General features: G+C 44.3%; 9 protein-coding genes and 3 non-coding genes across 17 annotated transcripts; 8 read left to right on the forward strand and 4 right to left on the reverse strand.

Annotated features, from left to right (window-relative positions):
* Positions 1–8824: 8824 nt before the first annotated feature.
* Positions 8825–12851, reverse strand: LOC117430329 (stromal cell-derived factor 2-like). Its single transcript, XM_034050277.3, has 3 exons — positions 12592–12851; positions 12158–12354; positions 8825–10353 (listed from the first exon to the last, which is right to left on the reverse strand). The coding sequence occupies exons 1-3, from the start codon at positions 12764–12766 to the stop codon at positions 10057–10059; spliced, it is 669 nt and encodes a 222-aa protein (XP_033906168.3). The 5' UTR covers positions 12767–12851; the 3' UTR covers positions 8825–10056.
* Positions 12296–30781, forward strand: LOC117430692 (transcription elongation factor SPT6). 2 transcript variants are annotated; one of them, XM_059001436.1, is made up of 37 exons: positions 12296–12379; positions 14614–14727; positions 14818–14991; positions 15376–15443; positions 16211–16400; positions 16706–16790; positions 17011–17266; positions 17517–17618; positions 17783–17896; positions 18470–18559; positions 18656–18798; positions 19053–19201; positions 19276–19398; positions 19488–19617; positions 20168–20318; positions 20512–20666; positions 20812–21004; positions 21269–21408; positions 21500–21617; positions 21770–21846; positions 21965–22100; positions 22844–22981; positions 23263–23430; positions 23542–23669; positions 23981–24188; positions 24515–24662; positions 24981–25123; positions 25221–25361; positions 25493–25688; positions 25971–26209; positions 26308–26421; positions 26571–26695; positions 26818–26930; positions 27153–27230; positions 27555–27736; positions 28030–28214; positions 28665–30781. In XM_059001436.1, exons 2-37 carry the CDS (start codon positions 14625–14627, stop codon positions 28849–28851), a joined length of 5190 nt encoding a protein of 1729 aa, XP_058857419.1. In that variant the 5' UTR covers positions 12296–12379; positions 14614–14624; the 3' UTR covers positions 28852–30781. The 2 variants fall into 2 exon arrangements, with proteins under 2 accessions (XP_058857419.1, XP_033906943.3); XM_034051052.3 differs by lacking the exon at positions 12296–12379 and adding an exon at positions 13279–13437.
* Positions 30782–31849: 1068 nt separating this feature from the next.
* Positions 31850–35136, reverse strand: LOC117429341 (protein PROCA1-like). The gene is made up of 4 exons (XM_034048718.3): positions 34442–35136; positions 33798–33930; positions 33361–33495; positions 31850–32890 (listed from the first exon to the last, which is right to left on the reverse strand). Exons 1-4 carry the CDS (start codon positions 35040–35042, stop codon positions 32044–32046), a joined length of 1716 nt encoding a protein of 571 aa, XP_033904609.3. The 5' UTR covers positions 35043–35136; the 3' UTR covers positions 31850–32043.
* Positions 35137–40143: 5007 nt separating this feature from the next.
* On the forward strand, positions 40144–44339 carry LOC131701688 (adenine phosphoribosyltransferase-like). Of its 4 annotated transcripts, none has more exons than XM_059001118.1 (6): positions 40156–40458; positions 41622–41833; positions 42467–42560; positions 42710–42856; positions 43584–43679; positions 43978–44339. In XM_059001118.1, the coding sequence occupies exons 2-6, from the start codon at positions 41711–41713 to the stop codon at positions 44172–44174; spliced, it is 657 nt and encodes a 218-aa protein (XP_058857101.1). In that variant the 5' UTR covers positions 40156–40458; positions 41622–41710; the 3' UTR covers positions 44175–44339. The 4 variants fall into 4 exon arrangements, with proteins under 4 accessions (XP_058857102.1, XP_058857101.1, XP_058857100.1 ...); XM_059001117.1 differs by having other exon boundaries at positions 40161–40458; positions 41698–41833; XM_059001119.1 differs by lacking the exon at positions 41622–41833 and having other exon boundaries at positions 40144–40458.
* A 511-nt stretch (positions 44340–44850) lies between these two features.
* Positions 44851–51947, reverse strand: LOC117429897 (ras-related protein Rab-34-like). Of its 2 annotated transcripts, none has more exons than XM_059001120.1 (11): positions 51517–51947; positions 49775–49878; positions 48838–48929; positions 47821–47889; positions 47298–47399; positions 46887–46951; positions 46739–46790; positions 46292–46373; positions 45949–46039; positions 45640–45747; positions 44851–45378 (listed from the first exon to the last, which is right to left on the reverse strand). In XM_059001120.1, the coding sequence occupies exons 2-11, from the start codon at positions 49826–49828 to the stop codon at positions 45311–45313; spliced, it is 783 nt and encodes a 260-aa protein (XP_058857103.1). In that variant the 5' UTR covers positions 49829–49878; positions 51517–51947; the 3' UTR covers positions 44851–45310. The 2 variants fall into 2 exon arrangements, with proteins under 2 accessions (XP_058857103.1, XP_058857104.1); XM_059001121.1 differs by having other exon boundaries at positions 47821–47886; positions 51517–51940.
* Positions 51948–52270: 323 nt separating this feature from the next.
* LOC117429281 (large ribosomal subunit protein uL23) lies at positions 52271–55656 on the forward strand. The gene is made up of 5 exons (XM_034048620.3): positions 52271–52377; positions 53752–53932; positions 54510–54686; positions 54898–54967; positions 55592–55656. Exons 1-5 carry the CDS (start codon positions 52353–52355, stop codon positions 55604–55606), a joined length of 468 nt encoding a protein of 155 aa, XP_033904511.1. The 5' UTR covers positions 52271–52352; the 3' UTR covers positions 55607–55656.
* On the forward strand, positions 53314–53383 carry LOC117429978 (small nucleolar RNA Z17). Its single transcript, XR_009309008.1, has one exon. It is a non-coding gene; the product is annotated as a small nucleolar RNA Z17 (small nucleolar RNA).
* On the forward strand, positions 54257–54325 carry LOC117429979 (small nucleolar RNA Z17). Its single transcript, XR_009309009.1, has one exon. It is a non-coding gene; the product is annotated as a small nucleolar RNA Z17 (small nucleolar RNA).
* Positions 54766–54831, forward strand: LOC117429976 (small nucleolar RNA SNORD42). The gene has a single exon (XR_009309007.1). It is a non-coding gene; the product is annotated as a small nucleolar RNA SNORD42 (small nucleolar RNA).
* Positions 55657–56451: 795 nt separating the features above from the next.
* Positions 56452–63623, reverse strand: LOC117429250 (TLC domain-containing protein 1-like). Its single transcript, XM_034048553.3, has 4 exons — positions 63016–63623; positions 61407–61489; positions 60240–60322; positions 56452–59121 (listed from the first exon to the last, which is right to left on the reverse strand). Exons 1-4 carry the CDS (start codon positions 63219–63221, stop codon positions 58711–58713), a joined length of 783 nt encoding a protein of 260 aa, XP_033904444.2. The 5' UTR covers positions 63222–63623; the 3' UTR covers positions 56452–58710.
* Positions 63624–70621: 6998 nt separating this feature from the next.
* On the forward strand, positions 70622–80027 carry LOC117430602 (serine/threonine-protein kinase Nek8-like). The gene is made up of 15 exons (XM_059000538.1): positions 70622–70814; positions 71278–71483; positions 71755–71987; positions 72383–72514; positions 72780–72988; positions 73204–73283; positions 73649–73833; positions 74166–74313; positions 74979–75055; positions 75141–75258; positions 75512–75662; positions 76648–76811; positions 76898–77056; positions 77643–77801; positions 78988–80027. Exons 1-15 carry the CDS (start codon positions 70732–70734, stop codon positions 79014–79016), a joined length of 2133 nt encoding a protein of 710 aa, XP_058856521.1. The 5' UTR covers positions 70622–70731; the 3' UTR covers positions 79017–80027.
* A 3152-nt stretch (positions 80028–83179) lies between these two features.
* LOC117430603 (TNF receptor-associated factor 4-like) lies at positions 83180–108511 on the forward strand. The gene is made up of 7 exons (XM_059000540.1): positions 83180–83722; positions 99175–99226; positions 102812–102916; positions 103076–103237; positions 104391–104552; positions 105629–105784; positions 106168–108511. Exons 1-7 carry the CDS (start codon positions 83580–83582, stop codon positions 106798–106800), a joined length of 1413 nt encoding a protein of 470 aa, XP_058856523.1. The 5' UTR covers positions 83180–83579; the 3' UTR covers positions 106801–108511.
* The last annotated feature ends 30355 nt before the right edge of the window (positions 108512–138866 follow it).

Here is a 138866-nt window from a genome sequence, read left to right on the forward strand (position 1 = left end):
CTGAAAAGAGACATCTGTCTTTAACAACAGCAAATGGCAGAAATGAGCAGCCCCTCGTTTAACACACACCCAGACCAGATACTGCATCTTTCAGTGTTTTTAGAAGGTGTAATTACAACATGTTCCCTTTGAGTGACTCATTATAATTGTTTATTTGTACAGATGGTGGCCATAAATAAGTGCATGAGATGGATTCTGACCAAATCCCAGTGTCCCTCTGCACTGACAATCCTTTTTATAGCTAGCCAATTTGCAATATTGTATATTGCCTAGTATGAGTTGCTGGAATGGGATGCATCTCATTATTCTGCCTTTCACCAGCAGGGGGTAGTCTTCAGTAATGTGCAATTTTTCACTTTTTAATTAAACACCTCATTTCTATTGGCGAACAAAAATCTAAAGTTTTCTAATAGCAATTAATCACTGCTGCAGAGTGGAGGGCTTTGAAATAGACTAGACTTGCAAAAACACCGCTAAAGTGACTTTGACAGAACTGAATCAGTGACTTGTGCAGAAGTCAACACAAACTAGCTTCTTTCCTGTGTTACAAGCTTGGGCTGGGAAAGATTTGGGGAACATTTCAAAAACTTTGTAGATTGTATTCTTCTAGAGAAAAAAAAAACAAAACTGTTCTGAAATCTTAATCTACATTTCCATCTGCCAAGTTAGCACTGCGGGCTGGGCTGGCAGAACTCGATGTGTTTTTAACAAAAAGCTCTTAGTGTGTGTGAACATGGCAGTTGAAGAGATACATCCAGTCCTCTCTGTCTTGTAATATCCCAAGCAAGCAAGACATCACACTCTTCATAAATGTTTTAGCAGCCTGTGGCATTAATGTTTCAGCATCCTCCCAAACTGTTAGAATATTTCATTTTGTTTGAGAACCGTCGAGAGCAAATACTGGAGGAGCATTTTAATACAGAGTGTCAATGGGTGCAGCTCATCCTGAGCAGAGCTCTATAAAGCATGCATTAGAACGCTCCGAGAATACCATCAGTGTTGTTTTGGGGTTATTATTACATGTGTTTGTTTTTTCATCTTTGTTTAGACAGCCCCATTGATCCTACTACAGGGAAGAAATGTGTCTAAAAATCTAGTAATCCCATTGGATAACAAGCATCTAATGGTATCTGGCTAAACAGTCCTGGGGGTTTATCACTGGAGGGGTTTCTAAGACCCCCACAATGTAAAATGACCACTTCAATGCACAGTGATTGGGAGAAGAGTGGTTTCATTGTTTTTTTCTGGATCCTGAACATATTTACAGCTCAACATAGGCTTAGAATGGGGACTGCAACCCCAAAACTCATTCTGTACCGTATAAGTGGGCCAGCAGAAATACAAACTCGTTTTAATTATGCATACCGGTACCTTAGCCTCAAAGTAAAGGTGCACATATAAAATATTCAAAGGATGACATTTCCGAGGCCCATATGCTGTCTCTGTATTTGAAAGATAGAAATAAAAAGATTCCAGAGGCACGGTGACCTTTTAACAATAGATTGGATAGAACAGCATGAACTTCTCCTGTCATTGCTGACTCTCGCCTCGCCTCGCTGGACTTGCTTAAGGATTTGGAGCCCTGCACCCCACTCACCTTTCTACAGTTACTATATACCAGCTTCACAATGCCACTGCGTAAACTATCTGCATTTTACAGGAGGAATGAGACTGATTGAAGTTACATCTACAGCAGATACTAATGATAATAATAATGATAATAACAACAACAACCGCTGAATGTCCACTCGTCTGTGTGTCATATATTAGGTTCTATTCAATTGGCCTAAATGGCGAAATAGAGCCATTGTTTCAACCAACCTCTCCATTGGTGTGTGTGTCTCCTAAGTGTATTTTTCTCTTGACAAAGTATTCTTGGTTAGGCCCCAATTTAACACTTAAACACAAATGTTATTTAGATTCAGGGCTGTTGAATCTAGACACCATTGTCTCATATGAGACTTTTCAAAGAAGTCTTTATTACAGAACCCACTAACAAACCTTCCAAAAACAGGCCGATTAAAAATGCAAACTTCTACAGTATATCTCTAAGCATTTTCCAAATCTGCATTGCCTGTGAAAACTGCATGCAGTGAAGCATAGAGGCTTTAGATTTAATCAGCTCACAAGTGCTGGCTTCCCAATTCAATTCTCCCTCGATGTGTCAATGTATCAGTGTACAAAAAAAGAATAAACTAGGGGCCAGATCTAGGCTGCACAAAGGGGTCTGGTTGCCTGGATTCAGTTTCCATATCAACTCTTGGAAAGACTGACCTGTTTGTGGCTCTGGCCTCTGACTCATTTTTGATTCGGATCTCGCTGGTGCAGTGCAGAGTCAGGCTGGACGATGGGAACTCATTTAAAATGCAGTAAAGATGTCAGACAACAGGACAAAATATGACATCTTCTGTTTTCCAATGAAATGAACGGCCTATGGCCCCCCCAATATTACAAATGTCAATATAAAAGCTTTGCAGGGCTAAGGGGGCCAGGGAAAGGCAGCACAGTCAGTGCATTATTTATTCAGAGCACTGAGAGGAAGCATTGTACCAGGGCTTGGAGGATTTCATTTAGACAGTACTGCAGTGACCTGAGGGTGTGAGGGAAACACAGTGAGAACTCGACTTACATGTTTAAAGACAAGGGAACTTTATTAAAAACAAGCAAAACATCTGTCCTTGTTCAAAACCCCAGCCTGGCTCTCCCTATTCTGTACAGGGGTTAGTCCAGAACTCTGGGGAGCCCTGGCGCTAGTGAATACAACTATCATAAAAAATGAATAGGCTGTATCGATCCCTATATCGATCAGAGGGTACTGACCCTGTGCCTGCTCCGTCCACAGCCTGTGAGGTTGTGGTTGATCACAGAGATAGAGAGAGCAGCACATTTACATTTTCTCTTTGGAAAAGGCTCCAACGCCACTGAAGGTCTGGGAGTCTAGCTTTCCGACCCTCACAATGTACAACGACAGTCTCGCAGACTTTGAAAAGACAAGAAGGGTTATAACCCGTTGAAAAGGCTCTGGCCAAATCTGTAACTCCAGGAGAATGTACACGTTTACTTTGACATCACTAACAGACTCAGGCTCGTTGCTGTAAGCCTCCGAATGATCCCGGGGGAGCAGTGTCCCAGTTAGGCTACAGCTTCACTGATTAACATTGGAGCAGAAAAATATTGATACTGCATCTGAGAATCGAGGAAAGGAAACAGGTAGCTACATTCACAAGTCAAGACTGGGTTATGAAAACATTGAAACATTTAATTCCAGGAGCCTCCTGAGGAAACAGTGCACTGTTTATACCCAGGAGTGCTGCAGATGGGTTCAGTTTGGGTGCAGAGAATCCTGGATCTAATTTAGAGAGCTTTGCAGCTGCAGGTCATTCCTCTCTCAGCACTGAGTAACGTTAAAGAGCCACTACCCCAGGGTAACTAACTGCTAAATAAATAAGAATGGGCATTGATATATACGCAGCAGTGCAGTGTATCAGATTAGATGAAATGGACACTCAACCTTGGAATCAGGTTAGGAGGTTTAACCAGTTGCAGAAGCCTTGATTCCTCGCCACCTGCTTGTGCTTGGCATGCAAACCCTGCGCTTTCGTTTTCGGGTTCAAAAGAGTCGAATGAAGGCGCAATGTGGGTCACTGCGGTCTTATTAAAAGTGTGTGTTGACTAGCTCACACTTCTCTTGCAATGCATATGAACGTCACTTCAATTCGAATTCTAAAAGAGCTGTGCTTCTTTTCGCTCATCTGTAGCCTTGTCTTTCTGCCACCTGCCAAAGCATGCCTCTTCCATTATGTTCTGCAACCTGGATTATAGAATCTAATTCAATTCAGCATCGAAGTGTACTGTAGAGAACTGCTGTTTGCAAGCAGTTGAAATACCATGTTAGATTAATCCTATTGGGGTTTATGTTGTCTCGAGGGATTGCTAGTAAAAAAAATAAAACTACATTTGGAGGTTGATTTGATCAACCTATAGCCAGCCAGATTAAGCCACGGGTGGATTTTTTAGAGCATTTTACAGCACTGTGGTTTGCCACAGTATTTTAGCATTTTGACCATGTTTTTTCCATGGTTGTATTATGCATTTACCATAGTTTAGCCTGATTTGCCATGTTTTTTGCCTTACCATACCTGTCTGTGCTTTGCAATGCTTACCCATGCTTCACTATGCTTTCACTGAGGGATACTTCTATAAGAGGCAGGTTGATCAAAGCTTCCCTTTAATCTGGCAGACAAACAATGTCATAGAAAAATATGTGGAAGAAATAATGGGGACTAGGGCCCTAGACAGTGATGCTGGCTGGCAGGTGAGCATTATAACAAGCTCTGCCCGCCACTGCTCTTTATCCATTAGAAAACTAAATGGGCTTTAAGAAGCTTTGTTGAGCAGACTGTCACAGAAATGCAAAGATGAACAGAAAAAAACGCCTACCTTTCAGAAGGGCTTTCGCTTCAACGAGAGAAGATCTGCCCTCGCAAAAGACGGCACGGCGCCATTTACAATGCATTAAAACCGACTGAAAAAAATGTCTGACTCTAATTTAAAACGGCACTTGTTTCAAGCCTGTGTTTATCTGTGCAAAATAAACCAACAGTGACGTGATTGCTGAAGTGTGTTACATGGTCATTTACAAGACAAACTGGAATCAGGGGAGGTCATGCCATCCTAACCCACAAGGAGGCCTACATACCAAGCTCCACATGTGTGCAATCCCACAGATAGCATCAGGGAAGCAGGGTAATGTAGAAATCCAGCTGGGGGAAAAGATATCTTTTGAATAGAGTCAAAGTAGCTTGATAGACTAATTACTGTTAAAGAAAACTTAATTAAAAACCTTTCAAGGGGCTTGGGTTTATGAGTCGGCACTAAATATAGAGTGAGGAATCGTGCGTGGTTACATTTTAATAAAGAGGGAGGGGGGGGGGGCTCTGGGGCAATAGCTCTCCTACAAGAACGAGAAACAAGAACTCCAATCCAGATTAAAGTAAGTGTTGCATTGCTGGAACCCGTAACGGCTGTGTATCACACAACACTGTCTGTTACACTGGAGTCCATGGGAACAGGAACACTAACCTAGCACACACAGAAGGGGTTACTTGCATTTTTGAATGGTCCTCTACTGGAATACGTACTGTGTAACCAAGCCAGAGAAGAGGAGAGCTGCGGGCGGCTTCCTGATTAAAGTGTCAACGCAACTCCCCATTTATTTAAAAAACAACGGGGGCTGCTGTTAGCAGCAGCTGCTGGTGGCACGCCTAATGAAGGCCCAGGGGGACTCTGAGCCGAGGCGCAGTTAATTCTCTGATCCCCGACAATTAAAATGATTCATGGAACTTAGCCGAAGCACCGCTGTGCGCCGAGGGAAGCAATAAAAACAGAAGCCCTGATCCCAGCACAAAGTTTTGCCAACAGTGTTGAATACGGCTGCTTTTTCAATCTCCAGCATAACAAATAAGTAAAATAAAAACTCAATTAAAAAAACAGATAACGGCGAACGCCTTCGAAAGGTTCTCTCGCTGAGCGTTGGCATAACTCTGGTTCTTCTTTTTCGCGTGTGTTTCGAATCGTACGTGGTCAGCCTGTGCAGTTCTTTCTCATTTTCAGCTAGTATTCTTTACTTTGCATCCACTTTTTTTTTAACGTGAGCGCCGTCTTTTGATTTTCATCTCATCATACAATGCTAAGCAACACACATCTCTCTGCAAACATTCTTACCACTGTCCTTCCAAGGCAGGTCCCAAGTAGTGCATTAAACCCAGACCATTTATTTTACCAAAGTCTCCAGCAAACTACCTTCCCGTCTACCGAGCACGGCTGAACGTTGCATAATTGAGTAAGCGAGGGGCCATACTTAAATCTATAAAAGCCTTGAATAGCCAGGAGACGAGGTCATCGACAGAAGGAAGCATTAGCCCCATGATTATTGCAGGATGTCCTCATTCTGAACTGCATTCACCTCCGCTTTTACTGTTTTAACTAGAATAAAAAAGCAGAGCCCACTTATGTTCAGCAAGGATCTGATGCGATTTCAGATGTACTGCAGATTATCAGTCTTTCAATCTTTTACATCGTAGGGGTGGCAGGACATGACCTCCACGTGGTGTATTCTGTTTAGTATAAACGGCTGAGTGTTTTATATATAGTACAGGCAGTAGAGGTTGGGAATTCACTTTCTTGCTGCTGGGTAATAAATGATGTACCACACACTTCTGCAGAGGAATATGGAATGTGTCATGGTGCTCAGTCCTGCACACTTCTGCAGAGGAATATGGAATGTGACGTGGTGCTCAGTCCTGCACACTTCTGCAGAGGAATATGGAATGTGACGTGGTGCTCAGTCCTGCACACTTCTGCAGAGAAATATGGAATGTGACGTGGTGCTCAGTCCTGCACACTTCTGCAGAGGAATATGGAATGTGACGTGGTGCTCAGTCCTGCACACTTCTGCAGAGGAATATGGAATGTGACGTGGTGCTCAGTCCTACACACTTCTGCAGAGGAATATGGAATGTGACATGATGCTCAGTCCTGCACACTTCTGCAGAGGAATATGGAATGTGACATGCTGCTCAGTCCTGCGCTGAGCTTTGGCACAAAACAAATCTACCACTAAAAGGTTGCAGTACAGCTGCTCAGTATATTCACGTTCAGTACAGCTGCTCAGTATATTCACGTTCAGCTGTTCATTATATTCACGTTTTAGAAGTGTAGGCTGTGATACAGGGGAGGGATCATGGGGACTTGCTTCTCTGAATGATCCCCCCCTCCCTACCTGTTTTAAAGCTCAGAGAAACTCACCTGGCCCTTGCTAATGCAAACCCAATCCTCCCCCTCCCCAGCCTGCACTTAATTACCTCAATAGGGTTGGGGGGGGGCTGCGTAGCTTCATCAGGGTCCACCCTGCTCACCTGGCCTCATCAGATCAGTTTCTCTTTCATGTCTGTTCTTGAGTTCCCATGCTAGGAGAATGCTGTGCCTTCTCTTCCACAGTGTCATTGGTGGGATCTCTTTACCTGAACATCCCTTTCACACAAGAGAGCAATGCCACCTACTGGCTGCTTTCAGAATTGTCAATTAATATCAAAGTATGTTTTATACACTGTCCTGATCTACACACAGTTCACAAAAACGGGGAATGTTTTAAATAAACCCAAACCATGCAGTTTGATATTCAAGATATTCAAGAAAGAGATGCTGTTTCAATCTTCTGCATATGAGAAACCGCCCACCCCAACAACTTCTGCATTATTATTATTATTATTATTATTATTAAGTTTTTTTTTTTTATCCAGTGCCCATCTTTATGCAGGTAGAAATGGGAGCCATATAACCAGATCCATGTTATAAACCCTTATAAAAGTTTACCACAGTAACTGTAAACAGTGATCCTGCGGTGTTCCTATGCTTTACTGTGGTTTCCCATGTCTTTTAACATGCTTTACCATACATCCCAGGGCTCAGCAATGCTTACCTATGCTTTGCCATGCCTTCACTGTGCGTTAGCACACTTCGCTTTGCTTTTACTATGGGAAACTTTAATAAGGGACCACTTGAACAAACTGTGCACTATGCAGCACTATTACCCACTCCTGCTGTTTGTAACCAACGTGTCCTTGTTTATACAGCAGGTCAGTGTGTTACAAGCACCTCCCACTAATACAGATTTCCCTTCCAGTCTGCAGCCCTGTTGTTTGTAAAAAAAAAATCAATTTCTCTCCGGGTCTGTCTTTCTACTTTAAACTGTGTTTATTGCTGTGCTGCTAATACTGATTAAAACACAGAACTACTGACTAATATATTGACTTTCCTTCTACATGACAAAACAAGCCTCGCTTTCTACTGATGTGCAAAATGGATTTTCTATTGATTTCCCAGCCCAGTAATTTGTTTTGTTTTTCACGCTCTGGAGGTTTTGTTCATGCACAAAGCCACACGGCTGGGCTGAAGCTGCAAACCGTTTTGAAAAGTAAGGTTGAGAAACTCCAAACTCAGATTAATGTGAAGGAAATACTGGAGAAACGGTGGTGTGTACATCGTTGTCATTAAAAAAAAAACCTGTACCCTGTATATTAATATAGAGTTCTGATAGGGTAGAATACAGGTGTGACAGAAGGGACCTTACCCAACATTCCTCAGGTACGTGCTGTGCTGGTTCTGGCACACAGAATTTGAAACACTGCCACCTTGTGGCTGTTCCGTGTAGGGCTTTGTTTTAAGTTCTAGAGAACAATGTATCATCCGGTGGTTCTTCAGTAGATTTTATTGAACCCTTTCACAGTCCTGAATTCTTTTTTTGTCGAGCTGAAGAATCCGAAATTAAGTTATATTATTGAATATATGTATAGACTACCTCAGACTGGGACCTAACAGTCCCGTGAGGTTCCAATGTGATTTTTGAGGGCATACTGTATGTTAACATACCGGGACCTTGAGGTCCCTGCCAGGACTGAAAGGGTTCATAATTCTGTTTCTGCAAGAAAACTAAAAAACCTAGCAAGCCTGCATGGGAATTACCTGCAACACTCTTCATTACTGTACTTGTATTATCTCACTGCTTACATTAGGAAAAGCCCATTGATTTCATTAGTACTAAGAATGCCTTGAGCCCCTCTACAGTTCTGCTAAGATCTCTTACTCGTGACTACAGCTAATGTATTGAATTGCATTGGGAGTTGCTATTCATTGCCGTTCCTTACTTTCACATCACTAAGAGGTCATTGCAGAATGGAGAAAATATTTATTGGATTTCTTTAAAACTTGATTTTATTTGCCTTTTAAGCACCGGTAGGTACAAATAAAACGATACAGGAAACAATTTGAATAACAGGATTTATTTGTACTATATTAAAATGGTCTGGCAATCAACTTTTGTAACAAGCATCTTCCAAAAATGTTTATGTGTATATATATTATACACACACACACACACACACGTTGCACATAAATACTGAACAGTACATTTTGTTCCAAGACATATTTCCAGAAGTATAAACACTGTTTGTCTGTAACACTGGTGTGACTTACTGCCATAAATACTGCGCGGGTTTCTTAAACAACCTCCAATACTGTTCAGATATACTGACACTTTACACAAAAACACTTCCTAATTTTACCTTTAAAAGTCAAGGGAAATCAAGTAAAAGGTTTGCAGTGTGTCATTTTTCTTCAGGGTTAAAATAAAGATAAAAAGCGAGGGTAAAGCTAAGCCCTGCACGGTGTCCTTCGGTAGTGTACACTGCCAGTCACAGGCAACCACAGTCTTTGAGCGCGCGCACTTTACTTTATATTATCAAGCACACAGGACACTATTCAATTGCTTTTAACAGCAGCAGGTCTAAAGGTTGCTGTGATTACTGTTTATGAAAACCTGCATCAAACAGTCTCTTTAGTTTCTTTAAAAGCATGTAAAATGCCATGGAGGAGGAGCTCCATTTTCTAATAAGAGACTGTGAAGTAACTGCCCAGACGCTCAAACTGCCTTCAGACAAAACCTCGGGAACCTGGCATCGCAGCGCGCTTCTGTTTAAACCCCAGCCCCTCTTTGTTTAAGAATGCAGTGTGGTTTTTGACAGGGACGTCGGTTTAGAATCGCACTGCAATGGGATGTTCCGAAGGCAGTCTGGTTCTCTGACGACAGTTTGGTGCGTTGGGGCAGGCTCGGTGACTTCCGGAGCAAATCCCCCAGTTGATTTATTAATGGTATCACAAAAATCCAAAGTGTTTAATTGTGTTTAGAAAGAAAGCCGACTGATAGAATGTGAATCGAGAGTTATTCTGTAACACTTGCCAATGCTAGCTATTGAAACCCCTCCCCAGAACCATGTCAGCATCTGTTAAGACATAAAAGGACGTACAATAGTGGAACACCACGGCCTAGTGGGTACAATGTGAAAAGAGTAACATCCGAACTCTCAATCAAGGTGTTAAATCTGTTTCTTACAACCACCTAAAGGTTGGAATAGAATCAATTTTGTTGCAGTGGACTGCAGGGCTGGCCGCCTCTCCCTGCAGTGCAGATCGGCCGTGTTAGTGTTTTTACCAGATCAATCACAGCTCGCTGTGTAGCTGTGCACTGCTCATCCTCAGCTGTTGCAAGCTAGGCTTCATGAAGATCCCCTCCATGACTCTCCAGAAGTTGTGCTGGCTGGCTTGAGGCATGGCGTGGACCTCCCGCTGCCCGTTGATGGGCCGGCCGTACTGCTCGCCGGTCACTGAGAGCAGGGCGTCAGTGGCAGTGTGTCTGAGCCGGACCGCCTCCTCTCGCTCCCACACCTCCCCTGCGCACAGCACCGTCCAGTCGTCCAGCAGGTCCCCCTCGCCCTCGTCCCCAAACGCACTCACCTCCTGAAAAGGGACTCCGCAGTGAGAATGGGAGCAAGCTTAGGAGACAGGCGAGAAGCGGGTTTGACGCATTCACTAAGTTCTCCGCAAGCACTCGCCTCCAGTAACCCAACAAACAAGTCTGCTTTTTGCCTTTTGATATCTTTTAAAACACTAAGCCAATTGAAAAGGGGCGTACATATACAAAGAAAAAAATGCTAAGCAGGTTATCTCAACCCCTTAGCTTAAAAAAAAAAAGCATGTTACTGTAGCTTTCAAAAATAGCAAAAATGACTTACAAGACTGGATTTACTGCAGATCTTAAAATGCACATTTTAACGCTGCAGTGTCCCACTGTAATGTTAAGTCGTAGGATTATTAGCACATAGTTTGGGCAATTAGGCAAAACAAACAAACATATTAATCCACTAATGAAAAATGGATCAGGCATTGTCTAAATGAAGCCATCAATCTACATGGCTATTGCGGATTGCAGTGATCGTAATATGAATTTACAAGCATCACAGACCAGTAGAAGTGGAGCTCTCTTTTAATGAGTTTCTCTCCCAAAGGGGGTAGCCCGCCAATTGTTTTTTTCTTCCTCCTGCACCTCTCTTGACAAGACGAAATTGCTCAATAAGCACCGAGCATTTGCCTCTGGCATCAGCAAATGCAGAGACACCATTTCTCTTCGCTATTACTGCTGGGGTCTGACATGTTGAAAAACAATGGTGAGGTTTTTAAACAGCCTTAAGTTGCCTGCGGTGCCATTCTGGTCAATATAACTTATTTCCTCTCGACTGAAAGAAATCCCAGAAGCACCGAAACACCGTCTCCACATAAAAGGTCAGCAGATAAACTGTTATCTCTTTTTTTTTTTGCTATGCTTTTTTTCTGTCATTAGTAAAGAAAACGCACAGGGACTGTGTTGTATTTTTAGGGATTCGTTTCCTGAAATTGGTTTTAAAAGGAAACCAGAAGCTCATTGAAATGAACGTGTTTAAAACTACGAGAGAGGTCAAGAGGAGTAACTGGGAAAATATTTATATTCAGAAACGGAAAGTGCATTAGTTAGATAAACCTCTGCATGTACCTTCCACACCAAGTACAGATTTATCACTTTAGTCTTGAAAATAATAACTGTGTGAAAACAGGATTGATACATTATAGTTATGAATCAGTTAAACTAGGAAGAATTCACTGGTGGTGTGCTCTGTTAACAGTGTCTAGTGATTAGTGAGCAATATGAAAACATCATTTTTTTTAAGTCATTTTCTGACCCTTAAAGTTGAGGGAACACGGAGCCACTTTGCGGCTTGTAACTTGTTTTCAGGAGACTAGGTTTCAGGCCACTGCAGGGCACACCAGGGGAGACCTGGGGTTTGATACAGCAACCTCAGACTAGTTCTCCCGGCCTCCTGGAACCAGGTTTCAAGCCGCTCTTCCTGAAAACGTGGCTTTGTGTTCCCTCAGGTTATGCGCTCCACACATCGCTGATCTTCAACTAGGACTCCTCCCATTCTCCTAAAAAATGCTTCTGAATCTCTCTACTGTGCGTCTCAAATGCATTTCTCTCGCACAGCTCGGCTTTCCGAAATGTCGTTTCTTGTTTTATTTCTGCAACAGCGGTTTTAGGGAGAACCATCTGAGACGCTTATCAGCAGGTTCTCAAATGAGATTCTGAAGCATTTCTCCTAGAAGTGCGCGAAGAGGCATAGATTAAAAGCCCCTGATGTGGGGGCTGTGCGATTGGACACTGTGGTCGTGGGCAGACCTTTTTTTTCTGCCTCTAACCCTGTCGTGTTTTTAGGGCGTTAATTTACCGCACCTGGTTGGAAGATAACGGGGATGAGAAGCGGTGGCTGTGCAGGTTGCGCCCGGTGTTGACGTGTGTGAGCCGGATGGCCTGTCCGCATTTAACCGCAGCTCCTCGCTGGCACACCGTGTTGCTCTTCCCCCGGACAGTCCAGTAGCTGTTGCTGTCGTCCACGGTGGTCACTCCCGTCACTGACTGCTGACCACTCCCTGGAATAAAGAGATCCATTATCAGGTGATTAGGAAATGAGAACTAATTGATTCGCAGTTTGTGGAGAATTCGGGACAGGGATGATCGCGTTACCAACATGTCTATGTGTGGATGGAGTTCAGAAGAGAACATATTATTAATAATAATAATAATAATAATAATAATAATAATAATAATAATAATAATAATAATGCATTCGCTCACAAGTGGTCTTTATAATTGCATGTTTTACTTACCAGAACCGTATCTGACGTCATGTGAATGCAACCTGACGTTATGCCTGCTGTTCAATAATTTCACAACGGAACCGCAAGTCACGAATCTGAGTTCTGTACCCCGAGACAAAGTACAAAAACAACACAATATGAGTGCGCTGAATACGAAACGGATTTGATTTATAGCACAATCCATCACGCTGTACCGCACCGCACTCACTGACCCGCTAAACTAAAGCGACTACAGTAACGACAACGTCACCGGGGAGAAGCTTTGACAGTCAAGAAGGCGATGAAACTCGCTGTGTTTTAAACAGCGCCACCTCCTGGTCCGGCATACTCAACTGCACACCACCTAGGGTCTGTTTATTAAATTGCATATTTTGAAGTTTGTCCAAGTACATATTTTAATGGTACGTGTGGTTCCCTGTAAACATTTTTTTTCTGTTTTTTTTTTATTATTTTTTTTTTTACCAAAGTATATAACTATATTTTGTTTACGCGATAGTTTCACGGACGACTGCCTCACCAAAAATTGCCATTATGTAGTCCGAGATTATACACGACCCACCAAAACATGTTTAACCCTTCCGCTCCTGTCCTATTTTCGTATTTTTTTGGTTTGCTTTCTAAGAAATCAAAACCCTGCGCTGTGGACGCCTGCCACCAGGTGGCGCGTCCGGCTTCTTTTCCAGCGTGAGGGTCCAGGTGCCGGAAGTTCCGTTCAGCTCCCTGAATAAACTCGTCCTGCTGAAGCTGGCAGACATTTTTTTCTTTAATATCTGTGTCGGTGGTGCGGGGCTGTCGCTTCTGAAATCGCTTTGCGATTTATAGTTTGATTTCCACGAGCAAGCCGTCGCACGCAAGGTAAATACAACACGATTTTTTTTGTGTGATACAGCTAGTTGAAATCCACGTTTTTTTTGGACTCACAAGGTGGACAGCGCTTTTAAATCCTGCGGTATTTGGTAATGTGATGGTCTTGTTTTCAAACGTGTGTGTGCATTGCGAAAGTCAGGCCTCGTTGTTTGTGCTGGTGATGGAGGTGAAAAAACTGAATTGTTTTAGTAGCAGGCCGTGCTGTGCGCATTTAATACGGTCGACGCAGGTTTCTGTTCATTATTTAATGTCTAGACTACACCGCTAAACCCGATAGCTTGTATAGAAAATCAACCGCATTGATCGTGCTAGGTATTTATTGTGAATGCTGTGTCCTTTCTCGCTGTAAAAATTAGAGATCGGGCTCTTATTTAATACTGGTTGCGCAGTTCTTTCGGGTTGTGATGTTATTGTTACATCATCCAACACACACCTCATCATGTTTGTGAAGCCCGAACTTCAATTCTGATCGCTTGACACGGGCAGGGTATATTTGTGCATCACCCCCGTAGTTGTTGGGTTATTTTTTAAAAAAAACACAACGTAATTAATATGCGGGTCTGATTCTCCCTATTGTATTGTCACTGCGGCACAGCTGAAATTAAATGTGTCATTACATATTTGCGCTTTTTTGCAGACTCATTTTTACCCTTCAAGAACACTAATGTTGCCAAAACTTAACAATTAACGTGGGTCATATCAGACTTCAGCGATTGACTGATAACACACTTATTTTACAGCTGATCTACCGTATTTTCCAATAACCTTAGGGTTAAGTGCATGCGAGACAGCATTTTGTGGTATCTTACATAGTTCAGTAAATACAAGGATGGAAATAAGACTCCTACTGCATAGCAGTTTCAACCATTCCAGGTTTTACTACAAGCTTGATTAGCCACAGTGTATAGGTAGCAAGCTTAGGTGTGTCTTATTAAACTCGTAGTGAAACCAGGAACGGATCACACTGCTATGCAATGGGAGTCTTATTTCCACCCCTGAACTAATTTGTCTTGGATGTGTACAGTCAGTGTCAAGCGTAGGCTTTACTGTTGTTGGAAATACAAGACTTCCCATTTTATAACTGAGGTGGGATAGCAAGTCACAGCTGTGTGCTTGCAGCTTTGCAAAAAAAAAAACCTCACGCACAGGTCTTCCATTCCTCAGCACCCGCCAGCATGTCAGCCTTCGTAGAGAGCGAGGCTGAGGAGTCCGAGGAGGAGTACGACGAGGAGGGCGACGTTCAGCCCAGGAGGACCAAGAAGTTTGCAGGAGTCCAGGGTAAGATTGTACTGAGCACTGTGACTTGGGAGTGGAACTGTGTGTGTTGAAAGTCCTGATGTTACTCTGACCCATGTTTGTCCTCTTCAGAAGAGGAGGAGGAAGAGGAGGAGGAGGAAGAGAACCCAGAAGACCAGGACGAGCACGGGAACCTGCGGGGGCTGATCGACGATGACGTCGTGGATGATGAGGAGGAGGAAGAGGAGGAGGATGAAGGAGCCAGCGACTCTGCGGAGGAGGTCGGGCATCGGAAGAGAAAACGCAGTACGTACCTCTGCCAGGCTCCGCTGGGCACGCGCTGAAAACGCAGTACGTACCTCTGCCAGGCTCCGCTGGGCACGCGCTGAAAACGCAGTACGTACCTCTGCCAGGCTCCGCTGGGCACGCGCAGAAAACGCAGTACGTACCTCTGCCAGGCTCCGCTGGGCACATGCTGAAAAGCTGTCAGAGTATCTGCTGGCAGCACAAGCGACCCGTTGACTGGCTCATCCAGGATTTGTGCAAACCCAGTTCTGTGAAACCAGACGTGTTTTCAACACATGTGTTGCAAATAGAGTTTTCATTCATTCCTAAACCCCTTTCCCAGAAAAAGAAAAGCGCTGCCTGTATCGTCGTCTTATATATGTTTTAAATTATTTTTCTTTTTAGGTTTTGATCGCCTGGATGATGATGATCTTGACCTCATTGAGGAAAATTTGGGAGTTAAAGTGAAAAGGGTAAGAAGAGATTGTATTTTGACACATTGGTTACTGAGGGACCATACATCTTTTACTGTTGCATTTATTGTATGTGTTTCTAATGCCAAGTAGTTTCCAGTAAGATTTCCTATAGTTTTTATACGTGGTTGGATAAGGGAGTGGTGTAGGTATTTCAAATTGGAATAATAGTGCAGTCCACACTGTAGAGCTCAGAACAGCAGTGCATTGGCAGGTTTATCTAACTTGAATTGCAAATTTATAAACAGCTGTGGATTATGTAACAGCTCAAGCAAGGGCACATTGAAAATCCTGAAGGAAGCATGGCTTGTGAATACAGCCCAGACACGTCCTCTCAAGTAACCAACGCCCTGGGATTCTATATGAAAATGATGTACGGGGTGGGGGTTGTGTCAGATTTGTTTTTTTTCTAGCTGAGTTGCATAGCCCTGCCGTACATCCTGACTGCATAGTATTAGAAATATTTGCATGAAAGGGACAACACAATGTTGCAGGTGTAGAGCATGACCAGAGCTTGAGCAGCCCTGCACCCAGCCCCTTTCCGTGAACAGATCATAGCCATCCATACAGGGATGTTTTATACCTGAGGTTGTAGGTTTACTAATAGGAGTCGTTCATGCAGCTATAAGGGTGGAACAGCTTAACATCAAACTCCCTGATCGTTTTAGTAATGCGTACGAGTCCTGAGGCCGGGGTTAGTTTCAGGCCCTTGTGTCCAGCCAGGAAGCGCTTGCTGATCTCCTGTTGCTTCTTGGCTCCTCGTGCAGCAAAAGTTCCGGCGTGTGCGCAAGATGTCTGACGATGAGGATGAGGAGGAAGACGAGGTTCGCGAGGGCCACGAGAAGGACCTGATCGCAGAGGAGATCTTCCAGGGGACGGAGGGCGAGGAGGGGGAGGTGATCGAGGGGCCCATCCACGGACACGAAGAGGATGAGGAGGAGGAAGACGAGGAATCCGGTACAGCGTCAATTTAGGAGAAATCCCCTTTGATCTCGATTTACATTACATTCTTAGAAATTTGAAAACAGTTTGTGTGAATGGACTTCTAGAAGTTAACCTGCCATTTGTTTAAAAAATATATATGCATTATAAAATGGATACATAGATAGGAAACTTAATGTGGTCCAATTGTGCACACAGTGACTGAAGGGCATATATTTACATTACTTTGCAGCATAGTTTGCAAAATGTTAGTTGTTGTCAATCTTCTTGCATCACGTTTTGCTTATCGGTGAAAACGTTTCTACCTTTTGTGTTTTCAGATATTGATGACTTCATTGTGGATGATGATGGGCAGCCCCTAAAGAAGCCAAAATGGAGAAAGAAACTGCCAGGATACACAGACGCGTAAGTACAAGTGACTTTTACTGCTTTAGATTTCAGTGACATGCCTGCCTTGCGCCCCTCGTACAGTGCTGTAACTACACTTTTAAGCCGCTCAAGAGTATTATTCATTAGTGTTGCCTGGAAGCCCTTCATAACGTCCTCTGTGTGTGTGTGTGTGAGAGTGAGTCCAGCACTAGCCTGGCAGCAGCAGCAGTTTTCTGAGATGCTCGTCTCTGTGCAGGGCTCTTCAAGAGGCCCAGGAGATCTTCGGCGGGGACTTTGATTTCGCAGAGTTTGAGCACGAGGGCTATGACGATGTGGAGGAGGAAGAGGAAGAGCCCGAGGATGAGACGTGGGACCGGCCCAAGAAACAGACCAAGAAGAGGGTGGGCCGCCGCAGCATCTTCGAGATCTACGAGCCCAGCGAGCTGGAGAGCAGCCACCTGACTGACCAGGACAACGAGATCCGCTCGACAGACATGCCGGAGCGCTTCCAGGTGGGTGTGTCTGTGCGCTCGGGAGCTTGTGTCAGGGAGCCGTCACGTCGTGGCTTTCTGCATTGAGGTTATGAGTATTTGATCTCCCTTTACCTTCGTCTTCTCCAACTGCTCACAGACTAGTGTGCAATGAGGGAAAAGCCTTGCTGTGTTTTGAACAGACAGTTCATACTTGTGAATCTAAATGCATACTTCAGCCAAAACGCACGCTTCCCTGCATTTTTATAATTGGAGGTGGTTTCTTTCCCAGCTGCGAACGATACCAGTGAAACCAGCAGAAGATGACGAGCTGGAGGTAGAAGCTGATTGGATCTACAGGAATGCCTTTTCCACACTTACCATCTCCATTCAGGTAATGGCCAGATACTCTTTACTGGGTCCAGAGTAACTTGCTGCTATGTAGCACCTGTGTTAATTGTGAACCATTGTCTTGAATGTTGAGCACATTCGTGTTGAGTGTTCTTGGAGTCTCTCTCTCTGTTCATTTCATTCTGGATCTTGTTTTCTGTATTACAGGAGAGCTCGGATTACTTGGATCGTGGCACAACCAGTAGCTTCAGTAGGAAAGGCCCCAGCACTATCCAGAAAATCAAAGAGGCCCTCAACTTCATGAGGAACCAGCACTTTGAGGTATGCCTGTCCCCAGCCACCATCTCTCTGGACGTTCAGTGAACTTTTCAGCTAGGTGTAGGGGGGGGGGGTGAGTTTAATGCAGTAACTGAGCTGCTGATGAAAACGTGCTCTGCTTTCGTTCAGAATGTATACTCTCGTGCACATTGCAAAACGCCTCTACAAAATCTACAGGTCTTAATACAAGCTTGATTAGCCACAAGCTCAGGTGTGTCTTATTAAAGGCTCATGGCTTTATCTGTGCGGATCCTTATATCCTGTAATATTTATCTTGTTGTGCTGCACCTGCTTTGTTAGAGGCTTGGTTCAGACACGCACATAGCCATGTGCTTTCCTCAAGAGCTGTCTCGTTATGTTGTGGTGATGCTGGGACTGGTTATTTCGATCAGGGCTGGCTCACATTCTGCTTAAAGGCATGTCTTTATCAAAAGTGCTGGAGCTTTGAAAATACCCCCCAGCAGGCTAAAGTTTTATGATCTGGTCCCGGCACGTTTATCGTGCCTTTTTAAAATTAAATGTTTTAAAGGCTCGAGTTTAAACCAGCCTTGCCCTGGTTTTCTTTCCCTTCGCTAGGTCCCGTTTATTGCGTTCTACAGAAAGGAGTATGTGGAACCGGAGCTCAATATCAACGATCTGTGGAAAGTTTGGCAGTGGGATGAAAAGGTAACTAAAACTGCGTGAAAACCCACGAGTTCAGCCACCCGCCCAAACCCACTCCTGCGTGACGGAACCAGAATATCTCCTGCTTGCTTTTCACAGTGGACTCAGCTGAAGACCCGCAAGCAGAACCTGACCCGCTTGTTCCAGAAGATGCAGGCGTTCCAGTTCGAGCAGATCTCTGCCGATCCAGACAAACCGCTGGCAGATGGGATCAGACCTCTCGACACTGCAGACTTGGAGAGGTAAACAGGGACTGTTACTGCTGACGGGGCCACAGCTGAGAACCCCTGACGCCTCGGTAGCCGTGTCACTGTAGGCATGTGTTCCTGGATGGTATTTTACATGTTGTGGATCCTGGAGTCAGTATAAAATATCAGATATACTGTGTGTGTATGTGTATCTCCCGCAGTGTGCTGTTTACAGCCCCTGCTAGGGGATCTGAATCCGTACTATTGGGTCTATATGTTACAGTAGATTGATTTTCATTTTCTCCCAGATTAAAAGATGTCCAGTCCATTGATGAGCTGAGAGACGTCTACAACCACTTCCTCCTGTACTATGGTCGTGACATTCCCAAGATGCAGAATGCAGCGAAAGCCAGTAAAAAGAAACTGAAGAAAATCAAGGAAGTTTCCGAAGAGGATGGTAAGCATCCTTTTGAATTGGTTCTGTTTCCATGCAGTCGTGTTCATGATGTTAAAAGGGATTCCTCTCTACAGGTGAGCAGGATGCTGAGGTAGAGGAGGAGGAGGAAGAGGAGGAGGAAGAGGGACGGAAAGGACCTGATCTGAAGCTGGCTTCTCGCAGAGACATGTACTCGATCTGTCAGACTGCAGGGCTGGGTAAGTCCCCACCTCTCTGTTTCTATCTTGGAAACCTATACTCCATTTTATTTATTTTGTATTCATGCGGCCGATTTTGTTTTGCGCAGACGGTCTTGCCAAAAAGTTTGGTCTGACTCCAGAGCAGTTTGGTGAGAACCTGCGAGACAGCTACCAGCGGCACGAGACTGAGCAGTTCCCAGCTGAGCCGCTGGAGCTGGCTAAGGATTACGTTTGCAGGTAAGGTTGCAGTGTACTGTACACTGAACTGCCCTCGCAAAAAAGATTGGATTTCGAGCGGTGTTTGACTCTAGTTACTGTGTATTGATTCAACCAAACACTAAAGACCCCGATCTCAGCAATAAACATTAGCCAGTCCGTGATCAGTGCTGATCGTGGTCTGTGAAACCAGCTCGAGTTGGCAATATCTCCTATTGCATAGCAGTTTCACCCATTCCAGGTCTTATTAAAAGCTTGATTAGCCACAGTGTATAGGGTAACAAGCTCAGGTGTGTCTTTTTAATAAACTCCCAGTAAAAACAGGAATCGCTCAAATTTTTATGCAGTTTGAGTCTTATTTCCATCCCTGCAGCTGTAGGTCATTTAAAATCTTCACTGCTGAGACTGAGTAAGCAAAGGCAATTTCAGAGCAGAACTCTTTCCAAACTTGCCTCTGTGGGTTCTGGTTTCTAACAAACCCCTGGGCTGTTGCTGGTGGTTCAGCCCTGCTTCCTCGTGTACTTCGGTACAGTATCCTGTCAGTCTGACCGCCAGTGCCTTGCTCCTCCAGTCAGTTCTCGAGCCCGGAGGCCGTGCTGGAGGGGGCACGCTACATGGTGGCCATGCAGATCGCACGGGAGCCGCTGGTCAGACACGTACTGCGACAGACCTTCCAGGAGAGAGCCAAGATCAACATCAAGCCCACGAAGAAGGGCAAGAAGGTAAGAGCTCTCAGGTTAAACATGCTGACAGTGATTTCTATTTGCAATTGCAGCTTAATCACAATCCTGGCGGAGAGAGTGCAGGCACGGCGTTTCTTTAAAAGGACGGGAGCTGAATTTATGGGCTGGACTGAGTAGAGCCATTTGTATGAAGAATCCTGTTTACAGTTTGAACCCTTTTTTTTAATTGTAGGAAGTGGATGAAGCCCACTATGCTTATTCATTCAAATACCTGAAGAACAAGCCCGTGAAGGAGCTGAGTGGAGACCAGTTTCTCAAGATGTGCCTGGCAGAAGAGGAAACGTTGCTGGCCATAGACATCTGCATTGATATGAAGGGGGTAAAAGGGTAGGCATGTCGTTAAGCTGCAATGCAAACGAGCTTGCTGTTTTATAATGACACTTGCAAATGAGATGCTAATCACTCCAAGGCTTTTGCCAGAGCAGTGCCCTGCTGTTGCTTTATAAATGATTTTTCCACTCTGCTTTTTTAGGTACAGCGAGCAGACGTATTTCGACGAGATCAAGCAGTTCTATTACCGTGATGAGTTCAGTCACCAGGTCCAGGAGTGGAACAGGCAGAGAACCCTGGCCATTGAGAGAGCACTGAAGCAGTTCATCTACCCGCAGATGGCCAAAGAACTCAAGAACAAGCTGATCTCCGAGGCTAAAGAGAACATCATCAAGGTACCCTTAATAAATGCGTTTGGAAGTACAGGGTTAAGAATACTCTGACGGCTTAAACAGAAACTCTTGAGCTGCTAATACAGGGATGGGAAGTAAGACTCCCATTGCATAGCAGTTTGCTCCATTCCTGTTTATTATTGGGAGTTTATTAGGACACACCTAATCCAGCTGGTAATAAAACCTGGAATGGGTGAAACTGCTATGCAATCTGATCCTTATTTAGTCCCCTGTAATAGACAGTAACCCCTCTCTCCTGACTCCCAGGGCTGCAGCAGAAAGCTGTATAACTGGTTGAAAGTGGCTCCTTACCGTCCGGATCAGCAGGTGGAAGAAGACGAGGATTTCATGGACGACAATCCGGGCAAAGGGATGAGAGTGATGGGAGTGGCCTTCGCTCCAGGCAGGTCAGTTAAGCTGTCGATGCAAGCTTGCATGTCTGAATTGCTGGAGCTGCTGTATATAAACGCTGGTAACATCCGTCTACCCCCTCTGCAGGGATACCCCCGTGTTCTGCTCCCTCATTAACGGAGAAGGAGAAGCCACTGACTTCCTGCGCTTGCCGTACTTTCTGAAGAGGAGGAACGCGTGGCGCGAAGATGAAAGAGAAAAGAAGGTGAACGTTGCTTTTAATTGCATTGCCTTGCCCTGGGAAGTTGGGCTTGTGTGATCGGCAGATCTGTTTTAAATGTGTTTTTCTGTTGCAGTATCTTTCGAAAGAGGCTCCTGTGTTTTATAATGTTTTTTTTTTTTTTTTGTGCTTCCCAGTTGCAAGACCTAGAAACCTTGAAAAAGTTCCTGTTGAGCAAGAAACCGCACGTGGTTGCTGTTGCAGGAGAAAATAGGTAAGTACAAAAGTAAATACAGAAGTGTCTGTGTGGAAAGAAGTGCAAAGTTTGTCATACGTTTTGGGCTGCAGCCTGTTCATTTGAATGCTTCATGCTCATCTGTATCAATCCCTAGGGATGCCCATATGATCATGGAAGATATCAAACGAACAGTCAACGAGCTGGAGCAGGAGCAGCAGATTCCCACCATCGGCGTGGAGCTGGTTGACAGTGAACTGGCTGTGCTGTACATGAACAGCAAGAAATCAGAGGTGAGCGAGCAGGCTGTGTAACCCCAGGCTTAAAGAGGGTGGCTTTGAAACCGACGCCATTGTGGATCCAGCATTGCCTGCATAGTCTATTAAGCTGTGGAGCCATTTGAGCCAACATGGAGTGCATAGGGATCTGCCATATATCCAGTCACAACACTGCAGGGAATACTGATGAAATGCTTTTTTTTTTTTTTTTTTTTTTTTCATGCAGGATTATAATTGCCTCCCCTGTGTTTTTTAGGGGCCCAGTACATGTCTTGACATGTATACAGGCGGTGCATGTAGCAGCTTTTTAATTCAGTTTTTTAATTAAGCATTCCTGTGAAAGAGAGCTTGTATGCTTTCATAAAGCTGCTGCCGCCGCAGCTTCGGGAGCTCGCAACGGCGGCATTACGAGAGGTTTCCTCGTGATCGACAGCTAGCTTTGAGATCTTCTCGCTTGCTGTCGAATTGTGTTCTGTGATTCCTGGGGTCCCGTTCTCTTACGGGTCTCCTGTTCACATGGTTTTAACCATCAGCCAATCAGTGACAGTGTCATCACATCTGGTACGCTGCTGTGTGTTACAATTCTCTTCGTAACCGTGTTTCATAATAGACCAGTTTGTGGTCATATCTCAAAACGTTTATGGTTTTAAGGCTCCACCTTTTGTTGCGTTCTATATAAATATCTCCTGGAAAAATGTAGCTAACAGCTGTTCAGCAATGCACCGCACACAAGTCCTAGATCTTTCTGTGTGTTCTAGAATGACTTCAGAGACTACCCTCCATTGCTGCGACAGGCAGTATCGATCGCTCGAAAGATCCAGGATCCTCTGGTGGAGTACGCCCAGGTCTGCAGCTCGGATGATGATATTCTGTGTTTGAAGCTACACCCTCTTCAGGTAACTATTGGTTTTATTAATAATGATTATTACTTTTGATAAGCAGTAGGAGTTGTAATCTGATGCATTTGACGTTAATCTAACAAGTGATTTTGCATCAGTGTTTTAATGTATATGGGGAAAACGCACGGTACGGTATGTATTGAATATACACAGGATAGTTGTAAATTTCTCAAAAAACTGATTCTCAGGATATTTTTTTTTTCGGGGCAGGATTCCTGTACATCATTTTGCATGTTTAACATGTTTTTGAATGCCTGTTTTTTTTCATGGTCCTCTAGGAACATGTGGTGAAGGAGGACCTTCTGAGCGCTCTGTACTGTGAATTTATAAACAGAGTCAACGAGGTGGGAGTGGATGTGAACAGGGCTATAGCTCACCCATACACGCAGAGCCTGGTCCAGTATGTGTGCGGGCTGGGGTCTCGCAAAGGGTCTCATCTGATCAAGGTGAGGACCAGCTAACGAGGAGGAGTCTTAAAGCAGCGCTGCCCTAGGAAGAGTACAGTCCACTGCATGGTCTCTACCCGGTGATCTCACCTGCTTCGTGTCTGTTTGCAGATCCTGAAGCAGAATAACACCAGACTGGAGAACAGGACCCAGCTCGTCACAATGTGTCACATGGGACCGAAAGTATTCATCAACTGTGCTGGCTTTATCAAAATTGATACAGCGTCTCTAGGGGACAGGTGAGGGTTGTTTTAACTGTCATATAAAACAGACCATGGGATTATGCACTGTCACAACCTTGTAAAAATATTGTGTGGCTGATGTCAACTTGTTCGCTTGAAAACCTGAAAATGAAAAATGCATTTACGTTATTAAGCCACTTTGTCTCCAAGCTAACATTTTGCATTCGCTGTAAGGAAAATCTGGTTTCCATCTCGTGATCTGCCAATTCTAGCTTCCAGAAATGTCAAATAGAGCAGTAGAGCAAATGGCAGGCCCATGAGACTGTGTGCAGTCCCAGCTCTGCTCTCATTGGCTCCTGTCCCCGCAGCACTGACTCATACATCGAGGTGCTGGACGGCTCGCGGGTGCACCCAGAGACCTACGAGTGGGCGCGGAAGATGGCGGTGGACGCGCTGGAGTACGACGAGTCCGCGGAGGACGCCAATCCCGCCGGGGCCCTAGAGGAGATCCTGGAAAACCCAGAGAGGCTGAAGGATCTGGACCTGGATGCCTTCGCGGAGGAGCTGGAGAGGCAGGTTAGTGTCGGGCCGGAGTTCAGCTTTAATGCAGCTCCGTTTCTGAAGTCCGCTTTGTGTTGACTTCACCCCACGTTGCAGGGCTTGATGATTCGCACTAGCCCTGCACCCAATCCTGTGTTTCTACCATTTAGCAGAGCCCTCAATTCTCAAACTCCTGCCCCTAGTCATGACATGAATACTCCTAGTTAAGGGAGGCTCTGAAACCCTGGACTGGGTGCAAGCCCTGCATGACTGCTTTAAAGCAAGCTAGACAGGTTGAATATACAGTGTATGCTGACAGTGGTTAATCTGGTTCATATTCTAACTGCACTCTTTATCAACAGGGCTATGGGAACAAGGGTATAACACTGTATGATATCCGCGCTGAGCTAAGCTGCAGGTACAAGGATCTAAGAGCCACCTACCGGCCTCCTAACACAGAGGAGATCTTTAACTTGCTGACTAAGGAAACGCCAGAGACCTTCTATATAGGTAAGAGAAACCGTTCAGTATTGATGTGTTTATACAATATGTGTTTTATAGCCAATTTGAAGCTAGATCAGATATGTTGGAACAAGAGAGTATTTAATAACTGTAGCGTTTTCTTTTCAGAGTTAATTTTAAACATTTCTCCCCGCTTTTTCTTTTTCAACACCTTGTGTAATTTGACTTTTTTTTAGCTTGTGGATACGATTGTAAATCCACACATGCGCCTTATATTCCTATAGCTAAACTCTGTTGAAACAAACACAAAGCATCACTCTTGTCATTTTAGTGTTTACCCTTTTTGCTCGCTGGCTCCCCCTGCAGGTAAACTCATCACCAGCATTGTGACGGGGATAGCTCACAGGCGACCCCAGGGCGAGAGCTATGACCAGGCTATCAGAAACGATGAGACGGGCCTGTGGCAGTGCCCCTTCTGTCAGCAGGATAACTTCCCTGAGCTCAGTGAGGTGAGGCCGACGCAGCTCTTATGGGAGACCTGCAGGAATTTGACTCCTGCAGTGATGTTTTCTGCGCCCCTGCGTCTCACCTTTTTCTGTTCTGCAGGTCTGGAATCACTTTGACAGTGGGTCCTGTCCTGGCCAGGCTATTGGAGTGAGGTCGCGAATGGATAATGGCGTTGCAGGGTTTATACCAACCAAATTCCTCAGTGACAAAGTGGTGAAACACCCCGAGGAAAGAGTCAAGGTAAGAAATGAACATGCAGCATTTAAACCCAGTTTGTAAGCAGCGCTGATTTGTATAAATTGCTGGATAAAATCATTATTTTTTAAATGGATGAAAGCCAGCGCTAAGGCTGCTGTTTTTGTGCCGCGTAGGTGGGAATGACTGTGCACTGCAGGATAATGAAGATAGACATTGAGAAGTTCAGCGTGGACCTGACGTGCCGGACATCCGACTTGATGGACAAGAGCAACGAGTGGAAGCTGCCCAAAGACACGTACTACGACTTCGACGCCGAGGCAGAGGATCTGAAGCTGGAAGAGGACGCCAAGAAGAAACAGCAGCGCACAAGTGAGTCAGGATCATTGCAGCAGCAGGGATGGGAATAAACCCGCGGCATAGCCAGGATTCACTGCCAACGTAATGAGGGAAACCCCGAAGCTGAGGGCTGGCTTAATTACAATCCGAATAAAACCCAGAGCTGCTCCTTGTGTTAGTCTCCTCTCAATCTGTTACACTGTGGATAATAAGAAGAACCGATGTGACTGTGTCACTTTTGACGCTTGAACTGTGTAGTAGGGCTTATCCGTGTATTGTACAGGTATCCCTAACGTCTTGCCTGTATTTCTGCAGCCTACATAAAGAGAGTGATCGCTCACCCATCATTCCACAACATCAACTTCAAACAGGCGGAGAAGATGATGGAGACCATGGACCAGGGTGATGTCATCATCCGACCCAGCAGCAAGGGGGAGAACCACCTGACCATCACCTGGAAGGTGGGGGAAGGCATTTACCAGCACGTGGACGTCCGGGAGGAGGGCAAGGAGAACGCCTTCAGCTTGGGGCACACGCTCTGGATAAACAACGAGGTGAGCTTCCCATCCGTTACCTTGCGTTGGCCCCTCCTTCAGATCTCGCGGAAGCACACGGAGAATCTATTTGACCTGGCTTATCCGTCTTCTTGCAGGAGTTCGAGGATCTCGATGAGATCACGGCTCGTTACGTGCAGCCCATGGCCTCGTTTGCACGTGATCTTCTAAATCACAAATATTTCCACGATTGCAATGGTGGAGAGAGAAAGGTAAGGCATTTACTTAACGGGGGTAATGCTTAAAGGTACCATGCTGCGTATTTGATGTCAAAGATTTGAGCAGTTTTGGGTTTATGTATTTTGGTTGGGCAGATTTGTTTGTGATTTATTTACAGTTTTGTGTTTGGTTTCTTTTGTAGAAAATGGAGGAGCTTCTAATAAAAACCAAAAAGGAGAAGCCTGCGTTTATCCCTTACTATATGTCTGCGTGTAGAGAGCTGCCTGGGAAATTCTTGCTGGGATACCAGCCTCGTGGGAAACCTAGGTGAGTTACTGCATCTCTGTACGGCGCACAGAAGTGACACTGTCGATCCTTTTGTCTATGAAAGTGTCTCCTCGGTGGATGGCTGATTGAATGAATGGCTGTGTGTCACTGTCTCGCTGCAGGATAGAGTTTGTAACCGTCACACCTGAAGGATACCGGTACAGGTCACAGGTATTCCCCTCTGTGAACGGACTCTTCCGCTGGTTCAAAGATCACTACCAGGACCCTGTACCAGGTCAGTGCAGACTTCATTGAAAATCAACTCCTAAGAGGCAGGACACTGCAGCAAAATTGCATTACATGTTGGTGGCACAAGTCTGCCATTCACGTCAGTACAAATTGATAATAATTTCATATCCTTTGCAACGCTATGATGGTGCTGCATGTTCTCTACACCACATGTGTGTTCACATGTTGTTTTTTATTTATTTTTTTATTTTTTTGCAAACTCCTGCAGGTATTACTCCAAGCAGTAGCAGCAGAACTCGAACCCCAGCCTCCATGGGCACCACTCCAGCCAACATTAACATAGCAGGCAAGTAACCCACAACTGAGTTTTTTATATAGCTCTAGGAAGACCTTTCTGAACCTGATATTGCTGTTGAAGTGAAAACGAGGCTGACTGGCCATTTGAGAGATCTGGAATCTCTTCCAAGGAAAGCATGGAAAAGTTTTTGATGGGATTTTAGTTCACATATCCTTGTCTTATCCCAAGCTCTCCAAACAGCAGCTTCATATTTCTGTTTTCAACCTTTTTTGTTTTAAGTAAGATTTTTCCATCCATAACTTCAAGCACTGAATCACGCCCGTCCTCAATTTTAATAATAAGGACCGTCCTTGTTTTTTGTTCCTCCTCCAGACCTGACCCGTGCTGTGAACGCGCTCCCCCAGAACATGACGTCTCAGATGTTCAGCGCGATCGCGGCGGTCACGGGGCAGAGTCAGAACCCCAACGCCACGCCGGCGCAGTGGTCCTCCAGTCAGTACGGGTACAGCGGCAGCGGAGGGGGCAGCGCCGGAGGGGGCAGCAGTGCCTACCACGTACGCCACTTTCACTTGCTTCCTCTTCTGTGTGGTTTATCATGTAGAGTTATGAATGCACGGTTTTACATGCTTTCAATTCAGGTTGCAATTTCAGTACAAAAGCAATCCTGTTTGTTTGTTTTTTTATGCATTTTCTTTAGTTTTTCTATATTTTAACATAGATCCCTATAGAGCTTCCAGATTGCATGTGGTTATCTAAACTATACAGATATTCACAAAGTCCTATTAATGATCCTCTGTGTTCATTCGCTGGTTATTGCCTGATCCTCTGTTTGTTGTGTTTTCGGCAGGTGTTTGCCACTCCAGCACAGCAGCCTGTGGCGACCCCCTTGATGACCCCCAGCTACTCGTACACCACCCCCAGCCAGCAGACTATCACCACCCCCCAGTACCCCAGCAACTCCACCCCCCAGTCCTCCCACGGTCCCCCCTCCTCCTCCTCATCGTCCTCCTCCAGGCACAGGCAGCAGGCAAAGTGAGTCCTTGGAGCAGGCGTGGACAAAGTGGGCTCTTCCACTCCTCGTCCTTGTTCAGAATGAAACCTCCAGCCAGACCCTGAAGTCGTTCATTTAGATCATTTTACCTGTTAAACCTGGAGTGCACTGGCCCCTTTTCATTCAGTAAGCGTGTCATTTAGAACAGAGTAGAGTTACAATGTAGATTTAGCATGTATCCTTCATTGGAAGGGGAGAGGGATTGATGCAAAAATTTATAAAATCAATATTTTGAAGCAATATTTTAGAATATGAAAACACACAGTAGTGGTATTGCTCCAGTGTTTTTATTGCTAATCATAATCACTGAACCCCCTTTGATTTGTAGTAAGTTACAAAGGCAAAGTTTTACAAATTAGTATTTTTAAAATGGGAGCAGATCTGAAAGAATTGTTAAGTACCAATTAATTTATTTTTTATTTATTTCCCAGACAAAACTCTCATACTGCCGTGGACTGGGGTAAGATGGCAGAACAGTGGCTGCAAGAGAAGGAGGCGGAGAAGAGGAAACAGAAAACGAGGGTGACCCCACGGCCGTCTCCCAGCCCCATGATCGAGAGCACGCCCATGTCCATCGCTGGGGACGCCACGCCTCTGCTGGACGAGATGGACCGGTAGAGGGGACCCGAGGGGAGACAAGACTCGCCATCGCGATGGACTGCTTCCTCAGGACTAAAGCGGCTTTATTTTGTGAGAGTGGTCAGCAATTAACTGAGGTTCTGATCCTTAAACACTTTGCAGAATATGTGAAATCATCAGTGACCAACAAGCACTGACTTCTGGCAACGGACCTCTTATAGTGTGTCACTGAAATATGGTTTGCTTAGTTTTTTATTTTAAGGGAGAGAATATTACAACTTTTTTTTTTTTTAAATAAGAATGGAATTACTGAAGAATTTACATATATTGTACATGAAGCAAGCTAATGCTGAATTGCAGTATAATATCTAGTTTGTTCCTAATCAGTGTCACCTCGAGCTATATAGAAATGTGCCGAAACAACAGCAAAACCACAACCTGTGCGCTTCGCCGAAAAGAGGCAGAACATGTCTTGGGATCTGTGTGCATGCATCATCAAAAACAATAATAAAAGAATTTCAGTACACGTTCATCGCGGGACTTTGCTTGTCATAATAACACCCATTTTAAGACACTGAAAACGGGAGTGAATGGTTTTATTAAGTTAGTTACGTCTTTTGACAGCTGATTTCTAGTTCCGGCTCGTCACTTGAACATTTTAATTTATAAAACTTTGCTGCATCTCGGTTGAGTCTCGGTTTTGGGCAGATCTCCCTGCATCAGTAGTAAAGGACGCTTAGCAGCTTTTTGCCTTTACAAACTCGTATCTTTTTTAATGATTTTTTTTTTTTTTTTATTGTTTTCACTGTAATGAAGTAGACATGCTTTTAAAAATGACAAGGCTGTTTTCTTTGGGGTTTTTTGAGCAACAAAAGTTTTCAAAGCCGTCTTCTTTCACCCTGTGGGTTATACAATATCAGAAATGTGTTTTCCTTGCATTGAAAAAAAAAGTCTATATAACACTTGTGAGTATTTAAGTTAAAGGAGATTTGCATTGTTGCGTTGTTCTTTATCAATGCATTTGAACATCTGAAAGTTGCAGCTTTAACGTCCTGTTCAGAATTCGTATCTGAAATTTAGTTTACTCAACAAAACCCTGATGAGGAACGACCTAGAGTGGCATATGAATTGTTCATGCTGTCTGTGCCGAGGTTCTCTCAGTTTGTGTTCTCATGTTAATCACATGTGCTGTAAGCTTGTCGTTCTCAGTAACGCAGGAACCGCTGCCAGCATGTGGTGCAGGTAGAAATCTTGAGACCCGGTTTGTGGTATATTACTGCCGTCATATTGTTTTGTTTGTTTGTTTTCCCCCTTGATGATAAAAGTAAAAATTCTACTTTTCAAAATAGTCTCCCGGCCTCCCCTTCTTCAACCTGTACTTGCAATGTGTTTCCATACAACGGTCTAAAGCAGGCGTGTCCAATCCCGGTCCTGGAGGGCTGTTCCACTCCAGGGTTAACAGCTCATTGGATTAGCTACTTCAGTCTCCGGATGCAGGTTTAACTGGTTCAGTTAAACAATTTAGAACAGGGTTGGAACAAAGGAGTGGAAGAACCGGCTTTGGACAGCCCTGAGCTAAAGCAAACCCTGGAGTGAAATAGCCCAACCGTTTCAGATTTCTATTCATTTGTGTCTAAGGTACAATGTGGAATATATTAACATAGAGATGATCACAAACCAGTACAGAAGGGTTGTATGCATTCAAGTGGCCCTGGCAGTAATGTGATCCTTTTTAAGAAACTGTGGGTAATTCAAAGGTTTTACTATTTAACCTAATGTTGATCACTCTTGCGTGATCGTTTTGAAGTCCAAGAACCCACTGTAATTACGTGTTAATGTTACCAGTCTCAGCGTACCAAAACCTTAACCTTGACTACTACTCTTTATTACAATATCTGCAGTCTGTTTCACTTCAGCATACAGTGGTGCAGGGTGTATATTTCTCAATGAATAAAGCCATTAAGCATGACTGATTTATTTTTTTCTCAAGTATTCTTTGTAAAGGGCACAATGGTCTTGCTTTACAATAAAGGATCTATACCTTATTTTTCCCACCATTGACCACAATGAATGATTGTTCATTGTCTCTACCCTGGGAAAATATGTGCACAGTGCTGGCATTCATTGAATTCATTCTACATGTAGCTGTATAAAGCCCTTCATACAGATTTCTGAATGAATGTATTTCAGCTGCTTTTTTCCATACTGCCAAGTCCTTACTGCGCCTAAAATACGTTTAATTGCATTATTTAAAGACATGGCAAAAGAAAAGGGATGGACTGTACATCCTAATGTGATCCCTGCTGGATAGGTAACAATGGTGCACTTCCATATGTGAAGCATTGTGTGCTATTAGACCCCTTTTAAATGCCTTGTTTATGCAGAACCTTGCTGTTCCTCCAGAACCTAATTTGTGTTCTAGAGCACAGCAAACCTCAAGAAGCCACGCAATGGCAAGACATGGCCTTAAAGGGAGTGTATTGCTGAAACAGCGTGTGAGGATCCGGTGATTCGGGGTTTAAATACAGCATGCTGCAGGAAGCTGGTTTTTATTTTTATTTTTTTCTTTGGTGCCTTGTGTTAGGAAATGCAAGTCAAACTGGAATTCATGTCCAGCATGGGGATTATCCTTCATTAAGGAATGTGTCAATGTTGTTGACCTTATGGGATAATCCCATTGCAGGTATGTGTGGTAAAGGGACTTTGACGCCCTTTTTGGGAGAAACAGTTACAACAATATATATATTGGTAATAATAATCTGACATGTTGGTGAGTGATCATTTGTGCGTATTGCTTGTAATAACAGTAAGATTGTTACTTAAAGCTGTCGGGCACAAGACCAATGGCATGTGTCTGGTTTACACCCTTTATTTTCACATGAAGGGAATGTAATCGTAGTGCCTTGTGTCTGCTGCTGCCTGTATGAAGAATTGTACTGAAGAGCACGTGTAGCAGGACCGCTCCCCATGCAGATGTCAAGACCAGTGTAGAGGCTACTTCCTTTATAAAAATACATCAAAACAAATGCAATCCAACTTATTTATATGCAATGCTGTTTTTATTATTGTTTGCAGAAGATAATAAATGTCATTAACTACCGGAAAAAAAAGAAAAACTAGAGATCGCCGGTATCTCAGTTTACTCTTCAAGAACGCCTCAGTACATGACTAGCCGTCGTGACATCATAGCAGTCTTCCAAGGGAAACCAAGCTACCGCGGGCTCATTGCGCCTAGATAAGGGACATATATACCCGGGTAGGGTTTCCAAAAGCGGAGTGGCGTGTGGGTGGAGGAAGAACTCGGGTTTTGACTCTCTTTCTACCTTTCCGCCCGAGCCTCTTCCTTTTTACTGGCTCGGAAGCAGGCTCGGTGCGCGGCTCTGACCTGAAGTTGTTTTTAACTTTGACCACCCCTTCCTTGTGATCCGGGGCGGTGGTCTCTGCTGCCTTCGGGGGCTCGTCGTTCAACACCTCATTAAAGGGGTCTGGTTTCCCACCCAGGTCCAACTCGCTCCCTGCCAGTTCATTTGCGAGGTCTGTGTTGAAGTTTCCCTTGTCCTCTCCCACAAAGATGTCGACTCTTCCAAGTTTCACCTCTCCCACCGCGCTAGGGGTAACTGCCACGGCTTCCTGGTTTCCAAAACGATTCTGAAGTTTGTTCTTCCTTTTCAGTCCCTTCCCTTTATTTTTCTTGTTTTTCTTTGCTTTCTTCTTCTTTTTCTTTGTCTTCTTGTCAGCCTTAGCCGTGTCTTTCTTGGCAGGCTCAGTTGAGCTTGTGTGGGAGGTGGAAACGGTGGCCAGCACTTTGATAAAGTCTTCCGCTGCTGTGACAACGTTGCCTAGCGATGGCTGTTCCGGCGTCTCCGTGCTGGTGCTTGGCCTGGTTGGGCCAGCGTTCTTTGTGTTCACAGTGGTACTAACGGTGGGTGAGTCTGGTGTGCTGTGTTTTGTATTTTCTTCATATTTCCCTTGCACCGGAGGTGGCAGTGTAAGTTCGTCGATCACATCAACGCTGCCGAAGTCGTAGGGAACTGATGACTTCGGTTCTGCAACCGGCACCAAGTCGTATTTATTACACCTTAAAAAAAAAAAAAAAAACAGGCAGCTAGAAACTGTTAACTAGAAATGGATTACAAGCATTGCACGTGAGTGCGCACGGGCGGGTTGTTTGGAGGTATCAGGATCTAGGTGGATTGATATGTTAGGAAAACATTACATCATACATTGCAATCTACATCATGTCCCCTTATGGTGAGCATGGGAGAGTCTGTCAGTCATGAGCCTGGGAGAGTCTGTCTGAGAGAATCTGTCAGTCATGCATCTGGGAGAGTCTGTCTGAGAGAATCTGTCAGTCATGCATCTGGGAGAGTCTGTCTGAGAGAATCTGTCAGTCATGAGTCTGGGAGAAAGTGGGTAGGTTATCACCTAATTTAAATAGGTAGGTAGATAGTTGGAGCAATAAATTGATGAGATGGGTTTGTGTACAGATTTATAGGTGTTGATATAGATGTCGATAGGCAGATATATAGCCAGAGAGAGAATACTCACCATCCATACCACACGCGTTCGACACACTGCTCTTCGTATCTGAATACAAAGCATGGCACCTCAATCACGTTAAAGAAAGCCTGGCCAACCACTCTGGAGGCGGTGTCATTGACTTCCTTCAAGCATTCCTTCAGCCTGTGGGAAAACAAACAGTACAGCACATACTGCAGCTATGGACACAGTGCCGCCTACAAAGGGAGGAGGTTTGGGCTTAATTCATGCTAAACATCTGTAGACCAATCATCTACTGATTTGATATATTATCTCTCTCGAGATAGATAGATAGATCAATTATTGTATTCAAATACAAATGTAATCAAATGCAGTATCCACTAAAAACTGAAATAAGGTTTCATATTTGCTGCGTGTGTAACCCTACCCCTAACCCTATAGCCACACCTTGGACGCTCCCAGGTGTAAATGGGTTGGAAACTCACGCGTTGTCGCAGTCACAGTGGCAGATCATGTACCACCTGTAGTTCCTGTAGCCATAGTTGGAGGTAAAAGGCTGGATGGTGTGCTGGCAGTGGTCGTGCACGCGGCAGCACTTGTCCGTTTCTGCAAACTCACCTGAGAATGCAAAGAACAAAACAGTTTGTTTTTGTACAGCTGGTATTGCCGCAGCCAATTTGCAAACCGGGTGTGCGCTTTTTAAAACACGCATTCGTTTTGCAAAGGTGTGTAATTTGCATGCACATTAAAGGAACCTGCTGTTTCTACACACACACCCACACAGACACACACACAAACACAACTATAGATGTAAACCATATTCAGATTCTTTCGCACAGTAGGTATCTTACAATATGTTATTTTGCTACATGAATTACAATTCAACGTTTCATTAAAAGGCGTAATTAACTTTCGATTAGTTAGATTTTAAATAAAATAATAAAATGCTGGTTGTTTTGATGAAGTGATGCTCGTTTGGATACTAAAACCCTGATGTTTACACGCAAAAAAAAAAAACATTCAATCAAAGCGTGTGTCGCCTGCTATACTTAGGGGTGGAATCGAGAAAGCGTCCCTACACATTGTAGAGCAGCGCCCGTCTTTATGGCTTCATTTTTAGATGACTTACCCAAATCATCATAATGCTCGGCGTTGTTACCAGCTCCGCACCACAGAGTACCCGGGTAGGTGAAACCCCGTTTCGTCCGGTGGAGGCTCTTGCCGGGCTCCTTCTCTTCATTTACATGTCCTTCTGTCCCTTTGTCCTTTTCTTGAAGGGGCGGAGGGGATATGTTTGGGCTTTTGCGCCTGCCTTTGCCCTTGAGCAGTGCCAGACAATCCGATTTGGCTGTGGCAACATCAACGGAACTCGCCTCTTCCTCCGCTTCGTCCCCGGGTCTTCTGCTGTGCCTCTGACCGCTGAGTCCGAGCCTGCACAGGTGCATGAACGACTTCACCTCGATCTGGTTGCGGATTATCGAGCAGTCGACCAGCACGCCCTCCCGGTCGCGCACGGACCTGACCTCTTCAACGCCGTCAGACACCTCGTGCAGCTGCATAAACCCGTCCGCGGACTCAATGCTGGACCGCTTTGTGCAGAAAGTACCGTTGAGCATGTAATATAACCCGTTGCTGTCCTTCTCCGCTGCTGCGAGAAAGGGGCTGAGGAATTCGCCTCTCACAAAGTTTCTGTCCAGGTAGGACAGGAAGACGAACAATACTGACCACATGACTGCACCGCGCTTTCAGCACCACGAGCCACGGACAGTACCCCTAAACCGGCGGCGAGAGCCCGTGCGCTCCGGGTCCTTTATAAAGCACCTCTTCTGGTGGTCCGATTATTTAATACCGTCACATTTCACATGGGAGTGGTTTATTTGAAAATTAACCCTTTACTTACCGACCCACGCGTCGACTGGGCTGTGTTTCGGACCCCACGTGTTTTAATGTTCATAATATAAGACTTAACGCATTTTTAAAAAAAAAAAATATTTTTGTCCATGGCATATGTAAATAAATACATATAGCCCGCAAAGAAAATCGAAAAATATATTTTAAAAAAATAAATAAATAATACACTCAATACCAATCAGTATCAAAATATTACCGGCAAAGAAACGGTTAAATATGATGGAAATGATCTCCTTTCGGGTCATATGACCGCTAGTTACCTCTCGAGCCCCCCCCCCCCCCCCCCCCCCCCCGTCCAAACTCAAGATTTAGTTCGGTGACGTCCCAAGGAGGCGGGACTGCGGCGCTTTCCATGGTAACAAGAGATGGGGTGATCCTAAGGACCCACGAGATTGGGCATCTTTCGGGAGATTTGTTGTGCAGCGCGGGGCATTATCAGGTCGACTTTTAAAAGGTTCTCCAATTTTCTTTCATTCTCTTTCAGTTTGAAATAATTCTAACCAATATGAGAACATTCCTTTGGTGCCACGGGCGGGTGACCTCTTTCAAACTTTCACGCCGAACAAAGGGCTCTCCTGATTGAGACATTCGTCTAAACGGAAAAGCTCGCATATTCAAGAGCTGTAAACTGTGGCACTGGTCGTGTATGAATATGTCCTTTCGATAGCTTCTGTAAAATGTCATTTAACTTCCCTAACCAAGATGGTAATTAGATGAAGTCTATGACACCCAAATATAATTCGATCTTCACATGTGGAAAATTTGCTGGAAAATGTCCCTTAAATCTGGTTGCTTAGACAGCAATTTATAGACGGAGTGAGATGTCTCATTTAAAATGCAATTCTATTCAAATTTCTCAAAGTGTAATGCTTCACAGAAATGTGTTGGTTGTTGTGCCAAAACTATTTCTGTACGTTCTTTTTTTTTTAATTGATAATTATTCACCTTGGAAAATGAAAACTAATAACGAATTCAAGTCCTCAAAAATAACGTCACCCTAATTTAGTTCTATCTTGAGAATCGCTAATTGTGAAGAGACTTGGTACGGGCGTTCCTTGGCAAAGATTCCAAAAGACTATCTGTCAATTTCTTACCTTATTCCACGTGCTGTAAATATATGGGCCGTGGCTGGTAAGCTACCCTGACCCTGATATGGCTGAGCTACTGAAGGCTATATCTCGGGGAGCACTTCTCACATCAGGAAGCTGTGATGTCCTGTATCCTTCGCTCACGCCGTTCATCCTGCTCTTCCTGTGGTGTAATGCCTGCTTGTCATGCATTCAGCCCGCCCCCCTCACTGCACACGCTCAGCCCTTCCTTTCTTTGTCTTGTGGGATCCCTTTTGTGTTCTGCTAGGAGGCTGGGAATGCTGCTCTCAGCACCCAGGCATTGCCAGAGGGACGGGAAAGAACAGGGGGTGATGCAAAATCATCCGATGTAGCAGGCGATCGGGACTTCCCTATAGCAAACGGGGGATTAGAAAAGAAAAGAAGAAAGGAAAGAAAAACTGCCCGAAAGAACCCCAGAGCAATGCTCTTAACCCTCTGTTGGGATCTGAAATTGAGTCCCGCAGTAGCTGGGAGCTTTCTTTCTGTCTTTCCTGTGTTCAGAGTATCAACCAAAATCACAGCTTAACTGTGTATCAGAGAGGCAATGATAGCCAATATACTATGCATTGAGATCACTTTATTAAGCAGGCAAGCAAGCAAAATGTGCCTGTGCTTCGCAAGAGCCTTCAAATCCAACTGACAATATGTGTGCATGTGTTAGTATACATTTATGTAATAATACATGCAATTGAGAAAAAACAATAACTGTACACTCTGCAAGAAAGCTGTCAAATCCCCATGGAAACACGCCTGTTCTAGTTAAGTAATCAGGGTGATTATTATTATTATTATTATTATTTATTTCTTAGCAGACGCCCTTATCCAGGGCGACTTACAATTGTTACAACATATCACATTATTTCACATTTTACAGATATCACATTATTTTTACATACAATTACCCATTTATACAGTTGGGTTATTACTGGAGCAAGCTAGGTAAAGTACCTTGCTCAAGGGTACAACAGCAGTGTCCTCCACCTGGGATTGAACCCACGACCCTCTGGTCAAGAGTCCAGAGCCCTAACCACTACTCTACACTGCTGCCCATCAATTAAGCCATCAATTAATGCTCAATTCAGGCTGGTAAAATAAAAGCCATCATAATCCATAATCGGAATCTATTCATTGTTGCATCACTCCTGTCTTTCTTTCTTTCTTTAATCAAATCTATTTTCCCTATGCTTTATTGATGTTGTTGTTTTCTGAATGGTAGGCTGGCATGTGAAAACAGTTTCCCTTTGAGCTTCCATTAAGGAATCCTGTCTCTTTAACAGGGACTGTGGTTTAATTCCAGACAGCTTTTCTTTTTTTTTTTTTTTTTTTTTTTGCACTCTTTACAATAGGCTGCCTGCTGGTGCCAGGGATTACTTGAGTTCATTGGCCTATTAAACAATGCACAGTGATTTTTATTCCCTTTTGTGTTCAAGCAGGACGCCCAAGCGAATCACATTTACAATTCAAACATCAGCCCGCTGAACAAACCAGCAAAGGACAGGAGTGCAGCTGAGCTGTTGTGTCTGACGCGGGTGCGAGGCTAGCACAGTCATCTGGAACGTTACATACACCAGAAGCAGCCGTGATGGCTGGCCCACTTCAATTCATTAGATCTGCCACTTCAGTTTCCTCTTTTGATTTGCTGGCATTACACTGCTGTGCACTAGATGGCGCTGACGTTTACGTGTTTATGGCAGGCAGCTAGAATTGAAGAGCGGCTTCTAAACTCATTGTCAAATCAGTGAATGATTAATTGGAATTAGTATAACTCGGAATGGTAAATGTCTTCAGAAGCCTACTCTTTAGGTTAAACGTCCCAGTTTAATGGACATAGCAAAAGGCATGTGATCATATAGAACATTCGCAGTTGTGTTGCCATGGAGAGCCTTCTAGCTTGCTATTGTGACATCAGAGCGCTAGGGGAGCTCACAGTAGAGTGGAGAGGAACCTTCAGCATGCTTGTGCTTGTGTGAGTGTTCTAATAGTCTTGCTCTAGCACGGGGAGGGATTTCATCACAAGGTGTACCTATGCAGACGTTTTTAAACCCCACCTATACGTCCAATTCCCGTTGCTTTATGGGATGTGGCCCTTCAGCACTGCAAAGCAAACCGAGACCTTTTTCACTCTTCCAAACGCTGAGCAGAGTGGAGGAGTTGCGCTTGATAAGGGATTCTCCCAAAAGATTTAAGAGAAGGTCTTCTGTGGTAAGTAAATCACGCACACAAACACACAAACCCTGCTACCTACAGACTGCTCTGTATACAGCATGGACATACAGGGCCACGCTTCAGCAGTTCATCCATTCCTAATATTCACACACAAGCTTAGTGGTGCAGTGGCGCTTGCTTATCAGCATGGGAACTGCATCGCTTTCAAAGCAATCTGAAACCAGTCTCCCTGTCATTGCCTGGCTTCCATAGATACCAACAGCAGATGACAGCGTGCAGAACAGCATGAGACTGGCCCACAGCCTTCATCAGAGGTGACAGAGGAGTCTGCCTTCTTGTCCAGTAGGGGTCGCTGGGGCGCTTCGTTGATTTGCAAAGGCTGGATTGCGTTTTCCACCTGCTTCGTTGTCATTTGCTTTTTTTTGTTTTTTTAACATCTCCAACACATTTTCCTTTTTGGTTAGAAAATACAGCTGCTTCAAAGGTGGGGAATCTACAGATCTTGTGATGTGCGCGGACTTCTGAAAATAGCAGCATTGCGCAGGCTTCAGTGCGCAGTGGCACGGCAATGTGCTTCCCCACCTATGAGGCTATGAGGAGTCTTTCCAGAAGCGGTTCATTCTGGAATCTTCCCTCCCCAGGCGCCATCGTACCGGACTATCCACGAGCACCCCGACGAGGAGAATGACATGCCCGAGAAGCACGCGCTGTCCACTCTCTACTCCAGCCAGCCCGTCCCACAGCTACAAACACAGAGCAACGCTGCAGCGGGACAATAGCAGCAGCAGCAGCACTGTCTGCTGCGGCACACGTTTGGTTTTGCAGACGCAAACCTCCACGGACACATTCAACATTGTGTTCCCTGATGCAGCATCATCATCACATAAGCACCCATACCCAAATGACAAACTAAGTGAGGTTTCCTTGTCTATCTATAAATAAATCTGCAAAGCACAAGTCTGACGTGTCTGTCATGGCATGATGATAAAAACCAGCGAGACCTTCTCTTAACATTGCTCCTGGGAATCACACACAGACCGAATCAGAAAGAAATAAGATGTTATTGTTTATTAGATCCTTTGTGATAACTAAGACATTTCTGCAACAGCAACACGTCTCAGGTGTCCTTTCCTCTCTTGGTTCTTGACTCGTTTAGTTTTCTTTAATGCAGAGTTTTTTGTTTGTTTGTTTTTTTAAAGTTAATGCGACGGTTAGTAAAAAGATGAGGTGCTGCTTCCAGAACCTACTCATGTCCTGTAAGCAACGTTCCACCTGTTTTCAGATCATGTGACCTACAGCACAGGAAATGATTGAGTACCAGGATGCAGCAGTAACTTTTTCTTATAATGAAAAGAAAAATCATTTAGCTAATGTTGATAAGGGGTGAGAGAATGGATTTTAGAGGAGGCTGTGTGGTCCAGTGGTTAAAGAAAAGGACTTGTAACCAAAAGGTCCCCGGTTTAAATCCCACCTGCGCCACAGGAGTCATTGTGTGACTGTGAGCAAGTCATTTAACCACCTTGTGCTCCGTCTTTCGGGTGAGACGTAGTTGTACGTGACTCTGCAGCTGATGCATAGTTCACACATCCTAGTCTCTGTAAGTCGCCTTGGATAAAGGCGTCTGCTAAATAAACAAATAATAATAATAATTTTAAACCCTTGCCTAGAAGTTCTTTACTTCTACCGGGTAAGTGATATTTACTGGCCTGCTTGTTTCTTTAAATATCCAGAGCGGTCCTGATTTCAGACGGGGGTGGATGGGTACCCCAGCTGCACGACACCTATTTTAGGGCTTCATGGAGTCCTGGCATGTGGTTGGCATGCCACTCGAGTGTCGAGTTCATGTCTGTTTGCTATGAACTCACTGACAGCAAGCAGGCTGCAGGCTCGCTACCAGCGCAGGAGTTTGCAAACCTCCTTCTCGATCATTCGCCCTGACCAGAGCTCTCAAAAAACAACCGTAAGTGTCTTTGCCTATTCTGTTAGTTTAACTACGCAGCTGTCCGCTATTATGCTTTTTTTTATTAGCGTCACTATTTTGCTATCTGATTTTACACAGCAACGAAAGTATAGTTTGTTTTACTGTCAGCATGGCTAATGAGCCGAATGAGTGAACAAAGTGGAACAGCGCTTCTAATACGTGTTATCATCTGGTACCTCCAGTGTAACTGGAGTCAATTAACGTGCCTGGGTTTTTTCAGTATGACTGTGTTTTGTGTTATTGGCGTGAATGCCTCTTCAATACAAACACTCACAAGCCGTGTGAAGAGGGAAGTGCATTCGGCTCTTAATTAGTGAGATTAAAAGAAAACACACTGAGCTGATTTTAAATCCCTCACGGCTACGGGTCTGACACTGTAATCCTTTTCATATTTAAAAAGGCTTTGTGTTCCTGCACGCCAGGGTAGCTTTTTCAAGCGTCGTTACAGCAAACTTTAACACTGCTTCTGGAGAGGAATATTTCCTTTTTAGAAATGAAAAGTTATTACACTACAAAACGGGGATGGAAATAAGACTCCCATCACATAGCACTTACTAGGCGTTTAATAAGACACAGCTGAGCTTGCTACCTACACACTGTGGCTAATCAAGCTCGTAGTAAAACCTGGAATGGGTGAAACTGCTATGCAACAGTAGTCTTATTTCCATCCCTGCAAAATGATACAGGAGACAGTGATAATGTTACTGGAGCTAATTAGGGTAGCTATAACTAATACCTTTTAGTAAATTGGCAACTAAACCTTCTCTTGTGAGTCCTGTTAGCTCCACCAGTGTTCTTTGACAATGATTGACAATGATTGACAATGCGTTGCCAATGACAAGTGACCTAAGTGCTGAGTAACTAGGGGCACTGTAGGTTACACAAACAGACAGCTGCCCATCGCTCTGTCCACTCCTCATTCGAGATAGATAAATATACATCTGCCTTCTGATTGCGCTGTGTGGACACACAGCAGCCAGCCTGAAAAACAGCGACAGGCCTTTTAAACGTTGCTTAGGCTGCTGTGCTCTGCATAACGTAGAATAACCACAGCAATGACTCCATGTTACATAATAATAGAATGATATATTCCATGGATACTATAATCATATATTCCATGGGTGTGTTTTATTTGGGAGCAGGGCTCACCCTGAATGCAGTCCGAGTGTCTCAGTGTGTGTGTGCGTTCGTGTGTGTGTGTGTTTTATTTCGGAGCAGGGCTCACCCTGTGATGGATGTGTGGACAGTGCCTGAAAAGCGGCAGAAAGGCTGGTACTTGGACCTTATGGCACCGAATGTGAAGGGACCTAAATACGCCTGGCTCGATCCCTCCAGACTGTACTGTAACAAACAGGTACGGAGTCAGCATGACACACTGGGCTGGCTTCACTCACCCTGATCAGCACTAATCCTGGACTATCTTACCTGCATTAAAACCGGGCAGACCTAGACCACTGCTTCATCCATGGGCAGCAGTGTTGGAGTAGTGGTTAGGGCACTGGACTCTTGACCGGAGGGTTGTGGGTTGTGGGTTCAATCCCCAGTGGAGGACACTGCTGTTGTACCCATGAGCAAGGTACTTTACCTAGATTGCTCCAGTAAAAACCCAACTGTATAAATGGGCAATTGTATGTAAAAATAATGTGATAACTGTATAATGTGAAATAATGTATAATGTGATATCTTGTAACAATTGTAAGTCGCCCTGGATAAGGGTGTCTGCTAAGAAATGAATAATAATAATAATAATAATAATAATCCAGTTCTGCACTGGCGCTTCTAGCATTTGAGTTATCCAGTCATTTTGTAGTTTGCTGTTCTTTTCCTATGCTTATATCCTGTACTATTTGTGTCAAGTATTTATCTTAGTTAACAAGTAATACCATGTCTGGTTGACTAGTGCAAAACATGAAGGGAAATGAGAAGATTGCATGCATTTGTACCCCCCTCCCCGATTCCTACAACCTAAGCTCCTTTTCTATGTAAGGGTTTGCAAGACTGCATTGAAGACCTGCTTGAACCGTTCCAAGGAGAAACCATCGACCTGGTGGCTGGGATTGATGCCATGGGATTCATTCTAGGTAAAGACAAGGACAGGAGGATATCAGGTTTGAGACGGAATGGGAGGAGAAGATTCAAACACTATGGCGAGACGTGAACCGATAGGATCCACGTAACCTGGTTTTCGAACGGGATCCATTCACTTTGCTATTTCTCTGTGGGTTCGCAGGGTCTGCCATTGCCACCTCTCTTGGTAAAGGGTTCCTCGCTATTCGGAAGTCAGGGCACCTGTGCGTGAAGACTCACTCCCAGGACTACACTGACTACTCGGGCAGGGAGAAGGCCATGGAGGTCCGCACTGACGTCTTAAAAGCAGGTGAAGGTTTGCAGGAGTTACCATTATCTACCAGGTCATGCTATAGGTGAACGTTCCCTGTCACTTATCCAAGGATCCATTTAGAAGATATCTACAGCTGATTAACAGAGCGCATCTATCTAAGACAGGCACCAGTACAGCAGGTAGTCCAAGATTCGTGCTAATCAGGGTCTGTGAAAAACCAGCCGTAGGTGTTTTTAAAGATCCTGACTAAAAGGAAGAACAGTTTGTTGCAATAGCATTTGAACGGGACTTTGCTGGTGTAAAGCTTTTTGTTTTGTTACAGAGCATTTATAAGGTTCTTATAACACTGTTATTGCGAGAGTCTGTTCGAGAATATTCTCAAGAGAGATTTGGTGTAAATAGGTTGCCTATTCTTTTATTTGCAAACAGTTCAACTTTTCGATCTGCGTTTTTTAGAGAACGTGTTTTCAAAAATCTGCAATGAAACCGAAGCACTGCCCACGTGCCTGCACTGGGCCACACGAAGCGCTCCGGCAATGATATCCTCTGTCTGTTGGGCAACAGCAGCTGCAAGTCTGACCAGAGCAGGTCAGGTTCTCTTTGACTCAACTGAGAACCACACACCAAGTCGTCTTTACAGTCAGGCAGTGCGTCATCTTTAACACTTCTTCTGCCTTGGAGTAACAGCTTCTATTCAGTGCGACGATCAGCATGTAAAAACCGCCCCACCTTCCCTAAGAACGGTCTTGTTTCCCGGCTGCAGGGGTACGTGTCCTGATCGTGGACCAATGGGTAGAGACAGGAGGGACAATGAAGGCAGCGATCAAACTGGTGGAGCAGCAAGGTGCAGTGGTAGTAGGTGAGTGAGCTGCTTTGCAGTGAAGTAACGTGCACACACAACATCCAGCCCACGTCTGTGCAGTTAACTCCACGAGGTGGAGCAATTAAAGATAAGAAAACTGTGTACAATTGAAACAATTCTCACAAAACAAATCTAGCAATTCTACATGTACTTTTAACCCCTTAAGGTACAGAGGAGGAAACTGACCGTTTGGATGACCAGATCCAACCCCGTCTCGTGCACCGACCTCATTGCAAAAATAAGAAAGTTAGCATCATTTCTTTTTATTTGTGGGACACATATGTTCCTTCTGCAGGTGTTGCTGCTGTCTGCATTGAGAACAGCGAGGGAGGGCACTGGATCAGGGAGAGATACAAACACTCCCACTGCGTGCCTTCTCACTTGCAGCCCCAGTTCGACCAGCAGAGCCTGCACTTTCAAAGCCTTCCAGAGCATCGAGAGCCTCTGAACGCTGCCGGGGAGAAGCATCGAGGCAGATCCACGGGGAAGTGATGGATCAGTCTTTATTACACACAGAGAGAGAGAGACAGTGGCTTGTGCTTTACTGGAGGTGTCTCTGCTCCCCACGGGGGAAAGCCGATGCAATAATAGGTCAGATTCACAAACTTAATCAATTTAAAAAAAAATGAATGACTGTTCTAATCAGCAGTAATGTTGCACTGCCCTTTTTGTTAACTGAGTAAGACTTTTTCCTGCTAATCAAGGGCTATGAAACCAGCAGTATCAGAAACTCACAAGTCAAAGCTTTGCAAATAAGGACCTAAGCTGCCCTTTAATGAACATACAAAGTGTCACTTATCTGTATGGAAGAACCACGGTATTACTACAAGCATGCAACTTCTCGTACTGTGGCCACAACATCACTCTGCTTAAGGCTGCTTACATTGCATGTAATAGATTTAAAATGCGGCAATAGCGACATCTGGTGGTCGAATATTGTAATTATTTTAAAGATAATTTCTATTTTCTATATTGTTTGTGCACGCAGGCAGGGAATGGCACGTTAATCTTAATGCATCGCTTTTCAAGCTAATTTTACATTATAATATTTGAACCCCCCCGTTTTTAATAAAGCTCATTTGTATTTATTTATGTATCTGTGTTGTCACTTAAGGGATTCCCTCAAGACGGATTCAGTTTTTGCAAATTAGAGAAACTAAAAACTTAATTTTTATTTTAAGAGTTTGTTTTAAAATATGGAGAATCACAGCCCTGCATTGACAGCAGCCTGCCTGGGGTTGAAACACTCACACAAAACAATTCAGGGCAGTCCCAGTGAAATTACAATACAAGAGAAAGCAGACACGTTCCACTAACCTCTAAACCAGACACGAGTCTACAGGACAGCCACTGAAAGCTGCATTTTAAATTTGAAGGCTGCTGTAGAAAAAACACAGATTTTATCAATGTAAAAAAAAAAGGTAGAACACTACGATCACATTTCTTTGATCAACTTTCAGGACCAGCTGAAACAATCAATTCAAATCACTGCTCCTAATTCCATCCAGATTCTATCGCTGTTCGGAATGTTCTGATCGGGTTGCTCCTTGATTCTGGAGTGGTGATCGATTCTTTGGTACCAAATCAGCCCAGTGCAATATAACCCACCCCCCACCCCGCGTGTCTCTTCACTGGCAACAGTTGGGTTTTTTCTTCTTGGAAGTCGCATACAGGTTGTCAGAATTGCTATTAATCCCTGTGGGAGAGGAATGCAAACACACATGAGTATGACAAGCATTTGTAATACTTCAAACTAAATATGAGGGGCAAACTGTCTAAGCATGGGCATCCGCACAGCATTGCAAAACAATACATGCATTACTACTAGCTGCCAGGAGATGGCGCTCACAGGCCTTAAACTGAAACCCTGTAGAGAGGATTCTTGTACCCAAAAGGAGTCTAGTTGCAGTTAGACAGGCACAGCACGTGAGGATACGCAGTTAGCTGAAATACTCACGGATGACTTCTCCAATCTTTCTGGAGTTGGTCTTCTCCAGCTCGGACAGGACGCTGGCCTCGAAAGCCAGAGACGCCACCCTGAAGAAGAAGGAGTTGACGTTCTCGCCTGCAGCAAAGACAGACGGACTCAGCAACACACTGGACTACTCTGCTACAAATCACAACACTTACGAGTTTTTCAATACTAATAATAAGCACTCCGAATACGTTTAAGTTATCGAGGAGTGAATGATGAAATGAATAATTCCATCTCGATCTTTTCAGCCCCGATATCAGCCAGCCAGCCCCCCTGCCCCTCCCCTCTCACCTGTCAGTGAAGACACCACCCAATACTCAGCTTTGATTTCCTTCGCCAGCTGGATAGCATCTTCCTCAATCCGAGAGTACTGGGCAGGAGACTGCGGGAAACAGATTTAAACCGAGTCTTATTCTGTCTCGGGGATGGAAAGAAGACTCCCATTGCATTGCAGTTTGATCCATTCCTGGTTTTAATAAGACACACCTGAGCTTGTTACCTGTACACACTGCGGCTGATCAAGCTTGTATTAAAACCTGAAATGGGTGAAACTGCTCTGCAATGGGAGTCTTATTTCCATCCCGGCATCTGTACTAAATCGTTTTTGATGTGGTTGCAACACTAATACACTTACACTTAAATCTTTTTTTGTACCAACCAGAAACAGCAGCACAGAACTCGGATCATTTTCTTTAAGTGCATCTTCAAGCCACTGCCTAAAGTAAAATAAAAATACAAATAAAATCAAATTAATCATCGAGACAACTTTATTCAAAACCATTTCGTTTTCAAGTTTGTGTGACTTCTATAGACTAAAGGGCATTCTGGAGGAGAGACAGCCAATCCGTTGGACATCAGGCAAGTTGAAACATTGGATTCTTTTGAAGTCGAAACTGAAAACATCCTTTTTCGAATGTGTTGTTATAGAATCGGTTGCAGCTGGAGCGTATTTGTACACACGCGCTCTCTGGTTTTGTTGCTCTGGGATGCCATGGTGTGAAGGGCGCTATATAAAAACAAATATGTATTGCAGCCAAGACTAGGCCAGTAAGCGATTTTGCAAACCTGATTTCCTACTTACTTTGCATGATCCAAGGAGGCCACATCATTCACATCGAACACTATTATAATTGCTGCAATGAGAAAACAGACAGAGGATCGCTTAACACTGCCCACAAGAAACGCACCAGCACTGTAAAACCAACCATTGCATGCAGTAGGACCCGTACTTTGCGCTCCTCTGTAGTAGGTCGATGCGATGCACTTGAAGCGCTCCTGTCCCGCAGTGTCCCATCTATTCAACAGCACAAAGGGGTTTATTACAGTACACAGAGAGACATGCACATCCACTCATAACCCTGGTGGAGTCTCCAAGCTGTTAATCACATCAGCGCTGCCTAACCCTGGATTAATCAAGCTGTACTTACTAACATTACGACTTGGAATATAAAACACAGCGGACTGAGGTCCGTGACAAACCAGGTTTATATATATAAATTGCAAAGGTGACGGTATTACGGTTATATAAATAGACGTGTCTTATGATTTCAAGGGTGTAGTGCACGGCTTTATTTAATCCATCATTGTGATTTCAGGACCTTTTTTTATTTATTTTTTACTTGCAAAAAGGTGAAACTCACAGCTGTAAACTGAAGGGGATCCCCATCACCTCGAACCTCTCCATCTCAAAGTCCACCCCGATGGTGGCCTTGTAGTTCTTATCAAAGGCATCCTTACAGAACCTGGAGGAGGAAACAAGCAGAAGCAGAGAGACCCTTTGAACCACCGTCACAGATCATCTGCCAGAGAACAGAAACGCAGGTCAGCGAATTCAGATCATCTGACAGAGAACAGAAACACAGGTCAGCGAATTCAGATCATCTGCCAGAGAACAGAAACGCAGGTCTCCGAATTCAGATCATCTGCCAGAGAACAGAAACGCAGGTCTCCGAATTCAGATCATCTGACAGAGAACAGAAACGCAGGTCAGCGAATTCAGATCATCTGACAGAGAACAGAAACGCAGGTCAGCGAATTCAGATCATCTGACAGAGAACAGAAACGCAGGTCTGCGAATTCAGATCTGTCATGTTGACGGATCGCTACAATATCAATTAGTGAAAAAACTCTATTAGCTATTCACTTGCAGTTCTGGCAGCTCACCTGTTAATCAGACAGGTTTTCCCCACAGCCAGGTCTCCAACTACGATGACCTTTGAAATCTTAAACCTGCTGGGAGGATTAAAAACAAAGGAGGCTGTCTGAGAAAACAGGCAGTAACTGCTAACATGTATAGTTAGGGCCCTTCCATGACTTTAAGGGCCCCATGAAACAGGGAGATAACGCAGGTCACAAAGTCTGAAACCATATTACAGACGCACTGCAAGTGCAGCACAGATCTGCTTGGACAATACCTTTTCATAGGATCGTCTGAATGTGTACACAGGTCGTGAGAAGTGGAAACTCAAGGTTCGTTCTTACAGAAACACCTTACTTAAAGGCATCACCCAAACAAAATAAAGCTGCTGCTGCTTTTTCTAATTCTTGCACCTATGACCCAGTACTTTCTACGAGCTGAAAGTCTTAAAGGAGGGAAATACACTGAACAATGTAAAATGAGGAACCTGAAAATGTGGGTGTGTAATTGCGTTCCAGAACACTGAAAATGTGGGTGTGTAATTGCGTTCCAGAACACTGAAGCCCCTGCTGGCGTGTGGAGGAGGCAGGACTGTGCTTGCTAGTGGTTGCCTGGATACGGGTGTTAAAGGACGCTGCCCTGGTTATCTTCTACAAGCAGTTTACACAGCAACTGGCATAGCAACTGTGCTGTCAACATACACCAGCAAACAGCGGGCTTCCAGACAGAGCAGCTCAGCAAGGAACACAAACACAAACACGAAGCACGAGTTCAAAAGGGGCATGAAGCAGGGTTAGAGATGAAGCAAGGTTAGAGAGGAGGTGAGCCGAGGCATGAAGCAGGGTTAGAGAGGAGATCAGCCGAGGCATGAAGCAGGGTTAGAGATGAAGCAGGGTTAGAGAGGACATGAGCCGAGGCATGAAGCAGGGTTAGAGAGGAGATCAGCCAATGGGGGTGCCAGGAGCCAATGGCAGCGATGGTTCAGTGCAAGTTTGAAACGGCGAGCGCTGTAAGTGACTGTGGTTTTAAAAGCAGTGACTTACCCCACTGTCCCAGTCCTCTGCTCCTGACAGGCTCCCTTCACTTTGGAATGGAAAGAGTCTTTGGTGTGGAGGGCGGCTTCCTTCGTGAAACACTGGAACACAGGGCACAGCTGAGTCAATATACAGCACAGGGGTGAAACACAAGCTGTATTTAAGCATTTACAGTATTTCACCCTTTATTGATAAAGATTTCTTGTAAAAAAAAAAAAAAAAGTTTGTTGTCTGCTTGACTTAGTTACCTCAAGAGATTTACCTAAGGTAAACACAAGTTCCTAAAAAACCTCCAGATTCAAAAAGCATTCATTTAAGATGACTTTCCTTGTTGTGTTCAAAGCGAATTAGAATTTAGGGAGGGGGGTTGACAGGATTCTTTTGGCATGCATGAATATACGGTAAAATGAATACACTAATAACAAATCAGATTTAAAAAATCAACTTGCAAGATCCAGCTGTTTTAACCCTGAAACAGAAAGAACAAAGAACTGAGAGAGAGAGAGAGAGAGAGAGAGAGAGAGAGAAGGAAACAGGATCCCAGCCTTGAAAGCCAATCCCATGCTCTCAGAAAGGAAGCCCAGAGAAACACGACCCGGGGGGGGAGGGGGGACCACACAGGGAGCAGCCGCTCTGTCTGGGTCTGCCGGGTGGGGCTGTGCCGGGACGGTGCCAGCACGCCCCGGGAGCTGGAATGTGCCGTTAATTTGTAGCAAGCCTGGACTGGAACTGCACAGAAACCCACAAAACCATTCCCACCTTTCAGAGAGCATCACACCAGGCTGGACGGAAATGAGCAGCATTACATTGCATACCCGACGACACGCAGCTGGGGGGGGGGGTAGGGTTATTCTATCAGGGTTGAGGGTCAATTCCTTTTTAAAATCGATTCCCCTTCCTTCACTTGGAGGTGATGTTTCAGAGGCAGAACAATTACTGTGAATACCTGCGGTAGCTGGGGAATGACCCTGTCCCTTCTGACCGGAGGAAGGACACTCATCACAGCCAACGCCGGGGTCAGAGAGCTCTCCAAGAAACCACAGCGCGTCTCTGCAAAGGAGAGAAAACGAATCGGCACAAACGCATTACTGACATTCTGTACCGAGAGGTCTGTCCGATTCTCTGTGCAGCAAGACAAAGAAAAAACAAAAAAAACACACCAGAACCTGACAGTATTTCTGGAAAGATCTGCAACACACGGTGGCTGTATCAAGATCTGCCGACATGTGGGCTCATTTTCCAGCCCCCCCCCCCTCGTGTGGTGTCAAAGGTGTAGTGCGCTGGGTGCGCAGAGTCTCTACATTCCAATTCCATCCTAAAATGAATCCTGGCTCCACACAGCTCCGGTAAGGATTACCAGGAGTTTCCAAACGGTGACAATATTCTACAGAAGAAACAGTCTGATTCAGTAGAACACACCACAGTCCTGCGCTGTATTACAGCGTGTCATTACTGTGTGTGTGTGTCTGTCTGTCTGTCTATCTGTCTGTGTTACAGTTTCCTGCTTCATACAGTGAATACCCCACAGTCGATGCCAGCTGGCCCCAGTCCAGGGTAAATGGAATGCTGAAATTACTAACAGAGCGCTCACTGCCTCCCCTGTGCAGGAGGAAGCTCTGTATTATTTTCCTTGCTCTCTCTATCGTCACTGTAAGATACAGAGAGTCTCTGGCAACACAAACACTTGCTGTCCACTTAGTGACTGTGTGTTAGAAGGAGATACGTAGTAACTAACCAGCGGAGGTAGGGTTTGGACACTGGCTTTTGAAAAGAAACAAATGGGACGGTTTAAAACGAGCAGTTGAGAGAAATGTTTTTCCATTGAGTTTTGCTTTATTTTAGGCACCTCTGCCTTTTCCCTTTCTTCAACATAGGCCCAGCTTCCTGTTCTGCAGGTCAGCTTTACTAAAGGTCTCTTGCATACAGAAGTGTATCTTCATTCAGCCAGCCGCATTTCCAGTGGCTCCCTGTACGTTAGACATGCCTGCCTGACCCTCCACCAAGCAGAGACACACTGGTAATACTCGCAGTGCACTATCGGACTAACATAAACAAACTGGGGGGTCAATACGGTCTGTTTCGTGAGGCGTCTTGTCTGTACATGGCTAAAGTATTATAATGCATTTGGTGTATGGTGATCATCATCCACAATGCGTTAAAAAAAAAAACGATGAATGTTTTTTAATTAATGTACTAATACTATTTTTACGTTACAAATAAAACACAGCTGCTATGCTGTTGCAAAATACTGGCATCTGAACTAATTGAAAAAAAAATGGACAGCCTGTCTGGCGGTCTGTGAAACTGTTTTTTTTTTTTTTTTTAATCCTTGGGATTTTTCAAAACCGCATCCTGTTAATCCGATACAAGCATGTTTAAAAAACTACAACAACAAACAAACAAACAAATAAAAAACTACACCCACAAGCACTTTGTTATTTTACTGTTCAAAACTAAACGCAACTATTAAAAGGGTTTACGTTCAATCAGAAAATACCGGTTCCTTGAGCCAAAAACAACGGTGCTAGCTGGTCAACGGCGAAGGGAATACAGATTAGAAAAGAAAAAAGCTAATATGCGTTTTAAAAAAAGAGTCGCGTTTAGTTAAAAGACGCCCCAGTTCATTTTAAGAAACAGTAGAGCCATTTTTATTTTGTCTACACACATTTTGCCAACTACTCCGCTTACCTCGACACACAGACCCAGATGTGTCTTAAACACTTCTGCAGGGTTTCAGCAATCCGCTCCGCTCCGTTTCTCTCCAGAATAGACCCTACCTTGCAAGAAAAAAAATCCCAAAGTATCTGCTGTTTTTGATGAGAAGAAATGCGTCCACCCGCTCTGAAAATCACGAACGACCGCAGGGAGGAGGGTATGCTCAGTGCCTGTGCTCTGCAAACAGCTGGGTTTGATTAGGGAAGAAGTGGGAGACTCCAGCAGGCGCTGTCTGCGCTCTGTCCTCTCCTCAAAATACAGCCTTTCCAGACACGGGACCGGGAATGAGATGCGGTTCATGTCTGTGAGCGAAACAGAGACCCCTGCTGGCCGTGAAGCGTCATAGCAGATCAGACCGCGCTGCGAGACTGCAAGTGCACTAATGCCATTTATTATTTTATTTAAGAAGCGACTTTTTTAATATTATCTTTTTATCCTCCATATTAAATACGAGTGTCTCATCCAATTAAGTTTTCTATATGTATATTTAGCATCGGTAATTTTTTCTAGAAAAATTAATTGAGCACATTTTTTTTCGTCAGTAGAAACAGCAGTTTATTTAGTTTGTTTGGTTACAGCGTATTTAATTTTCGTAATCAAGTGCCTTTCTAATATATATATATATATATATATATATATATATATATATATATATATATATATATATATATATATATATATATATATATATAAAATACAATTCCCAAGATCCTTCATGGTCTCCTACACGTGTACTCTCGCGATATATATACTCTCCAGCCCCTGTGATATACTGTGAGAAACCCCGTCCGTTCTCCCTTTCCCGCAAGATGGCTCCTAAGGCGAAGAAGGAAGGTCTGTACGACTCGGATATAAATCTCTGAAAATGTTGTAGAAATGCGAGCGTTTCTCTGTCTCTAGCGGTGGAGGGTTAAAGCAGAACAACACAGAGTCATAAAAATGTGAAAACCAGAGTAATATGTGTTAAAATGATACGGTTAGACGCGAGTGAAGTTACAATGGTGCTCTCCCATGCCTCCGTGTGTGTATATCTGAACCTGTATCGTGCAGCTCACACAAGTTACAGCTTTTTAAAATAACTTCAACACTACGCTGTGTATGTTTTGTCGGGCTAGTTGGTTTATATTCTTCTTTTTAAAAATAATTTATGACGACTAGTGCTTTCGTGTCTGGTTAACGTGATCGAGGCCTGTCTTCGGAAATGTAAACATGCTTATTTATTTTAAATACATTTGATTGGCTTTTCCAAACACACAGTTGCTATATTATATTTGAACCTGATTATGGTGTTGATTTCCCATGTCTAATGGCATTTCCCGGTGCCGGTAGTTCATAAATGTGAGCGCCTCTGTTGAAAAACAAAAACGTGGTCATGATTTGCCGACGTCCTGTGGCCTTTTAAGACTGTTGCATCCCTCACAGTCAAAAGCTGATATTAAAAGCTAATTCTGTTAATATAACACGTACACGTGTCTCCCAATTCCGACTTGTTTCGTGTAGATTGTCGAGAGTGGTTGTCAATGAATTTTGCACAGTTGGGGGGGTCTTGTTGTCCAACACCTATAGTTCGAATTGGCTGTAGTCATGCGCATTAGATACATGTGTCCATGTTTCTAATGTGAAGATCAAGGCGTGCTTTAGTACAGAACATGAGCAGTGAAGTGACCCGGGTTTAATACAAGACCGTGCATGTACAGTACAGTGTGCAAGAGGTTAGACAGCCGTGTCTGCGTACCATACACGATGGCTCTGGTATTGTACTCGGTTTAAGGTGCAAATGATGGTATTAGCGATCAAAGAATGACTTGCTATGATTATGACTTAAACCGACTGATGCACCTTCACCGTTTAAATATATAAATCTAGTGTTCATTTAAAAATGTAATAGGAGTTAGTTAATACGTTCTTGATATTTAAGCAGGACAGATCCACTGGAGGAGATGCAGCCTCTCGTTTACAGGGATGTCCTGCCTCTGTATGGGGTCTGGTGTGAAGGATTATACATGGGGAGGGGCTCATGTCATATTCCCTGGTAGCTGTCCCTGGACATTGATGTGGCAGGTTTTTGGAGTTGGTAGCGCATGAGGTTATTGGTGGTTTTGTAGTTTTAAAGGGTTCTACAGAATTCCAGATGATGCTAGGGTTTATGCAAGGATACCACTGTTTATTTCAAATAGGTTTTCATTATTATTTTTTTAACCCATCCAGCTGTCCCTGCCAAAACCGAGGCCAAATCCAAGGCCTTGAAGGCGAAGAAGTCTGTGCTGAAGGGAGTGCACAGCCACAAGAAGAAGAAGATCCACACGTCTCCCACCTTCAGGAGGCCCAAGACTCTCAGACTGAGGAGGCAACCCAAGTACCCAAAGAAGAGCGCTCCCAGGAGGAACAAGTATGTGTGCATGACCCTGAAATTCACTACATTACAGCCTTCCAATCAGGAGCTCAACATCTGTCTTGAATCTTCAAGACAGCACTTGAGGGTCTGTAACTATAGATTAAAAAAAAAAAAAATAACCAATCCATGCACTGAAGTCTTTATAGGCTCCAGCATCAAAGACGCCTCTGCGGTGAGCCATGTGTTGATTTGCCAAAAGTAGACTTAAGATTCAAATGGTGAAGATTTCATGGACGCATTGCGCACGACCAAATAGCTGCAACTACTGTTGATACGTTCACTAGATAAATGATTGAGGCATCTTTTCTTCTTTACGTTGGTGCAAATGATGGTATTGCGATCAAAGCATGATGCACAGTGATTATGAATTTTGGATACTGATGCACCCCTGACATTTTTCGACATTCTTCCTAATCCCTGAATTTACTGTTTCGTTTTAAACCCGTAGAAGGTGTCTAGTCTTATGGCAGGGCGAGTTATGTACTAATTAAGGCTCCCGGTTGTAATGCTTAAGAACTACCCAGTTGCTCCTGAACTGCAATTGATTTTGATAATTCCAATTTCTTTAAAGGCTTGATCACTATGCTATCATCAAGTACCCTCTCACCACTGAGTCAGCCATGAAGAAGATTGAGGACAACAATACCCTTGTGTTCATTGTTGCTGTCAAGGCTAACAAGCATCAGATCAAGCATGCGGTCAAGAAACTGTACGACATTGATGTGGCCAAGGTCAACACACTGATCAGGTACTACACTGTGCTTGCATAGCTTCATGACTAGGAGTTGAGTGTCGCTGACATTATCTTCTAATTTTCCAATCTTAATGTGCAATTGATGGAAACTTTTAATGTCTGATTCAGTTTGATGTTTTCAAAGGAACCACTGATGCACTAAATCTAGCACAGTAATGGTCCTTGTTAAATGTACATTTTTTTTCATGAACTGTTTTTTCCTCAGGCCTGATGGTGAAAAGAAGGCTTATGTACGTCTTGCACCAGACTACGATGCTTTGGATGTTGCCAACAAAGTAAGTAACGTATTTAAAAAAAGATAATCGAAATGTAAAATCTGAGCGAAAAAGTAACTTGTTGAAAATTTAGTATAGACATATGTCAAGTTTTATTTATTGTGGCAACCATTTTAAGAGAAGCTGCTTTTGTTTTTGGGGAGCAGTGTAAATGCCAAGTATGTTGGTAAAATTAAGTTTACAATTCTCTGAACCTTGTAGTTGGATGCATGGTGACCTTTTCTCCCATTAGTGCAACTTAATGAAGGATCATTTGATTATAGATTGTAATTCTGTGTTATTGTATCCCTCCCAGGACTGTCTTCACTTTGCTTGCTTGTTTTATTTCTGATTTTAAGTGTAGCTGCACATGTTTGTTTTGAGTTACAATCATAATTCTAATAAGAACCTAGGCATTCCTGTTTAATAAACTTTCAGTGTCTCTGATTACAATCTGATGTTTTCAAAGGAACCACTGATATGCAATGTGGAATCAAAAGATGTGCTGTGTTTTCAGATGTGAATTGGATTTGTACCTTCATGGAAATATATCTGAATGTCTCCAGGTTTCTCTCCTGGTGCAAAAGAGAGAAAAAAAAAAAAAAACCTGCTACAATACTAACAGTGTTCTTTTCTTGCTTTCAGATTGGCATCATCTAAACTGTCCATCATGGAATGTACAGATAAAAATAAAGTTTGTAAAAATTTCAGAGTGGGCTGTGTCGGAGTCTTTTTGTATAAAGTGTAACTGGCACACACATGGGCAGCCTGCCTGACCCCTGGGTTCAATTTTACTAGAGGTTTACAGACTACCTGGCCTTGCACTTTGCAGGGGTAGACAGTGCACCTCACCTACTTCCAGATGCATTCCCAGCAGTATTGCAGTAATCCAGTAAAGTACTTGTCCCTATGCATTAACCCAATACCTCTCAAGACTAGGCTGTCTTCACTACAAGCTGTTTAATTGCTTGGGCTCTGTTTGATAAGCGGTCATCGCATGGCTGCTAGGAATGACTTCAATTGCATCTTCAAAGAATTAAGAAAGAGGTTTGCTTTTATGCATGTATTTTTCATAAAACGAGTAACAAAGGTTATGGTGTCCCAAGCTTAGTGGGTACGTCAGAATTGTGCATACACTAGAGGGCAGCAGAGGCTGAACATTTCTAACAAGCAAGCGCTTCATTTTAGTGCCTGAGTGTCCTGCTGACCTGAAGAAGCAGATTCTGATAAAGACGTCTTTGTGCTGCTCCCCCCTTCAGTGCACATGTTAATTAATGATTCTTTCTAAGAAGCAGTTTTTATTTTTGAACAGTTCATCAGACAAATTGGTATCCTGAATGTAACTGCTGAAGCCAATAAAACGATGGGTTGTCTAATGACTTTTGAAGACAGCTGCTTCTTTTATACAGATTTGTCTTGCTCTGCAATATTCCTATTTTTTTTTTTTTTTATTGATGCTCTTAACTATTCAGTTTCAAATACCTTGCCAGAGGCTACACACAGTCTTTCATTAAAGCCTTTATTCAATAAACCCTCCCCACACTTTAACATCATCTTAACAATCAAGATTCAATTAGTTGCACTGATGGAACGATGTCTTTACTTACTCTCTGTTCTTGTCAGTGATTTGAATTGCACTTTTTAAGTAAAGTGTAGACCGTTGCCAAGGGATCACTGGGTTTTTTTTAAATATTTTATTGCTCATGTAGCAGCATGGTCCCATGCACACATAGCGGTTATGAGGAGGCATGTCGGTGCCTGCCATGTTTATCCAATTCTCAAAAAAAAGACACCAGATACTGGGAGGGGTCCTCCTGTAATTTGTAAGAATGATGTAACCAGAAATCAACCTTTTGTTTTACCGGTTCGGGCTTGACTTTCAGCAGGATTCCTTTGTAGGCAGTTCTGTTTCCCCCCCTCCCCCGATGGCTTTGCAAATCAGATTGCATTGCCTAGCAGTTTGTGCAGGTCCAGGTTTTTGCCACAAGACCAGGGTGGCACTGTTAAATCCTATCCTTAGTGTATGTGCAAACAGAAGCTCTTGAGAACAGCTCTTGTTAACTTCAGATACTGTGATTACCTTGGTTTGCAATGAATTGTAATGTGGGAATAGTCCTGTGCTAAGACCCCTGTGACACTGCTATTTCCTTGCCTCCGGATTGGTTGGAAACACATGCAGTGTTGTGATGTGCTGAACCCACTCCCTCCTGCAGCTGCTGGCACAGAGAAACAGGATTCCTATTAAAGTGATACTGGAGTGCGAATGCTGCTGTGGCAAGCCAATTCCTTTCATGCAGAGATTATGGGTGGAGAATCATTAGAGCTGTTATACACTTCAAATTGAACATACTGTACATTTGTATAGAACACCCCTGCATCTAATGAAATAGATGAACCAAGAATTGGTCTTGCATTTCAGGTCCCAGTAAAATCAAATGTACTGTGTGCGTTATTATAATGTAAACTTTTTTGACTAACATAACCAAATTGATAAAAACAACTTTTTTTTTTTTTTTTTGTATGCTCACACACACACACACACACACACACGTCCAATTTCTTCACAGGAATATAGCAAATACAATGTAAAATAACCAGCAATGGAATGCATCACCCCTCTGGACTTATTACAAGAAACAACAACACAGTTAGAATCACAATGTAACAATTGTACCGCACACAGTATGCACATCTCTGTCATCAGCTGTTTTATTCAGGGAGTGCTTTTGAAAACGAATCCTTGGTTTTACAATTGCTGTGAATCAGAGTGATGTGCTGTGACTTGGCTACAGTGCGTTTAACCCGATACTGCCCAAGGTCCGTCAAACAGCTTCTATACTGTGATTACCAGAGCACACATATTAGTGTTTGTTTAGGATTTTCAAGTCCTTATTTTGATGTGTTGCATGTACGTTATATTAGGCACAAGTAGAATTTTGCTTTTTTGTAATACACAGTTATGAGGCTTGCAGAATCCTTTAGGACAGGGGTGCCCAATCCTGGTCCTGGAGGGCCGGTGTCCCTCCTGGTTTTTGTGCCAACTATACACTAAATTGCTTAATTGGGCCAATTAAGCTTCTAATAAGTGCTTGATTGGTCCAATTAAGTAATTTAGGGCACAGTTGCAACAAAAGCCAGGAGGACACTGGCCCTCCAGGACCAGGATTGGGCACCCCTGCTTTAGGATATGTGTTAGGTTTGGCAGTATGGGGTTAAAGCAACGAGTGCAATGCAACATCAGCCTGCGAGAAACAGGCCTGCTTCTTGTTTCTGTTACCTTACCTGGTAAACTATTCCAGGGATGGGAATATGACTCCTATTGCAGGTGTTACTACCAGCTTGATTAGCCCCAGTGTGTCTTACTAAACTCCTACTAAAACCAGAAGTGGATCACACTGCTGTGCAATGGGAGTCGTGTTTCCATCCCTGTATTATTCCATGCATCTGTTTGTAGTAACTTTACTTTCACTCTCTCTACTGTTTTAAATGGCAGTACTATGTAGTTTAGTCTTTTTCTATCTAGACTAAAGCTATTTGAAATAATGTAACGTGTCTTCAGTGCTGGTGACACTTAATCCTGGGAATTGCATCAGAAACGAATATTTTGCAGGTCAATGAGGGTGTTCATTTGGTACAGTGGATAGTGTCCTTTAAAAAGGCACCAGAGCGTAGTGTACTCCTGGAACCGATGCCCCGATGCATGAGGCACAGGGCACAGAGATACGCTGGAGGTTTGGCGTATTCCAGAGGTCAAGGGGAGTTCTTCAGTCATACACGAACTTGGTGCTGTTGTTGCTGGCTGCGCTGTCCTTGCCGCAGTGCGCCGCGCGTCTCTTCGGACGCAGGAAGTCGGTGTGGACGAGGCGCTGGAAGTAAACGAGGATCATGCCGTTCATGAACACCATGGTGAAGAGGAAGAAGGCGGCGTGGTCCAGGGCGTGGAAGTGCTGCACGATGTACCACGTGAGGTAGAACTGCGTGCTGAGGCGGAACGTGACGTAGGTCACCAGGTTGATGTACTTGTTGACGCGGTAGAGCCCCGAGTCCTGGGCGCTGGCCAGCTTGAGCAGCAGCCGCGTGTGCAGGAAGACGCTGTTCACCTCCACCAGCAAAGCGACCACAGTGCCGCCCACGTAGTGGTGAGAGTAGATTGCGTACATGAAGCACAAGAGCACCTGCGCACAGAAACAACACGCTTTAGGAGCTGGCAGTGGATCTGAATGGATGGTTATCTTGCACTAACTCATGTTATTTTAGGTAAAGCAGTCTGATCAGGGTCTGTGAAACCAGTCGATAGAGTCAAGTAGATCGCTCTACTGGATTCCTGCATTAAAGATCTGAGAGAAAAGTTTTAACAGTGCAACTCTTCCACAAAAAAATAATCACATCGGACTAATATGTTGATAGGGTTTAATCCAGGATCTCAACCTCAATTCTCTGTTTTAAGAGCATCGTACCTACAGATATCTAACGGATTAGGTCTTTAAATTCCTAAACTAACAAGTATGGTTTTGCAACGTCTGCACTCAAATGCATTTTAAGAAGAACCCGTTTGAACAACACGCGTTCGATTCCTCGTGTATTTTAAGAGGCTAAAGACCCCAGGTGGGCTAGTCGAGAGTCGCTGTCACAAGCCTTCAACCCCCAAGCAACAGCGCTCTGCACCGTCACAGAATACATCCTCTGTCGCTTTCACACTGCATAACAAAAGCCGTTTTGTTTTCAAGCAAAGGGGGAGAAGAAACGGTGGCTCTGACAAATGCATGGAGTGCATTCATCGGGCTCTTGCAGTCCAGTAACAAAAGTACCTCCATTGTGTCTGAGACAAGAATCAGGATTTATCGTTCGTTGACCTCCGCCAACCAAAGCCTTGTGAATAACTGCAGAAGGCATTTTAAATTGCTCTTTTGTTCGTCTGTGCGTGTGGAGAAAAAATAACTGGAAGAGCTGTACAGAGAGGCGAGTACTAACGCACGATCTATAGATCACTGTGGAAAGGGAGCCGTTTCACTCTATATAAGAAATATTATTTATTTGTAAAGCAAAGTGTTAATTGACTGAATGTTTTAATTGAGATTTTTAAATGCCGTTGAGGTTGTGCCAAAGCCAATGGAAAACGATATTAAATCTGCTCGATTATAGATCTGCACGACTAATTACAATGAAACGACTACGAATCCACTTATTTAACAAATACATCTGGTCTGCCTTGTTCACCACTTCAATGGCGTGGTATTTTAACTCGCTACTAGAGGATGGAAGGAAAGGCCAGCTTTGTCACGTGTTCACCTACCATAGCGTGATGCACCAGAAACTCCCAAGATGCCCTGGACTGCCCGCTGAGGATGATGTCAGCTGCGTCCTGGACGAAGTACCCTGGTGCAGGCAAAAACCGGGACATGGTTCAATTAGAGATACTAGATACTGCATTCATTACCAATCATCAGAAGAGTGCTATTCGTTTAGGCATTACTGCAAAGAAATTGTGGAAGCATAGATATTCTTAATACCTCCACTGTGCTCTTATTACAGAGTCAGCACAGGGCGGTTTGTTGAACCTAGACTACATCAGGGTAAGCAACGGCTGGGGTTTGTAGAGCATTTTACAGCACTGGGGGGATCACCCTGGATTTCATCAGCACAATGGCTGTAAACCAGGGAGAGGCAGGAGCTGATGCAATCCAGCCTCAGTACTGTGAAATACTTCAATCAAATCCAGCCGTGGTTTATCCACACAGCAGGCAGGCTGATCAATCCTCTGGGCTGACATCTGTGTTTTACAATAGACAATCCAGGATCCCTCTAAGCTGACTCTGGCATGGAGGTGTGTATTCCAGATACTGAGGGGGCTGGGCCTGACAGCATATCAGCCAGAAGAATGTGTTTTTTTTTATGAGGCTGCTCCCAGTTTGCGTGGGAGTTGGATGTGCTTTCGCTACCCTGCCCAATATTAGTCAAACAGTCTGTTAATGATTTAAACATGCGTCCGGCTGACTCTTTCTAATAGGTCCCCTTTCAAACCACTCAGATAAATGGAAACAGACTGGATAGGACAGAGGCACTCTGGTTGTTAATAACAACTGGAAACACGACAGTTCAAAAGGCTTTGCGATTTTTTAAATTAGTATTTTTAATTGTTCTTTTTTAACAATTGCAATTTATATTTCTTTATGCAGTTTTATATAACGGCACAACACGTCATTTCCCAGGCTCTTTGAATAGGAAAATCCAGTCAATATAAATTGCAAGCGTGAAAGAAAGAAAGAAAATTTAAAAAGTTAAAAAAAAAACCCGCCTGCGTTGCTGTAGAGCTCAGACTGTTAACAAAAAACTTCCCTTAATATTATAACAGACCAGTCTGTATCCAAACTGCTTGAGATGACAGTAACAGATACTCTGCACACTGTATGTTCATTTACAACTCACTACACCAGGCCACACGTGGAGCGTGGTCTCCTACCTGAGGAGATGCACACCAGCAGGTAGTCCACAGTGGTGTAGGACGAGTAGATCTGAGACGTCATATCTGGAGATGAAAACACGCTGGGGAAAGAGAAGCCAGACAGTTACTCTGAGGTGCTGCTGCTGAAACTGTCCCCGCCCCCTTCAGCGGCTTTCCTTTACCCAACCAGCTGCTTCCTCTGTTGACTGACATGCTTTCAGCCAGTAACATGCTTGGAACCGGAAGACACTGCCGAGGTGAAGTGACCCAGGAAGTGCATGTGTAACAGCTTTCCTGAAAGTAAGGCATAGCAACTGAGAACTTTCTTTAAACCAGAGTAGTTCAGGATCCCGTGTTTTAAAGTGAAAATACATGTTTGCGATAACGCACGTTTATTTCAGACCTGCCCAGCCAATAAAATATTATTATGTTAGCTACAGCTACTTAAATCGCACGCTGGTTTTATATGGAGGGTTGCCCCATTCCCTTTCCTTTAGCTGCAGTTACAACACTTTACCACCTGGTGTTGCTGTGCACCAATGGAAATCCCCATCAATTAAACCAGTCACTTGGCCGTGCCTCTCATAACCCTAAACCTAACCCCACCCAGGCACAGACACGCCTGTTTTCAATACCCAAACCTACACTGAGCCTGCGAAACAGGTTTCCAGATTAACTCAGGATTGTCAATGAAGGAACAGGCACAATTACATTTCAGAAACAATTCTAAAATGGGTGCCTTAAATATAGTGCTGACCTGGACTTTGACAATCTGTGAAGGCTTGTTTTGTTTTTTTCTTCACTTCCTGCGCTGCAGGTCACTTCCTAATGCGTTAACCCATGTGACCTGCAGCACAGAAGTGGATTTGATACCAGGAAGAGGAATGTTAAACTTGATCTAAAGCGCTGGGTTTGAAAAAAAAAAAACTTCAGTACAATAGAGGGCAGTGATATTGTTGCTTGAGTTGATAAGAGATTAGAAAATTTGTTTTAAACCCTTGATTAACACTCCTTTATTAGGAGGTGGGAGCGCTGAAGTAGTATCATTCAAGAAGTTTATGTAAGGGCCATGATAGTTTTTCATAGAGATTGCAGGGATGGAAATAAGACTCCTATTGCACAGCAGTTTCACACGTTCCAGGTTTTACTACAAGCTTGATTAGCCCCGGTGTAGAGGTACTGTAACAAGCTCAGGTGTGTTTTGTTAAACTCATAGTAAAACCAGGAATGGATCACACTGCTATGCAACGGGGATATTTCCATCCCTGGATTGGCCCACTCCCCATCTGAAATAGCAGCCGATCTGAACAGGATCAGAGGTGTGTGTGTGTGTGTTCAAGAACCGCCTGTGGAGCTGGGTGAACCAGACTGGCACAATGCACTGAAGGCATGCTCCATACCGTGATGCCTCAGCCAGCTTTGGGTACCAGAATGGAGTCTCTGCTGAGATCAGGACTGGTGCCCCAGAGGCCATAGGCATGTTACCCCAAGTTACCCCGGTCTTTAAAAGAAACACAAATCGTATCCAGAACTTGAAACTCCCAGTCGCAAATTAGAAAGGAAAACTGGAAGCGAGTCAAACGTAATGTTTCTCCTGCTGGTAGTCTTCTATCACCAGGTTACTTACCATAGCACAGCCCAGGGTCCGGTCAGTAAGGAATGCACCAGAGACACAGTCAGGTTCCTCCATCGCCAGCTTTTCACTTTGTCTTGTTCTACATGCTTTGGAATAGGCAAGTCCCTTAGCAACCTGTGCACCAACCTGAAAGCTACAGCAAACACGAGCACGGACAGGGTGGGGTACTTCTGCAGTACGACTCGGAGTGGTTCCATACTCTTCTTCTTCTTCTTCTTCTTCTTCTTCCTCTCCCCTCGTGCTGCCTCTGAGTCTCCGCAGACTAGGCGTGTGTCGGTGTGTAAGTTTTTCCGAAGTCCCGTGGCTCCTCTAGTTCCCCAGCTTTGCAAAATGACAGCAGAAGAAGTTCTCAGATTTCTCACTTCCTGAGCTGCTGCTGTAGGCTGGTGCTGCTGGGACGGCCCACAAACAGATCCAGCTCCACGACTTGATCACCCCAGCGAGTTTAGGAGAACAGAGAGTGAGAAAGAGAGGAGGAGGAAAGAAAAAGGGAGGGAGCACAAACAAAAAGACAAAAGCAAGGAGGGAGAGACTAAGAGGCAGAAAGAGAGAGAAGGGAGGGAGCAGGGCTAGCCCTTCCTAATGAAGAATGCATGGCATTCACAGAACACATTCTGCATAATAGGCATTACCAAAGCGCCAGTGTCTCTCACGCAGAACAATCCCGCTGTGTGTGTGTGTGAGTCTCCCATGGAGATATCTCTGGGCTCTCGCACTGTGCACATCTATTGGCCTGTAATCTGTCTGTGGATCAGAGTATCAGAGACACGGAGCCTGAGGTGGTAAAGCAGCAGAAAAGAAGCTGCATACTGTTCTATGCAAACAACTGCTCTGTTTTTCCAACAGGCTTTTTGTATAAACTGCAGATGATCCAGAGAGCTTATCGGTTTTGCATATTGTACAACCGATAACACAGTTTCACCCTCACCTGTGTGTTTACTGCCTACTGTCACCAATCAGAGAGCACAATGGAGATCGATGACCTCTCTACAGCATCTATCTATCTATCTACCTTACTGGAACAACTTTCCATTTTACGATGTGGAATAGTTCAATTTCAAGAGAAAAATACTCATGCCCTCCAACCTTCTGAAGAAAAACATACCTAGATTTCCCATGGCCCTGAAAAACGTCTAGCGTTTCTGAACGAGGGAGATGGTAAATTTCTCCAGCAGGGAGCGGTGTTGGCATCTTATAACAGAAAAGTGTTGTTACTATACCTAACAGCAGAGGGCTGTGCAGTACAGGTTTTAGAGAGATCTTTTGCACTCTGACGCTTCTCAAAAGGTTGCTTTTCAGTAACTCAGCGAGTTCAGGTTGTGAATGGAGACGTTGTAGCTGCTGATTAATAAAATGTCTTTAATCCTTGTTTTGCAGTCTGCTGATTGCACTGGTGCAGCTCCACAGCAATGTCTGAGTGGGCCAGAGGTGTCCAGGGGCCCTTTCTTGCAGAGTTAACTTTATGTCATCTGGGCTAATTTGACCTTTTATCCCAAAGAGTAAATTAAATGGAAGAAAGACACGTGTTAGCATTTAAAAACTAGAAACAATCACAACACATATTTAATTCAAAGGCAGTAGAACGGTGTTAGGTTGTTTAGTTCACATTTTGTATTATGAAAGGTTTGAAAATCTACAGCGGCTCACTGAGGACATGTGGTACTTCCAGATCCTGAGATCATGGATCTCGTGATCTCCACATAACACGTCTCTATTTTTTTCCCCACTGCCCTTAATGGGACACTGTAAAAATCAGCCCCACTGTTCCTTAAAAGGCCAATAAAAGACATGCTGTTGCAATACCTGAATTGATTCACAAGAGGGCAGCAGTTACCAACAAAACCCTTTTGTTAACCCATCGCCTTGTCTTTTATATATGATACTGCTCTGTTTCTTGTGTTGCTTTGACCCCAAAGGAGATGCCACCTCCATCTCATGCCACCTCACTGCCATGTGTCACACAGCAACATAAGGTCGATGGCAGTGCCAGGTTGGCTGTGGGTGGGTGTGTCTGTGTGATCCTATCTAGGTACATTATATAACGAGGGCTGAGATTGAGGAAACAGGAATCACAGCTAATCAGTTTGTTATCAGTGACTTTACCTGTCGGACGTCACCAGCTGGTTTCAGCCCACACGTTGTTGCTATGCCAATCTACAGATCGATTCACCTTGAAAATCCGGTGTCTCTGTGCAGCTGGAGGCTTGATTAATGCTTGGCAGCAGTGGAAGAATGAGGCACAGGAATCAGAAGGGATTGCAGAACTTCAATGGAACGGAATTCTGGGGGGATTCTGAGTTCCGATCCCAGCTCAGGCACGTCATTCCGTTAATCTGGGGGGATCCACAATGCAGTATGGTACAGTCCTGTCAAAATCCCCATAGCACTTGTTAATATTAAGTAAGCTGTATTAGAATATTTTCACTAGTATACCATGTCATGGGTATCCATACAGACTGGAGAATATTTCCAAAAAGGTTTTTTTATTAAAGATGAAAGACTATTGTAATTTAGCATTTTCAACAGGAGAACACGGTAACAGGGATGACAATGGGGAAGAGTTGTCATTTATCTAGAGAGAGAAAGCAGAATTTAACAAGAGAGGCTCGTGAATGTGAGGCTGCACAAAGCTGCTCACACAACAGTTCACCTCTTTTCTGTCTTTTACTGTTGTGTTTTGTTTTTATCAGCTCTCTATTTCCTCCTCACCAGTCATCAGACCCCCTCCCACAGTGGCAATAAAAGTTTACCCAAGCCAGCCAAGACCAATACTTCAAACCCAGAGCGCACAGATGAATACTGAGTGAGAGCAGAGGGCAGGAGACACTTCTCTACACAGAGTGGTGAGGGGATGGGATGGGTAACCCAGCCACGTTTCCTTATGTTTGCAAGTGGGAGCTGATGTGAATGTTTCTGAAGATATAAAGCCATGACTCAATCATAGGCTATACTGTAGTGTTAATGAATACCACTAGACAAACACTTTCCAGGTGCTGCCATTCTATCTGCTAAGGACAGAGCCGTGGCCTTTGTAATGCTGTTAACAAAGGAGCCCTGTGAGGCTGTGGTCTTGTGTGGAACAGCACCCCTCTCACTCTGCCAGCAGGAATAACAGAGGCGCTGTTTGGAAGGGGGTTTTATTAAGGGAGAGTTCGCTGAGGGCAGGCGTGTGCGTATTAGAAGAGTCAGTTCACTTGCGATCTGTGTGTCAGTGGAAGGGCTGTCCTGCTAGTCAGAAAGCTTAAACAAGCCATGCTTTCTGCTGTGAGAGTGTGTTGAAACGGGGCAGGCTGCGAGGCTGACATCAGTGAATTACACACACTCTGCAGGGCTCCACTACAGTCAACACATGCTCTGTATGACAAGGCCTTTCTTTAATGATAGTCTATCCTACCTTTTAAATCCCACACACTGTGCATCTATTCAGGTGATCAAGGCGGGTCTGACCCTTATAAAAGTGTACAATGGTAAAAGCACAGGGAAGTGTATTGAAACACAGGTGAAGCACAGGTAAGCATTGGAAAGAATAACATGATCTGCAGCTGTTGAGATCAATTCAACCTCATTCTGCATGTTTATAAAAACAATGTAAAACCATGTGCTGTAGCTTGAGGCTAAGAAAGGGCTGATCATGAAGGGGTTAATAAGCGGTTGAGGAATATACATTCATACTGATGGATAGTCAAGCAGGAGCCTGAAGGGCTTGTTGCACTTAGGAGACTCCCCGCCCAAGTTTACCTGGCTCTTAAATAAAGTGCAGCGCCCCAGAGCTTCTCACCTATGAGCAGTGAAGCTGGATTAGGGGCGGAGCTTTTCAGTTTCGCTCGTCACAGTGTTATCCTAACACAGGAGGAGCTGGTTTTTTGCTGCACACACTTTACCTGAGTTGATGTCCTGTATGTTTTGTCAGCACGTTGTCATCAGACCGATACTAGCCTGCATGTCTCTGTGTTTCTAGTACTGCAGTCTCCACCCTCTCTGGGTTACTGCGTAAACATTTCATTGATATTGGAGTGCAAGATCATTGGGGTTATCCCACTTCAAAACTGACCAACACTATTTGTCGGCACTGTAATTATTGATAAACCAAAGTGCAGTAAAGCTTAGTGAATGTGTGATAAAGCATTGGCAAGTATAGTATAGCCCAGGCAGGTTTCAAGGGGCTAAAAATACCTTGAAGGGAAAGTAAACAAACTGGACTGTGAGCTAGGGCTGATAAAGTAGAATGCACAGACGGGTCAATGTGTCTGGATATTTCCATGTAAAAATGAAACATTGTGGGACAGCTTTAAGCACTGCATGTCAGTTTTGTAACATTACAGGTTAATTAAACACACTTAGCTCCTGTATACTAATACCACAGGAGACCTCAAGTAAACACACGGGCATGTCAGAAATGTTTCTTGAGTTCACGTGATTTCAAAAGGAGCTCTTTTATTGCCCACTGAAGCAGAGACGATTGCAGTTTTGAACGAGTCCCTCTTAACAATCCCCCCTGAAATGGGCGGTTCTTCTTTTCAGTTAATCACCGAATGGTTTGATCACAAAACAAGCCCTTTCTGTAGGCTCGAGTTCCCTGCTGGGTTTCTGTATCCAAACAAGTGACGAAACTCCTGCTATCTCAGAGCTTGTTTTCTCAGAGCCTGTGTTAATCACTCAGACCCCTAATCACACAGTGCCCACTGGCTGAGTGCTGAGTGCTGAGTGAGAGCCTCATTGAAATCCCGCCCTCCTCATCTGGGACACTGTGCTGGAAATTCGTTCCAGCAGCAGAAACTCGACTGGAGGAGCCACGTGTTTAAACAAGGAAGACAGAGGTTTATTTGTTCTTTTGTTAGTCTTTTTATCTGCTATCTACTCTCTTAAGAAAGATAGCATCTCAGAGGGTGCTAGTTTACGCTTGTCTCCGACACCATTCTCACTGTAGAGCCCTCCGGCATATTCTTATCCATTTCTCATCACATCAGTAAAAGTGTGCTGCTGTATACCATGGTAAAAGCACAGTAAAGCGTAGTATAGCACAGTGCAAATGCAATGGCATTAAGCAACCTAAATCCCAAACATGTAAATCGCAGTACAGTAGAGCACCAGAGATGACAAGAAGACTCCCGTTGCATAGCAGTTTGATCCATGTCTGGTTTTACAATGAGTTCAATAAGACACCTGAGCTTGTTACCTGTACACTATGGCTAATCAAGCACATAGTAAAACCTGGAACGGGTGAAACTCCTATGCAATAGGAGTCTTATTGCCAACCCTGGTAGACTGATGAAGGCATACAAGCTGAAAAGTGTCCACTTTACCTTAGAATTGTGATTGAGCGTTTTGAAGCTACGGGAAGTATGCATGTGTGTGCATATCTTAATGCTAGATCTCTGTCATTGCTACAGACAAATAAACAATTAAAAACAAATCCAATTAAAAACGAAAGCGATACATCTTTTTTAAAACAGCATGCTTTTTTTTTTTGCTTTGTTTTGCTTGCTTTGGCTGCTTTAGATCACACATCCATCTTGAGCCCACATTCAGGACACACTCTCTTAATCTCAAGGGTCCAGGCAGGCACAGCAAACACACACTTGTGCTAATGGAATCGCGCTGGGCTGGGGGGCTGAGAGGTCAGGCAGGAAGGAGCTGCCCCTCACTGCACTCAGGGGAGGGAGTGCTGGCATGCACGGGATGTGGCTGATACAGAAACCGTCTTTGTTCCAGTTCAGGACACTTTATTTCATGACACCTTCCTCTGGTAGGATAGAGATTAGAGAGATGAGGGAGGCTGGGAGGCTGAGAGGAACTGGTTCAGCAGCCTCGCTTTCTCGTCAGCAGATTTGCATATAGCAGTAAGCGTCCCGGAGCTCATACTGGAAAAGCAATCTGCACCCAAATAAATCTTTAAGTTATCAGAAAAACTTTCGCTGCACCCCTATAGAAAGTCTCCAGGTAATGCATTTTTAGGATATTTTCAATAGCCAGTAAAATCTGCACAAATGGGTCCAAAATGGTCCAAAATGAAATGTCATTCACCTAAATTGTGGTTTCTGGTCGGGTTCGTATCAGGGACAGTTTGTTTATGCCCCTTCATGGTAAGCCTCTTCGCTCAGGTGACTTTCTGCTGCTTGATGTCAAAGACGGTAATACTTAAGAGCAGCCTAGTGCTGAGAGCCGAGGAGTTAGCTGCAGTGTGCAAGCTGTTAGTTCACAGAATAGTACTTCTGAGGACTCTGCCCTTGACAGCTCACCTGGCAGATTAAACAGTTAAATATTAACCTGCTTTCTCTTATCAAAAACACAGCCTGACCCCTAGTTTACACAGCTTCCACTGATAAGGTGGATTCAGGGTCTCCTGTGACTTCCCAGTCTGATATTACAGAGTGACTGGCAGGACGTCGACCCACAGTTATGTTTAGTTTACCCTGACATAGAACTCAGTGGTGATTATTATCTGCATTCTTCCATAGCTTAGTTTTTACTGTAGCTGAGACCAGTTTGCTGGCATTCCATGAAGGTGCTTTCAGCAGTAGGGACTTCTCTCTCATTGGACGTGGAACCTCAGTGGTAGCACTGCCACGAGCAGCCTCATACTGTTTAGTGTGTTTACAATTACACCTCTGACCTGAGCCGGCTCAGAGCCCATTCGATTAAAACATTCTTCTGACTCGGGCCACCCATTTACACTTCTGCTGTGTTTGTAGCTTCCCTGGCCTCTCACTACAGGACAGGACCAGTTCTGTGTTAGTTGACTTGAGCAGAGATAGTACAGAAGCGAAAGACTGACACAGTCTCACCTCCTCCTAGATTTCTGACCCCAACTTGAAACGAAAAGACGATTTCATTAATCCAGGAATCAGAAGGCTCTCGAAGATACCACGTTACATCTGACATCTGACACCTGTTTCAGTGAAATAGTGAAAAGGCATTGTACATTGTGAAAAGGCATTGCAAAACACAGCCAAGTATAGTAATTCCCTGTGAAAGTGCATGGCAGCACATGTTTGAATTCACAGTGTAATAACCCTTTTCTTTGGTGTCCATTCACAAAGCTTGCTCTGTAAACACAGCCAGCTGTTGTGTGCATTGAGCAGCTGGGCACTCTGGTTTCATACAGTATCCTCGCTATTTGCATTCAAATACACCAAAATGCATTTCCTACCCAGTGATATCGCGCTGATAGAAGGAATACACTTTCTAGCAGACATTACAAACACCTTGTGTGGCTCCCAAGTAAAATTACTTTTAAATTATATTTTTAACAGTGTCGCTAAGCATTGTAAATTAATCCAGTTTAATCCAATGTTATACTTCAGGGATTGAATTAAGACTTCTAATGCAGAGCAGTTTCACCCATTCCAGGTTTTAATCTGAGCTTGATTAGCCCCAGTGTATAGGTAGCAAGCTCAGGTGTGTCTTATAGTAAAACCAGGTATTAATATACAATTTGAAGTAACATAAAATTTGCATTTGCTACACATGCTTATAATGTTTCCTATAGGGCTGTCATTAGCATGTTACTGTTTAGTCAATGTATATTTTGCTTGACTACGACAGCATCCACCTTTGTTTGCAAAACTCTGTACCTATTCTTTATCTGCCAACGTTGCGATTCTCAAAGCTGGTGCCCTCGTCCAATTTTGTTTGCGCGCTTCTAAGAAGTTTGTCCCAGCGGCTCTCCTGTAGTAGCCTCGGACGTGTTGCCTGGAGACCGGGTGGATGTTTGTGTCAGACAGCAGACCGACGCTCACAGTCATGGAGAAATATGAGAAAATCAAAATTGTTGGCAGGGGAGCTTTTGGGTAAAATATTTATAGAAACTTGGTATTTGCTGCATTCATTACAGCTCACTTTTCACGGCTTCGGAAGTCGTTTACTTTACAAGTTATTATTACGTGACTTTAAGTCTTTAGAAAAGCGAAAAATAACCACACTACACGTCAACATTAGTCAGATATATGCACGACGTGCTATAAATATAGCTAGGCCTATAGGGCATACATGTGTCAACACAGAATTAATTTAACAACTCGCAGATAAGTCACTGTGGAGCCTTTATATTTCATAACAACGGTTTGTATAAAAGTTGTGATTCATGTATTATCACGGGGGAGTTGTTCGTTTCACTGATAATTCACTAATATGCACTGCTTAATGACAAGATGCATATATGATTAAACTGTTATTAAAGTTTGCGATAACATGAGAACCAGGTGTATTGAGTGTACACCCAGTTTTATACCCTGGTATATCCTTTGTTAACAGCATTGTTCACTTGTGCCGAAACAAGACTGACCAGAAGCTGGTGATCCTGAAGGAAATCCCTGTGGAACAGATGACCCGAGACGAAAGACTGGCCGCTCAGAACGAATGCCAGGTCTTGAAGCTGCTGAACCACCCCAACATCATTGAGTATTATGAGAACTTCCTCGAAGACAAGGCACTCATGATCGCCATGGAGTACGCACCAGGTATGCTGCACCAGCACATTTGTACAACATGTAGGTCAAATAAAGGGTTAATATAGGGGTGCTGCTGTATAACTTCAGGCTAAAACATTTCCTGTTTGTTTCAAAGTAATCCAATGTCAAAAACCCAAGCTGCATGAACAGTTCTCAATAGGTGCACGAGTCCCACAAAATGTATTTTATTTTGCATTGAGCACTGGTACACTGTGTCGGGTTTGTTTATGCAATCAAGTAAAAACACATTTCTTTTTAACCTCTCGGCACCTCCTGCAAGGAGGCACACTGGCTGAGTACATTGAGAAGCGCTGCAACTCTCTGCTGGATGAAGACACCATCCTGCACTTCTTTGTGCAGATCCTGCTGGCTCTCTATCACGTCCACAACAAGCTCATTCTGCACCGGGACCTCAAGACCCAGAACATCCTTCTGGACAAGCGCCAGATGATCGTCAAGATTGGAGACTTCGGCATCTCCAAGATACTTGTCAGCAAGAGCAAGGCTTACACTGTGAGTCTGCGAGATACTGGTCCATCTTGTGACTTCATGACTGGACTAGTACAGTACTGTAGTGCAAATGAAATGTCCACTCTCGTTTTTCTGTTGCTTTCCTAACTATTTATGACTTTCCAAAGAATAGTATATTGCATATCAGCGAAGCCTCCAGTGTGTACTGACCCAAGCTCACTGATGGTATGCATTAGTTACAGAGATATGTAAGAGACCATTGCAATGTAGTGCAGAGTCACAAACATGCAATTCCACACTTGCGGTATCGGAGATAGACATTGCAGAGTGAACAGGTGTTGCAAGAATTACCAGCACCTGACCACCTAGCATACATGCAGATGCAAAACTAAAATGCCACTTTGTTTTTACCCAGAGCTGCTTTTCTTCTCCTGCAGGTGGTCGGCACCCCGTGCTACATCTCTCCAGAGCTGTGTGAAGGGAAACCCTATAACCAGAAGAGCGATATCTGGGCTCTGGGCTGTGTGCTCTACGAACTGGCCAGTCTCAAAAGGGCATTCGAAGCTGCAGTAAGAAACTTCCAGTAAAAATAATAATAGTTATAATTCCATAAGAACATGTTATGTTTCGGATCATCTTTTGTCAAAGCCCACGCTATCCAGTGAATGCCTCTGTGGTTCAGATGATATAGATGCAATGCCCATCTTTGGTGGGGGTGATTTAAGTTCTAGAATTTCGTGCACAAGTAAAATGGATTTTAACTGCAATATGTTGCCAGTATGTAATATATTGTCAGGCACAGTTTTTTAATCCTTGTGTTTTTTTTTTTCCTAGAACCTGCCTGCCTTGGTGCTGAAGATCATGAGTGGCACCTTTGCTCCAATCTCGGACCGGTACAGCCCGGAGCTCCGACAGCTCATCCTGAGCATACTCAATCTGGACCCGTCCAAGCGGCCTCAGCTCAACGAGATAATGGCTCAGCCCATCTGCATTCGGCCCCTGCTGAACCTCTACACAGACATCGGCAACGTCAAAATGAGGAGGTGAGGAGACCCAGCAGGGAGTTACAGCTTCTATAAAAGTGTGTGTGTGTGCGCACGCACCAAGTAATCCAGTAATGATCAAAACTAGTTTGTGCGCTAGCCGAAATGTCTGTTGACTTAGTTTCTTATAAGTTTCACCATACCCTCATATCGCCTCCAGTCTTGTAATGAGCATGATGACCTGACTTGTGTCTGCGGTTTCGTTCTATTAACAGGATTGAGAAGCCGTTGTCTTCAGTTCAGGCAGGGTCCCACGGGCGGCCAGGAGGAAGGGTGCCCAGCGCCAGATCTAGGGGTAAGTGAAGCTCTCAGATCAGGGAGTCCAGTGCATGACTTTCACTTTTACATACATCTTCTCATAATGTAATTTTCATCCATGATTTCAAAACGATTAATCAGAATTGTAAGCTAAAGCAATCAGAAACGAAGTCAAGTAGAGAAGCGTTTCGGCTAGTACCTTCCTCAGTGCAGAAACGTTTGTCTACTTGACTTTTCTGCTTATCATAATACCATATAATATGTTTGCATTGGTTTTCATGAGTGAGGTATAGACATGTGGTCTTGAATATTGGTATAACTGTATATTCCTTGCTTTCCATAAAGAGTAATTCAGGTGATGAAACATCAGGTCTGACTGTACATTTTTGTATTATTTTTTAGGTTTGGGGAGCTCTGGCTTTGGGAAGACGGGTCACCCCCCGCCCTTGTCCTCAGTCTACACCTGGGGCAGTGGGATCACCACACCCCACCGCCTGCCCATGCTCAATACAGAGGTCATGCAGGTCTCTCTGGGTAGAACGCAGAAAACCGGGGTCACCAAGTCCGGACGCCTCATCACCTGGGAGGTGAGACACACTCAGTATACTTTAGGCATATGAACAGAAGAAAATGTACAAACGAGAGGAGGCTATTCAGCCAATCAGTACTCACCTGGTTCCTAGTAACTGTTTAATCTTTGTCAAGTTGGGGCTAGGTAACCCATTCCATACCCTCACCACTGTGAGTAAAACAGCGTCTCCCGTCTCTGCTCCTGGATTGTGCTTAAAATATTGGCTAGAGCCCATTTTAGTTTGTCCAGTTTTACGGTTATGCCCTGTCTGTATAAGAGCCCTCGGCAACACATTGCTGCCAGTATTTCAGTACAGTATCGTAGGAGAATATTTGGTGTTTTGTGCAGGCTCCGTCTGTGGGGTCAGGGGACGGCTCTCTGCCTGGATCCGTGGGGCACAGTCAGACGCAGTTCATCTCCAGGTTCCTGGAGGGTCAGTCTGGAGTCACCATCAAGTACGTCTCCTGTGGAGATCTGTTTACTACCTGTATGACAGGTAAGAGCAGGGCACGCAAGTTCATGGTTTATCAGGAAGTAACTTACGAGAAAATGATTTCCATTCAACTCTGAAACTGCACAATGCATTCCTGTTTCTACACAAATTACAAAGTAGCTGTACATTTTGTTCCTAGATATTCACTTCAGTAGTATCTGATGTTATCTTAAATATGAATTGTTACATTGCAACAATTGTAAGTCGCCCTGGATAAGGGCATCTGCTAAGAAACAAATAATAATAATAATAATTGAGTGATTGTCAGTGTTTTAAATAGACACATTGTCTGTATGTACTGTACCGGTATACACACAAAGGAGACAGCGATTACTGTGGCATGTCTTTTGATTGAGCAGAGCTCTGTAATCAGTGTGTGTCAAAGCCTTGGTATTTTGCATGCAGAATTGCATCTTTTTGTTATCCACCCAGGATGTCAGCCGCAGACACGCTAACAATGAACATGTAATACTTATCAAACATTTGATTGCGTGCGGGGTGTGTCGACAGTAATTCACCTTTAGTAACCGGGGTGAAAGTCCGCAGTTGAAACAGTGAAAGCTCTGTTTGTGTCAGGATTCTTTGTTTATTACTTTAGTGTTTTATCTTTCGCGCCTAAATCATAAGATACAAAAAAATGTCACGGTCCTTTTGATTTCACGATTCAGACCGAGGGATAATAATGACCTTCGGGAGTGGAAGCAATGGCTGTCTCGGGCATGGACATTTTAACGATGTTACACAAGTAAGTAACTGGCCCTGTGGGTTTTGTGAGGAGAGCACCCCCTCTGTATGCTGTAAGCTTTAACGTTGTCTTCTTGGTTTTGCAGCCTAAGATAGTAGAGGCCCTGCTGGGATACGAACTGGTCCAGGTGTCATGTGGTGCATCACATGTTTTAGCAGTAACCAATGAGCGTGAAGTGTTTTCCTGGGGAAGAGGAGACAATGGTATGTTCACAGAGCAAGGAGCGGGACAATGTGTTCCAGTGCTGACCTGTGTCATGTTCTCTTACTTTCCCACTGGGCAATGTGCTTTGCTTTAGTTATGTTTATTTTGTCATTTTAAAACTACAAAGACAAGCGGACGTGTTGAGAAAAAAATCAGCTGACCAGGGTAGACGCTGAGTCCGAGTTTGCCTGCTTGTAGTCTTGAGTGGTTCTGGGTCTCCTTTGTTACGGACGTGAACGCTCTTTCCTCTAGGTCGCCTGGGCCTTGGCTCTCAGGAGCCCCATAACTCCCCCCAGCAGGTGCCAGTACCCCCCGAATACGAAGCTCAGAGGGTCCAGTGTGGAGTGGACTGCTCCATGATCCTCACCACTGGACAACAGATATTGGCTTGTGGAAGCAACAGGTAATGCAATAACACAATACAACACCCGCTTATGTTATTATAATAATGTTAACACAGTGCTCTCCAGTTCCAATGAAGCCCTTTATACAACAGATGGGGTGTGACCGTGGCTCCCACTTGCACCATAATGCCATTCCACTGGCACTTGCAATTCTCTGTACATCAGTACGCAAATAGCAAGGCCTCTTAACTACTTCATAAAGGAGGACTGTGATCATAATAATAGTAATAATAATAGTAATAATAATTCAATTTAATAGGGAGTCTTTGATGCAAGTACCGAAAAGCGCTGAACAACAGTGGTAGGTTAGGCAGCTTAAGGCTAGTTAAAAAGCAGTCTGAACACATGAGTTTTTAACTAGAATATGGTCAGGGATTTGATTCCACAAAGATTAGTGGGAAAAGCCATACACAGGGAAGGAGCTGAACAGAGAAGGCTCTGGCTGCCTTCATGTTTCGTATGACTAGCGAATTTCTCACTTGTGCTTAATACAGTATTGAGACAGTACATACTGTAGATGTTACATCTCGGTGGATCGATCATTTAATACAGACTGCATCTAAAAAGGCGTGGCTTTGTTGGAACATTCTTTTTGTAAAGACATCCTGTGGCGTCCTGAAGCACAGAACAATGCAGAGAGGCTGCATTCTGATACAGTGAGACATACTAGGGGGTTTACACTTCAAAAAGAGGGGATGGAAAGGGTATCTCCGCACTGTGACTGGCTCTGTAAAGTTTAGCTGTAGCCACTGGCTTGGGTGGAAACACTTTTCTCGTGAGGCAAAGGTTTGTCACCATGCAGGAAGCAAAAAGAACAGCCTTGTTCTTTTATTCCACGTTAAATATCAGCAAAGAAAAAATGTTCCAGGAAATGCATTTTTTAAAGATTATTATTATCTTTAAAAACGTATGCGGTTATTAAGAGCTCTTCACACATAATAAAAAAAATCATACTTGTTTTATTAAAAAATATGTATTTTTTAGGTTTAATAAACTGGGTCTGGATAAGATCAGTGCAGCAGAAGAAGAGCCCCCCTCCGAACAAGTTGAAGAGGTCCACACCTTCACCCATGTCCAATCGGCTCCTCTGAATGTGGAAAAGATAATAGACATTGATATCGGAACAGCCCATTCCGCTGCAGTCACAGGTGAGGATAATTAATCTGCTGTTACTCTCCAAAAGGTGTTTTATAACATTGTCATTTATATTTTCGTATGAATTTCTCACACACAGAAAAAGGACAGTGCTTCACCTTTGGCAGTAACCAGCATGGGCAGTTGGGCACCAATACCCGCAGAAACAGCCGCGTGCCCTACCCCGTGTCAGGACTTCAGGGGGTCAGAGTCACCATGGCTGCTTGCGGGGATGCCTTCACTGTTGCCATTGGAGCAGGTACAGTACAGGAACGGACCTGGCATCTTAACACTGCCCTCCTGCCACTCTAGGGACACATTCTACATGGGTTGTGCAAGGGAGAGAAAGGGCCAGTCTAATAAAAGAAATACTCACCCAGGCTAGGGGGTGTTCAAGGGGGGTTCAGCTTCAGCTTTCTTAAAGCAAACGAAAACAACAAAAGAAAACAGCCTTGTAGGATGTCTTGGCACTTTACAAACACAGCACTGTTCAACTGAGCATTTCTGCACAATGATTCTTTTTTTTTTTTTTTTTTTAATCTGAAAATTGCTTGTTAATTAACTATATCAAAGCAAAGTCTGCTTCTCTCTAATATCTTTTTAAACACTGCATCGCTGTCTTGCTGGTGACTCATTGCCCAAAAACAGAGAGGTCGATTCAGCCGCAGCGGAACTAACACACGTGTATAGCGGTTTTGTTAATCTCCAAACGTCTAACGAGGTTAGGCCAGGTTAAACTGGTGACATGAAAGGATTAAGCGGTGTTGCCGCTTCTCAGCATGGGGCGCACTCTAATTGGATGTGCACTGAGTTCTTGCTGTGCGTCTGACTGTGTTTGTCCCCAGAGGGCGAGGTGTACACCTGGGGGAAAGGGGCCAGGGGTCGACTGGGAAGAAAGGAGGAGGACTGTGGAATTCCCAAATTAGTCCAGCTGGATGAGAGCCACCCCTACATTGTAACGTCAGTGGCGTGCTGCCATGGGAACACTCTGCTTGCAGTCAAGCGTAAGAAATATTGATCTGTTTATCTATTTATCTTCATTACATTAAAAACATGCACCAACCGTCTTTGAACAGACTCCTCCGCGTAAAACCTTGTTAATAACGAAGATCAAATGCCAGGATGGAGGCTGTCTGCATTAATGCATCTTAATTCAGTGTGAAATGTGTGTACATACATACATACATACGTAGAGAGAAACAGCTTGTATTTTTATAAAATATTCTTCAGAATTCTCTTTAATTATCTTTTTAAAGTTTCTTTTTTTGAAAGAATACAGCCGCCAGTGTGTTTACTGAATCTGCCCCCTTCCCTCCCTCCCTCCCTCCCTCCCTCTCCCCAATATCAAAGGGCCGCCATTGGAAAAAGTAATTAACCCAAAAGTAAAATAAGCTGCAAAGTTTCCTTTTGAAGAAGCAATAAAATGAACACAGTGGGGGTCCGACTAGAACTCTGCGCTAATCAGGACCTGGGTGGTAACATAAAACCTGACAAACAACCAGACCAGAGTATTACTGGACAGTCTTTTACAAGCCAAAGACACTGTTTTAATTCAAACAAAATGCAACCGATTTTATTGGTAGTTTTATTATAAACAAGAAAGCTACATTTGAGGGGGGAAAACTGGGCTATTTTATAGAACAGGAGTCGTTAGACCCAAAAGATAGAGCACCATTCATGAACACGTCACCACAAACAGAAAACCCTGATACACATATCCCAGCTCTTCAGCTTTTACAGAAACACAGGCAAAATCCCCACAGCCCATTTGAAATAGCAACAGATTTAGAGAAGATTAAACAACGGAATCCAACCAGTAAGACAGAACTCTGTATTCCTTTCGACTGCATGCTGTCCATCATGTGAACGACAGCACAAAACATGCCGAGACCGGCATTTAAAACCACTCGCTTCTGGAGACAGCTTCTCAAACCTGGGAGAAGACCTAGCTAGTAGTTGAGATGTTCACACTTTTGTCTTTATGAAATAAAAACCGTTTTTAAATTGAGTGTTGTTTGAGCTGGGTGTGGGGGTTTATACTAGAAAACCTGTGTACAGCAGTGGAAAATTAAAAATAATAAAAATAAAACGAGGGGTAATTTAGTCAAGGTTTTTTTTTTTTGCTTTTTTGGTTTGTTGTAGTTTTACGTTATTTGAATTGTCGTATTAACATTTTTTTTCTCCCTCCAGCTTTGCTGGAAGAGACAGTTCCCAGGTGACCCTGCACTCATCGTAACAAGACCTTGCTGCCAGTGTCCTTTAACCTGGAGCCAGGAACTTTCCCATGGCTTTATCAAGCTCCACAGTCTCGCCTGCCTTGAGACTACACTGCAGAAAGCCCTTGCTTTTGAAGAATGCCAGCTGCACATCGAACACTGTGTCCTTGGCGCACAGAGATCTTTTGTACAGACTACAGTTGCATGGCAGGTTGAGCCATTCCAGCTTCTCCTATGAGCCTTGTCCTGCATAGCATGAGAAGCTCAGGTGAGATGCAGTTGATTTTCAGCGGGATGTTTGAATTTCATTGATGCTCTTCCCAGCCTGTGTGTGGCCCCCAGGACCTGGGTGATCTCTGTTGGCACGCTTCACCTGCAGACACACCCAGCGTGAATCTGCCAATATCTATCTGCTCCCCTTTCCATTCCTGAGAACTCAACCTCCTTTTTTTGGTGCATCTCATAAAAGCTATAGAATTGGGACATTCTTTTTAGTCACTTATTGATCGTATTTGCGTATTGGTTTCCACTCATTACTGCCTGATAAGCCATGTTAATCATGAGATCAATTGTTTTTGGACTCGGATATGCTTAGTGACACATGCAGAACAGCATGATGAGTCAGCAGCATACCAAGCTGATTCTTGTTCGCTGAGTTAAGCCAGACGGAAAATCGAATCCCACAAAGTCCCTGCCTTTATATATGCTGGGGTGGAGGGTTGCTTAAACGATACCTACAGTTTTAATAATTATAATATTATCCTGTACCAGTATATGCATTTCCATATTGTATTTAGCAGAAACCTGTATTCATAGATTTACAGTGTTGTCTTTTCATACCTTTATACGGTTCTCTGTCTATTTTTAAACAGGATTTTATACTTTTAAAATCGGTGGGAAGGTCATGCAAAAAAATTAAAATAATTTAAAAATGTACTATTTAATGCAGGTAGTGTTTTTATTGCCGCTGCGCTGCTTCTAACTTTGTTAATAAATATGTATGTGTTTACTTCATTCAGTCAGGGTGGTAGGGTTTTTTTGGTGGGGTTTTACTTGGTTTTTCTTTCATTTTTTTTTCACGTGTCTTTTCTCCCCCCCCCCCAACCCGATTCCAACTCAGTTACATGCAGAATATAGAGAGGTAGCTTAAATCCAACTAGAATGTTCATTTAAACAGAGCAAATAGGATCAATATTATCTTCTACTGGCCACTTCCTTCAAACTCCCCCCGCCCCCGGCTCCGATATCTCCCTGACTCAGGGGTTTGCGAGGTAATTACCATGACTCTAACGCATATCTGCTAAGCAAGAGCATGAGATATTAAGAAAAACAAAGGAAACCGTCAGAATATTATAACTAGTGGGGAACACCTGCATTTAACGCACCGTTTAAACGTCATTTGCATGCTGTTTTTGAGCAGCCAGGTATGAGAGACAAGGGGAAGTTCCCGGGAGAAATGGAAACCCACAGAAAGAGGCAAGGAGCGATTGCAAAGCCCTGTTCATAGAGGCTGTGTAATCATTAACGTTAGCTGACATGTAAAGACGTTCCAGCTTTGTAGTGCACGCTGACGAGCAGAGGGAACAGTGATTTGTTTACTGTTCCCACCTGGGGTTGTAGTCATGTGACAAAGACAGTCTGAGTGTCAGAAACCCAAAGCAATGGCCAGATGTACAGGGAATGTCACATGTGTTAATAGGAACTGAGTCCCAGTATCATTCCCCTGGACAGTCTGCATTTCTGTTCTTTTCTTAACACTTGATTCTTTAAATTACTCCCATCCCCCAGAATATAGCTAGAAACATTATTTTACGATGGACATGCAATGCTGTATGTTACATTTTACACAGTGGCATCCCTTTCGGGGTCTGGCATACGAACAATCCACTCATTATATTCAGCAGGAGAGCTCTGCCCGGATGCTATCTCAAGAATAACCAGGAGGGACACCGGCCCTCCAGGACCAGGTTTGGAGACCCCTGCTTTAAACACACCATGTCATGCAAGCCTGGAGATGTTTAAAATAGTTTGTGTGAACTCTATGGAGTTCAAGAAGCCCTGCCAAAACAAAACATATATGCATTACAAGATAGATACATAGATAGGACCCTTAACGTGGTCCAGTTCTACACACGGGGACTGAAGGGGATATGCGAATGAACAGCAAGTGTGACTGAACATCATAGCCTGCGTACATTCAGAGGTGAGTCACAGTCCTGTGGCGGGTTCATCTCCAAGCAGAGACAATGACATCCTCAGGACAGTCTATGTAAAAGGGAGTAGTTTTTTCAAGGGGGAATCCTCTTTAGTCTCTCTCTCTCATATTAAATATATCTAGAGAGAGAGAGAGATTGTTAATCGGAGTTGTTAGTCGGATACCTTGCTGGGACTTGCAGATGAGTGTTCTGGCTGGCTTGCTTTCTTGCGGGGCACTGTGGTGTGGGCAGAGCTTGCTTTAGGTTCTAGAATCAGAATCACCATAGCAACCTTGTTGATGTAACTCAGCATCACAAGACCTGCTGATGAGATGGTATCACTACTAGAGGAGCTATCTATAATTCAGACAGGTTTATTACAGAATGCATATATGCAAACCTTCTGTAAGTTTAAATCTATCCTGCCTTAAAGCTTAAAAACTGAAAACGTGCAGTTTTTTTTTATAACAGTCATGTTCTGCTTATCAAACGCTACACAATTCAATATATATTCACTGCAGTAAACTTACATATGAAGCAGTTACCTACGGGTGGAATGATAGACATGCAGGTACGTGGTGCTGTTTTCGTACAGATAAGCTAATCGCTTTCAGAGCTGCCTCCAGAACGTCGAACTTCAATTCAGAGCTTCTTTGGAAGGAAACATGACGTCATAGAGGCTCCGTGCCAAAGCGTGCATCGTGTTGTGCAGATGACACGTACTGCAGCCGCCCCCGCCCCCCCGCAGTGCACGACTACAAGACATACCCCCTACTAATCTAGCCGTATACCTGCTATTACAACCACTGGACCTCGGCAACCCTGTTGAACCCGCCTCCGCTTAGTTTATTAGCAAGTTCTGCATATTGCACTTTTATTTTGTGTGCGTGTGCTTGTTTAAAGAAACTATTCCAGCTATTCTTAGGATAGTTGTTAATTGCATTCATACGTGTATGTGTTCTTGGCATTCTTCCTTCTTAGTTTGCAGTTCACACCCACGCATTGTGACGTATTTACCTGGAGTTCTCGGGAGCTTCTGCCAGTCAAAGGGCTGCGTGGGTTTTCAAACGCAGACCTTGAAATGCGGAATTGAGGATATGCTGTATACTGATGCTCACTTACCGGCGCCACATTACTGAGCGTTATGCATCATTTATATTTATCGTTATTGCTCATTCTTAGTATTCAGATAAACAGTAAATACCCCGCGTTCCTTATTAACACAAAACTGTGTTTTGCTGATAATGTACTCGTTTTTTTAATTATTTTGCTCAATAGTTTAACACATTGATCTATAGCTGTACCCATTGAGTTTCAGTTCATTGCGTTTTTAGTGGGGTCCGGCAGTTAATCTAACAAGACAAACAGCCATTCGCCCAAACAACATCCCTTAATAGCTGTTAACAAATTAATACGGTGTGCGATTAAAAAGAGGGCAGTTAAAAAAGGTCGTTGTTTTAATCGAGTCCGCCAGGGGGAGACATTCTCCCAAAGGACCGTTGACTGTAACGTTTCTGGTCCCAGTCAGCGCTTTGTGCGCATTACTGATAACGCTGTTTAGAAATCTTCCTATCAGGGAAATGTAATTATTTACTTACTAAAATTCAATAAAAAAAAATGCACATTTAACTTAATAAGGAGCAAATTACACTAATTCAATTTATTACCGAGATTAAACGCCAATACCTGCAAGATATACCATAAAATTAAAATGTGTATTATTATTATTATTATTATTATTATTATTATTATTAATATTAATAAAAACAATGAAATAGCGTTTTGCATTTACAAAAAAAAAAAAAAAAATGTGTTGCTTAATTTTCATAGCTGCCAAAACCACAATCCCACAGTGACTTTTGGTCAAATTATGGGGTTCTCCCTAACAATGACACGACTAGCGCTAGGACCCAGCGAGGTGCACCCCCCTCAGAGAAACGGGAGGGAGGGGCCTGCTGTACCTTAAACAGATGGGCACGGCGAGGAGGGATCGAAGACGCCAGTTACCATCAAACCAGTGCGGACGGGATCCGCCGTACTGTAAAATAATCACTAATTACCCGTTTAGAAAGCTTCTCAGACCGAATACCCGTCTTGCTGTTGAACGCCAAGGGACTCGCAGTCAGCCGGCTTTAGCAGCACCCGGACCACCTTAAAAAATACAGAAACAGAGAGATAGACTTTGACACAATTATCGGGTCTCCCATCTGCCGCTGTCGTTGGATATTGGACTGGGAATTTGCACTGTCGGAAGAACACCGACAAAATACACGTTGCTGTTCATTTTTTTTTTTTTTTTTTTTTAGGTTAGCTTGGAAAAAAAATACATATTGATTTTACCCAAGAGTGATAGCCCTTTTTTCCTTCCACTATGCCCGGGTTTGATTACAAGTTTTTGGAGAAACCCAAGCGGCGGTTTCAGTGCCCGCTGTGCAACAAGGCACTGAGGGACCCGGTGCAGGTTTCCACCTGCGGACACAGGTTCTGCGACACCTGCTTGCAAGAATTCCTAAGGTAAGATTTTTGTATTGATGAGGAATACGGAGTAGAAGGGCAGTATAAAAGCCATTGAAAGCGCCGTTGTTGGTGCTGCAGTGTATTGGAAGTCGGGTCGGTCGTTTCTTTACGTGCAGCGCTGGTAGTCTCCTCCTCAGCCTCTCCTCTCTGTGTTTGCGCAATGGCCGTTTCAATTTGCAAGGCGATAAAGAAGCGATTGTTTGCTGTGTGAGTTTGACACGGGAGACCTTCAGACCGGGTGGGGGGCGCTTCGCTTCCAGGAAAGGCGTGTCTCGATGTGGCGCAGGTCACCTGCTGCACGTTACCCGTAGCAATGAAAGGCATCTTTTGAAACGAAGGCATACCGAAGCATGTGTGTGTATCTCTCTCTCTCGCTCTTCCTCTCTCTCTCCATCTATATATAAGACATGTGATATATACACGTTATTATCCACAGCTACACCCTACAGGAGTAGCCACAAACAAACACATAAACTAGTGTGTTACCTGAGCACCACTGTGCAGTACAGGGCTTTCGGTCTGTGTTGCATTGCTTCATTTTGCTCCATGCGTCTTGTTTGTGGTCGCGCTGTGTGTGTGTGAAATAGTCACTCAGAGCTACCAATCTTCTTGAACCCAGGGGGTTGCAAATACTGTTTCCCAGTCACTCCATTCTAATGTAAATGCATTGACCTCCCCCCCCCCCCCCGTTAAACCATTCTGGAGACATTCCTCCTAAAAGGACCAGAAGGGATATCTGCAGACAGCAGGTTCTTCCATAACGTTCAGTGACTTTGAGAGCCTTGTAAACAGTGCTGTTGTGAAACACTGAGGACTGGAGGAGGGTTCTAACTCTCGTACTATAGAAGCACGAGTAATGGGGTAATGGGGTTGGGTCTTGTATCCTGTCCTTGTTCGCTATTACAGTACAGTATTCCTGTTTGAATCGTCTCTCTGTCATACTGCCCCAGCCTGCCTTGAGGGACCCCTGTTCTGTAGGGAGTGAGAGGGAGTATGCCTTTTGTTTTGGCTTGAAAACCCCTCTATCTGTGTGGTTGTTTTGCAATGCCGTTGCTGAAGTAATTGAGGTCCTGCATGAAGATCCTGAATTCGTATAATTACCTCCACAGTGCGATACACAGCGGGCGATAACATTGCAAACGCGTCGCTGGCTTATTCCAGTTTGTTTTCATTCTTTGCTGCTGTTGTGTGACACGGCTTGAGTTTTTTTTTTCAAAGTGCTTTGAATACACGCAAATGGTGCCTGAACCCTTTTTAATCTGGAGGAACTGACTTCGCTCGTCGGTTTGGCATATTCAAATGAACCCCAGCTGATGGTCTCGGGTGCTTTGCTCTGTGAAGCAGCTCTGTAAAAACGTGCTGTAACTCCGCTGCATCAGAGCTGTGGAGAAGTGCAGTTCTACCATCAGGATCGTTCAGAAGTGTGGTTTCTACTGGGAGTGCTGTAGCTTTAAATCCACAAACAGTCTCGACTGATGTGTGACACGCGGCATGCTTTCTATTTCAAGTGCTAAAAATAGTACCGTGGCCACAATTTCCATTTCCCATTGCATCCAGCATGTTGCATTCACCATTGCGTGCAGCGGTCTCATCCCGTGTCAATTAAAGACATTTCTGTCCCAGTTGAGTCCTGTAATAAACCGGTTGTGAATGAAGTCCAGAGTTACTGATTAACAGCATTTCGTTCATGTGTTTAAAAGGGTAGCCTGTTGTGCTGGCAGAATCGCTACCATAGCTGACAGTACTATTCAATGCTCTCGTTTTTAGGTCTTTAGTGTTGGTTTTTACCACCACAAAGCCGCAGTGAGCTGATTCTTAGAAATCCACCAAGGGTAAAGCCAGAGCACAATGCCTCCACTTAAGATTTGAATGGCGAAGTCTCCTGGCTTTCTGTGGGGGTAGCTGTCATGGTTTCAAGGACAACTGGGACCCCTTTTCAGCTGTACTGTTCTCTCGAAATAATAAACGTACTGGCAGTGTTAAGGGAATGCACAGCACCCCTCCTCCCCATCACCCCGAACACAAGGACTGTGCTTCAAAGAAAAGTGTATGTAGATATGAGCATCAGCATGCGTTTGTCCACGCTGGCGTGAAATCCTTTGTTCTGAGGGTATGGGTGCATTTGAGAACGAGCAGCTTCGCACAGCTGTGGGGATCAGCCCTGGAACGGGTAGGAAACTGTGTTAAATAGCGACGCAGCTGAGTTCCTTAAAACAGAAAGAGCCGTGCTTTGTGAACAAACGTTCTAAAAGCAGCATCTCTAACAGAACGTGCATGGGAGGCTTTTAAGTGTAGTGGAGTCCGATTTCATAAAGATAGCGCTGCAGCAGAGAGAGAAACGGTGCCTTCTTAAATAGTTCCACCCACGTCATCTGTTAATCTCATGTGATGTTTTCCATTTTGCCTTGTGGCTGTTCTACCATCTGCCTCTCTTGTGCACCTCATCCAGCTGATATGACTTCAGCTAAGCTCTGTCTCAGTTGAGCTCAGGAGGAAGTCCGGAAAGTGTCTTTCTCATTTATTGCGATCAATGTTCTTTTCCCTCTTAGACGCTGTCTCGTTGATGTAATATCAGTTACCTCCAGAACTCTCACAAGGTTGGCTGTTGATGATGATGATGATAGTATTGATGCTCTTACTCATGCACCAGGGGAGCCGGCACCACAGAGGGGCAAACGCAGAATCACATGCAGCTGCTGGGCCCCCGTGCTGCTCGCTTGAGCTGCATCATGCCCTCATGAATTATCCTGTGGGAGCTGGCAGGCTGTTAATGTGGCAGCCAGGATGCAGCTGCACAGGGTAGGGAGAGGTAGGGGGAGACTCTGGGAGAGGAGCGCTCTCTCCTGCCAGGGCTTGAAGCGAGAGCGATGCGTTCGGGCATGCTAGTGGGCTGGGCTGTGACGCAGGGGATTTGTGGTGGTGGTGGTGGTGTCCTTTTTTTTTTTTGTACAGTACCTGGAAAAAGTTACACTGAAAAACTCTATTCTGCAACAGAAGTTAAGTCGAAACAAGCTGTCGTTGAAATGAGCACTCTCGCAATCAGGGCTGTGGTCAGGTGATCGTCAGGCTTGCGCAATGTGCCGTGTCAGCATCACAGCCTAGGGACTGCCTGACAGTGCTCTGCTAGCCTTTGTTTTTAAGATCGTCTTCGCTGTTTCTGAACTTGCTCTGAAAGGTTGGCAAAGGTAGTTTTCTAATGACTAGGTGCTGTATAACAAACAAGGTCAGGGTTATTCCACCATGCTGAAAATCTGGAAAGAGAAATATTGACTGGGTTAGCAGTCAATATTGGAGCTGTAGGGCCTAAAAGGAATTTGGAACATGGTTAAGCTTTATAGGGGCTCATGTGGATGTCTCGCCCGACCCTCACATCCTGCCTGGGGGGGTAGGGGGGCGTTACAGGGGCTCATGTAGTTGTGTCTCCTGACCCTCGCATCCTCACATCCTGCCCGGGGGGGGAGGGGGGCGTTACAGGGGCTCATGTGGTTGTGTCTCCTGACCCTCTCATCCTCACATCCTGCCTGGGGGGGGAGGGGGGCGTTACAGGGGCTGATGTGGTTGCCTCGCCCGACCCTCGCTTCCTCACATCCTCAGATTTGGGGATTTACCTCCCTGTTTGTTCAGAGGCAATGATTAAATGGCTCTGGGGTGTTTTCCTGTATATGTTGTCTTCACAAAGGGTTTGTAAGTTTGCTTTGACTGGCTGGTTCAGTCTCCCTAATTCTTCACTAATACTCAAGGAAACAAAGTTAAGGCAGATAAGCATATTAACAGAGTGTCTTTCTTTCTATGTGTTTTTTTTATTTTTAAATAACGCTCTTCTGATTTAGTGTTTGTAGTCCTGGATAAATTCCCTAATTCCTTGGCTCTTGCACAGCGTTTTTATTTCAAGGCAAAAGTTAGTGAGACTGTCCTTGACTGTCCTTGGAGTCTGTACACAGATGTGACTTTGAGCCAAGTTGACCCTGACAGATTGTTTGGGTTATATATATATATATATATTTTTTATTCTAACCTGAAACCAGGGTCGGAATTGGAACTGTTTTTCAGTTCCAATTCCTTTATAAAATCAGTCCCCCATTCCGATTCCCTCTTAATCAATTCCAGCACGTCACTGATCAGAATTGCAATGAGCAGCATTCTGCAATTGAAGACGCTGTTTGTTAGTCAATTAAATTGGCTTCAAACAAAAGCATTTGAACAAGCCCAAGAATTATGTCTCTAAAATATCAATTCTAATGATTTTAATTGGGAATTGATTTTAAAAAGCGTTTTTATTTTTTTAGGATACACACTTTTTTAAAATGTAGTTCTGTATTATTTTTGTCGTAGTGTATTGAGTAGTGGAGTGTGATTTGTAAAGGTTTTGCAACACTGAGCACATGGTTTCGTTTTACTGCAAGATTAAACCTCCCATGGAGGTTTAAGAAGTACATTGCAAGATAAGCAACGAGGCGAAGGATATGTGCATATGCATCAGTGCATCAATGCATCAATGCCAGCATCTAGAAGGGATAACCTATATGCCTCGGGCCTCCCTGTAGCCCAGCTTGGTTTGTAGCTTGGCCAGAAAATTTTCATTTTTTCAAAAATCCAGTCTAGCATGCCTTTCCATCACTCTAAATGTCAATTAGATGATTAAAGCATCAGCAGCAACAACACAGAGGTGTGTGTGTGTGTGTGTGTGTGTGTGTGTGTGTGTGTGTGTGTGTGTGTGTTGGAGTTGAGGCAGGCAGAAAGCAAGTCATTGATCAGAACGGAACGAACTGACATTATTGTGATCACCCCCAAGCCACCCCTCCTCCCTGTGCCGAGGTCATGGAGAGGGAAGGGTTAAATTCCTGAGGGCCAATCGGTCCTGGGATTCCCAATCTGGATGCTACGGAAACGCTGCAGTTTTAATGTTTGGGCAGTTTTGATTTGCATAATGATTCGGGCACCATAGGAATTGGCGCAGGCATGCGTGTTGTGTTGCTGCACACGATCTTCAGTGGAATCCTGTCAGGCTCATATCAGATCTAAACACGCATATCCATATACAGAATTCCGACAGTTCAAAAGAAAGTCGGCTATAAACAGTAAACCCCCATTGCCCTCGAAGGATTTTCTAGTTTCTCGTGCCTTGTTGCTGATCTCCCAGTGGTGTGTTTCCAGGTGCATTGTTTAGTATTGGGAGGTTCTGCTGCTCACTTTGTGTTTCTTTCTCTTCTGTTCCACTCTCTGCTGCAAACCTGCTAGCAGTTTCAAGGACCCTAACGTAAGCACAGCCGTGCCACATCCATCAGCCTTACCTGGGTGTAGCAGAACAAAACAAACAGTCCTGTGCACAAGAGTTTCGGCTAATGCCTTTATCAGTGTGATCAGCTTTCTTAAAAATAAAGGCATCAGTCATAACGTTAATCTTCGTAACTGTGTTTCTTCTAGTTTAAAGCCATTCCGAGCTACATTTTGAGGTGTGTGTGTGTGTGTGTGTGTGGTTGTGTTTGTTTTTGTGTGTCCTTTTGTGTCTGTTCAAGAAAACAAAAAGAAAGTGTGTTCCGGCTGAACAAGCCTGAACTTGTCGCTTTCCGAAGAGGCTTTCTGTGCTGTGATTGAAACTTTACACAAGTGAAAAGGATCTTGAACCCCACAGAGGAAAACAAAAGAAACTATTTCAGCTATGCTTCACGGCACTTTCAGCCTGCCCTGTGGTATGTATATCTGTTTCTACAAAATGTAAACCACTTCTAAGCTGCTCTGGTTTCTATGTTTTTACAGGCAATTGCCCTGGGAGATGCAAGATTCATCCATAACTATAAAGGAAAACCTAATAATAAGATATAGAAAGTCTGCATCATCTGTGTCCGTGAAGTAGCTGGGGCTGCACAGTGACCAGCTCCCTCCCTCCCTCCCTCCCTCCCTCCCCCCCTCCCCCCTCCACCATCACATCACCCAGGCATGCAGGGAAGCCCTGGCCAGCGAGGAGAGCAGCTGTGTGGGTGTGAGAGAGAGGAAGAGGGGGCTTTCAATACGGAAAGCCACCTGTCACTGTTTTCTTGAGGGATGAGTGTGGAGAACAGGTGTGGAAGCACAGGGAGACCAACTGAAACTCCACAATAGCGTGCGTTTATCTGTGTGGAGCAGCAATCCTGCTAACCACAATTTACCACAGTGTAATTATATACTTTAAAAAGCATTCAAATATATGTATGTATGTGCCGATAACTGATCATGCAAGTGACCAATCCGACGCATGCCAAAGCACATCAGGGATGACTCAGCATGACAGGAAATGCAGAAACAAAATGCATGCTCATGGGTTACACTCTCCCCCTGAGTGTCTGAGCATCAGCAGCAATGCAAGCGGCTGTCAGATAAACCAGATCAGCAAGGCAGGTGGAAGAGAGCAGTCTCGTTCATCACCAGCACTCCCCTTGATTACAGGCTGTGCTGCTCGATAAAGAGCAGAGACTCCGGGCGAGAGCGGGCTGGGTGCAGGGTGCAGGGGTTAGTGGTTAGGGATGGGCTGTGGCAGAACAGTCTGTAGGATCAAGCCTCCCCTTCTTCAGCAGAGGTGAAGTGATTCATTCCTTAATGTGTATGAACTGTTAAGTGTTTGTCAGCCTAAGGGGTAGTCGGGTTTTCAGTTAGTAATTCTAATGCTACTCGCAGAAAAGCTTTTCCAGCCCCGTTCCCTTCCTTATCTCTAAACGGGAGGAGTCTCCAGCAGCATTTCACACTTCCCTTTAAATCCAGTGCATGGAAACATCATAAACTCCAGATCAGTGTGGGGGTGCAAAAGAACAAGATAAGATGCTGTTCGTGTCATAGTGTGCTCCTGTCCCATAGAGCCGCTAGTCTGATATCTCCTGTGCTGCGCTAGTAGCTAGTAGTCAAACCCTGGCTTTTTAAACCGAGCAGATTAACACAAAGGTCAGCCTGTCTGTGTGTTCGCACACCGCTCAGCAGGTTAGAGACTGAGGAATGTTTTATATGCTGAATCTGTTTCATTAGGTCTCTGTAGCGATTCGAGACAGCCTAGAGCATAGAATAATGTAGTTTATTATGGTTTAAAAAATAATTTGTTGAATTTTACAATAATAATGTATTTATGTCAAAGCAATTGTCTGCTTTGTGCATCAACTTCCCCTAAAGGTCAAAAATAAGTTGCTGAAGGAAAAACTTGCAGCAGTGACTGATGTGATCTGGGATGTGCTTCCAGATCTGCCTCTGTTAGTCCGCGAGGGAATGCCGTTATTCCAGTTATCACTTCGCTGCATGAATTACGGGAACATCCCTGTGGCACTTGGAGTGTGTTGTGTAAACTGATTTCTCTTTCCTGGTCCTTCCAGTTTTAAGATTTCTATTCAGGTGGTGCTCTTTCGCAACGCTCCCTTGTGCGTTATTGTGTAACCGGGCGGAGGCTGGGCGCGATATATACATGCAGAGTTCTAGAATGAATGCAATCTGCCTGAACTTAGTAAACTGTATAGCTGCTGCATTTGCAAATAGAATTTGGAATCACCTGAAGTATTGGCAGTTGCTATACAAAAAACACTAGCTGTGTGTTGAATTGCACCCTGGTTATTAGGAATTGAATCCAGGTCCTGGAATGCCTGTGGGCAACTCTGTGTCTGTTGATTGCCTAATAATAACCACATGACGCAGGAAAAGAGTTGTCCTCTACGGGTCCCTGAGGAGAACAGACAGAAAACGAGCTGTTTCCATTGTTACAGATCCTGCAACAAATAACAAACACAATAGACCTGTAGCCATGCATGAGAAAACGAGAAAGAAGGGTTTGAATTTACAACAGTGTCTTTACAAAACAGTGGGCAGGCAGGCCAGGACCAGCAGACAAAAAGAAAAGAGCTCTTTCAACTTGAGAGACGTTAGGGAAATTTTACATTCTCTGAATAATAACCACGTGTGACTCAGGGAAAGGAGCTGGTCTTTGTCTAGGACACTACAGTCTAAAAAGAAAATCCACAGGAGAGATGCTTTAAGATCCGAAAGGGTTGTCTTGTGAGTCTCTGACAGGACGGTCAGCGTATTGTTCACCTGGAGGGTGGCTTTGAGGGCAGGGCCATTGAAAACCATGAAGAGCAGCCACTTCCTAGCGTCGGTGGAAGGGCATCTCAAAGAGAGAGAGAGAGGATTGGGATTGATCTGGCGAGGCTTCGATTTGAATTTGCAAAGAGTGTGAAAGAAGTTGTTTGTGGGGGTGTTTGAAGGTGCCAGAGTGTGAGCCATCAAAGTGTAGAAAGACTCCTGATGTTTGAGTGGTGTTCTCTCTCTCTCTGATGATGACTAATGAGCACGCTCACTCTGGGCGCTGCCTTGTTTTAATTATTATTTATTCTTATGTAGGTTGTGGAACAGGTGGTGGACCTGGAAAGTTGACAAAGTCAATTGGCTAACCATAAAGATTTATTTGTTTTTCATCCGTCACATTTATTTTTATTGCGTGTTAATTTTTTTTTTTTTCTAATGACCTGTTCGAGGTCTGGGAGTGATGAGTGAGAAGCACAGACAGGTTTTGCAGGCAATGCTTCCAGTTGTAATTAACCCCTGGTCTGCCGTGAGCAGTGCCTTCCAGAAAACGCCTGTGACCAATGAAATGAAACCGCGATTGCGATTTGAAATGTGCCGGCGAGCTTGGCGTTTTGCTTGTGCAGCTGCTCTGCTCAGAATGAGCTGGCTTTTTAATCTAAAACGGTTCTCTTTAATCACACCCAAACCTGGACCCGCATGAGTGAGCCCGCCCCCTGATGGAATGGAGAAACCACAGAAATGTTACATAAATAAACCCCATCCCAGACAAGCAAGGCTGAGAACTGAAGTTCTGAATTAAACACAGCTGAGTTGTAGTGTATTGTAACATAGAAATGAGTTACTCTCTTGTTCACTGGAGTGGAAATGAAAATATGGATTTTCACCAAAACTCTGTTACATATTTTTGTTCTGGCACCCAGATTTTGGTACGTAGCAAGTGGGGCCTACAGTTCCTTTTTAAATCCAGGCCCTCTAGTTACCGAGCAACCCCCACTCTGAGCCCTGTGTCTGAGGGCCTCTATTGTTATGCTACACCTCAAAAGCAGACGGTTCCCTCAGGTTACCAGAGAGAAAATGAGTTGTTTTCTATACTAGCTGTTTCCATTGTTCCAGATCCTGTAACAAATAAAAAAAACAACAGACCTGTAACAATGAAAAACGAGAAAGAAGGATTTCTATTTACAAACGGGCCTTTACAAAACAGGGGTCGGGCTAGGACCAGCAAACAAAACTAAAAATAAAGAAAAGAGGTCTTTCATTCAACGTGGTGAGACGTTTTCCATTCACTGAGCACCGCTTTTTGAGTGACACATATTTTTATAATCCGCTTCTAGTCAAGCAGTCTCCGGGGGGAAATCAAGTCCTTTGCAGGCTTGCCTAGAGTCTGCATTGGGAGCTCATGTATTATGTGTGTAAATGTTTTATGATTGTCAATATGAAACAAAAGTATCTTAATATCACCTGGAGAGGACTGCAAAGAATACTACAGTCTTGCCCAAGGCAATTCTAATCAGCAGTCACAGTGGATTTGTAGTCCATGCTTCAGGTAACGAAGCACTACACTGGACAGTCAGTCTTCACTTCTAGTGAGTAGGGTTGCCTCCTGTCCCTGTTTTCCTGGATCGTCCTGGTTTTGAAGACTGTGTCCCAGGATTTCAATATGCCTTCCCAGGACACTAAAAGATCCTTGGTTTTTATCTTAAAGATTCTTAAAGATTCAGTACCTTAAGATGAACACAGGTTAAATAAAGCTAGATGGACTATTACTAGTAGTGAAGCACTTGACCTATTCTGCCTTCCAGCATGTCCTCCCTGCGCAAGGAAACCTCTAATTCTGATACTGCATCATAAAAAATTCATGAATTTGCACAGAGCGAGAAAGGTTAGTCTGGGACTGGGTTGAGCGTGTCTGTCTGTTTCTGATTCCATTCATTTCAATTTGAACATCATCCACTTGGAGGAAAGCGGTGTGCGTTGTGAAGTGAAGCGTGTAGAGAGCTCGGTGTACAGGAATGAGCCAATTAGCAGATGCATGCTAATGAAGGCAGTGGTGCTTTTGTAATAAGTTGTTCATGCCTGACCGAGCCCGGGGAGGAGAATGAAAGATGGGAACTTTGCATTGAACCCCAGTTTCTTTTCCAAAGCAGGAAGTCTGTTTTGAGAGTTCCAGATTTCAGAGCTGCTATGACCAGGGACCCCCACAGGACAGCACCTCCAGCGATGCTCCTACCCTGTGAAACCGCTCTGCAGTCCAGTGTTTGAAGTAAATTGATTCGTACACCAAGGCTGCGAAACGGCAATGCCTTGTAATGTGGACTATTCCAGTCTGCGGAGAAGCTGTAGCGGCTGCCTTTTCATTTATTCTCGGAGAAACCAGTTATACCGAGTGCTGAGTGTAAAGCATTGGAAACGTGGTTTTGAATGGGAAAGGGGGCTCTACATGATGATGATGATGATGATGATGACGTGGTTTAATACATCATACTTTTAAAGAATGTGACTTTGTAGAGGTGGTGGTGGTTGGGAAATTGAGAAACAGACAGTGTGATTGTAAAGCTTGAAGCCTTTTTAACAATGTATTTCGGTTTCGCTGGTGGTTTTCTTTCGGATGGGAGTGGTTTATCGTTTACTTGCAGGGTTAGTTTAATGAACCCAGTGTGGACTTGTAGCGTATACAGTGTACGCAGTGTTTGTGACGCTTGTGCGAGGTTTCTAATGTACATACGTGATAAACAAAGAGAAAGCGCTCTCTAAACAAAGGGACCGTGCGTGCTGCGGCTGGGTTTATTTGCGGAACATGTTTTCGAGGGAGAATGCTGGGTTTGCAGTTTTCTCATAAACACCAGTGTTGATATGGTTCACGGGTAGCGTAGCGAGCCAGTGAATGTACGCAAGGCTGAACTCTTGCTGGCTGTTGACCTGGGTAAAGATCAGCGAATATGCTGCTGTACTCAAACAGTGGGCAGTAGGAGCTCAGGAGTAGGCTTTAGCTGTTTTAGCTGCGTGTCACTCAACAGTGTATCATGGATGGAGATAATAACAGTGTTTCGCTGGTTTGTGGACAGAGCGTTTGGTTCAGATGTTGATTGCCGTGGTAATGCCAAGTGCAAGGCCCCAATTAGCCCTGCTCTGAGTCTTCACTGTCAGTCACTGTGCAGGACGGTGTTATTTAATTTAACCTCTTTGAATGGGACTGACAGTTTTCGGTTCTTTCTCAGATAACCTGCTTAGACATACTGTACATTAACCCTAAACAAAGCTCTCCTGCTGCTCTAGATTCACCGTGGCACTCCTACCTTGCAGCCCTGCCTAATTGTGTTCAGTCCCAGCAGGGCAGACTCTTGTATTCTCTTTGATCCTCTGAGCTGCAGCTCTCAGAGAATTCCCACTTCCCCCGTTCACCGTCAATACAGGCATCAGCAATGCATAGGATCCTACTGTCTGAGCTGGGTAAAGGGATCACTGCCTTACATCCACATTTATAACTAACATACCTGCATGTAAGCCCCTCCCCTGTGTGCCTCTGCAGTATTAGAGCTGTTTAACCAGGCTTTGAGCTTTCAGGAGTAACGTCTTGCTGTGGAAAGCTGGCTACCTGCTAATGTTAATATGGCCCACCCTGATCAAGATTGTCATCTTCTGTTCAACCCATGCTTCTTCCCCACCTCTGCCCTGCTGCTGTGCGATCCCCCATCTCTCCAGAGGAGCTTTTAGACCAGGATTTCCTCTACTAATCCTCAGAAGGGTTCATTCCTTGATGAATTGCTAGTGTCAATGCTTGAACAGAATCTAGACCTAATTCTGTCCTGTTCATGGAGGGGGAGGGTTGTTGTCTGATCTCTGCTGTTGCTACTAGTGTAACACAGCAAGCTTGTAGAAGGGGTGCAGCGTGGGGGTCGCTGTCACGTGCTGAGTTGTGTTGGCTTGGGGCTTTTAGTGTTGAGACGCTGAGCTAGCAGCCCCAGTCACTGGCCAGGCCATTTGGTAACAAGCAGCTGAGAGAGGCAGCAGGTCATTGAGATTCCAGAACACAGTGCGCTCCCCCGACAGACAGGCAGGCAGGCAGGGTGAGAACATTCTCACCTCTAATGGGTCGGCTGCAGCTTTTAGCACATCAGCTCAAGGAAACAACACCTTTCTGCTTTCAGAGCCTTGTTTAGTTTATACTTTGAGCTCAGAGGCAGAGTAACGTGACTCGGTTAAACAACACCTCCCCGGCTTTATTTCAGATAACATGCTCCTAATGCTGCCCGTGATTAAACATCATCCGAGTGCTGAGCATCCCCAGCTCTGAGGCCTCCAGCTTTCCCTTGCAGGGCTAGAAAGCCACCCGTCCCAGTTCTTGCAGAATTACAGGCAATCCCACCAGATTGCATTGCAGAGCGCAGCAGGTGAACGAGACTTCGCTTTCAGAAAGCTCAAACAGCCGAAATGTTGTTGCTCATTGTGATAAAAAAAAAAACACCATAGCCCACTCCGACACAGACACTTGTAGCATGTTGCTTGATGTGCCTTCTTTTTTTTAAAGGGTAATTCAATCGTTAATCCCCAAACAGTCGTGGGTTGCATCAGATCATCACTGTGATGAAGGCACTGGCTTGAATGTGTGTCTACTTGTAAACACCCAGCGCCATTCCCATCCGAGAGCCGCACTCCTGATCTTGATGAGACTTGCACCTGCTTCCGGCTCCCCACTGGAGTGACAGGAACCAGGTGCTGACCCGCCTCTCCAGGGCGTTCCCTGTTTGCTCAGCGAGGCAGGTGTAAAGGAGCGGTGGACCTTTCTTTCAGCAGAGTGACGAGGCATTTCCTTTCCGTTTCTAATCAACAGGCTGTCCCCCTGCGCACACATGCAGACACGCGCAGGGTGCACGCAGCCTGTCCCCCTGCACACGCATGCAGACACGCGCAGGGTGCACGCAGCCTGTCCCCCTGCACACGCATGCAGACACGCGCAGGGTGCACGCAGCCTGTCCCCCTGCACACACATGCAGACACGCGCAGGGTGCACGCAGTCAGTGCTGACTGCCGCCCCGCTCCAGTGATTGCTCAGCCGGCTGACCTCCTCCTCCTCTGCAGATGCCTCCATCTTTCCATTGATTTTGAGACCTGCTGCTGACAGGTGAAACTGTCCTGACTTTGTTTAGAATACCAAGCAGGTGTTGGCGATCATCAACAGTCCTGTATGCGTTTTTATTTTTTGCAGAACAAAAACAGGCTTACGGGACATGATTGGAAATGCATTCTAATCATGTTTGTACTGATCACGATGATGAATTAATGAATGACCTTTTAATACACAGGCTTTACTTTGCACGCTACTAAAGCAGCTTGGCATTTGCAATAGTCTGGTATACCCTGTGTTGCACCCGAGGCTTGTGAATGAACAGTTTTAGGTGCTTTTAAATGTCAGAGCCTTTCTGTATTAGCCAGGCGTACAAATTGTCAAATCTTCTACATTGGGGTGCCATTCGCTGGTTTCTCTGGTATCCTGGCTTGTTTAACCCTTTAATGCCTGCTAATGAACTCTCTCTCTCTGAGGACAGATTTGGAATATTGTGCTTCTTCGACCGGAAGCCCCCTTTCAGTGCGAGAAGCTTTGCAGCTCATCGTCTGATCCCTTTAGTGAAGGGGGGGAGGGGGTCCTCTTTGTGCCACTTTGTAAAAGGTACAACAAAACCACAAGCCTTGCCTTCTTTAGAATTACAGGATGTTTTAAAAAGATGGGCAGTTTGCTATATCCAACCTCATTTATAAGTTAGTGTGTGTGTTTTTAGAAACATTTTGAATGCGTGCTTCTTGTGTGCTGGCATTATTGTTTGGCAGTTTTAATGACGCCTTCAGTAGCTCCGGGGTTGTGAATGCAGGGAGTGAAGCTGGGAACAGCAGGAGCAGAATTCCAGATTATTAGGAGAGCTCCTGCTGGGATAAAACCGGGATTCGTGTTAAACCCCCGTCGAGAAGGAGAGAAGGGCTTTGTAGTGAGCTTGCAGGAAAGCTGAAGAGGGACGACAAGGCCGTGCGTTGCATGCAGTTTCAATCAAAAGCCACTTTTCGGTGTAATCAGTGTATGATACAAGATTTCTCTCAAGATGTCAAAGTATTAAATGTGAAGTGTTTTCATTGATACCAATTCTGTATATAAAGACCTTCTCATATTTAAAACATGTTGAGATGAGAAGCGTTCCTCTCTCCAGGTAATCGATAGGCTCATTTAAATGTGGACCTTGTGACCTCTGCTGTATTTTGCAGATTTGCTATGGAATGGAGCGTTATGACTGCGGCTGTGTGTTCACTGATTAGCAGCACTAAGCAGATTTGGTTCAGGCTGACCCGGATAATTAATGCAATTGCAGACCATATGATTTGAATCTTTGTCAGGCAAGGATAATTAGGAGATATGTCCATGCAATTAGCGCTCGGGCTCTGGCTGCTGTCCTGTCACAAGCGCTACACAGCCCTGAAGTGACACACGTTTCCGAGAGGCAGCTGTGGGGAGGCAGTGGCATGGAAAGCGAAGGGTGGAAGTGTGCAGCTGAGAGCGCTGTAGGAATGCACTGGCAGCCTTGGCATTGGACGGGCAGCCCTTGAAACATGACAAGAGGTTTGAAATGACACCACAACAGAGCGCCCCTGTGAATGACCCAGACTGGTCTTTAAGACAAGCCTGAAACCTCTAACTCTGGATATTCCTGTTCGTTCCTTGAGATCAGAAAGTGGCGCAGCAACCTGGCAACAAAGGGCAAGCTGCTGGAGACCCAATACTCCTTGCAGCTACATAAAGTGCCCATGACACGTCTTTTTATTTGAATTTTTTTTAACCTTCGGAAATCGCTCAGGGGAAGAAAATAAACTCTCTTCATTTCTTTATAGATGGCTTGCCTAATAATAAAACTCTGTAATTGTGGGAATCAATCCTCGTAGAGGAGGGGAAAGAGCAAAAACATAAAAGCCAGTGGCCTGGAAAATCCATTAAGTCAGGATTTAGGAAGAGAGTCGGCACTGAGGACGTCTGTAGCTCGGAGCCCCGTGGAAAGACTGTTAATAATCCAATTCAAACTCAAACCCTTTCCCTCCCAGTCGTCCAGTTCTGATCGCTCTGGCGTGCCTCCACTGCATCAGGAATCCTCTGTTTCCGTTGCAGCGCTACACTGCGTTGATCCCTTTAAAAACCACCGCGGCATTTCGTGTGTGCCCTCGCTAACCAGGTGAGATGCAGGAGGATGATCAAACTGTATCGGTGTTGTTCGGTTGTGGACAGAATTTTTTTTTCCACCTGCTGTGTGCTGTCTGTCTAGTTTCAGGAAAGTAAAGCAAGCATGCTTCCCTTTCAGATGTCTAATAAATACAATGTATTTGAGTTGCATGCATTCCAGTTTGAACCCTAACATTGTGTTTTTCTGCTTCTTTCACAGTGAAGGAGTGTTTAAATGTCCAGAAGATCAGCTGCCCCTCGATTATGCGAAGGTAAGGAACGAGACGAAGTCCTCTTCAAACCTTTACATATTCCATTTGTTCTATTCATCATTTCTGTGGCCCTGCTTTAACCAATAAATCTGTCGGCGTCTCAGTATACACGAGAGCTGACAAGGACCTCCTTCCTTGTATTAACCTTTTCACTGGAGCTCGGCACTGCGTGCTGAAAACTCAACTGCTTGCTTGCTCGGTTACGAATGAGATGAAAATAAAGTTGAGGACACCGAAAAGGGGGCTGAACACGTCAACCTCCCGGACCCCCACACTGCTGCCCCGACAACAGGGACCCTACAGGGCTGCTCAGCCCCTGTGCCTCGTTGCTTTGACTCTGCTCGTTCTTCACCCACAGTTCTGGTAATTGTAATAATGAGGTGGCTCTGGGAGGTTGTGGAGATACTGCACGTCCATTATTGAGTTATTTCTAGTTCCCCGTTCAGCCCTCTAAAATAAATACACAGGCACATAGCAGAATTTTCACTTGACTGAGCTCTTTGTGTCTTTTAAATATAATCGTCTTTTCATAGCCTGTGAGAGGCTATATTTAAAAAAAACCAAACAAACAAAAAACCCGTTTGCGGCTATATTTATCTTAACAGCTAAAATCTTAAAAGGAATTCTAAGCTTCCATTAGAGAGAAATAAAAAACCCATAAGGGCATTAGGCTTATCTGTTAACATAAACTTGGCTGCGGTTGGGCTCAGGGTTCTGTGAAAGCATTCAGTGTGTGAGTGTATTATTATCTCAAATGACATGCTGGTAAGGCTGAGCCAGTAAGCAGCTCCTCAGAATGAACTCCACATTGAAGTCTCCTTAATTAGAACTTTGTAGAACATGTTAATCTCTTCTCGCATGCCAACAGCCCTTATTCCAGTGAAACAGATCCTTTAAAACAAGGGTGCCTGTGTAATACGTATGTGTATTTTATATTTTATATCGTGTGAAAGCAGATTTATTCGGTGTTCGCACAGTGTGGCCTGCCCTGAACTATACAAATATCCCATTTATAGAGACATTAAGTAACTCTCTAGACCTCAGCGTGACGGAACATTGATACAATACGCATGTACTGTATGTACTGCACGCATAGTTTCTAGATTTGGTTTTTTCTTGGTTTATACCGTTTGCTTGTCAGACTGCGTGAGTTTCATTGAAGCGCTGCTAGTATGTGCAAAGGAAGGGGTAAGCGTTTTATATTCTTGTATCCGGTGGAATCGCAGTCATTGCCAATCTCACTCAGAAACCGCTTTTGCTTCGAGTTTTGAGCTGAAGTGGAGCCTGCTTGGAGAGCCTGGGTAGAGCCCTCTACCTGGCTTTATAAAAGAGAGCTTGCTTCAGGTCCTGAAATCACACCAGAGCACTTTCATTGCCCCTAATGTGTGTGGAACGGTGCTGAAGCACTCAAATCAAAGGCTTTCAAACTGCATTTCTATCTAGTATATATTACTGTGCTGTAATTGCTACGCCAAAGCCTTTACAATTCAGTACAAAAAGTAAAGGCTATATTCATATCTGTTTTTTTCTTCAGCCTTCCCCCTTCCTTTGTCCTGCAGGAGCGTCCGAGAGCCACTTGATTAAACATAATGCCCTCTTTCTCTCGCCCTCAGTCACGGCACTGACTCTCCTGTTTTCAGTGCTGCCTTCAACCCTCTTGTGTTTTGTAAGCCTCGCTCAAGACATTCAGACTCAAAGCGTCTTCTTTTCTTTTCTTCAAACCCAGCTGATGTTTTGACGTCGGCAGCAGTTGAGACAATTCCCTTTCTGTTTTTGCCATTTAAAAAGCGGTGGAGGGGGGGGAGGGGAGGGGAGGGGAGGGGAGGGGGGGTCTGGTTCCTGTGAGGAGCTCTTTGTCCGGAGGGTCCTGGGAGAGCAGAGTCAGGGATAAGGAGTTTGGCGTCTGGGTGAGGAGAGCTTTTGATTCACAGAACTCAGGCAGGGTTGTGCTTCTTTTGATTCGGCCGTATAGGTGGCCTGAATTTTAGATCTTTCCCAAATAAACCGCAGACTTCTGAAGCAACGCTTCTCAACAACAGAGAAGAATCCAGTTCAGACGGGCCGAGTGGGGTTTCTGTTGGCCTCCCTGAGTGGTCTGGTGCTGGGTATAAAGAGGGAGGCTGCTGGAGTCGGATCCACTTCACCTCCTGCCAGTCTGGAGGCGATTTCTCCTTGCTCCATATTCCTGGCCTCTCTACCGCACAGCTGATGACAGAGAAACTGAACCAGTGGTTTAACGGACTCCCCCCTCAGTATTTTAAAGGCAAGGGAGGGGGTTCAGCTGCACAGAAACTGAGGAGATACAGCCGTTCCTTAAAAACAGCCGTCACTTCAAAAAAGCATGCACGCGTTGACTAAAAAGTGATCCACTTTTTAACGTGCTTCGATTTTGTGTCCCGTCAGAAATTATTTAATCTGGGTAAAACATTTTAAGGTTTTTAAATGTAATTGTTGTGATTTTTGTCTGCACTGTATTTAAACACATTATTTTTTATTCATTGATTCATAGTTAATGGAAACAAACTGTGAGTAAATCCGATCTGGAGCCATGCCGCTGCATTAATTTGGACAGGAGTTGGGCACCATAAACAGGATGTAAAATTCAAAATCAGAAACGCCTGTTATTTTGGATCTCACTCAAGCACAGTGATTCTGGCCCCCTGCATACAGCAGCATGAATAGCTAAAGTTATTTTTTGTTGTGGTACTAATCTGGCAAGTCGACCTGTTCAATCCTTGCTTAATCAAAAAGAGAAAAAAAAACATGCTTAAAACAAAGGGGCTGGACTCGCCCAGAGCCACGTGTAGCTGTTCGCATAGCGCTGTGGGTTACAGGACAACATCAATTATCTTCTTTCATTAGAGCATGAACAGCTATAATTGGCTAGTTCAGCACTCCAATTTAGCTTGGCTGTATTGAATGGCACACCAATTATAATGATTGTACGTTTGCACAAAACGACAGAATTTGAGAAGCCCTGAGGATTTAAAATCTTCAAACCTGAACGTATGAAATTGATTATGGTTATAAAAATTGTAGAGCTGTGTAACCATGCATAAATACTGCTGGATACATGAATTGGTGCCGTCCTCTCTCGTGTTCCCGGCTCGATACAGCAGCTGTGTGATGTGGCCCCGTCACAGCTGGCCTGGGTCTGACATGTTGGCTGTGCTGCCTGGGGTCTCACGCGGTGACGACATTTATGGAATAAAGACCAGCTTTCGCAGCCAGGTGGTTCATAGCTCTGCCAAGTGAACTGTGAACACTTCCACGCTTGTGCTGTAATGGGAGCGATCCAGGTTTTTTCAGCATGACGTACCGTACAGATTATTCCAACGCAATCGGACATGCTGCAGTTGTCCGATTGATAGAAGCTGCATTAGGTCATCCGTTGCTGTTGCATGGAGGTCTTCTTTATTCACTTCCATGACCTGCTATGATTTTATTATTTCTTTACCGCACAAGAAGTCTGCTTGGAACCCCTTGACTGTGTGAGCGTTGCTGGGGGTTGACGGGCACGGGTGCTGCTCCCTGGCTTCTTACCCCCTCCTCTCTAACCCCAGTGTGTGCTTCTTCCCCCTGCAGATCTACCCTGACCCTGAGCTGGAGCAGCAGATCCTGTGTCTCCTGATCCGTTGTATCCACAGTGAGGAGGGCTGCCGCTGGTCTGGACAGATGAAACAGCTGCAGGTAAGGAGGACACTCGCTCGTCTGCATCCGCGCTCCTGTTCACTCTGGAACACACTGTTTAGCTAGCCTGATCAATGCATTGTGAACACATTGAGGCAGACTGATTATACTGTATGATCAACTGTATATTGACATTCTCTCTCTCTCTCGTGTGACCAGTCCCACTTTTCGACGTGTGCCTTCAACGTGATCCCGTGCCCCAACCGCTGCCCGATCAAGCTGACGAGACGGGACCTCCCGGACCACCTCCAGTACGACTGTCCCAAACGCCACCTCAAGTGCGAGTTCTGTGGCAACGAGTTCACTGGAGAGGCTTACGAAGTGAGTGGATGGGTTATTGAGGTGTATGGGTAGAACTCAGAGAGGAAGCTGGCAGAGCACCAGCCCTGCTATCCATTCCCCCTCATTCACAAAAAACAGCCTTGCTTTAAAAACAGGGCACACTCACTCGCTTTCCAAGTGGCAGTTTTTAGGCTGCACACTGTAATTAGACACACAGTGGTGGCGTTCTGTCGTCTTTACAAGAAACAAATGGCAGTAGGCAAGACTCCTCTTATAAAAAGAAATCTACAGTATATCAGGTGCATTGGGTTTGTTTAGGATCTAGTCACATATTTCTAGCAGTCCTATCTGTAAAGTACATGCATCGCTCTGTTCCAGATTTCCTTTGCCTCGGGCTATCCTCCGAGTTCTGTTTTGAAAGCGTCTCAGTTTAATGAATGGAATCAGCTGTCCTGTAACCCTCGGCATATAGAATGTGTTTTCTTTTAGAAAGAGGTGGAGTCTTATTAAACCGCATGCCTGCTCACACACGTTGCTACATACAGAGAAAGGACCCGACTGTAATGTTGTTTTTGCTATTCTAGTCGCACCTGGAACAATTTTTGTACATGTGTGTGTGTGCGTGTGCATGCACACTTATGTGGGTTTAACTTATTAAAATCCTATTCATGTGAATTTTATTATGAGGTCTCTTTTTTCTTTTCGGTAAATCAAGTTGGACCAATATTAAGCACTCCGTTGTCAGTGGATAGACCTTACCAAGCATTTCATTGGACTGTCAGTTTGAAATAGCTGGGCACTTCACGAAAACTTGAAAGGGCTTCTCCATTAAAATTCCCTTTTGATGGCAAATTCAGTTTTAATTGCGAAGGGCCTGGGGTCGCTCGGCATGAATAACGCTACAATATATTTGTATTGCATCTGAACCCGAGATGGAAATAAGACTCCTATTGCATCGCACTTTCCACCCAGTCCAGGTTTTCATACATGCTCGATCAGCCCCAGTGTGTATAGGTAACAAGCTCCTGAGTGTCTGATTTTAGACTGCTAGTAAAACCAGGAATGGATCAAACTGCTGTGCAAAGATGGTCTTCCGTCCATCCCTGTGGAATGTTTCTCTCCAGTTGAGATCTAAGCCCTTGCCCTCCCTCTCCCTCCCCCTCTCTCTCCCTCCCTCTCCCTCCCTCTTCAGAACCACCAGGGGATCTGTCCGCAGGAGAGCGTGTACTGTGAGAATAAGTGTGGGGCTCGGATGATGCGCAGACTGCTGACCCAGCACAGTCTCAGCGACTGCCCCAAGCGCACCCAGCCCTGCAAGTACTGCGGCAAGGAGTTTGTGTTCGACACGATCCAGGTAAGGTGTAACGCAGAGCACACACACACACACACACACGCACACTCACACTCTGGTTCCTTCTACTGACGCAGCACCGCCTATTTATTTATTTATTTATTTATTTATTTATTGATTGATTGATTGGTGTTATTATTATTATTTATTTCTTAGCAGATGCCCTTATCCAGGGCGACTTACAATCGTAAGCAAATACATTTCATACATTTTATAACAAATGCAAATAAATTTGTTATATTTAGAAATAAGTCATGCAGGTACTGTACAAAAAAAAAAATGTATATGATTTACGTAACTTCTAATTTTAAAACTGAAAATCGATTTTTAATTTTCATTCTTCAAAAAATGTAAAATAGAATGAGTGTGTTACTGTAGAGAACAGTAACACACTCCCTTGCCATATATACTCTGTAATGTTAACATACGTGCACAGAAGACTGTGACATACCTCCCAGATTCTGTTTGTTCATTGTGCTTTATAACAAGTGGAGGGCTGTTGGGAAAACGGTCATATGATGTAACACATGTCGCTTGACCATTATCCAGCCTTTCCTCTATCGGTGGATGGGTTGTCAAAGTGATAAGGGTTTAGTGTTCATTCACTTTCTTTATGAAGCGACCCCTTCTTTCCCATACAGGCATTCATTGCTTACTAACACTATAGACAAGAGTGGCAACAAGCCCAGGGAACAGGGAGTAGTGAGGAGGGGGGGGGGGTAAAGAAATAAAGAAAAACAGCATTCAGGGACATTGCCAGCGCTCCTGTCCACCCGGGTAGCTTTCTGACGGTCCTCTGTCTTGTATTCGCTGGCACACTTTCATCAGCACCTGTGCTGGCTCTGAATGCCTTTTACAATAAACTTGCTGCCAGTCGCCCCAAGTCATTCAGCACAAGGCATCACTAGCAGGGCAACAGGGAAAGGGAAGGGCTGATTTCTTCCATCAAACCGTTCTGAACCCAGAGAATTGCGTGCGGGTTCATTCTTTTCTTAGATTAACTCTTTTTGTTATGCTTGCAACTCGGTTGATATTTTCTTGGTTGCTTCATTTTGTATTAATTTATGTTTCATCCACAGAGCCATCAGTACCATTGTCCCCGGTTCCCAGTTCAGTGCCCGAACCAGTGCGGAGCCCCCAACATCGCCCGCGAGGATCTCAGCACTCACATGAAGGACAGCTGTGGCAGCGCCCTGGTGCTGTGCCCCTTTAAAGATTCCGGCTGCAAACACAGGGTAAGCATGGCTCTGAGCCAGTCACACCCGCTTAATAATAAAAGCTGTTCAGGGTTTCTGAACCGGTAAAGTTTCAGAACCAGAGGGTTGACTTGAGAGTCCTTCATGACCTTCTGAGTTGTTTCTCTCTAGTTTTATAGCATCGCTAGTTTTCTTGGTGCAAAAAGCTTGGGATAAGTAGGGCCTGTTATCAGTGACTCAAAGACATGACTTTGCTTTACTGCTTGCGTGCGTGTAGTACAGTGAGCTAGCCATTAATCACTTGGTTCCCTTTACCCATGCTAATGATGCCTACAGTAACTGGTATCATGCTAGTTCCTTGATATGACATTCCTTAGCGTCTAACAAGTTCCTATTGTTCCCCCCCCCCCATTTCATCGCAGTGTCCCAAGGTGGGACTGAGCAGGCACGTGGAAGAATCCATGAAGGTCCACCTGTCCATGATGTGCAGCCTGGTGAGCCGGCAGCGTCTGGAGATTTTGGACCTGCGGAGGGAGGTGGAGGAGCTGTCCGTGAGCCACGATGGCATCCTGATCTGGAAGATAGCGGACTACTCCCGGAAACTGCAGGAGGCCAAGACCCGGAACAACTTTGAGTTCTTCAGCCCGCCCTTCTACACCCACAAGTACGGCTACAAGCTGCAGGTCTCAACCTTCCTTAACGGGAACGGCAGCGGGGAGGGCACCCACCTCTCCATCTACATCCGAGTCCTGCCCGGGGAGTACGACAACCTCCTGGAGTGGCCCTTCTCCTACAAGGTGACCTTCTCGCTCCTGGACCAGAGTGACCCGTCCCTGTCCAAGCCCCAGCACATCACGGAGACCTTCAACCCCGACCCCACCTGGAAGAACTTCCAAAAGCCCCCGAGCACCAGGAACTCCCTGGACGAGAGCATGCTGGGCTTCGGGTACCCCAAGTTCGTCTCTCACGAAGAGATCAAGAAGAGGAACTACATCCGGGACAATTCCGTCTTCCTCAAAGCCTCCATTGAAATCCCCCAGAAGATCATTGCATGAGAGTTTGCGTTGCATTTCAGGAAGGACTGTCTGTGATGAGACATGGGAGCCCTCCCAGGACGTTAAGACAAACCCTTACAGGCAGGTGAGCCCGTTTGCAGAGCTCGGAGTGGCAGCAGATGATGCAGATTTGTTTACTGGTTCTGTACCTCAAAAGATCCTGCACCAGTGTCCTCCAACTGATCCACCAAGACTTGAAGCTCTAGGCTCCATTTTCTGGATATTGATGAGCTGAGAGACCCAACTTACTGGAGGAGGAGCATGGCATTCACAGGGAACTGGTGTGTGTTTGATATTTAATGGAAACACTTCTAGATTCTACAGTGCCTAGAGTTGTGTTGCTGTTTTCTATTCATGCCAATACAAGAAAAGTAATGTGCATTTGAACAGGGCGCTGGAGAAAAAATAGGCTTTACATTTTTTTTTTTTTTTTTTTTTTGGTTCATTCTTTTTTTGTCTGGATATTTTTTAATGCAGTTGGAGCTTATTGAAGAGAATAGAAGGAGCCCTGATAAAACATCTGAATACTCTACTAAGTGAACAGCTACATGCATGCACAGTGAAACACAAGCACACACAAACAGAGCCATGTCAGGCACGGGAGTCCAAAGGAGTGTTTTTTATATGTTAGAAAAAGACCCTGAAAACCAAAATGGCCAAATATTAGATAGTCATGTATCATCAGTACATGGTTCAGATTAACATACAAAATGTGTGCAGGTCAAAGATGTGTCATTTACATTTGATATCTATGTATGTGTGTATACAACATGAGATAATAGGTGCTATTGTAAGATAATATGCTTTTGTGGGGATAACGATACCTGAACTTGACACACCGCTGACTCTGCTGTGTACTCACTTTGTGAAATAAGCCATGAAACGGCCCGCAGGGGCTGAGGAACGTGCCGTTTCCAGATTCACGTGTGTTTGAATGAGCAGGGACAGGATTCTGAAAGGGAGACGCAGATCGAGGAGTAATGTTGAACGCCCGGCAATCCTGGGACCCGTCAACTGCACTGGAAAGGTGAAAGCGTGGTGATGCGTCGCACGAGTTCCACTGAGTGTCGTTTCTCGTGCCATGTGAAATGTAGACGCTGACGTTTTAGAAATGAACAGGCTTGGTCTGGTTTACTGTTGCAGTTTTAAAGTTGCTTTTCCAAGCACGGACTGAAATACAATTGCTGTGGTTCTGGCAGCCTATCGGCGAGCTGAATTTACAGTCAGACTGGAAGAAGTCCTAATCGGGCAACTGGTCTGCTCATCAAAAAGGCAACATTTGAACTGTAAAAAGAGAATAACATGTTAATATAATACTGTGTGTGTGTGCATACATATATACTAATGTATAAAAGTTAAAGCACATTTTCTGTACTGTTTCTATCATAATAAACATTTTACAGCAATTGAGAACACTGAAGATTTTTTGTAGCCATATTTTTCAAACCTGAAGTAAGTGGTTTCTAGGGTTAGAAGTTTTATACAAAAACCATGTAAAGAGGGAGGGAGGGGGAGCGTGATAGTTTTCCGATGTGTGTGTGTGGTTTTTTTTTTTTTTTTTTTTTAAAGATCTCTCCCCTATTCTTTCTCCTTGTGAAATGTATTTATTTGTAAGGCTATGCTGTTGATTTAGAATGACGAATTGGTTACGATCGGTTGAATGATGATTGCTTGTCAAACTGTTGTTTTGAAATAAAATATTACTCCATAAGTTTGCTGTGCGGCTTGTTTGAGTAACATGGGGAGTAAGCAGGGAGGGAGACTGGGTATTGAAGTTACACACACAGCCACTGGGAAATCGCAGAACCTCCTTTCGCATGCTTCCGTTGCAATAACAAAGCTGTGTAAACGCACAATCCTAGCAACGCAGCGATGTCAGCTGTGATCAAACAGAGCTAACCTGGGACTACCTACAATATGCCAAGTCTATGTGTATGATTTTTTTTTTTTTTTCATACAGGTCTACACACAAAGACAGACATCCACTAACAATGATCTCCCAGGTGAAATCACTGCCTAGCTGCACGCTGACTGTCTCATGCCCTCCCCCAGCAGCTCAGGAACAGCACGTCAGTGTAACGGACTGAGGCACCAGTATTTGACAGAACCGTGCTAATGCTTTTCCTGGGTAATGTGCAAACAGACCCTTATTGGTCAAACAGCTTTTGGAGCGCAAAGTTGTCATCTCAGCACTTTTCATTTGAACTCCTCCTGAATCACACTGAGCCTGGTTTTGATGCAGGCCCTGTGTATCGCTGGCAGTTTTAACAGCCGTCTGAGAGTTGACCTAGTCCTCATTTCTCGCCCGTTCATTTTGAAATTCTTGTTTATTTAAAAGATTTTCGCAGGGGAATCCCGCCAGGAAGATGGTCTTTTTCCAAAGAGGTACAAGACCAGATTGAAAATAAGGTGAGGCTTAAAATAGATGTTCAGATTACAAAAGCATGCCTTCTGAAATCCTGGAAAACTGTACTGTAGTTCACATTTAAAGCATTGATTATTTTAATTTAATCAAATGCAATGCAGGTTGTGGCGTCAATCCAGCAAAGCACAACAAAATGATATTCTTAAAGTTACAAATGTATTAACTAATTTATCTGCATGCTTTATGTTTTTGGCAAGTAATCGATGGATTTAATATTCCAAAGCGCGGCGTACTTCATGGAAGTGCAGATGGTAATTAGCTGGCTGCTGGAGTTGAAGGAAATCATTTTCAGTTTATTCTTTGTATTTATTTTTAGCAGATTCGCACAAAACAAACCGGGCATGGTGAAAACACCATGGGTCTGTTTAGTTGTGTATATGACTGTGTGACGGCCCTTCAAAAGCCACCTGGCTTCCTCAGGACTGGTAATCGCTGTTCCTTAGAATAGGATGGATTTCTTCAGTGATAAATAGAGCGCGAGGCACAGCAATTTGTAGGGATCACAGCTGGACGGATTTGCAGTGCGTTGAAGTAAACGCCTGAATTAATGCTGATGAAGGCTTCAGCATGAACATGTGTGCGGAATGCAATGCAAGGTGAATTCCAGCACCCCTATCCTCAATTCAGGACTGTTTCTGTCTGATTAATTTAAAATGGGTGATACATTTACTGCAAATGTACAAATAAAAACTCAGATGATGCCAGGACCAAAAAACAACGCACGCAAGTAAAAAACAAATACAAGTTCAAAATCAGTATGATACAAAGGACATGGAAAAGTTAAACAATCCTGCAGTTTTTGTTCAAAGAAATTCCTTCTGTGCTCCGTGCATCCCGTACAGAATCCAAGGATCACTCTTGCAACTCTGGAGCACGGCGTGCGTGAACTCCTTCCTTATCCTTGTGTCGGCCTGGCATAGTCCTTGGTTTTATGGTCTTGCATGTCTTGCTGGATCTTTGTATGCTGTAGTTACAGGGTGATTAGAAAGTAAGTTTTCCACATCAATGATATATATATACTACACCCCCAACACAGTGTTTACAGAGCACTGAAATCTAAGCCCAGTGTAACGGCTTTGGTCTTTTCTCTGGGGACACAGAGCGCTACGGGATCAAAGTGAGGTGTCTCTGTGCTGGATTTACGACTGGCTGCTGCACAGTAACTCTGTTTGCCACACATTGAGAGGACACCTGGCACAGCAGCAGGGGAGCTGCAGAGAGCAGCATGATGTTGGGGTTCTGCTGTCTGGGTAAATAGCAATCTGCTAGCATTGTCACTTCAGGTGCTGCACTGCACACGGCTTGCTGCACACAGTAGCAATGTCCCATTTGAGGTTCTTGTTCGGCTGAAGTGAACCTACAGTATTTTTTTCACAGTCATTTTACACTTTCCCTGTGCTTTTGCCATGGTTATACTATGTATTTATCATCATTTACCATGCTTTGCCATGTGGTTTTAATATGCTTGCTATGCCTTTCTGGGCTTTACAGTGCTTACCTATGCTTTACAATGCTGTATTTCACTTTTTAAAAGGGAAATATATACATTATGTCATGTATTACTAGAAACCCTATATAAAACGTTATAAATTCAATGACAAACGTTTGTATTTCGTCCATAACTTCAAACACCCAATCAAACATCGAGGAAAACATGTTTTGATAAAACGTTCATCCTGTTTTGGTTGAAGTTCTTCATGAGCCCTTGAATGCTCATTGGACTCCTGTATTTAATCACTGATATCCCCTGCACTGGTCATTCCTGCTGGAACACTGTCCACAGCTCCAGGCAAACACAAAACACACACGTCCAAACACTTTACTTCTCGAGATGATTGATTTGGCTGTTTCAAACTGAGACACATTTGGAGGGAGAAGTTCAAGATTCAAGTTCTCGGAGGGCGGGGACTGTGAGGTAAGCCACGCCCCGCTCGGATCCTGATTGGCTGATTGGTGAGGTTTAAAAAATATCCACTCTCTGCAGATTCAGATGTTTAAGCAGTGATCATGCACACTTTAACATTACTTGAAGCTAATCCAGACAGTGGGATTACTAATGCATTACAAACTAATGGTATGGGAGCTGCAATTAAAATGGATGTCGAGCATAACAAATACAACAGTGAAGTGAGCGTACAGTGCTCCCTTTACTGATGTTGGATATTTCATTCAACGTTGAATGGGGGAATTGATTTATTTAAAACAGCATCTCTTTCTTTCTTCCTTTGCAATAGCATTTCCAAAGAATGGGCCTTTTCCTGTCCCGTGCACATCAAGCATTCTTCAGCGTTGTAATTCTGCACAAGCTGCAATCGGATTTTGATTTAAACAGATTGTATTCAATCCATTCCTGCAAACCGCTTGAAAACCCCGTCTTCAAAGCACTATGAGCCACACGTCCTCAAATCCTATTAAGAATGTCGATCTGCAATTGAACGGTTCAGGAAACTCAAGGAGATTATGTTGCTGCATTTCATTTTCTCTGCTGTTTGTTAATAATTGATTACTTTTTTTACGGTACCAGTAACTGAATTTCTTAATATTTTTTAGATTTATTTAGCCACGCCGGTCCTTTTGTTCAGTATGCCGATCGTTTTTTCATTTTATATTACCTGCGCTACCGTCAGCCAATGAGGCAAATCGAATGCATTTCACGGCCAAATTCAATTTTCTCTTAACACACCTGGTCTCAGGACTGAGGAGGATAGAATGTTTCAGACATACGATGTATTATCAGTTTACCAGTGTGTTACTATTGTAAGGGTTACAAACGATTCTTATGACATCAAATAGAGTGTGTACTAAAACATTTAGACCATGTTAATAAAACTTTAGTACACCCATAAACACACAGGACTGCATTCCTTTTACCAGCACACTAATGAATACAGTCTTCCATCTCAAAGCTACTTAGGCTCACTGCGCTATCAGGATCAATTACTAGGCAACATGTACACTACAATGGCAGTCAAACATGATGATTTTACTGGGCATTTGTTTGTTGTATCCCAGGAGTAACATTAAGCATAATTTAAACCGGTATTCAGGTCATAATAAGAGTGTTAGGGGAAGGCATAGTAACAGTGGGACTGTTTAAAGACACAAGCGTGTGGCCACACAAGTGTGTCACTCCAGGCCATTGTGGAAATGACTGTGGAAGTGCTTTGAATGGGCTCCCCTGACGCTCATAAATGCCTGTTTCTCCATCTCTCTAGAATTGCTCCTGGTTTTGCCTTTAGGTATGGAGGGGAATGTGCTGCAGAGTTAAACACTGTCCCATAATGCTGGTGTGTTTGTGCAGTGTAGAATGTGTGTTTTAGCTGAACACAAAGCAGACACACAGACACGCTCATGCACCTGTCAAAGAGCTCCGGGATCCCTCTCCACGTGAGGCTCTTGTGTGAGTCAGCTTTCCAGTGATAGCGGCGCACGGTAAATGATTCAAAACCAAATCTATACAGTGTGTATTTTTTCAACAATGTTGCAAAAGTGATGTATTAAAAACCCTTTGATCTCATTTCCACAGCTCTGCAATCACACCCTGCATCTGTTTCCATTCTTAACTACCACAGAGATCTTGAAACACAGCCACACACACGCACAATCACACACAGAGACACGCACGGACACACACACACACAGCCACGCACACACACGCACAGACAGACACAGAGACACGCACACACACGCACAGACAGACAGACAGACAGACACCGACACAACACACACACACACACACTAACAGATGAGGTAGGGTTTGTCAAGTGCCTCTGCCTCTTTCTGATCGGAGAATGTGTTAATGGATAGAATGGAAGGCTGTGCGTATGTGTCTGCGTTTGGAATGAGCTGCCTTTCCCACCAGAGACTACGAGAGGCGTTTGCTCTGATTTGAAGATTAATCTCTTTAGCAGTTTGCTGGATAAACGGCACTAAATCTTTGAACTGCCAACCGCCTGGCTCCTTAGTCCTGCTATTAAACAACTAACAGCTACCTAACGACCTGCCGGTGCAGCAAGAATCTTTGGATTGGCAAAGCAACTAAAAAGAAAAAGAAATAATTTAAGCACACAGACATGAGAAACATCCGGACCATCTACTTCAGAGCAGATTCGCGGTAAAACGTACTGCCATTATCATTCACTGCAAGAAAGCGCAAAACAGCCATATATACTAATACTAATAATCATACTGCTAGGAGCTAGGAGGATAAAGAGGATTAGGGATGAAATGCTAGAGCACACAGTCCAGCTGGGTGCTTTACTGTGTGCTGCTGTTGTTTTATTAATGTTTAAGGCATGTTTTTTTTTTGTTTCTAAACACTCAAGTCAAACAGTGCTTTGAAAAACGAGATCGGACTTATAACCCTGTCTAAAACAGCTGGCAAAGGTTTCATGACCTGCGAACTTCATCTAATTAATCAGACCGGGCTTTTACAGTCCTTAAAACAGTCATGTTTCGTGAATTGGGCCCAACACACTGATGAAATGGGAAATATAAAATACTGCACTGAATACACAATGCAACATTGTTCTGCCAGAACAGTCACACCTTATTGTTGCGTGCAGAAATGTGGTATGATTTTAGCATTCTTTTTAAAAATCCTGTAATGCCTTACAAAAATGCATACTGACTCTAAGAATGCCATTATGTGGAGGTGCTGCAATAGCAGAGCAGAGATTAACCTTTTGTGTAGCGAAGAACGAAACATTATAACTTGTAAAAACAAGTCTCTGAGATTCTCAGCTCCAGTGTTTTTTTTTTTTTTCACTCGTGGTTGTCGTCCTCTTATATAACTACAGTAGTCCAGGAAGGTTCAGAGTGCATGCTCCCCTAATCCAATCTGAGGAAGGGTTGACTTTACAAGATGTGCCAATGGATCTGCTATTATATATAATCTGAATCTGTTTCATCCCAGCACTAATCCCCCAGAGTAACACCTGTAAACTGCTTCATCGTGACAACACAGGCGAGGGGAAAGTAAAACAATGAACGCGTGCAACACCCACAAACCCCTCCAGATGATTACAAATTAATGTGAACCATTCTTTCTGGAAGAGCCTGAGCAAAAGGCCTCTCTGATCCTCCTGCTCTCTTATTCCTTCACAACAATCCCTATGTGGAGATACTGCCCTGAGGCTATGTCGGTTTCAAGCACATCATAAATACTAGGTCTGCTCTGCTTGGTTGTGTGTGTGTATATGGAAGGTGGAGGGAGTGGTTGCTAGGGGTGATAAACTTGACTCCTGGTTTCTGGTTGGTTAAGGCCAGGGCAGGGAAACCTGCCAATCGGAGACACAGAGAGTCTTGTTGCCGAGGCTTACCAGGCTGTCACTGAAGAGTCCAAATCTGCGACACCTTTAAGGGTGACCCTGCGTATCATGCAGCAGCAGCTCGAGCTGTAATTATATGTGATGTCACTGTAATGGGCAGGTTCCCCTAAATCATTTAGATGAGCCCCATGCAAGAACATGCAATGGTACATGTGAGGTTTGGAGGCACAATGCACACCTTTTGAGATCTTTAATGCAATTACAAAACGCTCCATATACCAGGATTTTAAAAATGCAAACGCAAATGAAGACAGCTGGATATTTCTGTAGCCTGCATTAAGAATTCCACTACTGGGACTGGCTCAGGGATGCTAGCAACAGATCTGGGCAATCCGTTAGCTATTATGGCACAGGCAGCTGTGCAGCTATACCAGCTTAAGGACATGGCTATTGACTAGCCCTTATCATTACTGAAGAACTTCAAATAGCACTTTTTTTTTTTTTTTCACATGATCGGAGAATGTTTTGGAGTTTAGTGGTTTAACAGGACTCAGTGTTTACAGCACTAATTGTGGGATTCCCAAAGCCCTGTGCACTGGATGGCTTATTGCACCCAGGGCCAGTGCTGGCACTGCATTGAGTCTGACACAACCTCGCGGAACAGGAACAAGCCAATCAAAGCAGCTCGCCCAGTCGCAGCTGTCTGGCTTTTTAAATTTCATTCCATTGCTTTACAACAAGGCCCCCCCGATGCACTGCCCAGGGTATAGGCCTGACTTGCGGGAGATGTAATCGAGAGCCCATGTGAAACTGTCAAACATCACAAAACCCCTCTCTGGCCCCGAACATCCTGTTGTTTAAAACACAAAACACAGGACAGATGTGAGTGGTCTGCACCGTACAGTACCTAATGCATGACCGTCGCCAAACCGAATTCAAAATGTTACAATAGAAATGCATCAGCTCTGACGTGGGACAGCGTCAGCTAGAATAAACACTAAGCCACTGGGGTCTGTTCCATAAGATCGAACTGACGCCTGGTCTAATTACTGTCATTGTTTAAATAGCGCTCCCAAACATTCAGCACTTCACCTCAGTCTTTTTGGTGTATTTCTGCCTGTAAACAAAAAAATCAGGAAGGTTTAGATTTGAATGCTTTTTAAATGTATTCAGTTCAGCTGGTGTTGAGATCACTTGAACAGACCCCATTGTCTCCTGATTACGTGGGTCTCCTTTATAGTGGTGTCTCAGATCAGCCCATGTGGCATTCCTGTGGGCTGTTTGTAGAATGCGGTCGCTTCCTTGATTGAGTTACCAACAGTAAACTGGAGCTTAATCAGATTTCGTAAATCTGAAAACCTCAAGCTTTTCACAAGCCCTAGCTATGCACTTATTAAAGACAGTAATGGGCTCTTTACGTGAGGGCGGCAGGCTGAAGCTCGGTTTAAAATGTTGTGCTCTCTATCTAAAAATAACTGAAGATGCCCGTCCCTGATAAAGGCTTTCTGCGTGCTCGTATTTGCTCGCTTCTGACCCTGTTTGGCGAGTTGTCCGATTCCCGCAGTTTAACTCTTGGTTTGACAGCCAGGCTGTGGTCAGCTTCTCTTGTGTTGAGAGGATAAATGCCCTTAGCATTTGTGATTTTAATTCAAGGTTTAACTGGACATTACCTTCTACAAAAAAAACTAAGACAGCTATTATAAAATCTTAGTATCATGTTGCTTTTGCTCTGTGTAAGCTATTCAGATTCCTTGTAAGGCTGTGTAAAATACCATATGAAAGCCCACTCCCCACACAGCCTCTCCCCTTTACAGACAGGAGCCCCAGCAGCAAAAGGCAGGGTAATTAAAAGATTAGAACAGCTCCCTGTGTGACATTTGTAATAAATCAGGAGTGGGGGAAAAGAATTACTTTGCGATTGCCCCGTCCTTATCAACCTCGAAACAGCACCAGTTCATAGGATTCAACGAGCCCGCCTGCTGCAGAGATGAAAACCATTTACAGTGTCCTGCAGTCACCGAATGAAAGCGGGCTTGTCATTTCTCTGTTTATCTTTGCAGTAAAGCAGGGACCTCGTGGGCTCTGTCTTCTCTCTGCCTAATTGACATTTGGTTACATTTTTTGTAATGAGTATATTAAGTCGGAGCTCCTCTAATTGATCATGTCAGCGCGCCCTGTTGTCGTGTTTTAAGATGCATTTAAATAATTGTGATTGTCAATGGAACTGAACCAAGCGGGGAAATTAAAACACAGAGTCTCATTAGTGGAAATTAAAACACAGAGTCTCATTGGTGGAAATTAAAACACAGAGTCTCATTAGTGGAAATTAAAACACAGAGTCTCATTAGTGGAAATTAAAACACAGAGTCTCATTAGTGGAAATTAAAACACAGAGTCTCATTAGTGTCTTGTGTTTCTTTGCGCTTGTCTCCAATGCCGTAGACACCATATCACTGAAATAATGTGTTGGCTGCCATTCGTACAGCTTAAGATGGACTTAAACAGTCTTAAGTGCTGACTGGCAACCTGTCATTCATAAAAAAATGTGCAAAAACACAAAGTTCTGAATGAAATCTCAGATCATTTCTCCGGTTTTAAATGTCCTTCTGCAATCAAAGACCACAAGATCATCTCAATTAAGATAAAAATCCCAGTTACTATAATCATTTTGTTATGTTCCAGTTTTTTCCCCCTGGTTCAGATTAACTGAATGCCATAGTTCTTACTACCATTCATAAAACACAAAGCTTGGGTTTGAGAATGCAAGTAAACAACTTCACCACACAGCTCCATCAAACAAAGGCTCAGAAAAGCACGCTGTATAAACGCCAAGACATTTGTTCCAGCAGTAAGAATGTTTTCTCACAGTGATCCCGGGGACAGTGCAGACTGCAGGGCTTCTTTGCTGGGGTCTCAAGCTACTGCAGGGTTTCCTGTGTACTCACACTCCCGGCGGTTCCTTATTGGTGCCTCCAACAGAAGAAAGTCTCCTGCCATGTGAAGAGACTGGCTCGACCGTGCAAACCCACCCACAGCAAATCTGGCTCGCATCGTCTTTTTTAACGAAGAGTCTCCATGCAGCACCACCCCAATCCTCTGTGGCGTTCCCTCAGTATGGAGTTACTTCCAGTTAGAGAAGCCTTGAAAGCCTGTTGTAATTAGCGGAACACTGATAATCTTCTATTTCTGCCAGTTGCTGGGATTGCTTTAGGCTGGGAGGGTCTGTCTCTGATCAATCGCCGCCTCTCTCGAACAACCCTCAAAGACTGTAGCAGCGCAACAAGACCTCTGAGTTCTGTGAACCCTGTACTCTGTGTTTCTACCTGCCTGTGTCTCTCAGCACTTTGATCCCCGTCTCCTTATCATGAGCAACCCAACTGTGGAATATAATAGCATAAAGAACGTTATCTGCACGAGTGAGTCGAGAAACCGTGACTAGAACAGATATTTAAAACTTCAGGAGAGTACAGCTTTAAAACTCTTACTAGGCAGCACTTCTTGGAATCAAATCATGTCTTGTTGGTTCTAATTAAGAGCTCGCTGTGTGGTCCTTATCTCAATAGTGAGCCCCATGAATGCTTAAAGAGGCTTTAGCGGGAGGCGATCGCACAAGCCAGCCCTCTATCGGGTTCCTCGACTTCAATCACCAGAAATTAACTGCCTTTCTTTCATGACCAGATTAAAATTCACGACCAAGCAAAAAAAAATTAAAAATCTATTCATGACCATTAAGAAGCATTAGCACAACATTAAGCGGGCTGAACTCTGATGAAGCAGCGGCTGAACCCTGTCTGGATAGTGTGGATGTAACGGGCTCTGTCAGTGCCGGGAGCTGCTTGGAAAGTGCTGTGTAGATCTGGGTTACGTTGGGGTTGATGGACCCCAGGGGAACACTCTGTCACTTCACCAGCCTGTCACTGTTCTTCTTTAAAATGCTCTCAGGAGGAGTGTCAGCATGTGGCATAAAGTATTTCAGCAGATCTTACAAACTTCTGCATCAAAGTAAACAGACATTGCACCACATGTAGTCTGCTCAAGGGTAAAAGTCTGAAACTTTCTTTTTCTTTCTTTTCTCAAGGAGAATTGTTAATGTTCTGAGTGACTGAGTTGTTTATCATGTATATTTCAGTTCCAGTACAGGTTCTGCAGAACCAATTGCAAACCTTCTACAAAGTTCATCTGGGCTGTTTGCTTGTTTGTTTTTCTTTGGTAGCAAATATCCCTCCCAGTGTGGACTATTAAAGTGCTTCTCCAGACGGCGCAGGTCATTATTTTTGTTCGATGGAGAATGAAAGCCGTTCCCCTCAATGTCACCCCTGCACTAAATCCAGCCGTGTCAACAAATAGGTGAGCTGTTTAACTGGGGCTGGAATGCAAACAGTAAATATTTGGGGAATGATCAGCCCTGCCCAGAGCTTGAAGGGCTTTCTGTTACACAGTTACCAAGAATAAACAGAGCGAGAGAGAACGGCACTGTAGCTCATAACCCTGGAAACGGAACCCTGTGCTACCTATCATTGAAACTGCACTGCCACTGTGGTGCCGTTGAAGGTCATTTAGTCTAAAGAGTTGGCCAACGTTAGCCCTTCCACTCCTGGTCTTTGTTCCAACCCTGTTCTAAATTCTTTAATGGAACCATTTAAACCTCCATCCTGGCCCTGAAGTAGTTACTGTAATTATATCAATTTACCTGCTAAACCTGGAGTGGAATGGCCCTCCAGGACTGTGATTGGACACCCCTGGGTACACATTTTGTAATCAATGTGTTCTTGTGTTTTGGAGTTAAGAAGGGGAAGCATTTTAAATTGTTCTTGACTCTAAAGCAGCAACAAGCATTAGCCATGTTTTTAGCTTAGGATTTCTTGGAAAAACCAATACATTGATGTAAATCTTATCGGATCTTCCCCGAACTTACAGTATAAACAGTAAGTCCCAACAGTCCCAACATGTCAATATTAAAGCCTAGGATTTGCAGATGAATCGGCATGCAGAGTGACTTCACTACCGGCTTGAACGCAGTATTTTTAGATTTAATATCTCAAAACTTATGTTAGGAAAATAATATCATAAATACCATAAACCAAGGCACAGGACGGCTGGCACAGATCACATCGGGTCAGGGAGCATCTCTTATGAAAGCATCCCTTTTCTTTCCCATGCTTATACAATGCATTTACCACAGTACCACATAGTTTGACGTGTTTCTTATTTTTATTAAGCTTTTCCGTATCTCGCTTTTCTTTACAATGCTTCCCTGTGCTCCAGCATGCTTTCACTGTGCTCTGTTACACTTTGCTGTGCTCTTACTGTGAGGAAACGGTTAAGGGAGACCTGGGATCACAGTCTGGCACCTGACCCAATGAGTGATCCAGACTGATTCAATGCCCAGACACTGGCAGACACTGAAGCCCATATCCAAGACAAATGAGTGATGCTCCACAAGAAACAGTCCCTACCCAGTTTGATGTGCAGGGACTCGAATCATTTTTTTCCTTCCAGATAACCCTGTCTTACTGTACTGGGAGAAAGAGCATCATCGCAGAGGCAGGTTTAAAACAGTTCTGTACATGCTTCCCCTATTCTGACATTAACCCAGCGATGGTGCTTCCTAATGCTGAGCCATTGTGTGAGCTAACACAGCGTGACTGGTGGGCGTGCTGTCACTCAGGCATGGCCACTGTGCAGCTGCAGCAAGCTGACTGTCATTTCATTAGCCCTTGTTGATCTCCGATGCTCTCTGACGACACTGATGGATGCCTGTGCCGTTCCATATAGCTGCACTTTTCCAAGCCAATTATTAGCTCATCATTTTTCTTTTGGGTATAGCAGATCCTGGGGAGGGACTCAGCCCTTCAGTGCTGCGTTTCTCAATGCAAGCAGCTGTAGCCCTTGACGTGTTTAAGAGAACACTTCCATTTATTAGGTGCCCTGAATACTGCTATTGAACAGAGGGGTTAACTAAGCCACTTGTGTACGGACATTAACCGAGACAGATTGTTGAACAAAGCAGCGCAAATTCACTCCCCTTGCGAGTATGTAAATGTTGCTAAATGAAGGGTTGGTGTGGGTTCTGGATTCGTTCTTGGTTAATCCATCATGCATAACTCCCTGCTAGCTGCTGTTTTTTGGTTTTTTTTACCGGTATGAAATTAATTAATCATCTAAATAGGACACATGCTTGCTGTACTGTTTCCACAATATGCTATATTCCAGTTATTTCTTACTTGTCTGTACCAGGTCTGTTCAATGTACTGTGTTGCAAGGACTCAGAGAAAGTGTTTTCCAGTAGCCAGTAGCCAGAAGTCAGGAGCCATGTGTTGACCGGTCAGTTTGTAAGTAAATACATTTGAAATTTAAGTGCCAGGTTTGTAGCTGTGAGGTTCTAATGTACAGTCCTGTAAACACATTTTCAAATCAATGTACCAACAGAAACTTTTGGGTTATTAAAAGCTGTTGGTTAACAGCAATCCTTCATTACATAGAAAAAAAAAACCCCTCAATCCAAGCAGATGCGGAGCTGGCTACAGAATATGCAGCCCCACAGCGGTATAATGACAGACTGCCATGAACAGGGGGGGAAAAATGGGGAATCGGAAGTTGGGACTAATTAGGCTCTCATGTTGCAGCTGATGGGAGGTTATTCCGACCCCTGTAATTACAGGCAAGATAAAAAGGGTTCACATCCCCCCGGCCTCTTTGACTTCGTGGTGCCACCAGCTATTTCCAAAGCTAATTTAGTTCAGTTCTGTCAAGAAAAAAACCCGCTGCAGTGCCGCCTGTAATATTACCCAATGACAAGCCATCCAGCGCAGGCTAATCCCCAGCGCAGCCTTACAATTAGCAGAAGACAGTTTGTGGGAGCCTCTCAAAGACACATGCAAATTGGAAGACTCTCTTGGAGAGGGCTACCTTTGAAAGCCAGACTGCTGTCGCCTTTGTATTCAAATCGGACTCAAATTAAAATCTGTGCTTTTCTGCCGTCCTCGTCAACAGCAGTGCAGGGACTTGCTTTAACTCCGCGGGGCCCTCAGACAAAGAGAAACAGACGCACAGCAGCCGTTTGCAATGCAACTCCCACTGTGCTGCGGTCTGAGCCATTCCTTGTTTTATCATGAGCTTAATTAGATGCACAGTATAGCCAGCTATGGACCCAAGCTGCTTTGCCATGTCTTATTATCCACAGAAAGACAGACGCACTAAATACATTGATACAAAGAGCTATACTCGCAAACTCTTTGCCCATTTTATGACCAGCTAACTGCTCTCGGACTTATAAACTGCACAGTCCGCCCCGTGCATTATCACCACACTTCTGCACGCTGTCGCCATGGTGTTACTCTCAATAAAGAGTCTCACTCACAGTGTCTAGCATTGAAATTAGCATTCAGGTGTACATATCCAACGAGAGCAGCAGCGCTGTAATAGACAAACAGCTAACTGATTTTGGGGTAGTCTAGGCAAAGTTGCAAGCAGGGGGTGTGGAACAAGGGAAAGGCAGAGAATACATGAGGGATTGGCACAGCGTGTAATTATACCCGCCAGAGCAGCAGGCAGAGCTGATGAAACACTGTAATTAAGTTAGGAAAATCATTCCGGAACAGTTGTTTATATATACGGCCATCATCCACGCTCCAGGAATGCTCGTTTTCATCACAGCAGCTGGTGCTTTTTATCTCCAGTGCTTCCTTCCTCTGTGTGGCATCACCGATTGCAGGTCCTTCTCATTGAGGCAGGAGGTAGGGTTTAAATCACTGGGGCAGACGGCCTCATTGAATGAATCAATATCTGCTTAATATTATAAATCGCGTCCTGATCAATCAGTTTATTAAGGGCTTGTCAAAATTCCAGTAAATCTGCTCTTGTGTTTATAGATGTCACCCCGTGCATAGAACACAACACACCACTGTTTATGCTAAACCGTAGCTCCCCGCTGCAGTTTTTGTGAGTCTCTTATAACAGAAATCTTTTTGCACAGCTTCTTCCACAATGCATGAGATTACTAACATTAAGAAAACGTATTCCCTTTTAACAACAGCACTAGGCTTGATGCCAGCAGGGGTCTTCTTCATACAAATCTACATTGATAACGGAAGCACAAATTCAGATATTCTAGGGATGGGCGGGCGTTTAAATCAAACCTGGAGCTCCCTTAGCTGGATTAAAGTAGGATGTTATGAGCGCCACATCTGCATGCAGTCAAGATCAGGGTTCATTTTGTATATTTACTGAATAGCAGAATTAACCTGGAAAGTAGCCACATGAAAGCGGGTCTTAATCCCGCTGGGGATCTGCTGGAGGCAGGCAGGCAGAAACGAGATTCAATCTGAGATTATTAACAAACACATGCATCACAGTGGAACCTGAAATGGCAGGCATGCACACAGCACCAGTCACATGCAGCTCAGAAACCGAAAACACATCAAAAGAACTCTGCAGAACACGTCGGAGGGCATGCTTCATAGCCAGGCTAGACACATCAGAGGGCATGCTTCATAGCCAGGCTAGGAGTTCCAGCAAAACCCATTTCAATGTACCACCGGGGGTGCCTGCTTTCCTGTCTTCTCCGTGCTCTTCAGAAAACATCACTGGACTTGTTGTATTTTACTGATGGTTAATCATGTGTATCTCTCTGCTAGCAACTGTTGTTATTTAAATCATCTACATCGGACACATGCTTGCTATACTGTTTCCACAATATGCTCTGCTCCAGATATTTAGTTACTTCCTGCTTGTCTGTTGCACGTACTGTTCCACTGGTGGTTTTCACGAGCTTTCCTCTTACGGTGAAAGCAGAGAAAAAAAACGTGTTCTAGCACAGGGGAGTGTTGCACAGCATGGCAAATGCATAGCACCCCTGGAAAAGCGTAAAATAAATGTGCAATTTTACCAAAATGGACTTTTGAAAAGCAGGCTTATCTCATCCTGGGGGAAAAAAGCATTGAAAATGAATAAAACATGCTGTGCTTTATGGAGGCGTTCCTCGTTGCGGCCTCGTTATGTTTCTGTCTTTTTTTGTTTGCTTGTTAATTTCTCAAAATGCTGCTGCCTTTCAGATAGTCAAAGTCCATTTCATTTTCTCTGCAGGGATTTTCACTGGAACCCCCTGCAGGCTGATATTTCATCAGCAATCGGTCAAAGTGGACTGAATCTGAAGGCGTTCCTGACAGAGAGAGAGAGGCTGGCTGTGTATAGTGCTGAGTCAGCGTTACTCCTCCCTCCCTCCCTCCCTCCCTCCCGCCTCCCCCCCTGTGCCCAGGGGACCCTTCAGCTGGGGCTGGACAGAGAGCAGGCTAAAAGGTTAACCCACACAGAAAATCTCCAGTGTGTGCTCAATAGCAACGCACAGTACAGCTAGGTATGGACCCAGACAGCAATGTCTTATTTTCCACATACAGACAAATACAACATATACATAGATACATGGAGCTATGCTCTCAAGCGTTTTCCCATTTTATGAACTGCTAACTGCTCTCGGACTCATAAACTGCACAGTCCACCCGGCGCATTATGACCACGCTTCTATATGCTTCCCCCATGGTGTGACACAGTAACTCTCAATAACATGGTAATATACATTGTTTTACATGACAAGAGGAATCTCCTTGACTCTCATGAGGATTCCAAATGCCATGTACAGGGACGTCACAAAGACCCCCATTGACAGAACAGCAGAACAAACTGTGCCCACATGACTGGAGTCAAAGCTGCACTTAACTATTCTACAGGATCCTAAAATGACCAAAGCGCTTGTCACCTAATAGCTGTAAGTGCTTGTAGATCATGTGTGAGACCATAGTCTACAGTACCTTGATCCATCTTGGATTTTATAGGGTTAGGTTCAGGGTATCGAATTTATATGATCCCACATCCTGACACCATCTGAAGTCTGTGTGCAGCAAAGTGTTGTAAAACTCAAATTACTCTTGCAAATCTGGAAATGTTTGGCTGACAGGTGCCGTTAAATCTAATGTCATTCTGCATCTGTTTCATGAGCATGCTTCTTGAGCTGAAACAGTAGCTGAAACCAAGACACTAAACACCTACGCATGCACAGGACAGAAATTCATATTTGTGTTGTTTTGTAGCAGGAATAATGCACCCCAAAACTTCCAGACCTGCTGAATGACCCCCCAGTTTTTCGCATTCTTCAGTTCGACAAAAATAATTCAGGACTGAATCACTCAGTGGTAATAAGACACAAACAAAATGACAATGCTGGTAAATGCTGGTGGAAAGTCTTTGTCAGTGTCCTGTGTCTTGTTTCATGAACACACACAGTACAGTCTCGGATGGGCTGCTCCGAGTTCACTCCTTGTCTGTCCTGCTTTTCCCCCATCCCCGGGATGTTGTTTGCACTGCAGTGTTAATAAATCTTTCCTGTCTGCCGCTGGTATTTGTTTGGATTAAATCAAAACAGTGAAAGCACACAGCGTCTAATTCCAGGTTCACACACCAGCAAACTGTCAATAAAGGACAGAGAAATTGGTTTGCGTGTTTGAGGAAGAGCTTGTGTGTCTTGACCCTTGTGAAAGGGCATTGCAGCACACTGTAGTACAAAGCGTAGGAAACCCCAGTTTAGTGAGGTGGAAATGCACACAGTCAGCGTGGCTGAGCTAGGATTCAAACCAGCTCATCTCTCCTCTGCTTTCCATCTCAGCCTCCACTGGAGAAGGTGCTGCAAGGTCCCTAGGATTAACACCACTACCTCTTACAGCTCCAGCTAGCCGGTTTCCTGATTGATGAGGGGGTGCCTGAAATGACAACCTTGTAAACAGGGCAAGGATAAACAATAGTAGCTCAGGCTGTGTCACCTTGTACAGTAATCACAGCCTGCAACCTTGAGACAGTGTCCGGGTACTGATGTGATTTATAAGAGGGAAAGATCACCTCCCTGCCTGCCATCCGTCTTCATTCTCAGTGTCACTTTAACCCTCAGAATGACCAAACCTGACCTCGGAGTGCAGGGGGGGGATTAATCTGCCCTGTCTCTGAGTGTTCACAGCTCCAGGATTTATAGGGGAAGAGGGAAATTCAACTGTAATTGCCTCGGTAGCAGTTCTCACTTTAAATGCTGGTCGGAAAAAACAATCTTCTGACCTGAGGGTCTTAAAACACAGTGACTCTGGGGGGCTGTCCAATTCATCTGAACTGCGATGGATCAGAGTCATCGCTGCTGACATCGTTACAGGCTTTTAAAAGACAAAAATATCAGTTATCACCAGTACTGTCCTGCAGGATCCATCCCTCACAAGCCATGCCTTATCACAAACACACTGAAACGAGGGTCCTGCAACCCTATCTTCTAATTCCAGCAGCGTCTGCAGACACGGTTCACAGTGCAGATGGACGTGTTCTTCCCCTGATACTCTGCGTAAACACCCATTTCCTTAATGAAGCCCCGGCCGGGCACGACCCCCTGCCCCCTGCCTGTCGAGTGACTAATCAAGCCTGCACCGTCGCCGCAGCAACCAGCCCCAGCGTTACTGTGACAAGGGAAGCCCTAGACTGCGCGTCTCCGGACGCAGCCCCATTCTCAGGAAGCCTGCAGCACTCGTTGGAGGAGCAACCTCACGGGAAAGTGTCATGTTATTTACAGACTGCAAAAGGTTTCATCATGTAGCTCGGAACTACTGTAACTGCTGCTTGAAAATCAACTTCCAACCCCTGTTTTATTAAAAGGTAATCATTAACACTTTAAAGGGGGAACCTTTTTAATATCTAAACTGTTCCAGCTGAGGTCTTCTGCACAGTAACGTAAATCTTTATTTTTGTGTTTAAAAGTCCTGGATCATAAAACATTCATATCAGTTCCTCAAGGGTAATCAGAAACACCTCACTCTTAGATGTGGCTAGATGTCATCTCTATTATATCCGTTTCTGAATTGTTCAGTTCGTTTGCTGTTATTAATTTCAAACAAGGGCAAACTGATCACAATGCGCTGCACGGGCTGCAATACTGCCCCACCGTCCCACTCTACAACCGCTAGCAATGCACAAGTTGGTTTGACGTGGTAGCACTAATACGATGGGCCGCGGTTTCTATTCACTTCACCTTGTTTGTCTAAATGGCTGTGCTTTAACCATGCTTTTACTCTTTTCCTTTGCTTTTCTTTCATGGTATTCTGCAGCTTTCAAAAGAGATGTTTTATCCCGCAGTTTACAATCTCACTGTCTCCCGACCCTGTGGTTCATTCATTATGAAGAAGGCTTGAACTGGACAGTATTGAGTACTGAATGGGACAATACTGGAGAAAGAAGCTAGTGAGCATTATCAATCGGTACAGCGATGCTTTATAATAATCCAGCTCAGCTCGCTCCTGTATCAGCCAGGCTGCAAAATGAGAAATGATATCGACTGGCAACACGCCATGAAAAAGAGCCTGATTGTGGAAATCTACAGTCTGTTGAATAGCTGGGATCAAGCCCTGGAGAGCTAGAGGCAATTATTATAGGCTTGAAATTGCTTGAAAAGGCTTAACGGCACATTTGGAAACCTTCTGGGCTTGTGGCATTTCAGTGTAATGGTTTTAATGTCGCCCTAAGTGAGATAGCCCATCACCACGGTAACATCTAAGGCTGATGGTGTGCAGTGGGATACTCATGGGTAAAGCAGGACGTTATGAACGTTGTGTATGATGTGTTAGACTAGCATGGAGCTGCTGGAGAATGTTCGGCAGTGTTTCTGTACAGCCGTGAAGGAACAGTCCATTTAAGGGTGAAACCTGCTGTTTTTTGTTTTCAATAGTTATTGTGTTGGTTTACAGTGACAAATGAGTAAGACTTTAGTTCACTCAACCCAAAACAGGCTGCAAACAAACATAAACCATCTTTCTGCAAACCTGGGCTGGCTTACCTCGCAGCTCTCAGAGGACTGGAGCAGATCCAGGCCGGTGTTGCACATATCCCCTCCCAGCTTGACACTTCCTTGGCAGGCATCCTTCTGAAAGGTCCCTGGGGGTGTGAGAAGTGGAGGAGGAGTGGAGTCAGTTTTGTATCTTTCTCAATGGCCTTGATGAGGTCTGCATGCAGAGTGAAAGCACATGATACAGACCGGAGAATTGAAAGTGCTCAAAAGCAAAGCAAGTCACACAAACCTGCCAATGTCTTTCAATTTAGAAATCAAGTGGTGCATGCTTTGAATTGAATTAAATATATATATATATATATATATAGTGGCTAAAAAAACACTTCCACTTTAAGGTTGTATTGTTTACCTTTGAGATTTGTGAACTTTTTTCTATGTTAAATGACCAGTAGCAATGGCAGCATGTCTCAGTTTAATATAACCTCCTTTAAGGAAATGGTAACGAATCTTCCCGGGTTGACAGCATTTCGTTTACCTAAAACAGCAGCATATCTTATGGGAGGTGAAGCATCCTGTGATGGCATATATGATAAGGACCTTGGGATGTGAGACCACAGCACTTTGCCAGTAACAATCACACCAGAGACCTACATTTGTATTCCCCACAGGTTAGCATGTGCTTGAGGCAGGCAATCTGGTTCCCAGAAACAAAGGAACAACATTGATTCTGGGGAAAGAAGTCTGAGTCACAGAACGCATTCTCCGGCACACTTTTCACAGTCACGAAAACTGAATGCAAAATATTATTGCTTAAATCTTCAGATTTAGTAATAAATACTGCTACCGGTACTACAGCTGCTAATGGACACGGCAGCACAGTATTGAAAAAATTCAATAACGCAAGCAGTTCCACTCTGTATTGAAAGGAATGCTTTGTATTGCAGTAATCTGTATTTCAGGGCTGTCTTCTCTATGTCATGTGCTATTCAAGCTATCAGTAATAGGCTTCTTGTAAGCGTTTCCAGACCCTATAATGTCATATTCCAGGGATTCTCAGAGGCAGACAGTCAGACACTTTATACATAATTAAAGACCCCAGCCCGAGTTCTGAATAATGTGCTTTTTATTCCTTAACAAAATGAATGTGGCTTCTTTTCAATGCAGTTATTACCATTCGCCAAACTCCCCTTCTGGATGTGCTAATGGTTGCTAATGGGCCTCTGGTCTTTGTCCCCTGCAGTGCGATATGTCCCGGTTAGGGTTCAGTTACTCGCGTCCCAGCGGTCCACTGCACTGCTTGTAATTGGGAAGTTCACACTATATGAAATGTGACGTCTTGAACACATTTATGATGAGAAGTGGCTCTTCAGGACCAGGGCTGGCTGTCCCTGCTTTAAAGGATCCCTGTGTAAGCCGTAACATTCATCTGTCTTCCTTTTTTATCTTACAAAAAGAACAATGCAATACTTTGAAAACTGCAAGGAACTCAACTGAGAGCGACAACTGAGAAGTGTGAAGCTTCAGTTTCATGCAAAAGGGGATTAGGAACAGGATATGAGCGCCCTTGATTTTTTGCAGGCTATTCATTTCATGTTTTGTTTTGATGTTTCCAAACGGTCCAGTAAAATGAAAATGTTACTTCTAAAACGCTGACATGTTTTCTTACAGCCCGCGCCGCTTTAACTCATGCATTTGACCTACATTCTGCATTTGAATACAGGAATCGAATCAGCACATTTCTCTTCGTTTCTAATCTATAGAAGCAGCTGGTAGCGCTAGCTCCGTTCCATACGCATCCACTCACTCACTTCACAGGGGTTCATGAAGTTCAGGCGTCTCCCTGTGGAGGGAATCGGAGCAGTCTTGTTATTTAATACCTCCCCGATGTGAATCCCGACGGACTGACTCGAAGCCTCTTCTGTGATGCGATGGAGATTCGTTATTGCCGAGCGCCGTCAATTAAAGCGCATCCCCTCGATGCAAATCGATCGCCTTGCGTTGCGGGAGCAAAACCTGCTGACTCACTCACACATCAAAAGGCGAGTGTTCAGCTTGAATTCCTGCACCTATGCTGTGATCATCTCAAGGCTTTTTAAAACCTGCAGCAATGACCTGGTCATTCATTCAATCAATAGTCTTTGCGAGCACCCCATGATTACCCGCTTTGCAAAGGGGATACCAACACTTTAAAAGATCGTCTGGGGGTAACCTCTAAATATGAATGTGAATTGATAGTTGCCAATATGTCCTTCATAGAAAATATCCATTTGATTCTACAGCTCTAAATATACCTTATAAAGAACAACATTAGCTGGAACAAAGTGACCTTTTGTTGTTTCCCCTCTTAGATTTTAATCAGCCACGAGTGACCTTTCATGAGACTAATTCAATTCCCCAGGGCAGTGAGGTGAAGCATCTGAACACAGTGTGGGGGGGGGGGGGGGGGGGGGTTCCAAGAAGGAACAGGGCAGCTTAGAACAAAGGGTTCGTTCTGGAACCCTGAAGGTTCTATGTGGTGATAGAGGGTTCTATTTAAAATGTTTTGGAATCTGAAAAATTACAAGAACCTTTTGCACTGGAGTAGGCTGTCAAAACAATGACGAGACACACAAATACAAGATTCTGTAAAAAAAACAAACAAAAAAAAAAAAACGGAGCCCGGAATATTGAACGTTCAGTATTCTAAAGTCTGTACCCGAAGGCTCTCTGGCTGACGGTAGCATGCACAATTTCAAAATGAAAAATGTTCGGTATACTGAACAAAAGGACCAAGGCGGATACAGTGTTTTACAGCGTGAAATCTTTTGCTTACTAACTCCAGCTGCAAAAAAACATCAAAACCTTCTGTCTTTACAACCCTGGGAAAATAGTTTCAAAAGCAGCCCAGTTTCATCCACCCATATCCACCTCAACTATCTGCTGCTTGGGAACTGTGCAGAGTTTGAATCCGTTTGGTCCTGTGGTTTGAGTTGTGGGCTGTGAGCTAGCCAGGAGGTTTTCAAATCCTGGCTAAGGCATTGTCCTATTGTGCAGAAACCGCTGAGAACATGAGGACATGAGAAAATGTTTATCCCTGTGGGTGTCCTTTTGATCTGACTAGGCGCCTGGCCAGTCTCTGTCTACCTAACTCAAGGGAGCACCAGAGCCAATGCGACGCTCCCTGACACTCTGACTCGAGGTCATGCCTTTACCAGGTGAGCAGATCAAGGAATGTTTTATTTTACGATATAAAACTAGCAAACTCAGAACAATCCGTAACTGCTCCTTCCTGCAACCAAGCTGTTTTTTGCTTTCCTCTAAGAAAATGTTCAACGTTCTAAGCAAAGCAATACAAATCAATCCAGCACATTCTCACAAGCTCTCAAATCATCAAGCACAGCTAAGTGACATAGTTATTGAGGATTAGGATCAAAATACAAACTTCCTGGGGGGGATTCGTTCAGTATTTGACTGTGTCAGGAAGCGCTTTTCGCTTTTTCAACGAGCCTGACTCAAAGCAGATGAAATGAACATACCATGCGTTCACACGGGTTACTTTTAATTAGTAATCTGGCTGAGTGAGATAACACTTTATACAAATTGGTTGGGAAAACTTTCAAGTGGGCGACTACCCAAGCATGCACAGAAAGCTCCCCCTTCCACCCCTCTCTCCAACAGCTTGTCAGCTTGGTGACACTCCTGATTTTCTGAGCAGCCCCTGTGGATCTCCGCTCATTGCTCTCCCAGTGTAAAACGCGCTTATCGAAGGAACACCAAGTCTGAAATAGGCTCCGGTGCAGCAAAGATTACTCTTCCCTATCGATTATTAAACAGAGCCAGGATTTCAGCATGGTCACTTATGTGTGAACGATGATTCAGCTTTTGTTGAGCAACATTATCTACCCGTCTCCATATAATATAATGTATACTGGAGTTAGACCCTGATTTGATGTGATACAGCCTTCTGAATTTCATTGTATCAGACGCATTGTATCAGACGGTTTGTATCACATTAAAATGGATTATACTGTTTAGTTGTTCTTATTTGACTGTAAAAATGTAGTACAGTGAGGAGAGGACGCTGTGTAAGTCAGAAGCATTCAAAAAGGTTTTTTCAGTCTGCACTGCCCTTGAGCTAACACTGACTACCGGTACTTAATCTCCATTGCTCAGTAACAGAAGCACATGCAGTTAGAGGGGAGAAGTCAGTCTGCCGGCGACATGGAGGAGACTGCGTAATAGCTGCAACCCGATAACGTTCGCATTGTTGAGCTGTCAGGACACATTTTCATACTGCGAGAATTTCGGGGGGGGGGGCCACAGGCCTCAGTCTGCGGGAGGAGGATAATAAAATGAATTTGTCACAGTCGCCGTGCCTGTATCTCATGCTGTCAGAGCGGGACCCGCACTTAGAGCTTCGTTTCCTCTGAAGCCAGTAATCCCCTCTGTCCCATGTGAAGAAGATTCCACATTTGTCGTGAGTGGAGTTTCACCTGCTCTCCTCTCACTCGAAGCAGCTGTAGACCTGGTTCAGAGCGCTCCCAACAGCTCAGATGTGACACTTCTTTCCAGGTTGCATTCCCTAGCTGTTCCCACACATTACCCTTCAGCTCCCAGCATTCCTGAAATGGAGTGTGTTCCGTTTCGACCCCCCCCATGCAGCTCACCCTGACAATTCCGAGAGCTCTCGCGCAATATAGATTGTTACAAAAAAACCCAGCTAAATCTGATCAGTATTATGAAACCAAGTACCGTCACATCTTATCATTGTCTGCTCTGTTTGCAAAAGTTAATCGTGTTTTTAAACGTGGAGATGTTCTTATTTCATTTTTTGCAAAGTCCACAAACATTCTAGAACAGTGCACTCAATAAAAACTCAAAAGACAATCAGCTCACAGAAAAAAGGTACTTTTTAAATCAGATGAGGGTCAAAATTCTCATGGAATAAAACCTCAAATTGTTCATTAGAAAAATGGTATCAAATTGATGGTTTGTAGCTCCAGTTAAAAATGCAATCTGTGCAGTTTGATCTGTAACAGGACGTGCTCTTCTCGCGTGCGCGTTTGTGTGACAGCCCTGCTTAATTAACAGACTGTTTCATGACCTGCTTTGCTGCTTGTCTCTTGTGTGCCGGAGTCTGTCTGCCAGCTAACTCATCCAACTTCACAATTGCTGCTTGTTTTGTACATCTCCTTTTACGCTCACGATAGCCCATAATTACAGCTCTCCTCGGGGGTTAAGTCTCAAGAGCTTCCTTTCTCCTAAATGTGTCACTAAATGAAAGGCATCCCCTGTGGAATAGCAGGTGAAAGCTGCCCTTGGCTCCGGCAGAAAGAGGTCTCATCTACTCCAACAGGTGCTCATCCTACAGCTGGTGACCTCACCGCCTGTAGATTTGCAATACTGGCGTTCCCTTCCACTGCGCTGCCCTGGTGTCCAGGACTGTGAGAAGCTAGTGGACCACCAGAGAAACAGAACAGGAAGGTCACAGACTGTAGCCCCCCTTAGGACTGATGTTAGGAGTCCATCCGTACTGAAGGGATGCCTCTGTATCTCTGCAGAGCCATGGGCAGGCATTACCAGCTACGGCATGTGTTTGGAACAATCTTTGAGACGTCTTCCTAAAACATCTGATCTCAGTAAGGAGGTCTCATATAATTCAAACTGGGACTGACCTGAATCAGTCCAGAAGGCAACTGGTCTTTTTGAACAGGTGGTCTCCTGAAACAGACTAAACTAGTCACGCAAGTCAAATGGTTGGGATAGAATGGGCAGCAGTGCTGGAATCGTGTTGTCCTGTTTCATTGCTCCGTGGGGGCCTCTTTAATTAAGGCAGGGAAGGATTATTAAAACCGAGCCTAAGTGTTGTGCATTTGTGGAAAATTGGAGGCTGTTTTGGATCAAATGAAGTGTGTATAAACCTAATTGCTTCTCGCTGTTAAAGTGCTCTTTTAGGCAATAGAGCCTTGTAATGCTTCTTGCCCTTTTGCGTCATTTCAGCTCCGCAGCGTTATTTACACTTCATGGACGGCAGTTTAAATCACTGTGCTCCTAAAGCATGAACGTTTCCGACTTTCTAATGAGCAAAGGAAATCCAATGCACTTTTTAAACGGAGATGAAATCCTGTTACTGCTGCTGACAATCTGAGCAGTTGCTCAGCCTTCCTCATAATGACAGCAGTTTGCAGTGCAGTTTAACTGCAGGTCTCGCCCCATCAGTTCCTCTCTCAGCAGCACCTGTCCCGCTGTGACTGCAGGCCTGCTAGGTTCCTGTCCATGCCATTTGAATCCTCATTCACGCATTGGCATGTGGGCTGGCACATCCGATCCCAAGGCTAGGAAACACTCAATAAACTGAGCAAATCTGATTGACGAGAGCCTGAATTCTCAAGCACTGAGGCCTTATGAAGAGAGATAGAGAGAGAGAGAGAGAGAGAGAGAGAGAGAGAGAGAGAGAGAGAGAGAGAGAGAGAGAGAGAACATGCAGATTTCACAGGTGGGAGTGAGCAGGCTGACTATGGAGTAGCATGACACTGATAAGGGTGAGTCCTCTTGACTTCTGCGGGTTTGTGGGGGAGGGTGCGAGGGTAGACTGTGGTGCTCCCCAGTATAAACACTCAGGCACCATTAACTTCTTCAAAGCTGCTCTGTCCAGCACTTTTCCTGGTTTCTTGCACATGTCGTGCATCAACCTAAACCTAACCAGGCTTGTTACAGCTGTCTTGTATTACCCTTCTCCACTGTCCCTACCAGGGGGCCAGTATTATACCTAATGCATCCCTCAGATCTCTCCCCCTCCAACTGAGCCTGACTGTCCCATCTGGACCAGGACACTCCAAAGGAGGCTTTATAAGTTCATTCTAGGCAGGCACACTAGCCAGGGGTGAAGGGATCATCACACTGCTGCAGCATGCTTTGCTACACTTTGCTATGCTGTGTTCTACTGCCCTAACCCTTCACATACCAGTCCAGGGAGTTTATTGAGCTGAGAGGGACTGCGCTAGAAAAACAGAATCTCATCCAGACTCCCCCCGTGTGTGAGCAACTGCAGCCTCCGAGCGACTGGCACCATGTGAACGGCTGCGGGTGACTGGAGGGCTCTTCATTCAATGTGACAGTGTTATTGTGCGCCCACTCTCCTGTGTGAAACATAAAGGATCCACCAGGTTCTCTCTCAGAGCTCTCCCTTTGTGTTCTAAGAGTTTGGTCTAGGAGGGTTATGCTGCTGTTGACACAGGCAATTTTTTTTGCAGGTTTTAATGCATACCAGACATTGCTTCGTTTCTTTTTTTTTTATTATTATTTTATATATAAAACTCTGGCTTCGGGCTATGAAGATTGAATGAGAATATGAAATATTCTGTATTATGAATATTCAGTTAGTCCTGACTGTTTTGAATCATTTTGTGTACATATCCTTTAAATAACCCCCTCATAATATTTCACTACAGTATTTTTTTTTTGCATGGTATTTTTTGCATTTTTCCCATGGTTATACTATGCATTTACTTTACCCTGGTGTGCCAAAAAAGGTATGAATTTCATGATCAGGCCTAGGGGCAGTGAGTGTAGCAACAGACCCCTATTCCCGGTAACAGCGCGGTGATCTCCGATAAGCTAATTATGGGCTGGCTGGGAGGAAACAGAGAGAGCGAGGCAGAGACACAGACAGACAGGGCTCAGGTAACAAGGTCTATTCAATCTGATTGCCTCCACTGTTTAAATATGAGTTATCATTATTAAATATCATTGTTCTTGTTAAATTAATGAATAGACACTCCCATCAGTGTAGTCTAGCTGGGTTCTTATCCCTGGCATTGAACACAAGAAGACACAAGCACTTAGTCCCAGGTGAACCGTAGATCCAGGGCTCTCTGTTGTGTATTGATAGCAGCTATTCATCAGCCAGTCTGCCGTGCCAGTTCATCGGATCCTGCAAAGGGCTTCACGTCACAGCTTTAATTTCGGCAGGACATGGGTAGAGAGGAATCTTTCGCACACGATCCAGGTGATGCAGAATTAGTATTCATGGAGCTTCCGCGACTCCTCCGGGGCTGTGAAAGATTAATGGCAGCGAGTTCATGCCCATTGTCTGCCAGTCTGTCAGAAGTTTCTAGTGTTGTCATTAGAGATAGATTCTTCCAGGCTATATGATCCATGCATCAAATGACACTGCAGGGATATGAATTAACTGCTTTGATGGATGGGTGATGCGTATCTCGTTTAGGATAGAGTCATGCTTGGCTCAATAATAGGGTTTACTCATAATGAGTTAAAGGTAGGGTTGCAATACGGGCACAGATACTGTATTGCACAGGAAGGAGAGTGACAAAACAAAGCAAAATGAATATTAACCAAAAGACATTACAAAACATGCTTTTCCAGCAGCAACAATAAGTGACAGCCCAGCTGAGTGTTGTACAAGCCCAGTCTGAGCTGCTCCGAGCGATGCCCGAGAGACAGTCCTCGTGATAGAGAAGTAGCTGAACACTGGCTTTGTCTACAGAGGTATCAGGAGACTGGACAGATCCAACAAGCTTCTGCAGCATTGCACTGGCAGTGTCTCAATCCCCTTTTTAATAGTACACAATTTCATATGAATACACCTCTGCACAGATGGATGTACTCCACGTATATACACGAGTGTGGATATTGTCATTTCGAATACGTGTACTTTACATATACTCAAATACACACACACATTTGTAGCATGCGTGAAACAGCCCCATTGGAATCCATGCTACTGTGGACATGGAGTCAATCGCAGACATTACAAACTGTAATAAGAGCACCATGTTGACTCAGGTTAATGAAGCATGGCTGGTGGGACGTGCTCCTCTTGACTAATACAATGCACGTGGATCTTTCAGCTGTGTGTGTGGAGAGGGAGCCCGAGAACCTGTTTCTTTAACAAGATCCATTTATTATATTTGTCCCCGGCAGGCAAGCAGTCAAGCAGTAAATCTGGTTGACTAGCGAACGAAAAAAAGGGGAAAAAAAACGATGAGATGAATTGAAATCTGCTGATGGGTGGAAATGTGTTTGTACGAGTGCCGCATCAATCTCTAACCTCCGCTTCTTCACACTCCCCACACACTCGTCGCCGATGTTTGCATCCTCCCTTGAATACTCAGGGTTCCAGAGCAAGGCCCTTGTGGCGTTGCCATGCTTCCCAGAGTGTGCTGTGTCTGTCCTTCACCACTGGGGGCGCCATATGTGGCAGACTGAGGGCTGTGTTCCAAGGAGGCCTGCACTGGGGAGCCTCAGCCCTCCATCCACTGAGAAAAGTGCATCGTATTTGGGTAATGACCTCAGACAGGGGCCCTGAGGTGATGAAGCGAGGAAATAGTGTGAGCCTCACCCTGCTTTGTATTTCTCTCTCGGTCACAGGGCAGTGGTATCACTGAAACCTGCACTTCCACTGAGCCGTGGGGTTTCCAGCACTGCTCAGCTAGAATGCAAGCACCCTTTCTTTGCACTTCCCATAATGAGCGAGGCCGGCCACTCATTAATAACGCAGACGCTGTATGCCTGTCTTCCAGCTCTGCTTTATTCAGTAACGCCGGGTCATTCGATTTCATGGTCCCGCGCTACGTGGCAGCTGGGGACACGGCCCGTTGTGTAAGGAGGGGACCGGGGTGTGACAGACAGACACACTTTTGAATTTTCTGCCTACGCTCTTCCCCCCCATTCAGAAAGCTGTGCTCGGTTGTTAGTGTCATTGTGGTGTGGGCTGCAGATCTCTTGTGAGGGAAAGCTGCTTCCCTTCTGGATCTGGTGCTGGCTCAACACGCCTCACTGCTGCTTAATGGGCATTGCAGGAAAGTACTTGGTAGGAATGGCCCTTCCGAGTATGAGCCAGTGGTCTTCAATGGTTCTCTGCAGAGTCAAGGGCAGCTAGAATGGGGAAAGCTATTGGTAGTGTCGGACCACAGCGGTACTTTTTCTTTTTTTGTTCTAATTTTTTATTGTGTTTTTATTGTACAGTACCATGGGACCTGCTTGTGCTACAGTGTCACGCCCATCTAGTGTGCAGTGTTAGATCCGAACCCATTGTGTCACTGGTAATGCTGTTGCTTCTCGCAATGCTCTGGGCTTTTCTCAATGGGGTTTTATCAAGCAGTTTTCATTGAAGGTGCTTTTTGGTAGCGTGCTCACAAGGCTATGGAGAAATGTAGTAGCAACCAGGAACGAAGGAATTCAAATCGAACGTGATTGTCTCTAGGCTAAGCAACTCTATTCTAGGGTTTTTTTTTAAGCATTTTGCTCCTGGCTCTTGCTTTCCTGTTTTCCATATTTTAGTCTCAAAGTCTCCCCCCCTTGCCTTCCTCCGATCAATACAAAGCTGGCCAGCTCCATCCCCCTCCCGCCTCCTGCATCTGCTCTCTCCTTTATTAAATTATTTCTATTAAAAACACGACCCCCGGGGTTTTCAATTCAAAGCCGTGAGGGATTCCCCACTGTGTGACTGGAGAGTCTACACTGTCTGCCTCTGTTTCCTTACAATCTGACAACAGCCAGTGCTACTGCCCCAGAACAGGGCTCACCACTCCTGATCCTCAGCAGCCCATGCAACCTCCAGAGAAATGCAACTGAACCTTCTATTGTGAAGAACCACACTCCCGTGTCTGCCAAGGGAAACCTGCCTGTGTGCCAGCCCTGGCCTGGTTTATGAAGAACAATACTGCCACCCTGTGGTCAGTTTAAAAAAAGGCACCAGAAGCTTGCTGGGAGAATGGTTGATTGACAATGCAGCTGCAGGATGTTTAGGCCCTTTTCACTATAACTCGGGAGCTATTGAAAGACTGCTTTAATGCATTAGCTCAAGTTAGATATTCATAAGCTGTAAAGGGCAGCAGTGTGGAGTAGTGGTGAGGGCTCTGGATTCTTGACTGGAGGGTCTTGGGTTCAATCCCAGGTGGAGGACACTGCTGCTGTATCCTTGAGCAAAGTACTTTACCTCGATTGCTCCAGTAAAAACCCAACTGTATAAATGGGTAATTGTATATAAAAATAATTAGATATCTTGTAACAATTGTAAGTCGCCCTGGAGAAGGGCGTCTGCTAAGAAAATAATAATAATGAAGCCATCCATTTTAATTAGGCCTAGCTGTGCTTTATAATCTGTGAATGGGTGTAAAATACCAGAGCTGTGGTTTGAAGGCTTGTGTTTTGGTCATGTGCTGTTCTTTGTACATTTGTTATAGAATACATGATAGCATTTGTGTTAGGACTGGTTAGGTTAATTAATAATAATAGCAACAATGTAGATAACAGTTTAGTTTGCTTAACACAAGTACACTACATAAATAAGTAACTGATATGCAAATCCCTATGTAAAAATAAAATAACAGTCAACAGTCATGCAGCAAGGAAACATGCTCTGAGCCAAAGCTTTGTGAATCAGACCAAACCTGTATTCGTGCGATGAGGCACTGTAATGATTGTGTTGAACTGCGGAGTGGCGGGTTAGGGTTTTGTTGCTCGTGTAAAGGAAAGAATAACAGGGAAACGCTTGACCGCGTTTTTTCATTTTAACCTTTTAAAAATGAAAGGGTTTGGATCCCATGCTTCAGACTGCCTCGCC

Source organism: Acipenser ruthenus, chromosome 26 (genome assembly GCF_902713425.1).
Source record: "Acipenser ruthenus chromosome 26, fAciRut3.2 maternal haplotype, whole genome shotgun sequence".
NCBI classification, from domain to species: Eukaryota; Metazoa; Chordata; class Actinopteri; order Acipenseriformes; family Acipenseridae; genus Acipenser; species Acipenser ruthenus.

What these genes read in the sequence shown, in the direction of transcription:
- LOC131701688 (XM_059001116.1), top strand. Translation starts at nt 41,543, where the DNA reads ATGTTACATAATAATAGAATGATATATTCCATGGATACTATAATCATA. An exon ending in GACTGTACTGTAACAAACAG is followed by an intron (nt 41,834 to 42,466) that starts GTACGGAGTCAG and finishes TTTCTATGTAAG; the next exon opens with GGTTTGCAAGACTGCATTGA. An exon ending in TGCCATGGGATTCATTCTAG is followed by an intron (nt 42,561 to 42,709) that starts GTAAAGACAAGG and finishes GTGGGTTCGCAG; the next exon opens with GGTCTGCCATTGCCACCTCT.
- LOC117430602 (XM_059000538.1), top strand. Translation starts at nt 70,732, where the DNA reads ATGTTTGTGTCAGACAGCAGACCGACGCTCACAGTCATGGAGAAATAT. An exon ending in GTTGGCAGGGGAGCTTTTGG is followed by an intron (nt 70,815 to 71,277) that starts GTAAAATATTTA and finishes CTTTGTTAACAG; the next exon opens with CATTGTTCACTTGTGCCGAA. An exon ending in CCATTCCGCTGCAGTCACAG is followed by an intron (nt 76,812 to 76,897) that starts GTGAGGATAATT and finishes TCTCACACACAG; the next exon opens with AAAAAGGACAGTGCTTCACC.
- LOC117429897 (XM_059001120.1), bottom strand. Translation starts at nt 49,828, where the DNA reads ATGAGTGTCCTTCCTCCGGTCAGAAGGGACAGGGTCATTCCCCAGCTA. An exon ending in ATCCCCTTCAGTTTACAGCT is followed by an intron (nt 46,952 to 47,297) that starts GTGAGTTTCACC and finishes GCTGTTGAATAG; the next exon opens with ATGGGACACTGCGGGACAGG. An exon ending in GGTGGTGTCTTCACTGACAG is followed by an intron (nt 45,748 to 45,948) that starts GTGAGAGGGGAG and finishes TCTTTGCTGCAG; the next exon opens with GCGAGAACGTCAACTCCTTC.
- LOC117430603 (XM_059000540.1), top strand. Translation starts at nt 83,580, where the DNA reads ATGCCCGGGTTTGATTACAAGTTTTTGGAGAAACCCAAGCGGCGGTTT. An exon ending in TCACTGGAGAGGCTTACGAA is followed by an intron (nt 103,238 to 104,390) that starts GTGAGTGGATGG and finishes CTCCCTCTTCAG; the next exon opens with AACCACCAGGGGATCTGTCC. An exon ending in TTGTGTTCGACACGATCCAG is followed by an intron (nt 104,553 to 105,628) that starts GTAAGGTGTAAC and finishes TTTCATCCACAG; the next exon opens with AGCCATCAGTACCATTGTCC.
- LOC117429250 (XM_034048553.3), bottom strand. Translation starts at nt 63,221, where the DNA reads ATGGAACCACTCCGAGTCGTACTGCAGAAGTACCCCACCCTGTCCGTG. An exon ending in GGACCCTGGGCTGTGCTATG is followed by an intron (nt 61,490 to 63,015) that starts GTAAGTAACCTG and finishes CTCTTTCCCCAG; the next exon opens with CGTGTTTTCATCTCCAGATA. An exon ending in TTCTGGTGCATCACGCTATG is followed by an intron (nt 59,122 to 60,239) that starts GTAGGTGAACAC and finishes TTCTGTGCGCAG; the next exon opens with GTGCTCTTGTGCTTCATGTA.
- LOC117429341 (XM_034048718.3), bottom strand. Translation starts at nt 35,042, where the DNA reads ATGTGGTCAGTATTGTTCGTCTTCCTGTCCTACCTGGACAGAAACTTT. An exon ending in CGAGCATTATGATGATTTGG is followed by an intron (nt 33,931 to 34,441) that starts GTAAGTCATCTA and finishes TTGCATTCTCAG; the next exon opens with GTGAGTTTGCAGAAACGGAC. An exon ending in CACTGTGACTGCGACAACGC is followed by an intron (nt 33,496 to 33,797) that starts GTGAGTTTCCAA and finishes GTTTTCCCACAG; the next exon opens with GCTGAAGGAATGCTTGAAGG.
- LOC117430329 (XM_034050277.3), bottom strand. Translation starts at nt 12,766, where the DNA reads ATGGATTGTGCTATAAATCAAATCCGTTTCGTATTCAGCGCACTCATA. An exon ending in TGACGTCAGATACGGTTCTG is followed by an intron (nt 12,355 to 12,591) that starts GTAAGTAAAACA and finishes TCTTTATTCCAG; the next exon opens with GGAGTGGTCAGCAGTCAGTG. An exon ending in CCCCGTTATCTTCCAACCAG is followed by an intron (nt 10,354 to 12,157) that starts GTGCGGTAAATT and finishes GTCCCTTTTCAG; the next exon opens with GAGGTGAGTGCGTTTGGGGA.
- LOC117430692 (XM_059001436.1), top strand. Translation starts at nt 14,625, where the DNA reads ATGTCAGCCTTCGTAGAGAGCGAGGCTGAGGAGTCCGAGGAGGAGTAC. An exon ending in ACAGCGTCTCTAGGGGACAG is followed by an intron (nt 23,670 to 23,980) that starts GTGAGGGTTGTT and finishes CTGTCCCCGCAG; the next exon opens with CACTGACTCATACATCGAGG. An exon ending in GAAGAAACAGCAGCGCACAA is followed by an intron (nt 25,689 to 25,970) that starts GTGAGTCAGGAT and finishes GTATTTCTGCAG; the next exon opens with CCTACATAAAGAGAGTGATC.
- LOC117429281 (XM_034048620.3), top strand. Translation starts at nt 52,353, where the DNA reads ATGGCTCCTAAGGCGAAGAAGGAAG. An exon ending in TCCTAAGGCGAAGAAGGAAG is followed by an intron (nt 52,378 to 53,751) that starts GTCTGTACGACT and finishes TAACCCATCCAG; the next exon opens with CTGTCCCTGCCAAAACCGAG. An exon ending in AAGGTCAACACACTGATCAG is followed by an intron (nt 54,687 to 54,897) that starts GTACTACACTGT and finishes TTTTTTCCTCAG; the next exon opens with GCCTGATGGTGAAAAGAAGG.